The sequence below is a fragment of the Oncorhynchus masou genome, chromosome 32 (genome assembly GCF_036934945.1).
Source record: "Oncorhynchus masou masou isolate Uvic2021 chromosome 32, UVic_Omas_1.1, whole genome shotgun sequence".
In the NCBI taxonomy this organism is placed as follows: Eukaryota; Metazoa; Chordata; class Actinopteri; order Salmoniformes; family Salmonidae; genus Oncorhynchus; species Oncorhynchus masou.
Window position 1 is genome coordinate 20,756,581 of NC_088243.1, and position 142,426 is coordinate 20,899,006.

The 142,426-nt window shown below is 43.0% G+C and overlaps 10 protein-coding genes and 1 pseudogene across 20 annotated transcripts in view; 5 read left to right on the forward strand and 6 right to left on the reverse strand.

The window, feature by feature from the left end:
• Window positions 1-14,214: 14,214 nt before the first annotated feature.
• pnn (pinin, desmosome associated protein) lies at window positions 14,215-20,660 on the reverse strand. Its single transcript, XM_064953468.1, has 9 exons — window positions 20,511-20,660; window positions 19,802-19,870; window positions 19,642-19,719; window positions 17,211-17,286; window positions 17,039-17,133; window positions 16,700-16,775; window positions 16,360-16,515; window positions 16,045-16,183; window positions 14,215-15,931 (listed from the first exon to the last, which is right to left on the reverse strand). Exons 1-9 carry the CDS (start codon window positions 20,621-20,623, stop codon window positions 14,709-14,711), a joined length of 2,025 nt encoding a protein of 674 aa, XP_064809540.1. The 5' UTR covers window positions 20,624-20,660; the 3' UTR covers window positions 14,215-14,708.
• A 782-nt stretch (window positions 20,661-21,442) lies between these two features.
• On the reverse strand, window positions 21,443-27,058 carry gemin2 (gem (nuclear organelle) associated protein 2). 2 transcript variants are annotated; one of them, XM_064953482.1, is made up of 11 exons: window positions 26,975-27,058; window positions 25,952-26,075; window positions 25,764-25,848; window positions 25,564-25,653; window positions 25,411-25,470; window positions 25,209-25,322; window positions 22,612-22,656; window positions 22,421-22,489; window positions 22,055-22,165; window positions 21,827-21,885; window positions 21,443-21,725 (listed from the first exon to the last, which is right to left on the reverse strand). In XM_064953482.1, the coding sequence occupies exons 2-11, from the start codon at window positions 26,071-26,073 to the stop codon at window positions 21,686-21,688; spliced, it is 795 nt and encodes a 264-aa protein (XP_064809554.1). In that variant the 5' UTR covers window positions 26,074-26,075; window positions 26,975-27,058; the 3' UTR covers window positions 21,443-21,685. The 2 variants fall into 2 exon arrangements, with proteins under 2 accessions (XP_064809554.1, XP_064809553.1); XM_064953481.1 differs by lacking the exon at window positions 26,975-27,058 and adding an exon at window positions 26,585-26,665.
• Window positions 26,768-54,143, forward strand: mia2 (MIA SH3 domain ER export factor 2). Of its 9 annotated transcripts, none has more exons than XM_064953469.1 (28): window positions 26,768-26,900; window positions 26,999-27,132; window positions 27,231-27,317; window positions 27,464-32,261; window positions 32,444-32,575; window positions 32,718-32,833; window positions 34,416-34,547; window positions 34,659-34,769; window positions 34,916-34,987; window positions 35,141-35,251; window positions 35,402-35,473; window positions 35,608-35,712; window positions 35,982-36,104; window positions 37,358-37,469; window positions 40,234-40,280; window positions 40,378-40,468; window positions 41,084-41,222; window positions 45,462-45,563; window positions 45,792-45,852; window positions 45,967-46,002; window positions 46,085-46,152; window positions 46,273-46,355; window positions 48,773-48,910; window positions 49,533-49,661; window positions 50,876-50,998; window positions 51,428-51,477; window positions 51,631-51,796; window positions 52,463-54,143. In XM_064953469.1, the coding sequence occupies exons 1-28, from the start codon at window positions 26,768-26,770 to the stop codon at window positions 52,642-52,644; spliced, it is 7,653 nt and encodes a 2,550-aa protein (XP_064809541.1). In that variant the 3' UTR covers window positions 52,645-54,143. The 9 variants fall into 9 exon arrangements, with proteins under 9 accessions (XP_064809541.1, XP_064809543.1, XP_064809542.1 ...); XM_064953471.1 differs by having other exon boundaries at window positions 32,769-32,833; XM_064953470.1 differs by having other exon boundaries at window positions 32,447-32,575.
• A 400-nt stretch (window positions 54,144-54,543) lies between these two features.
• Window positions 54,544-62,414, reverse strand: LOC135525691 (F-box only protein 33). 2 transcript variants are annotated; one of them, XM_064953480.1, is made up of 4 exons: window positions 61,875-62,414; window positions 60,973-61,083; window positions 59,876-60,543; window positions 54,544-59,373 (listed from the first exon to the last, which is right to left on the reverse strand). In XM_064953480.1, the coding sequence occupies exons 1-4, from the start codon at window positions 62,411-62,413 to the stop codon at window positions 59,108-59,110; spliced, it is 1,584 nt and encodes a 527-aa protein (XP_064809552.1). In that variant the 5' UTR covers window position 62,414; the 3' UTR covers window positions 54,544-59,107. The 2 variants fall into 2 exon arrangements, with proteins under 2 accessions (XP_064809552.1, XP_064809551.1); XM_064953479.1 differs by having other exon boundaries at window positions 60,973-61,104.
• A 4,948-nt stretch (window positions 62,415-67,362) lies between these two features.
• Window positions 67,363-68,987, forward strand: fam177a1 (family with sequence similarity 177 member A1). The gene is made up of 5 exons (XM_064953484.1): window positions 67,363-67,472; window positions 67,910-68,092; window positions 68,213-68,279; window positions 68,400-68,497; window positions 68,646-68,987. The coding sequence occupies exons 1-5, from the start codon at window positions 67,404-67,406 to the stop codon at window positions 68,838-68,840; spliced, it is 612 nt and encodes a 203-aa protein (XP_064809556.1). The 5' UTR covers window positions 67,363-67,403; the 3' UTR covers window positions 68,841-68,987.
• A 722-nt stretch (window positions 68,988-69,709) lies between these two features.
• Window positions 69,710-78,758, reverse strand: ppp2r3c (protein phosphatase 2, regulatory subunit B'', gamma). The gene is made up of 12 exons (XM_064953483.1): window positions 78,575-78,758; window positions 78,236-78,357; window positions 77,815-77,919; window positions 77,562-77,674; window positions 76,942-77,039; window positions 76,313-76,383; window positions 73,129-73,261; window positions 72,863-72,994; window positions 72,574-72,710; window positions 72,109-72,246; window positions 71,465-71,524; window positions 69,710-70,176 (listed from the first exon to the last, which is right to left on the reverse strand). Exons 1-12 carry the CDS (start codon window positions 78,639-78,641, stop codon window positions 69,985-69,987), a joined length of 1,368 nt encoding a protein of 455 aa, XP_064809555.1. The 5' UTR covers window positions 78,642-78,758; the 3' UTR covers window positions 69,710-69,984.
• An 805-nt stretch (window positions 78,759-79,563) lies between these two features.
• LOC135527160 (mitochondrial ribonuclease P catalytic subunit-like) lies at window positions 79,564-106,431 on the forward strand (annotated as a pseudogene).
• A 114-nt stretch (window positions 106,432-106,545) lies between these two features.
• Window positions 106,546-108,914, forward strand: LOC135525695 (proteasome subunit alpha type-6-like). Its single transcript, XM_064953485.1, has 7 exons — window positions 106,546-106,716; window positions 107,164-107,258; window positions 107,358-107,439; window positions 107,549-107,704; window positions 108,146-108,324; window positions 108,425-108,519; window positions 108,684-108,914. Exons 1-7 carry the CDS (start codon window positions 106,641-106,643, stop codon window positions 108,739-108,741), a joined length of 741 nt encoding a protein of 246 aa, XP_064809557.1. The 5' UTR covers window positions 106,546-106,640; the 3' UTR covers window positions 108,742-108,914.
• A 2,401-nt stretch (window positions 108,915-111,315) lies between these two features.
• LOC135525697 (NF-kappa-B inhibitor alpha-like) lies at window positions 111,316-114,331 on the reverse strand. Its single transcript, XM_064953486.1, has 6 exons — window positions 114,041-114,331; window positions 113,112-113,217; window positions 112,745-112,958; window positions 112,460-112,548; window positions 112,046-112,306; window positions 111,316-111,805 (listed from the first exon to the last, which is right to left on the reverse strand). Exons 1-6 carry the CDS (start codon window positions 114,286-114,288, stop codon window positions 111,761-111,763), a joined length of 963 nt encoding a protein of 320 aa, XP_064809558.1. The 5' UTR covers window positions 114,289-114,331; the 3' UTR covers window positions 111,316-111,760.
• Window positions 114,332-134,355: 20,024 nt separating this feature from the next.
• On the forward strand, window positions 134,356-136,295 carry LOC135526934 (insulinoma-associated protein 2-like). Its single transcript, XM_064955602.1, has one exon. The coding sequence runs from the start codon at window positions 134,516-134,518 to the stop codon at window positions 136,199-136,201; it is 1,686 nt and encodes a 561-aa protein (XP_064811674.1). The 5' UTR covers window positions 134,356-134,515; the 3' UTR covers window positions 136,202-136,295.
• A 4,626-nt stretch (window positions 136,296-140,921) lies between these two features.
• LOC135525698 (ral GTPase-activating protein subunit alpha-1-like) overlaps window positions 140,922-142,426 on the reverse strand; it is a 118,371-nt gene continuing 116,866 nt past the window's right edge. Inside the window, 1 exon segment of the mRNA XM_064953487.1 lies at window positions 140,922-142,426. This exon segment is cut by the window's right edge and continues 241 nt beyond it. The gene's annotated coding sequence lies outside the window, so the exon portion shown is untranslated.

Genomic DNA, 142,426 nt, shown 5'->3' on the forward strand with positions numbered 1-142,426 from the left:
GGCAATTTGCATATACTCCAGAATGTTATGAAGAGTGATCAGATGAATTGCAATTAATTGCAGTCCCTCTTTGCCATGAAAATTAACTGAATCCCAAAAAACATTTCCACTGCATTTCAGCCCTGCCACAAAAGGACCAGCTGACATCAGGACAGTCTCCTAAAGTTGATTCAGCTGCGGGATCGGGGCATCACCAGTACAGAGCTTGCTCGGGAATGGCAGCAGGCAGGTATGAGTACATCTGCATGCACAGTGAGGCGAAGACTTTTGGAGGATGGCCTGGTGTCAAAGAAGGGCAGCAAAAAAGCCACTTCTCTACAGGAAAAGCATCAGGGACAGACTGATATTTTGCAAAAGGTACAGGGATTGGACTGCTGAGGACTGGGGTAAAGTCACTTTCTCTGATGAATCCCCTTTCCAATTGTTTGGGTCACCCGGAAAAAAACTTGTCCGGAGAAGACAAGGTGACAAACTCCAAGGTGACAAACTCCAAGCATTGATTATGCAAGAATGGGCTGCCATCAGTTAGGATGGGGCCCAGAAGTTAATTGACACCTTGCCCGGGCGGACTACAGAAGTCTTGAAAAAGAAGGATCATCACTGCAAATATTGACTCTTTCTCAAAACCTTTGGCCACGACTGTACACACAATACCCAGTAAGAACAAAACAAAAACAGGACTTTTGAAATGTTGGCTAATTTATTACAAATAAAAAACTGAAATAATACATTTACATAAGTATTCACACCCTTTACTCAGGACTTTGTTGAAGCCCCTTTGACAGTGATTACAGCCTCGAGTCTTCTTGGGTATGACACTACAAGCGTGGCACACCTGTATTTGGGGAGTTTCTCCCATTCTTCTCTACAGATCCTCTCAAGCTCTGTCGGGTTGGATGGGGAGCGTCGCTATTTTCAGGTCTCTCCAGAGATGTTCGGGTTCAAGTCCAGGCTCTGGCTGGGCCACTCAAAGCCATTCAGAGACTTGTACCGAAGCGAATCCTGTGTTGTCTTGGCTGTGTGCTTAGGGTCGTTGTCCTGTTGGAAGGTGAACCTTCGCCCCAGTCTGAGGTCCTGAGTGATCTGGAGCAGGTTTTCATCAAGGATCTCTGTACTTTGCTCCGTTCATCTTTCCCTCGATCCTGACTAGTCTCCCAGTCCCTGGCGCTGAAAAACATCCCTACAGTTTAATGAGGCCTTCACCATGCTTCACCATAGGGATAGTGCCAGGTTTACTCCAGACATGATGCTTGACATTCAGGCCAAAGAGTTCAATCTTGTTTTCATCAGACCAGATAATATTGTTTCTCATGGTCTGAGGGTCCTTTAGGTGCCTTTTGGCAGACTCCAAGGAGGCTGTCATGTGCCTTTTACTGAGGAGTGGCTTCCGTCTGGCCTCTCTACCATAAAGCCTGTTTTGTGGAGTGCTGCCGAGATGGTTGTCCTTCTGGAAGGTTCTCCCATCTCCACAGAAGAACTCTAGAGCTCTGTCAGAGTGACCATCAGGTTCTTGGTCACCTCCCTAACCAAGGCCCTTCTCCCCCGATTGCTCAGTTTGGTCGGGCAGCCTTCTCTAGGATGAGTCTTGGTGGTTCCAAACTTCTTCCATTTAAGAATGATGAAGGCCACTGTGATTTTTTTTTCTGTGCCTCGACACAATCCTGTCTCTGAGCTCTACGGACAATTCCTTCGACCTCATGGCTTGGTTATTGCTCTGACCTTATATAGTTAGACATGTTCCTTTCCAAATTATGTGTAATCAATTGAATTTACCACAGGTAAACTCCAATCAAGTTGTAAAAACATCTCAAGGATGATCAATGGAAACAGGATGAACCTGAGCTCAATTTTGAGTCTCATAGCAATGGGTCTGAATACTTATGTAAATAAGGTATCTGTTTTTTTTATGCATTTGCAAAAATTCTAAAAATCTGTTTTCACTGTCATTGTGGGGTATTGTGTGTAGATTGCTGAGGATTTTTATTTATGTAATCCATTTTAGAATAAGGATTTCCCAAAATGTGGGAAAAGTCCAGGGGTCTGAATACTTTCCAAAGGCACCGTATAGCTAGCAGCATATCTAGTGTGTTCCAGCTTCTTCGGGGTGGCTTTAAGGGACACGCAGCACCTTCTAAAGAGCCCTGTTGTCTCATTAAGCCCAGCTCAACCCCCCTGGCTTTGAAGCTTGAAGGGAAGAATCTCGCTATTGATCTGAAAATCGGACTACTCTCCCTAGAACAGCAAACCGCTGACCACTGAGAAAGTACTGCAGCAAAAAGTACACCTAAATGCAAGTCAGGAGGATTACATAATTACATTCCTCTGCATATGACAAAGGGCCATAGCTTACATCTTAGCTTACATCTTTCACACAGTCACCTGAACATTTTGGCAAGTATTTGATTTTGTAGGAAGGCTGCGAACCATATACATAAAGTAAGTCATCAAAAGAGTATGTCTAACATATATTGTATCTAATGTGGTGGAATGTATACATACTTGGCATAAGTTGATGGTAACAGGCTTCTCCTGTCACTCACTGCCTCTAGTTTCAAACGCAGTGTACGCACATCCAATAACTTGCAGTTGCTTGGAACAAAAAAGATCACTGTTCCTCCCTCCCTGGCCCTAGCACCTCTCCGCACCGATGGGCAGCCCTCCAAGAACTATCCGTAACCCACTCCTGTTCCTCCCTCACACAGCATTTTTCTGCCCCTCTTCCGCAACACCCATCTCCTCCAGTGGGCAGCAATCCCAGAACAAACCCGTTCCTTAGACTACTCTACTCCTGTACCATTCAGACCTGGGTTCAACTACGATTTCAAATCTTTCAAATACTTTGAGCGTTTGCTCTAGCCTGCCAGGAGTGGCGGGGTGCAGTTATTGGACTATTCTATTGGTTCCATTGTGCCAGGCAAGCTCAATCAAGCTTAGATAAAGTATTAGAAAAACTATCAAGTATTTGAACCCAGGTCTGGTAATGTTTATACAGCAGCTTTCCTCCGGTGGGTCAGTTGGTGGGCCGTTAGGTGGAGGGAGAGAGGGAGGATAAGGATCAATAGAAGGGCTTCCTCGTCCGGTCTCATCCGAGACGCAGGACGCTAATGAGCCGAGAGAAAGAACAGCTGACTACTCACTTTCCGTCCCGTATACACCCTGGTCGGACCACAGGGGACTCGGACTTACACACACACACGCACACACTTTACTGGGACAAAGTGAAAGCAGATTGCAGGGTGATATGCAAATGAGTTTCTGCATGGATCATTGACTCATATCGGAGCGAACCATGGAGGAACAAAAAACATCATGCAGCCACATTCCTTTGTTTAACCTCTCACTACCCCACTCCACAATGCATAGCAGTAGCCTAGGAATACTATAAAGGTTTTAAAACATTTAAAGGAATGCAGGCCTCTCGTTACAATGAAAGCTAGAAGACAGTTATTGTAAGAGTCTTGTTGATAAATAGAATTGAAACGTGTGTCTCAGTATGGTAATTGGTGATATAATTATAGCCAGTTATATTTGTAATAGCAGATAATAAGAAAAGACTATAAGTATTTACCTGGCTAAAAGAGAAGGAATATAATATCTATTGTTTACAGGAAACTCATTCAACAATTTCAGACAAAGTTTTGTGGAAAAGGGACTGGGGGGTGGGGAGGGGTAATATATTTCTCCCATGGGTAAAGAAATTCAAAAGGGGTGATGATATTAATTAACAGTAATTTTGATCCAAATGTGCAAATTGTCCAAACAGATCTTCAAGGTAGACGGATGATTTTAAATATGTTATTGCACCATAAACAGACATGGCTTATTAACCTATATGGTCCAAATAATAATTGATCAACTCTACAAGCAACACAAGACTCTATTATTATGGTGGGAGATTATAATATGGTTTTAAATACCTCTATGGACCGTAGAGGAAATAAATGTCATGGATATAAAGTGTTGATAGGGGACAGAAAGCAGTTTGACCATCACATAATTGGCATATATATTACTCTTACAGAATTTCCACATGGGCGAGGATATTGGAAATGTAATCAAAGCCTACTGGATGATAACTTGTTTTTAACGAGGACAGAATCATTTATAACTGACTTTTCCAACATAACACAGGTACAGCAGATCCCCTTATTGTATGGGACACTTTTAAATGTGCCTTTAAAGGCCATGCAATTCAGTACTCATCTATAAAACAAAAGCAATTTAGGTCAAAAGAGTCCATATTGACAAAGGATATTCAAGGACTAACAGTACAGACAGATAGCAATAAAAACTGTACCCATAGCGGCTCAGAGTAAGTTAGAGGAAAAGCAAAAATAAATGGAGGAACTTATTCAAGTAAAAATAAAGCGAACTGGATGGAATATGGGGAAAAAATGCACCAAATTATTTTTTAATCTTCAATATGGAAATGCTACCCAAAAAAATGTATTGAAACTTCTTACAAATGATGGAGTCCTTCATGATTCACCAAACTACACTGCTCTAAAAAATAAAGGGAACACTAAAATAACACATCCTGGATCTGAATGAATGAAATATTCTTATTAAATACTTTTTCCTTTACATAGTTGAATGTGCTGACAACAAAATCACACAAAAAATATCAATGGAATTCAAATGTATCAACCCATGGAGGTCTGGATTAGGAGTAACACTCAAAATTAAAGTGGAAAACCACACTACAGCCTGATCCAACTTTGATATAATGTCCTTAAAACAAGTCAAAATGAGGTGTGTGTGTGTGGCCTCCACGTGCCTGTATGACCTCCCTACAGTGCCTGGGCATGCTCCTGATGAGGTGGCGGATGGTCTCCTGAGGGATCTCCTCCCAGACCTGGACTAAAGCATCCGCCAACTCCTGGACAGTCTGTGGTGCAACTGTTGGTGGATGGAGCGAGACATGATGTCCCAGATGTGCTCAATTTGATTCAGGTCTGGGGAACGGGCGGGCCAGTCCATAGCATCAGTGCCTTCCTCTTGCAGGAACTGCTGACACACTCCAGCCACATGAGGTCTAGCATTGTCTTGCATTAGGAGGAACCCAGGGCCAACCGCACCAGCATATGGTCTCACAAGGAGTCTGAGGATCTCATCTCGGTACCCAATGGCACTCAGGCTACCTCTGGCGAGCACATGGAGGGCTCTGCGGCCCCCCCAAAGAAATGCCACCCCACACCATGACTGACCCACCGCCAAACCGGTCATGCTGGAGGATGTTGCAGGCAGCCGAACGTTCTCCACGGCGTCTCCAGACTCTGTCACGTCTGTCACATGTGCTCAGTGTGAACCTGCTTTCATCTGTGAAGAGTACAGGGCGCCAGTGGCGAATTTGCCAATCTTGGTGTTCTCTGGCAAATGCCTCATGCCACCCTCATGGAGTCTGTTTCTGACCGTTTGAGCAGACACATGCACATTTTTGGCCTGCCGGAGATAATTTTGCAGGGCTCTGGCAGTGCTGCTCCTGCTCCTCCTTGCACAAAGGCGGAGGTAGCGGTCCTGCTGCTGGGTTGTTGCCTCCTACGGCCTCCTCCACGTCTCCTGATGTACTGGCCTGTCTCCTGGTAGCGCTTCCATGCTCTGGACACTACGCTGACAGACACAGCAAACTTTCTTGCCACAGCTCGCATTGATGTGCCATCCTGGATGAGCTGCACTACCTGAGCCACTTGTGTGGGTTGTAGACTCCGTCTCATGCTACCACTAGAGTGAAACCACCGCCAGCATTAAAAAGTGACCAAATCATCAGCCAGGAAGCATAGGAACTGAGAAGTGGCCTGTGGTCACCACATGCAGAACCATTCCTTTATTGGGGGTGTCTTGCTAATTGCCTATAATTTCCACCTGTTGTCTATTCCATTTGCACAACAGCATGTGAAATTCATTTTCAATCAGTGTTGCTTCCTAAGTGGACAGTTTGATTTTACAGAAGTGTGATTGACTTGGAGTTACATTGTGTTGTTTAAGTGTTCCCTTTATTTTTTTGAGCAGTGTATATAGCAAATAGAAATCAAACTGGGTGACCATCAGAAATAGAGGAAGGACAGGACTAAAAACAAACAAAATATAACTATTGTAAAATAGATTGTGTCTGTAAAATGTGTATAGTATGTATAAGCTGGAAGTAGAAGCCTAAGTGGTGTTTATTAGTTTCCTCCAACTGGGGGAGGGGTGATTGGGTTTGCAGGGAAAACAAAAGTAAGGTATATATTTTTATTAAAGTGTGTGTATTATGTATGTATGTATGTATATATATATATATGTGTGTATATGTGGGTATGTGTATGATATATATATATCAATATACAGTTGAAGTCAGAAGTTTACATACACCTTAGCCAAATACATGTAAACTCAGTTTTTCCCGATTCCTGACTTTTAATCCTAGTAAATATTTATATTGGTAGCATCGCCTGTAAATTGTTTAATTTGGGTCAAACATTTCCGTTAGCCTTCCACAGCTTCCCCCTATTCCTCCTGACAGAGCTGGTGTAACTGAATCAGGTTTGTAGGCCTCCTTGCTCACACACACTTTTCAGTTCTGCACACACATGTTCTGTAGGATTAAGGTCAGGGCTTTGTGATGGCCATTCCACTACCTTGACTTTGTTGTCCTTAAGACATTTTGCCACAACTTTGAAGTATGCTTGGGGTCATTGTCCATTTGGAAGACCCATTTGCGACCAAGCTTTAACTTCCTGACTGATGTCTTGATGTTGCTTCAATATATCCACATAATTTTCCTGCCTCATGATGCGATCTATTTTGTGAAGTGCACCAGTCCCTCCTGCAGCAAAGCACCCCCACAACATGACGCTGCCATCCCCGTGCTTCACAGTTGGGATGTTGTTCTTTGGCTCGCAAGCCTCCCCCTTTATCCTACAAACATAATGATGGTCATTATGGCCAAACAGTTCTATTTTGTTCTCAGACCAGAGGACATTTCTCCAAAAAGTATGATCTTTGTCCCCATGTACAGCTGCAAACCGTAGTCTGGCTTTTTTATGGTGGTTTTGGAGCAGTGGCTTCTTCTTTGCTGAGCGGTATAGGACTCGATTTTCTGTGGATACCAGTTGTACTAGTTTCCTCCAGCATCTTCACAAGGTCCTTTGCTGTTGTTCTGGGATTGATTTGCACTTTTCGCACCAAAGTACGCTCATCTCTAGGAGACAGAACACGTCTCCTTCCTGAGCAGTATGACAGCTGCATGGTGTTTATACTTGCATACTATTGTTTGTACAGATGAATGTGGTACCTTCAGCTTCAGGCTTTTGGAAATTTCTCCCAAGGATGAACCAGACTTGTGGAGGTCTACAATTTTTTTTCTGAAGTCTTGGCTGATTTCTTTTGATTTTTCCATGATGTCAAGCAAAGAGGCACTGGGTTTGAAGGTAGGCCTTGAAATACATCCACAGGTACACCTGCAATCGACTCAAATGATGTCAATTAGCCTATCAGAAGCTTCTAAAGCCATGACGTAATTTTCTTGAAATTTCCTAGCTGTTTAAAGGCACGGTCAACTTAGTGAATGTAAACTTCTGACCCACTGGAATTGTGATACAGTGAATTATAAGTGAAATAATCTGTCTGTAAACAATTTTTGGAAAAATTAATTGTGTCATGCACAAAGTAGATGTCCTAACCAACTTACCAAAACTATAGGTTGTTAACAAGAAATTAGTGGGGTGGTTGAAAAACAAGTTTTAATGACTCCAAATATATATATTTTTATATTTTTTCGGCAGTGTATCAAATACTTGTTCTCCCCACTGTATGTATATATATATATAAGTATTTGATACACTGCCGATTTTGCAGGTTTTCCTACTTACAAAGCATGTAGAGGTCTGTAATTTTTATCATGAGTACACTTCAACTGTGAGAGACAGGATCTGAAACAAAAATCCAGAAAATCACATTGTATGATTTTTAAGTAATTAATTCGCATTGTACTGCATGACATAAGTATTTGATCACCTACCAACAAGTAAGAGTTCCGGCTCTCACAGACCTGTTAGTTTTTCTTTAAGAAGCCCTCCTGTTCTCCACTCATTACCTGTTTGAACTCGTTACTTGTATAAAAGACAGCTGTCCACACACTCAATCAAACAGACTCCAACCTCTCCACAATGGCCAAGACCAGACAGCTGTGTAAGGACATCAGGGATAAAATTGTAGACCTGCACAAGGCTGGGATGGGCTACAGGACAATAGGCAAGCAGCTTGGTGAGAAGGCATCAACTGTTGGCGCAATTATTAGAAAATGGAAGAAGTTCAAGATGACAGTCAATCACCCTCGGTCTGGGGCTCCATACAAGATCTCACCTCGTGCGGCATCAATGATCATGAGGAAGGTGAGGGATCAGCCCAGAAATACACGGCAGGACCTGGTCAATGACCTGAAGAGAGCTGGGACCACAGTCTCAAAGAAAACCATTAGTAACACACTACGCCATCATGGATTCAAATCCTGCAGCGCACGCAAGGTCCCCCTGCTCAAGCCAGCGCATGTCCAGGCCCGTCTGACGTTTGCCAATGACCATCTGGATGATCCAGAGAAGGAATGGGAGAAGGTCATGTGGTCTGATGAGACAAAAATAGAGCTTTTCGGTCTAAACTCCACTCGCTGTGTTTGGAGGAAGAAGGAGGATGAGTACAACCCCAAGAACACCATCCCAACCGTGAAGCATGGAGGTGGAAACATCATTTTTGGGGATGGTTTTCTGCAAAGGGGACAGGACGACTGCAACGTATTGAGGGGAGGATGGATGGGGCCATGTATCGCAAGATCTTGGCCAACAACCTCCTTCACTCAGTAAGAGCATTGAAGATGGATCGTGGCTGGGTCTTCCAGCATGACAACGACCCGAAACACACAGCTAGGGCATCTAAGGAGTGGCTCCGTAAGAAGCATCTCAAGGTCCTGGAGTGGCCTAGCCAGTCTCCAGACCTGAACCCAATAGAACATCTTTTGAGGGAGCTCAAAGTCCGTATTGCCCAGCGACAGCCCCGAAACCTGAAGGATCTGGAGAAGCTCTGTATGGAGGAGTGGGCCAAAATCCCTGCTCCAGTGTGTGCAAACCTGGTCAAGAACTACAGGAAACGTATGATCTCTGTAATTGCAAACAAAGGTTTCTGTACCAAATATTAAGTTATGCTTTTCTGATGTATCAAATACTTATGTCATTCAATAAAATGCAAATGAATTACTTAAAAATCATACAGTGTGATTTTCTGTATTCTTGTTTCAGATTCTGTCTCTCACAGTTGAAGTGTACCTATGATAAAAATGACAGACCTCTACATTTTTTGTAAGTAGGAAAACCTGCAAAATCGGCAATGTATCAAATACTTGTTCTCCCCACTGATATATATATGTATACACAGTGGGGCAAAAAAGTATTTAGTCAGCCACCAATTGTGCAAGTTCTCCCACTTAAAAAGATGAGAGAGGCCTGTAATTTTCATCATAGGTACACTTCAACTATGACAGACAAAATGAGAAGGAAAAAAATCCAGAAAATCACATTGTAGGATTTATAACAAATTTATTTGAAAATTATGGTGGAAAATAAGTATTTGGTCACATACAAGACCACTGATAATCTCCCTCGATCTGGGGCTGCACTCAAGATCTCACCCCGTGGGGTCAAAATGATCACAAGAACGGTGAGCAAAAATCCCAGAACCACACGGGGGGACCTAGTGAATGACCTGCAGAGAGCTGGGACCAAAGTAACAAAGCCTACCATCAGTAACACACTACGCCGCCAGGGACTCAAATCCTGCAGTGCCTGCATAAGCCAGTACATGTCCAGGCCCGTCTGAAGTTTGCTAGAGAGCATTTGGATGATACAGAAGAAGATTGGGAGAATGTCATATGGTCAGATGAAACCAAAATATAACTTTTTGGTAAAAACTCAACTCGTCGTGTTTGGAGGACAAAGAATGCTGAGTTGCATCCAAAGAACACCATACCTACTGTGAAGCACGGGGTGGAAACATCATGCTTTAGGGCTGTTTTTCTGCAAAAGAACCAGGACGACTGATCCGTGTAAATGAAAGAATGAATGGGGCCATGTATCGTGAGATTTTGAGTGAAAACCTTCAGCAAGGGCATTGAAGATGAAATGTGGCTGTGTCTTTCAACATGACAATGATCCCAAACACACCGCCCGGGCAACGAAGGAGTGTCTTCGTAAGAAGCATTTCAAGGTCCTGGGGTGGCCTAGCCAGTCTCCAGATCTCAACCCCATAGAAAATCTTTGGAGGGAGTTGAAAGTACGTGTTACCCAGCAACAGCCCCAAAACATCACTGCTCTAGAGGAGATCTGCATGGAGGAATGGGCCAAAATACCAGCAAACAGTGTGTGAAAATTTGTGAAGACTTGCAGAAAACGTTTGACCTCTGTCATTGCCAACAAAGGGTATATAACAAAGTATTGAGATCAACTGTTGTTATTGACCAAATACTTATTTTCCACAATAATTTGCAAATAAATTCATTAAAAATCCTACAATGTGATTTTCTGGATTTTTTTTCCTCATTTTGTCTGTCATAGTTGAAGTGTACCTATGATGAAAATTACAGGCCTCTCATCTTTTTAAGTGGGAGAACTTGCACAATTGGTGGCTGACTAAATACTTTTTTGCCCCACTGTACTTCCATATTTCCAAGACCTGTTCTTGAAGTTCAAGGGGTATAACATTTATTGGAATTCTGGAAGACTTTCGTTTTTAATGTAAAGATATAATTTAATCGTATTATATGTAGTAGAAAGCGTTGGGTTAGAAGAAGCCGACATAAAGTAAAATTTAACATCCATATATGGCCATGTAAACTTTATGACCGTGTAAACTTGAACACTGATAACTCCTGCAATAGATGTCGTTCAATTGGTAACATACATAGTTCTCTTCTCTAATGCCTTTTAAAGGGAAAGTAATCCAAAAGTAAACGGAATGTAATCAGATTACATTAATGAGTTTGGGTAATCCAAAAGTTCTTACTGATTACAATTTTGGACAGGTAACTAGTAACAGATTACATTTAGAAAGTAACCTACCCAACCCTGAGACCTCACTCTCCATTAGTAGGCCCAGTAAACCATCTGTATCCTTGCACTGACCCCAAATCAAAAGTCTATTTATTTTCTATACTATTAAAGATAATGAACAATGTTGCAGTTGGTTATACAGTCTAGCCTAGTGATTCTAGCAATAATATTGTTTGTCCATGAGTGCTTAGTGAGCAAGGAAAACACAGATGGGGCTTTGGGTTTTATACCCCTGGGGCACTACTGTCACCAAGTGGACATTACAGCTACTGCACCTCTGGTATAATTCATCAAATCAAATTTAATTGGTCACATACACATGGTAAGCAGATGTTAATGCGAGTGTAGCGAAATGCTTGTGCTTCTAGTTCCGAAGGACTGCATAGAACCCTCAAACTCAATTCTGGACCTCGAAGCCAGCTCCACTGCATTTTTTTATTGTCCCGTGACACTAGGTGTGTAATTAATAATCAGGTAGAACAGAAAACCAGCAGGCTCCGGACCTCATAGAGTTGAGTACCCCTGGCCCAAAACATCCGTGTTCGGATTCTTCAATTTGACATTGGAGAGAGACTGTGAAACCTTTTGTGTCCAATGTGATCAGCAGTACAGGTTCATTACTTTTTCATCTAGTCACTGTCAAACTGTCCTGTTATCATGAGCTTCATTGTGCATCACCTGTATATTTAGTATCGGACTCGTTCCAAGTCACTTGAGCAGAATAATATAATTAGCATTACCATTTGCAACATGACTCTTTGCCTGCAGCATGTTCAAAACCGGACTACCTATAATCAAGTCATTTTGCAGGACGCAGTATAAGGGCTGGGCAGTATGGCAGTGAATGGCATATTACAGGTTGGATGTGCAGTGCCTTCGGAATGTATCCAGACCCCTGGACTTTTTCCACATTTTGTTAGGTAAAAGCCTTATCCTAAAAATGTAATTGTTTTCCCCATCAATCTACACACAATACCCCATAATGACAAAGCAAAAACTGTTTACACATTTTTGCAAAAGTATTAAAAATACAACTGAAATATTACATTTACATATGTATTCAGACCCTTTACTCAGTACTTCATTGAAGCACCTTTATCAGCGATTTCAGCCTAGAGTCTTCTTGGGTATGATGCGGCAAGCTTGGCACACCTGTATTTGGGGAGTTTCTTCCATTCTTCTCTGCAGACCATATCAAGCTCTCTCAGGTTGGATGGGATCCTCGCTGCACAGCTATTTTCAGGTCTCTCCCCAGATGTTCGATCAGGTTCAAGTCCAGGCTCTGGGTGGGCCACTCAAGGACATTCAGAGATTTGTCCCGAAGCCACTCATGTGTTGTCTTGGATGTGTGCTTAGGGTTGTTGTCCTGTTGGAAGGTGAATCTTTGCCCCCCAACCTGCTCCAGGTTTTCAGCAAGGATCTTTGCTCTGGTCTTTGCTCTGTTCATCTTCTCCTCAATCCTGACTAATCTCCCAGTCCCTGCCGCTAAAAAACATTTCCACAGCATGATGCTGCCACCACAATGCTTCACCGTAAGGATGGTGCCAGGTTTCCTCCAAACGTGACACCTGGCATTCAGGACAGAGTTCAATCTGGTTTCTCATGGTCTGAGTCTTCAGGTGCCTTTTGGCAAAGTCCAAGCGGGCTGTCATGTGCCTGTTACTGAGGAGTGGCTTCCGTCTGGCCACTCTACCATAAAGGCCTAATTGGTGGAGTGCTGCAGACTGTTGTCCTTCTGGAAGTTTCTCCCATCTCCACAGAAGAGCTGTCAGAGTGATCATCAGGTTTCTTGGTCAACTCCCTGACTAAGGGCCTTCTCCCCCAATTGCTCAGTTTTGCCGGCAGCCTGCTCAAGGAAGAGTCTTGGTGGTTCCAAACTTATTCCATTTAAAAATTGAAGCCAAACTGCAGGATAATATTTTTTTTATTTTTTTTTGTGCCCGTGCCTGTCTTGGAGCTCTACGGACAACTCCTTTGACCTCGTGGCATGCAGTCAACTGTGCGTTTTAAATAGACAGGTGTGTGCGAGCTTTTCCAAATCATGTCCAATCAATTGAATTTACCACAGGTGGACTCCAATCAAGTTGTAGAAACGTCAAGGACAAATCGATGAAAACAGAATGCACCCGTGCTCAATTGAGTCTCATAGCAAAGGGTTTGAATAATTTGACGCATATCTTAAAATCAAACATTTGTCGTAAGAAAGACACCCAAATCTTGGAAATCAGCTTTTGTTTTACCACTCAAGGGAGGTGATGGTAGTAAATTGGATAATTATTGGCCCATCTCTAAGCTCTCCTGTTTGGCTAAAATTCTAGTCAACTACAATCTTTAACTGTTAACGCTTTCTAATAATCAATCTGGCTTCAGACCTAAACACAGTACTACTACGGCCACTGTACGTGTTGTAAATTATATTACTAATGCCAGAGATAGAAAGTACTGTGCCCCCTTGATTCATACTTATCGAAAGCTTGTGACACTGTAGACCATGGCACTAAACTTAAGACTCTTGTCCATTTTAAATATGTAATGGATTTTTGTAATGCTTGCAACTGTTTCGGGTAATGCAAGTTCTTGTGCTGTGAGGGCAATAACCCATGTGTAAATGTAATCTATTGCTGTATTATGTGATCGTTTTGTTTGTCTTATGTAGTTTCTTAATCATTGTACCTAAATTGTATGTGTAAACATGTATATGCAGGGACCAGCTGTAAGAGACCTTGGTCTCAGTCTGTGTTCCTTGTTGAAATAGAAGTATAAAGTTAATATTTTTGCAAACATTCATAACCTGTTTTTGCTTTATCATTGGGTATTGTGTATAGATTGCTGATTAAATCATTTTAGAATAAGGCTGTAATGTAACAAAGTGTGAAAAAAAACAAGGGGCCCAAATTTTTTCCAAAGGCACTATGTCTGGAGCATCATGCATCACGTATTCATTCTAAAAAGGGTACCGGTCTTCCAGAGGGTGTCCACCAATTATATAAAAACAGGCTTTAAATCAGTTAACCTAAAACCATATACATTGAATATGCATGTGGTTTAAGTAGTTCTGCATCATAACCAACAAGTAGCATTTAATGACCATTAGGCTATAAGAAATATTCAGATGTGAGCCATTAATGACAACAGGAACCATTTTTTTTCCCTTTTATTTGAAGATGCTTAGATTTCATTCAATTTTTATTTATTTTTTAACATTACTTTCCAAAACAAGTGTCATGCACAATGCAGAGCTAGACATTGCACAGACTGAGGCTTTGGATGAATAAAAAAAGCTGCATGTTACACTTCTTCAACATTACACTACTACCCTATACCTTAACACTGGAGTCAAAGCAAACACATCCTCTTCACATTGCACCTGTTTAGGAACAATTAAAAACCAAACAATCAAATAAAATAAATCTAGGTAGAATAAGTCCAGACCCCGGCGCAGCAGGGCTGTCAACTGAATGGGGACTAGAGAAAGAAAGATTTGATTAAAAACCCACATTGTTCCAAGAAATACACCAAGGCAGTTAAGTTTCCCTACCCTGTGGAACTCCATTTATGGAAATCAACATTTCACTTATGAAAATGTATTTATCAAAAGGATAAACAAAACTAAGCATGACAGAAGAACCAACTTCAACGTCTTTTTTCCTTCCTATCAGACTTGCGATCCCGGTCACTGCGAGAGGGCATCTTCCCTGACCGGCAGCCCTCAGAGCTGGTCCTCTTCCTGTCAGACTTAGAGCCCTTCACTTTGGAACCTTTGGATTCACGACCACTGGCCATGGACAACTTCTGGCTCTTGTCACCACCTCCCTTCTTCCTCTCGGCCGGCTTCCTCCTGTGCTTCCTGTCCTTCCTCCCCCGGCTGCGGCTCCTGCTAGAGGAGCTGGAAGAGGAGCTGCCGCTGGAGGAGCTGCTCCTGCTGGAGGAGCCACTAGAGGAGCCGGAGCTCCCGCTGGATGAGGAGCCAGAAGAGCTACTTGAGGAGCTACTGCTGCCACCACCACCATCTCCCTTCTTGTCCTTTGACTTTCCACGTCCCCTGCTTGATTCACCAATCAGAGGCTCCAGCTCCTTGGGGGCAGCATCATACTGGGCAGACTGGACATCAACAGTCTGCTTCATTGCACCTTGATCAGCCTCTTGGCTCTGCTCTGTTGTGAGAGGCTCTGTTCCAGCCTCCAGCAGGGGGATCTGAACCTCAGGGGCTATAGATGCTCCATCAGAGACTTCCAGACTAGGGTTGGGCTCTGAGAGCAGGGGTATGGACACTTCTGTATGTGGCTCTTCATCTTCAGTTGGTTGCATTTCAAAGCTTTTCTCCTGGTCGTCTGACACAGCTGTGGGGTCCTGATTCTGAAGCTGCTTATTTTCCTTTTCTACCTTAACCTGTTGCTGCTGTTCTGCTTCCTTCTCATTATCTACCTCTGCCCCACCTATCACCAAACTATCCTCCTTATCCTGATCCCCGACCTGCCATTCAGCCTCCCTCACCACTGCAGTAACCTCCATCTGCTCTTCCACCTCTCTGAACTCTATTATTCTAATGTCTTGACCATTTTCCTTATCCTCCCCCTTCTTAGGTGCCTGCTCCCTGACTTTCTCTCCTGGCTTTTTCTTTCTGTCCTCCTTACGCTTTACACCCACATCCCCCTCTAGTGTTGCCTCGTCCTCCATCTCCACATTAAACCGATTACCTGTCGCTTTGACTACCTGACCCGTGGGCTTACCCTCCTCTTGTTCTTCTTTCTTCAGGTCCTTACCCAGAGCGTTGTCCCTCAGAGACTGGCGGCGAGGCCGAGCCTCCATCTTATTCAGATACTCGGCAAACGCCTCGCATCTCTCCTCAAACATAACTGGAAAAAGGGATAAAACAAAAACAGATTCAGTGACAGACAACGCAAACCAAGGACGTGCATTATTACCACTTGTCGAGTGCAGAGAAATGGCTAAAGGCACAATTGCTTACCATTCATTTTTTTCTGCGACTCATCAAAGAGCTTCTGAGTGGCTGAGCACATCCTCCCAGGCAGATAGAATATGGGTGGCTTGGTCTTTGTGCGGATGTACTTCACAATTTTTGTATTGTGCTCATTCCACTCCTCTTGCTAGAATACAAAAAAGTTCATAAGCACAGAATCTCCTCATTGACATGTGGGGAAACCACATAAGGGTTTAATTTCATCTTACTCCAATGTTCCTACTGGTTTAACATTTCCTTTATTTTTCTAAGGCTACACCATAACCAATAAGATTGAATATTGCTTTCAAGAAAGGTCCTTACCAAGTGAGCAAGCTCCACTTTCTGTTCCAACAGTTTTAGCTCTGTCTGCTTGGCACGCCTCTCATCAAAGAGCTCTCGTCTTTCGCCCTCTACTTTCTTGCGTTCTTGTTCAGCTTGAACTTCCAATTTCTGTTCAATCTCAATGCGTTTCTTTTGCTAAGACGAGAAAACATTAAACAAAAATGAATTTCCCATTGGGAAATATTCCAAACTATAGCTTAATGGCTGGAATCATTTCCACCAAGCATAAAGCTAAGGACAATTTTTATGCATTTACAGTATTTGAACAGCAGTGATTAGTTTTATTGATGCACATATTGGAGTAAAGTGTTATCCCTACCCTATCTGTTGCCACATTAGATTCCTGCTTAAATTTCTGTAACGTTCCCATCAACAGGCCAAACATGCGTCGATTCCTATAGGGAAAAAGAAGCAAAAGCAATGACTAGCATGATAACAGTTAGATGATTTATTGGAAATAGAAAAGTTCAATTTAGCACATGCTCATACCCAGAGCAACTTGGAGGCGGAATTAGGGTAAAGTGACTTACTCAAGGGCACAGATAAGCACCTAGTCGGCTAAGGGATTCGAACCAGCGACCTTTCGTTTACTGGCGCTCATAATCTCTAGGCTACATGCCACCCACTTATTCCTTACGCATACGTAATGATGCATTACCTTTGTTTTCCCCTCTCATCCATGGTCTGATCCTGAATCAGGTCTCGACGCGTACGCTCCTTGGAGGTAGCTACTACTGATGACTGCAACGCTGGCTATGTATGGAGAATGGCAAGCAGGGAGTTAAAACATTGAGGGAAAGATTAAAAACATTCAGTATACAATGATTTACCTTCTTGACATCGTCATCATCCTCAGCGTCACTGTCATGGCGTGAATCTCTCCTCGCTCGCTGGTCACCGGCCAGCCTATACAATAAAGACACGCAAGACGACAAATACGTGATTTACCGGCCATATGAAATAGAAATCTGTTTGAATACCACCAGGTGTAGGCAATGCCTTTGTAGGAGAGCACCCTGACGAGTCATTGACACCACATGGAAGTGACTGCAATAATTGTGTAAGGAGAAATGGCAGCCTACCAAGTGAAAGTTGGCTTCTTGCACATCGCCATCTATTTGGGCTCTATGTCTATTTTTTCACTTGTCTGTGCATCCATCTTTGGTACAGTAGCTAACTGATTGCCACCGATTTTTTTAAAGCCAACTACTTGACCAGGCTTTAGAGGGAGAGAAGCAAAAATGACTTCATTTAAATATGAGGGAATTCTCTTTCAGGGATATTAACCCAGCATAACATCCAAAAAAATACCACAACACTTCACCCATGCACACATATACAGCTTATGCTGTCACGGAGCTGATGGCACGGGAAAGTTTGCGCCCAGAACCAGTTGATAAAAAGTTCCAATTGACAGACCACTCAAGACAGTGTGGACAGGCAGAGTAGAGAGATGACTAAATTGAAAGACAACCTGAACCAACTTCCACGCAAAGCAAATATGATTGAGGATATTTATTTTCGGTGTATTTTCTGACAATTTCTTCTTATTGTAATTATTTAAAAATGAGCCAACGGCTGGCTAAAGGAAACAACTACACTCCCTAAACAAATCACAATCAGAAACACCAAGCACTAAGGCCAGGGAGGAAGCCCCCTGTAGTAATGGATAGCAGATTCATGCTGAAAACCAAACAAATTAGGTCTGGCTATATACCCTACATTGCATGTGATTTTTTGCTGTGAAGGTATACCCAAGCCTGAAAAACATTGATGCAATTCTCTGTCAAGGGTGAGATCTGAACCGCAGTCTTCAGCTCAGGAAACCAACCAAAACAGTAGTAAATGTATCACCCGATTTACTTAGAGGCACGTCAATAGAGCAACAATGATTTTGAAGTTGCAGGCAGAGCCATCACTTGAGAACTCACTTCTGTCATCATGAAGTGCTTTGAGTAGCCAAGGATCATATGACCACCTTACCAGCCACCCTAGACCAACTTCCGTTTGCATACCACCCCAACAGGTCCACAGATGATGCAATCTCCATCACACTGCTCTTACCCATCTGGACAAAAGGATTCAACACCATAGTATCCTCCAAATACATCATCAAGCTGGGGGCCCTCGGTCTCAACCCCTCCCTGTGCAATAGAGTCCTGGACTCCCACATGGGTGCGTGCTCAGCCACCTCCTGTACTCCCTGTTCACCCATGACTGTGGCCATGCACACATCCAAGTTTGCAGACAACGTAGTGGCCTTGATCACCAACAATGCGACAGCCTACAGGGAGGAGGTGAGGGCACTCGGAGTGTGGTGTCAAGAAAACAACCTCACACAAAGTCAACAAAAAGGAGATGATCCTGGACGTCAGGAAACAGCAGAGGGAGCACGCGCGTGCGCTCCCCCCTAGCCACATCAAAGGGACAGTAGTGGTGAAGGTGGAAAGTTAAGTTCCTGGGCGTACACATCACAGACAAACTGAAATGGTCCACCCAACAGCGCCTCAACCTCAGGAGGCTAAAGAAATTTGGCTCGTCACCTAAAACCCTGACTAACTTTTACAGATCCATAATCAAGAGTATCCTGTCAGGCTGTATCACAGCCTGATACAGCAACTGCAAGGCTATCCAGAGAGTGGTGCAGTCTGTACAACGCATCATCTGGGGGCAAACTACCTGCCCTCCATGACAACATCAGCACCCAATGACAAAGGAAGGTCGAAAAGATCCTCAAGAACAATAACCACCCAAGCTTCTGCCTGTTCACCCCACTATCACCCAGAAGGCAAAGTCAGTACAGGTGCATCAAAACTGGGGCCAAGAGACTTAAAAAATATCTCTCGACCATCAGACTGCTAAACAGGAATCCCTAACAGAGGCTGCTGCCTACATTGAGACCAATCACTGGCCACTTTAAGTGGATCATTAGTCACTTCATACAATGCACTTAAATGTATACATATCTTACATTACTCATATCACACTATTATATACCCTCTATTGCACCTTGCCTATGCCTCAGCCATTCCTCATCCCTATACTTACATGTACATATTCACCCCTTTAGATGGGGTAGTTGGGGTATTGTTTGATTACTTGTTACATATTACTGCACTGTCGGAACTAGAAGCACAAGCATCTCGTTACACTCAAATTATCATCTGCTAACCATGTGACAAGTAATTTGATTTGAGCAGAGGGAGTACCACTCATTTTTGCTGCAGCAGGAAAATGACCAGATCTATAGATTATTCTAACCTCAGAAGGGCCCCTTCAATGTCCCTCTGTTTAGCTGGGGGTCCTCCAGGTCCTCCACCAATGTCGGAGAGTCCACGTCTGTAGACAAGTATGAATGTTACATAAAGCTCTGACAGAGGTATTGACACCAACTGATGGAAAGTAAGGCAAAATGTTTTACCTCAACAAGTTGATTCCTCGTCCCCTACCTCCAACGCCTGGGATGGTTGGCCTTCTAGCTTGGCCAGGTCTGAAAGGAAGGTAGAGAGATTAGTTAGTTCTTATGATTTAGCTGTAACATACATAGATGGACCAGAGTTGTAGTCATAGCTAGCGATAGATTTGAGAAAACCTAGCTAGCTGACGTTATATAGGGGTGTTAATCCATTTGGAATGGAGATAGCTTTTCCACACGGGTTTGTCTAACTACCCTTACTTCTACTCCGATAAGTCTGGACATGAAACTGAATCGAAACTAGCCAACTCGTGGCTAGTAGTTATTAATTAGCAAGCTAACGTTAATGGGAGAATAAAACGTAACTGACAAGGACTGAGTAAGTTAGCTTGCTAGCAGAAAAAAATCTAATATTACTACTATCTCGCTAACTTAACGTTACTTCGCCAGTTCAACAATAATGAAATGGGCAACCGCAACCACCCAGCTGTCACCTACCGGTAAGTAAAAACTCCAGTAAGCCATTTTAGTATATGTACTTCCATTTAACTAGACAACTACCACAAGGCCGATTATATAGCACGCACCCTGGTTGTGCACGAGAATGGGAGATGCCATTTTTTTCTTGGGACTGGCGTATTGCTCGATAACGTTAGACGAATAAAGGCTGACACATAGAATACAATGTTGCGTTACAAAATGCAGTATGTCTTACCTCAATTCATTAGGATCCCGGCCAGTTAATTTACGGATATTATCGTCTACATTTTTCAAACTCTCTTTAGCTTTCTCAAGCTGGGCTTGCAAAGAACCTACTGCCACCGCCATCTTAGCTAACTAACAAGCTTTCCTCTCACAGGTCGCTCGCCGCAATGCATCGTGGGGGGTTTCACTACGTTGATTGACAACTCAAATGCCCAACTGGCAAATTCATTAGCGTAGTTAAACGCACACGTCCATAAATTGTGGGTTACTGTTTTCCGAAATCCTTGGGACATCCCTACCCCAACAATTTCCAATGTTTACTGCAATGGGGGTAAGGACGTCCCAAGGATTCCAGAAAGCAATGACCATAAATGTGAGCATTCTCCAATCGCCACATGTCCAGTATTTTCTTGACGATAATCAAATATTTTTTTTGGGGCGAGATCGTTTGCATGGCACGGTGCCCCGAGACCATTCCATTGGTCCTTAAGTGAAATCTCCACCCGGACACCGGTCCATGCAAAACGAACTCGCCCATTGATTCCGACTCGGTCCTGTATATTGTTTAATTAGGTCAAATGACCTTGATTTGACGCTTTTTCATCTAACTGTCCCGTTTTCTTTTGGTCAGCAACACCATCCTCAAACACTTACTTTTGGTTCAATTCTCATTTTTGTAAAATACTTCAAATAAAGGCTATAATTCAGGTCATGTCACATTATTAACCAAAACACAAGGCCCTAATGATGACAAATAATAATAGTAATTTGGTTGTTTTGATCCTAAAGTTACACCACAGAAAAGTGGCATTTAAAACATCTGGTTACTAAAACACCCCTTCAGAACAATGGATTTATGTGTGTGTCTGATGTCCGTATGGCAAACAGTTTTTCTTTAAGGTACATAGCAGTGGTGGGCTTGTAAAGATGAAAACACAACAATTGTAAAAGCAAACATTTTATTTAATTCCAACAATAGCAGAAGTTGAATACTAACTATAATAGAAAACAAAAACAAAAAAACAGTCCAATTTCACCATTTATTGGGTACATTTTCTTCACAAATCACCACAGTGCAACTTCCCATGGATCCCAAATCTGAGCATGATGATGGGTTCATAGAGCTACAGTTCATGGTGTGATCAGTTTCAGCCTCAAATCGTGGATTTCACCACATTAACCCATTTAGTCCTCCTTATCGGCCAAGTCGTTCTGATCAAAGTACCTATGTAAAAAATATATATAAATATGTATATATATATGTGATTATCAAACGACAAGTTTTCCTGGCTATGAGTTTTTGTGAAGTCAAATAACGTGGCTTACCTAGCAACAAGGCAGATCATCAAGTTTAGAGGAGACAACCTTTCATCTTCCTGGCTTTCCTGTAATGGTAAAGAAAGAACAAATTAAGAATGACTATCATACCCTGTTCATCCTTATCAAACATTTGAGCATCTGCTGTATTTGAACATTTGAATTTTACCCATAAGGAAGTTGGTTTGTAACCTCTCATCTCAACATCCATTAATACCAGCCACTATATCATCCTACCAGATTGGCCCGCACTTCAGAACTCCGTCTGGCCAGCTGTCTTATTAGGGAATGTGCTTCAGGGAGAAGAGGTTTCTCAAGGCAAGCCAGCAGTGCATACAGCCATCTTCCCTAGAGAAGTTGAACACATATTAGCCATGAAAGCATCATGGTTGGGGTCAATTCCATTTAAAATTCCAGTCAATTCAGAAAGTAAACTGAAATTCCAAAGTCAATTCCAAATTCTCTTCAATGCTTTTTCATTAGAGGCAATTTGGAATTGGGTTTACTTTCTGAATTTACTCAAACAGATATGAAATTGACCCAAACATGGAAAGTATTAAAAATGCCAAATTGTGTTGATGACATTAAAGAAACTGAACTTACCAACTGCGGGACAAACTCTCTCTCTTCAAACCAGTTTATCAAGTACTCCAAAACTGCAGAGATTGTGGCCTAGTAGGGAAGATATAATTGAGTGTCAAACACGAGTACCGTCATTGAAGTCATGATTAGAAGCATCAACTGATGAGGGAGGATTGCAGTGAGTGCCATGCCAATGCTGTGAAAACACTCACCTGATTTAATCTGCTCACTATACTAAGGAAAGGTGGAAAACCAACCTGGTGAAACAAGTGGTTAAATATCAGATGCATGATTAATGGCAAATTCTTTCACAAAATTCTTACATGATGTATATTATCTATGGTCAGATATTTCCAATATAACAGGGGTTCTTAAAGGGGAACTCTCAATCCCAATTTCAGCATTTGCCCAAAACCTTCAAAAAATAAAAAATAAAATGCATTCAGATGAGAAGTTGTGGGTGGGGGGGGATTGCTCATTGCTCATTATTTTTGGGGTGGGTAAACATTATTGTACCGGAGCCAGACACTTTCTCACAAAAGCATAATAACTGCATTATGTGAATGCAAGCATATAGTGTATGGCTTTAGACAGTTAGCTTACAGTGTTATGGCATTACATTCCAAACATATATTGCCACTTGCGGTGTCAGTTCGAATCCCCCATGGGGCGTAATATTTTTTTGTTGAAATGTGAACTCACATTTATTTCAATATTGTGTTGGGAAGAAAAGTGCAATCATTACCTTGAAAATTAAAATTAGAGGCTCAATTCAATTCAACCAGCATTGCAGTATTTAATCCAACTGTAAAATTAACTCACAGATTAGGTTTTTATACAGTACCCAAGAACACAACTACTACGAGGGCGACGCCTCTCACAGGTAGGCGTTCACTTTTCAGAATTAGAAGTGTGGGCACGGAATGAATATTGTAAATAAAGCATATGAAGAAAAAAATATATCTGCCCAATGTGGGATTAGAACTCACAACTATTGAACTAAGAGCCAAACTATCATGGTTCAAACACACCAAAACAGTCGTGAAGAGGGCATAACAACACCTTTTCCCCCTCAGGAGACTGAAAAGATTTGGCTTGGGTCTCCAGATCCTCAAAAAGTTCTACAGCTGCACATTGAGAGCATCCTGACCGGTTGCATAACCGCCTGCTATGGCAACTGTTAGGCATCCGAGCGCAAGGCGCTACAGAAGGTAGTGCGTACAGCCTAGTACATCACTGGGGCCAAGCTTCCTGCTATCCAGGACCTATTTACTTGGAGGTGTCAGAGGAAGGCCGAAAAATTGTCAAAGACTCCAGTCAACCAAGCCATAGACTGTTCTCTCTGCTACCGCACAGCAAACGGTACCAGAGCACCAAGTCTAGGTCCATAAGGCTCTTTAACAGCTTCTACCCCCAAGCCATAAGACTGCTGAACAATGAATCAAATTATTTTACACTGCTGCTACTCACTGTTTATTATCTATGCATAGTCACTTTACCCCTACCTAAATGTACAAATTACCTCGACTAACCTGTACTCCTGCCCATTGACTCAGTACCGGTACCCCCTGTATATAGGCTCCCGAGTGGCACAGCGGTTTAAGGCACTGCATCGCAGTGCAAGAGGCGTCACTGTAGTACCTGGTTCGATTCCAGGCTGTATCACATCGGGCCGTGATTGGGAGTCCCATAGGGTGGCTCACAATTGGCTCAGTGTTGTCCGGATTTGGCCGGAGTAGGCCGTCATTGGAAATAAGAATTTGTTCTTAACTGACTTGCCTAGTTAAATAAATTGTTTAAAACAATATATAGCCTCGGTATTGTTATTTTATTGTGTTACTTTGTATTTTATTTAGTAAATACTTTAACTGCATTGTTGGTTAATACCTGTCGTATTCGGCTCATGTGACAAATACAATTTGGTTGGAACTGTGTCATAGGAGCACCACCAATCAGTCATCACAACTGAGAAAAAAAACAAATACTTTGACATGACCACCACTGTCATCTATTTCTTGTTATGATGGATGTAGACACGAATATAAATGTATAATCCTCATAGCCTACATGTTTTTTTCTCGTAAAAGCACAGTGTATGAAATGGTAACCAAAAACATTGAATTTGGTCATGTGCGGAAATGTGCCTTACTGCATTTTGAATTTGGTGTAAGGTCAGTAGTTTAGTCATGGAAGTATCATTCAAAATATATTGGCACACCCCACTTAGCAAGACCATTGCCAAATTAGGCAAACTTTCACCTGCTTTTATAGTAAGCCTTGGGGTGGAACCCCCCAGCACATCTTGAAGGGAGTGTATTTCATACCAACCCCTCCCTTGAGGTGGGACCACCCAGCACATCTAGAAGGGAATGTATTTCATACCAAAACCTCCCTTGACATGACGTAGAGGCACCTTCTCAAGGTGCCTCTACATCACGATTTCAATGGTAGAGTTGAACCGCTATGGGGAAAGAGATAGATTTACTGCTAAACTATTTAACTTTTGCAACAAACTGTCAAAAATTAAGACAATAAATGACATATGACTATAGTATACTCCAAAACATCTGGTTTTCAATTAAATACATGTTTTTTCATTAAAGTTACTCTTTAAACTTTTTCAGCTCGAGCCCCAAATGAGAAATGTACCATCCTCCCATGGCCCAAATCGTCCTCCCATGACCAAAATTAAGAAAAAATAGTGTGAGACTATAGATGTATTCTCATAACTCGTGACCCACTGCTCACATGCCCAGGGCCCGCTTTGGGTCTGGACCCATAGTTTAAGAAACCTGGTCTAAAAGATTACCTTCACATAATCAAGGCCTCGATCTTCAGCACCAGGGTCAATGGGAGGGGAGTTCAAATAAACATTTTCACCCAGGCAGAACTTGTTCCATTGTTCCTCTGCGTCCTGTTTTGGCTGGAGATAGACAAAACACATAGTTAGAGAGTGTATGTTGTATTTTACAATTCACTTTTACCAATAACAACAAAAAAATCATAATCACCATTAACACATTGTCATCCAATGCATGACCACTCCAGTGTTGTCTATGCTTACTGATACTCTGCAAGTAGTAAAACATGATCAGAATAACTCACTTCAACCCAACGTGACAAATAAATTGAAATGTATAGGGGATAATACAATCTATAGTTACCTGTCTTATTTCTGAGAAGTTGCTGACTTGCTGTCGCTGCCATTTTAAACTCGGTGAAAATCCTTGAGGAGCAGCTTGGCAACCTGTGAGCTACCAAATAAAAGTTGACAAGAAATTATACATACATAGTCAGATAGACTGTCTGTCTCTCTAGTTACATTTTATTTGTGGCAGTGGCCTACCTATATGGTGAAACTTACCGACACGTTTACTGATTGTTTCTTTCTCAATTTCTTTGGATCAATCTTCGCCACCACAACATCAGGACAGAGAGACGCCTCTAATCTGAAAAAAAGAGAAAGGCAGCGTATTTTTTTTATTACATGAATGCGTGTTTCCTGGGAATATGCGTGAAAACTATGAAAAGACAGTGCTATGCGGGACTTACTGAACCTGTCTCAAATACTCCTGGGGATTTCTTGGAGGCTCGTTTAGATTGAAGTCTTCGCCAGTGTCGCATGTTTCCACAGGCAGAAGCCTGGGCATCAGTTCCTCCACGTCGGATTTCATGCCTGAAACTCCAAATTATTTGCTCAGTGTCGGATTGATATACTGTTAGATTAACAGGCAACTAATGACACTTGTATTTACTACTGTACTTCTGTTATCACGTTATAAAGGTTGTTTTGTTGGATAAGGACACAAGTCTCACATCAAATTAAACTTTGACGCCATTTTGTTTCAAGTGTGAATCATGACGCGTTTAAAATGTGCCCGTTGCCATGGTGATTTAAAGATAACGCTACATGTGTATTTTGGCATTCCAAATTCCACAGGTCAAGGTCTACAACATAATTTTCCACGCGTTGCTTTCCAACATAATGACCAATAACATATTGTTTTTACAACAAAATATACTACGTCATAATTACTGTACAAATAATTAAAATCACCTGAAGGGAGATGCTTCTCCAATAAACATTGATTGTTTGTATTGCTTATATATCAGTCCTTGCCTTGGTAAATTACATCATTCTTGTTGCAAGCACTGTTGCCACGTTAATCATTACTCCTCAGTTACCTTGTATCTTGATTCCCTCCTCATTTAGCCATTGAAACATGTTTACTTGTTGAGATGTGACTGCAACATCTTGAAGGCATTTTTCATTTGGCACAATGGAATTCAACGCAACATGACTATTCAACTTGGAACACCATTTCACCACAGTTTTTAACTACCCAGTTTCACTGTGGACCATTCTACATGACTGGACTTTCCAGGGTCGATATGGCTGCTTCACAGATATACATTTGGATATTTACTATTTTCCTTTTTCCAACTCTAACTTGGGGATTGCTGTCTGACTTCAAAATTTGTGGCGACTCTGAATGTGAAAGTAAGTAGATAACAATAAAATAAATGGTTAGGCTATGTGCAACACATATTACAAATGAATTATTCATACATTACCTTATGTGGCTTTTGTGTGTATAGGCTTGCTGAGTCGGGTCAGGGCCACAAGAGATCACAGAGGAAAGGATTGTAGATTCCTGAACTTCAAAAAAGGGGATGTGATATTTGTTTACCACAAACTCTCTGGCAAAAGAGATGATTTATGGGCAGGAAGTGTAAGTGTTTTTTTTGTCACTGAAATCACATTGAATAACATATATTTTGTTTTATGTTTGTTATGCAATAATGTTTTGTGCCCTATGCTGTATTTCAGATTGACAGACGATTTGGTTATTTCCCAAAAGACGCTGTGAAAGTTGATGAAATTTATGCAAACACAGAGAAAGAAGTGGCCACACAAGTAATTTTTCCACTTTAGTACTCTATGGATTTTAGGCCTACTTAATGTATGGTTATACATGTGTATTGAAGGATGAATAAGCAGTGCTTTAAATTCTTTTGTTAAACACATTCTGTTAATTAAAGGTACTCTTATGTTCCTTTTAGAAACAAGACTTCTTCTGCATAGATGAGTATGGCTCATTAATTGATAATGACTCCAGTGAGTGGGACTATGAAGAAAATCTAGTTTCAGAATTTCAGGAAATCGCAGCCAATGATGCTCAGGATTCTAAAACTTCCAAAGATGCCTTTCTGTCCCAAAGTTTTGCACAGAGCAGTGATGAAACAGGAAACAAAGATGCCATTCAGGTCGTAATGGAAGACTTCTCTGATGATACCAAACCTGAACCTAGCGAACAAGATGGGTCTCAGTGGATTGGCTCTACAGTAACTGGATGGCTTAGTTTAGGTGGTGAAAACCCAGATGATAATCCCAAAGAAGACAACCCAGAACAAGAGTCTTTCAGGAGCAGGAAACTTGCTTTGGACATTGACGCGAACCAATTGAAGGAAGAGAAGAAAAATGCTGAAAACTCTGGCTGGTTTGGAGATGGACTGACTAGCGCCTTTGGTTTTGGTCAAAAAGCCCCAGAGGAGGAGAAGCCCATTGAAAAGGAAGTGGAAGAGCAACCCCCACCCTCTAACTCCTGGCTGAATATTGGCATTAGAGATGTCTTACATTTTGGTCAATCTAATCAGGATAAGGTTGAAGAGATAATAGAAGCAGCAGGCAGAGATGAATCGACAGGCACAATAGACCCACAGGACCTTGGCACAAGTCAGTCTCATCATGATGCCACAGTGGAGCAAATAAAAGAAACAGAGCACCAGAGAGATGATACCACTGGTAAGAAGGCAGAGAGAACAGAGACACACCCCTCAAAACCTGTTAAGGATTATAACCAAGAGGACCGTCATAGTCAGGAAAAAGATGGTGAGTTAAGAAAAGAGGAAGATGCAGGGTGGTATGGTAGCATCTATAACAATATTGTAGGCCTTTATGGAGAACAGGGTTATGTTGAGGAGGAGGAGGATATACTTATAGCTGAGGATGAAGAGGATAAAGATATCAGCCTTCAGTCAGAAACAGAGTCACAGTCTGTGTTCTCATCCATGTTTGACACTCTGGTATCACCGTTTCAGGCCGATACAACTAACAATTATAAAAATGCCCAAAGTGATCAGGTAATAGATATAAAACCGGCAGAAGCAGATGGAGATACAGAGACCTCCCTTACTTCTCAGGCGGCTATCCCATATGATTCTACTGAGGCTTCTGTAGGTAGGAAGGATGATAATGATGGTAATGACAGCAATGAGGTTCCACATCCCCCTCCATTAGATATAGATAAGGTTCAGAGTGCCAATAAAATACTTGAAACTAACAAGTATATGTCTTTGTCCCACGACCCTCAATTAAAAGACACAGCCGGAATAGTGAATCTTGAAGTTGATCCTGAAAAAGCTATAGCTGAGATGGAAGTTGTTGATCAAGAGGAATTTCCCTCCTCTGATCATTCCAAGAAGTGGCACGTTGAGACCGATCCCATAGATAACACAGGGTTAATAAACATTATCCTTGACCCAGTGTTAGACTCAACTATACTAAATGCTGACACTACAAGTAACAATCTTCTGTCTGATGAAGGTAATGATGATGGGGGACATTATATTGTGGACAAAGCATCTGAGATAGAGGAAGCAGATTCAACTAATGAAGTTACTGAGACAGAGGGGATAGAACCAAAGAAAATAGTTGAAGTTGAGAGAGACCACGGGGATGAAGATACTTTCTCTACACTTGTCTTTGAAAATACACAGAGCAATTCCGGACCCAATGCTAAAATTGAAATGTATCCTGACAGCTCAGATCTAGTTCCCCCTGAGACAGTAACAGGAAATGAACAGAGACGGACAGAAATCCTTGAGGAGGCAGGCACAGAAAACATGTTAGTGGAAGATTTCATTCATATCCACTGGGTGTCCCATGAATCTCAAAAAGACAGTGACGAGAAAAACGCCCTGAATGATAGATCTGGGATGACGGATGACCAGACGACAGCAAATGAGGACAGTAATCTGCCGCTAAATGACAGAAATCATACAGATGACAGTAATGAAATGCTGGAGGCATTCAAACAGCTACTTGGAAATAGCAAGTATATGTCTTTGTCCCACAACCCTCAATTACAGGACACAACCGGAATAGTGAATCTTGAAGATGATCGTGAAAAATCTATAGCTGAGATCAATGAAAATGATGAGCACGATTCTGCAGGTAGATTAGCGCTAGATGATGTCACTACTAATGAACCTGTCAGTTCCCAAGGAGGTGTAGAGCCAAAGCAATTAGTGTCGGACCCCAAACCAGACAATGAAGAGGATGTGAAAATATCAACTGTGCTCCCAGAAGCGCTTTTGCATGATAGTGATGAGAATGCCCTTAATCACCATCAAGAGAGTCCTGCTGCTGACCTTGCTGAAAATAGCCTGGATGATGCTGAGACTGATCATTCAGTTGGTCAGGATGCTTTAGAAGGATCGGGGATTCCAAATCTCTCTGATTCGATTCCTATTCAGACAAAAGCAGAAACACTGACAGAGGAGCTACCTAATGTGTCAGAGGATACATCTGTAATGCATGCTGAGGTAGAGGACATTGACATTGACACTACAGGTATTGAAGTGGTATCCTCCAATCAGAAAGGAGACGACAGTATTCTAGTGCCTCAGAGCCCAGCAGAAGATGACAATGGGGACAGAGTAGGGATGCTATATAGTCAGACAAGCATGCCAGGTACAGAGGATGCTTCAGTGCTGGAGGAGGGCACACATACACCTGACCCCCTTCTGCATGATGCCCAGGACCCTCACATAGCTGAACTTATCCTGAACTTATCTTTAGTTGAACCTGTCAGAGTTGATCTAGTCATTGAAAATGTATCAGGAGAGGAAATACATCATTTGATTACCTCAAGTGGGGATGGGGAAAGTAAGGACAAGAATGAGAATACATTAGAGGTACCAGATAAGAATGTTCATTTTGGAGACATAGATTCAGTTTTGCTGAAAGACTGGTTATCTTCTAACTATGAGGAAAGTAATTCCAATGTAATGGAAGTTGTTGATCAAGAGGAATTTTCCTCCTCTGATCATTTCAAGGAGTGGCACGTTGAGGCCGATCCTGTAGATAACATAGGGATGATAAACATTACCCTTGACCCAGTGTTAGACTCATCTATACTAAATGCTGACACTACAAGTAACAATCTTCTATCTGATAAAGGTAATGATGATGGGGGACGTTATATTGTGGACAAAGCATCTGAGATAGAGGAAGCAGATTCAACTAATGAAGTTACTGAGACAGAGGGGATAGAACCAAAGAAAATAGTTGAAGTTGAGAGAGACCATGGGGATCAAGCAACTCTCCCTACACATGTCTTAGAAAATACACAGAGCAGTTCCGGACCTGGTGCTAAAATTGAAATGTATCCTGACAGCTCAGAGCTAGTTCCCCCTGAGACAGAAATAGGAAATGAACAACGACAGACAGAAATCCTTGAGGAGGCAGACACAGAAAACATGTCAGTAGAAGATTTCATTCATGTCCACAGGGAGTCCCATGAATCTCAAAAAGACAGTGATGAGAAAAACGTCCCGAATGATAGATCTGGGATGACGAGTGACCAGACGACAGCAATTGAGGACAATAATCTGCCGCTAGATGACAGGAATCACATCTCATCAGTCAGTAGCCAGGAAGTACATTCAAAAGGGACCAAAGGATTGTATAATGAGATCACTCTAGAAAACGAGAGAGCACAGGAATTAGGCCTACAGGATAGGGAAACCAATGATGGACGAAATAGCTTTGATCAGTCACATGCAGTTCGTCAGCTTTCCCCCACTGATGAAGCTTATGATGTCATTACTCAATCAGAGAGAACAATAGAGCATGATGCATTGTATTCAGGTGAGAATTTCCTCTCAGACAGTTGGTCTAATTATCAAGAAGCAACAGATGTAAAGAGCACAATTAGTGATGAAGATAGGCAGCAGGATTTTGAAAACGTGGACGTGATTGAGAAGGTTGATTTTGAGAAAATCAGTTATAGGGATATTGAATCTATTCACAATGTTGAAAGAGAGGGTGAGACTTCCACTTCTCACAGTGAACCCCCTGAAAAGCAAGACATGCCATCAGATCAGATAGTAGGCCTAGGCCACACTCAAGAAGAACTTGTGAACAAATCAACTTCTCACAGTGAACCCCTTGAAAATCAAGACATGCCATCTGACCAGTATTCAGTAGGGCCCCCTCAAGAGGAAATTACAGACACATCAGTCAACAAGGGTACTAGGAGTTTCTTTGAAAATGCAATGGACTTTTTGATCCCAAGCACTGACTCCAAAGACTTAGAAGACCCAGAACCAAAGGGGCAGGAAGAGGAGGAACAAGAACCCCCACCTGATCTTCCTTACCTGGACCTCCATGAACCAGAACCACAGTCTCAGTCAACCTCAGTAGAAGACTCGATGAAAGCTACAGCATTTTTGAAAGAATACAAGAATATCCAAAAGCAAATCAGCACGGATGAAATAACTACTTTGTTGGACATGTTTGGGAAGCACAAATTCCTGTGGCTTGACTACAGCCTAGGAAGCTCAGAGACTTTTACTGATGGCCAAGATGGTGATAATGACCTAGCTATTATATCAGACTTTGAAAGGCTCCTGCAGTATCACATTGATGAGACAAAAACTCCATCTGGTGGAGTACTGGAGGATGAAGACAAATCCAGAAAATTTGTGTCATTACGAAAACTAGAAATACTCTTGTCAAACATAAAAAACAGATTCACCCAAGTGAAAGCACCTGTCAGTATAAAAGACAATCAAGGTACTACTCAAGTAGTATGAGAAACATTTATTTATTTTGGTTGCATGTCTCTTCCATGTCTTTTGCATGTCAATATTGAAAAGGTTAGCAGTTGTCAAAGTGTATATCTGACAACCATTTATTGACAAGGTCTTACATGTTTTTAAAATGATTTGGTATCATAATGTCTATATGTTATCCAGCAGAAACAGACAAGACAATCTGCATCAATGATGATTGTTTCACTCGCAATGAAAACGAAGACCTAACCAACCTGAAAGGAGAACATTTCTCTGGGGAGGGAGACATCCAAACCCCAACACTAACAGACAAATGTAATGCATTTATGTCCATTCTTAAAATTAACATACTAATTATATAGATGAAATAGTTCCATCTGTGGCTGGTAAAAATATATGATCAATTATTATGACATTCAATATTGTGTTATGTATACCTTTTAAATATATTTAACAGATAAACCTGAGCCTGCAGTGATGGAATATCTTTTTTCTTCTGCACGTCAAGTCACTGGTGATGCTGTTGCTCATATGCTGACAGTAAAGGCTCTTCTAAAATGGCTCACTGTACAGGTAAGAAAGTTATATGACTACTATATCCCCCTTGTAATCTATTGAGATTAAATTAGCTAAACAGCCCGTACATTTAAAATGATTGGACTGCACTATGGATGTCTCCATCATCCTCAATAGAATGTCATAATTTTCCAAGATAGGGAACTTCGGTTGTGGCATTGGACTTAGACAAATACACACATGACAATAATCATTGACTAGATAGCTGGAAAAGCTGGTCCTTTAAAACCTCTGCTATGTGTCTCTGGTATGCAACATGTCATCTGCACTGCCCCTATGAGTCATCCAACACTTTGAGGAGTTGTAGTTGGCTCTGGCTTCAGTGACAAGGCTTTTCCCCGCACTATGGTAATGCAATAATAACATGAGGACTTTCAATTGAGAATACAAATGGAGGTTCAGGATGTTGACCAGGTGAGTAAAGGGTAGTGTTTTGGACACTGGGGACAGCACTGAAAAGCTACAGGAAAGGTCAACACCCAACCAACAACAACAACTTGGCCTACTCTGATAGGGCAAGGCAGTTGACAGCAGAGGGACTTTGGTGACAATCTGTCTCAGCTGGAGAAAAAGGTCAATTTTTCCTTGACTATTTGAGAATAGGGATGGAGGTTGACTAATATGTGTTGTTTTCCCACAATTTGCATGTTTCGTCAGGTTCAGTGTAACTTTAAATACGCCTCAGTCTGCCAGAGTGGCGTTCTACGATTGGTGACGTTGAGAATATACCAACTCAACGTTAGGCAGGAAGTGGGAGTGTTCTAACAATTACAAATAACTCTTTTGATTGAAAAGTGAGATAACATATATTATTGTGTAGGATTACAATGATATAAATCAATAAATATTCGTTTTAGGAAAAATAACCGAAAGTGAGTCGTTTAAGTGAATTTGTCGTGCATAAAATAGCAACAGCCTCCACCGTACGTTTCAGCGTCATGACGTTACCCGCTACTACTATCAGGTCCAAGTAACAGCTGAGCATTCGTTTTTTCAATGTTAGCTAACAATAATCCTGAAAATAATATTTAAATGAAATATTCGACAAATGGAAGATCAAACAAGTGGCGAGACAGTCGCTACTCGAGTGACTGATTTCAAAATGACAGCAAGGACCTATTACACTCTTGCCTTGGAGAAAGCGAACGATGTGAGTCACGTGTCATTATATCTTACGTTAACTTGGACCCATCACTGCTAAAAACATCAACTGGTGTTATCAAGCAAGCTTGCCAACTAACGTTACTACATCATTTAATTCGTCAGAAAAGGCTTATCTAGCCAATGTCTCGTGTCTTGTTGGCTATGAGAGCACTGTTGCCTGGTAAGCTAGCGAAATACTTAGCTAGATAACTAGCTAACGGTTGTAGTTAGTTAGCTATCTAAGTAGCTGGCTAGCTAGTTAGCGTGTTGAGGCTCCTAAAAGCATTGACAATCACTTTACGTTTGAACTATCATGTATCCACAATCCAGGGCCTGAAACAAAAATCTATAGCAGATCTATAATGATTATAAGTCATTTCTCTGATTTAGTTGATACTTTTTCAAAATTATTATTATTTATTTTTTTCCTACCTAGGTCCTGTTATCCCTTCCTGATGACATAAAGCCAGGTCCTGACCTGTATGGACTGCCATGGGAAGCTGTCATCGTCACTGCCTTACTAGGGTTGGGCACCCTCCTATTGTTCAGCTGCAGGTTCTACCAATGTGTAAGTTGTCTGATATTATTATCAGCATGCAAGTATAGGGATGAACAACCACGTTCTTTATTTTGATTGGAGAGTGACCAAGCTCACAAAATTGTTCCATTGTTTCCACAGATAAAGAGCAGACTGTATTCAAGCAAAGAGAGGCGGATGGGCCTGAAGGTGGCTGAACTATTAGATGAAAAGTGCAAAGTCCTTGGGACTTTGAGTGAGGTTCAACGAAATGTGAGGCCTATGTCAAATAAACCTGTGTGTGACTGACTAGATTGTCAAACTATTCAATGCAATTCCCTTTGAAATTACATGTTTTGTATGGACCTGTGTGTTATGAATGCCTTTGCTACTGTTTGTTTATTTATGTACCTTTTTAGTATGAAGAACTGCGAACTGCCCTGCGGAATAGTGGTGTTTTGGCTCATGTCGCAGAGATAGAGAATCTGGAGGTAAGACAGAGATACTACATGGTATGATTGTTCTCAATACTGAAGAGACATTTCCATATATCACAGCTAAATAACACTGCCAAGTGGTATAAAAGAACTTGGTGTGCATGTGACTTTCAAGTCCCAGTAAAACTATAATGGTGTCCTCCTCAGGTGATGTCCCAGAGGCTGAAACAGTCAAATACACAGCTTGGAAATGATATAGAAAAGTTAAAGGAGGACCTGAATATCCAAAGAGCGAGGAGGTTGCAGCAGGAGGAGACAGTGAGTTTGACTTAAGACTTTTTTTCTCATCCCCCTTTTCTGTGTTTTGATGTTTATGCTTTGACATGTTTCAGCTATTGTTATTATTTTCCTCTTTGCTCTCATATTTCAGTTTGTTTTTGAGATATGGTGTTGTGTGCAATTCTTCAGATTGCAGATATGCAGGAAACCTTGAAAACCCTAGAAGAAGAAACCAGGGACCTCAAGTCCCAGACAGAACAGGTCAAGTCTGATGTCCCCATTACAATGTTATATATTATGAACAAAATGTTAATTGTAATTCCTTCCCATAATGCATTTTAAATCTGACACAGTCAGAGCCAGGTTAGATGTAACTCATTCTGTTATCATTTCAGGCACAGACAACCCTGAAAATATTTGACATGAACAGTGAAAGGAATCAGAATAATCTGGAGGCAGCAAAAGAAGAGAAGGTGTTGCTCCAGGAGAAAAATGGCCAGGTATGTAACCTGACATCTAAAATGTCAATTTTCATTTATATCTAGGCAAATTCACAAATCAGAGCCATAGATACAGTATCTATGTGGGTGGCTCTGTCACTAATAGTGGTGTATACTCCAGTTCCATATCAGCCTTTGTTGCCATTAATGCAAAACAAAGCATTTGAAGTTTCTTGTTACACAAATAACCTGTATGGGTTGTCCTGAACAGAAAGCAGAAAGTGTCCTATAGTCTGGTGGGGTCCTCACCCTCTCCCCTCTTCCCACAGCTGGTCCAGGAGGCAGAGGGCTGGGGGGAGCGGATGAGTGAGCTGGAGGAGGAGATGAGGATGTGTGAGAGCTCCTACACTGGAATGCTGCAGGATGCTACCAACAAAGATGAGCGCATCAAGGTTTGCATTCATATTACTGCACTGGCAAAAACCACATGCAGTAAGATTTCTAAAACAAATATTTGTGTACCGTGCCCTGTACTGGAAAAACCAGTCAACACCCACTATGAAGATTACTTGGGGTTTCAACTGACCATAAGTTAAACACCCTAAATGGCTCAACCTATTTGATAATCTTCATAATGGAAATCCTTTATTGCTTATTTAATTATAATTTGTATGATGTGTGTGTGTATATGTGTGTGTGTGTGTGTATTTGGACACCCCTTTTTGAATTTGGCTATTTCAGCCACACCTGTTGCTGACAGGTGTATAAAATCAAACGCACAGCCATGCAATCTCCATAGACAAACATTGGCAGTCGAATGGCCTTACTGAAGAGCTTAGTGACTTCCAACGTGGCACTGTCATAGGATAGCACCTTTCCAACAAGTCAGTAAATCAAATTTCTGCCTTGCTAGAGCTCCCGCGGTAAGCTCTGTTATTGTGAAGTGGAAACATCTAGGAGCAAGTGGCAGGCCACACAAGCTCACAGAAAGGGACCACTGAATTGCTTAGCGTGTAAAAATAGTCTGTCCTCGGCTTCAACACTCGAAACCAAGTTCCAAACTGCCTCTGGACTCAACGTCAGCACAACACACAAGCCTAAGATCACTATGCGCAATGTCAAGTGTTGGCTGGAGTGGTTGTGTAAAGCTTGCCGCTATTTGACTCTGGAACAGTGGAAACGTGTTATCTGGAGTGATGAATCACGCTTCACCATCTGGCAATCTGACATACGAATCTGGGTTTGGGGCTGTTTTTCATGGTTCTGGTTAGGCCCCTTAGTTCCAGTGACGGGAAATCTTAATACTACAGCATACAATGACATTGTAGACAATTCTATGCTTCCATCTTTGTGGCAACAGTTTGGGGAAGGCCCTTTCCTGTCCAGCATAATGCACAAAGTGAGGTCCATACAGAAATGGTTTGTTAAGATCAGTGTGGAAGAACTTTACTGGCCTGTACAGAGCCCTAACCTCAATCCCATTAAACACATTTTGGATGAATTGAAACAAGAGTGGAGGCTGTTAGAGCAGCAAAGGGGGGGACCAACTCCTTGTTAACGCCCATGATTTTGGAATGAGGTGTTCAACAAGCAGGTGTCAAAGTGCTTTTGGACATGTCGTGTGTGATCTGTTGCATGTATACAACACAAGAAGTTCTCAAGACTAAAATAGAGTTTGAGTGGTAAAGCCTTCTTTCTCCATCAGTCCTTGACAGACTGCCTGTTGAAGATGAAGGACTGGGATTCAGTGCTGGAGGACGGCACCAACAGAGAGGAGAGGAGTGGGACACAAGGGATAGAGAATGGAGAAGGACAAGGTGAGATTCTCTTGATGTACACAAGGCTGACCCCATTTTATTTATTTTTATTTCACCTTTATTTAACCAGGTAGGCCAGTTGAGAACAAGTTCTCATTTACAACTGCAACCTGGCCAAGATAAATTAAAGCAGTGCGACATAAACAACAGAGTTACACATGGAATAAACAAACGTATAGTCAATAACACAATATAAAAAAATCTATGCACAGTGTGTGCAAATGAGGTAAGGCAATAAATAGGCTGTCGTGGCGAATTAATTACAATTTAGCAATGAAACACTGGAGTGATAGATGTGCAGAAGATAAATGTGCAAGTAGAGATACTGGGTGCAAAGGAGCAAAATAAATAACAGTATGGGGATGAGGTAGTTTGATGGGATATTTACAGATGGGCTATGTACAGGTAATCTGTGAGCTGCTCTGACAGCTGATGCTTAAAGTTAGTGAGGGAGATATGAGTCTCCAGCTTCAGTGACTTGTAATTCGTTCAAGTCATTGTCAGCAGAGAACTGTAAGGAAAGGAGGAATTGGCTTTGGAGGTGTCGTGACATTGTATTAGTTAATGTGACGACTGCTCATCGAATGATTAAAGGTTTCTAATTGCGTGATTAACTGAATCAAGCAATTATTAACTCATTAACCTTGGGCACCATGGGAAAATGTATTGAGTTTCTATTTCCCAAATTAACAAATAATATCAGAATATCGATTTCACAACAGCCGCTAATTAACTAGTTACCTCTACAGTCTCGTTCTGAACGTCGCATAATCCGGGAATCTGCATGGACCCGGGTCCCACCAATGAGTTCGTACCACACCAATCTTAGTTGAGTATTTATTTACTAGAAACACAAAAACACATTCTAGGCTATTGATTAGGACTTAGTATAACGGGCCAACACACTATGGCGTGTGTTACCCAAAAATGGGGATTTAAAAGAGAGCGAAAAAGAAAGTACACGAGAGACATATACATTTGGGTGATTTTGTCAACTATGCTTATTCTAACTGTAGCCTTGCCCCCAAACTGCCGCTCTTATGGGTCAGAATATAATGATGTAATTACGTGGGGAAGGTCTCCGTGGATTCTCCCCGTGGGGAAGGTCTCCGCGTGGACTGTTCAGGCTGCTCAATGACGCACTTCTCCGGCGCAACTCTGGTCGTCCTCACGATGTCAGTGTCCTTTTGGCTTAGGAGTCTGTTCCCTCACCCTTGTTCTGGAAGGGCTCTTCTGAGGCCAGACAGCTCAGCGCTCACAGCGTAGGAATGAAACGGTGTAGATAACATGATTCGATGGGAGGTGGAGGCTAGGTGGTTCAACTTGAATTCACCCTCTTAGACACAGCTACTCATCCGTAGCTTGGGTAGAAAAATATTTCTTTGTCTTCAAACTTGTGTTGCGTTTTGGGTTCGTTGACTTTTTAGACCTTGGGTCACATAGTCTTATCTGTAAATTCTTCACTCACAGGTTTTATACCCTCGGGTCAGAAGTGGGCGTAACCGCCTTTAGGGCAATTCTCTGGGCGTACCAAGTTAAGAGGCAAGGTCTAGATTTTACTCAAATCCAATTTTAGACAACTAACTTCACATTTCATCTTTACCAAAACATTCTCTTTGATTTGGACATTTTCCGTATAACGCACAATGTATTAACATCAAACATATACTAGGTAAACTGTTGACGTTACAATGTTTTCGTAATAACGTCACCTATTTAATAACAAAACAAAAATGACATACATTTTCATATTCCATCTATCGTCATGACCACCATTGTGGCTGACGGAAACCATTGTTCCAAAGTCCCTTTATTTCATGTTTAAGGTTCTCCATAGTAACAGGACAAAAGGAATTTGTCTGTGGCCTAAGATTTACCAGGGGCGTGAGGGGTCATAAAAACCCCACATCTTCAGACCTCTAGATCTCTCCTCCTCTGTTGGGGTTGAGAGATAATCTGTAGGGTTGTGGTCTCCTGTAACCTGACCTGATCAGGACAGTCATGACAATGGTGACCAGTGAAATAGACCTGCTGGAGCGCATGCTACAGGTGGGTGCTGCTATGGTGACCAGTGAGCTGAGATAAGACGGGGCTTTACCTAGCAAAGACTTGTAGATGACCTGGAGCCAGTGGGTTTGGCGACGAACATGAAGCAAGGGCCAGCCAACGAGAGCATACAGGTCGCAGTGGTGGGTAGTTTTTGTGGCTTTGGTGACAAAACGGATGGCACTGTGTTAGACTGCATCCAATTTGCTGAGTAGAGTGTTGAAGGCTATTTTGTAAATGACACCGCTGAAGTCAAGGATCGGTAGGATGGTCAGTTTTACGAGGGTAAGTTTGGCAGCATGAGTGAAGGAGGCTTTGTTGTGAAATTGGAAGCCGATTCAATTTTGGATTGGAGACGCTTAATGTGAGTATGGAAGGAGAGTTTACAGTCTAACCAGACACCTAGGTATTTGTCCACATATTCTAAGTTAGAACCGTCCAGAGTAGTGATGCTGGACAGGCGGGCAGGTGCGGGCAGCGATCGGTTGAAGAGCATGCATTTAGTTTTACTTTAATTTAAGAGCGGTTGGGAGGCCACGATAGGAGAGTAAGGCATGGTCAGCAGGCTTTTGCTCACCATCTCTTTGGATCGATATGCACAGCCATCATTGGATATTTATTTTTAAGGAGTCAAGATATTGACTGAGGGATGTGTCTCTACAAATGTGTATGTGTCTTCCCAGATTTAACTTATTTGTTTGTATTTTTTGGTCCACAGATAACCATCAACGACGAAGAATACAGAAACTCATTCATGCAGCCAAGGTATGTCTTCTCTTCAACAACTGAAATTATGGCTTAAAAACAACTCTTATCAGCGATTAATGGAAGATATGAGACTTTTTTTTCTTCTTGTCTTTAGATGAATGCAGACTTGAAGTCGGTGGATGAAGACAAGGACAGGGTGTTTGCTAAGCTAGCAGATGAAGTCAAGGCCAAGGAGGACCTCCAAGGTAAGCAGAGTAGTCAGCTGTTCAATAGTAATTCCTCTGATCACGGTGGGTAACAAAACAACGTTTGTTTTATAATGTACATAAATGTAGTTCTATTGAAAGACGCTTCAATAGCTGTTTTCATGATAACAGACCATTTTTACATTTTGGTCATTCAGCAGATGCTCTTATCCAGAGCGACTTACATTAATCTTAAAATGGCGAGGTGAGAACCACATCGCAGTCATAGTAAACGTTTTCCTCAATGAAGTAGCTATTAGCAAAGTCAGTGCAGGTAAGAAAAGCCAAATACTAGGGTTAGTTCAAGAAAAGCGAGGGTGTTTTGGGAATAATCAAGATGTAAAGACAAATGGTCGGTTTCCCAGACACAGATTAAAGGGATACTTAGCATTACTCGTAGATACCCATAGACTTCCAGTTATTGCACCAAAGCTAGTTAGCATTGGTTCATGAAACTACCTCTAACGTCCTTCATACTGGACAGAGATTACATAAAACTGGTATCCACAAGTTCATCTGACTTTGGGGAAGTCGATTTAAAGGGCCTCATTACCAAAATCCCAAAGTATCCCTTTGAGCCTAGACCTGGATTTAACAGCTTTACTGTTGTTGCAGAAGGGATTAAGAAACTGGAGAACGAGAAGGCCTCTCTGCAGACAGACAGTGAGAAGTACACGGGCCAGGTGCAGACACTCCAGCAGAAACTGCAGATCATGACAGAGATGTACCAGGAGAATGAGCTCAAACTACACAGGTACTGTACGGGAGCCACACCAACACTCACCCAAATGCACAGCTTCATCTATAAACATTCAAATCAAATAACATTTTATTGGTCACATACACGTGACTGGCAGCTGTTATTGCGGGTGTCACTGTCTCTTGACAGTGCAGTAATATCTAACAAGTAATATATAAGACATTACACAACATATACACACATCTAAGTAGGAATGAATTAAGACTATATACATATGGACGAGCGACGTCAGAGCGGAACGGATACAGTAGAATAGTATAGAAAAACAGTATATACATATGAGATGAGTAATGCAAGATATATAAGAATTAAGTGTCTAAGATACCATAGTATAGAGTACAGTATATACAGTGGGGCAAAAAAATATTGTCAGCCACCAATTGTGCAAGTTCTCCCACTTAAAAAGATGAGATGTGATTTTCTGGATTTTTCTCATTTTGCCTGTCATAGTTGAAGTGTACCTATGATAAAAATTATAGGCCTCATCTTTTTAAGTGGGAGAACTTGCACAATTGGTGGCTGACTAAATACTTTTTTGCCCCACTGTACATATGAGATGTGTAATGCCAGATATGTAAAACATTATTCAAGTGACGAGTGTTCCATTCCTTAAAGTGACCAGTGATTCCTAGTCTATGCCTATAGGCAGCAGTCTCTAATGTGCTAGTGATGGCTGTTAGAAGCTGTTTTTCAGTCTCTCGGTCCCAGCTTTGATGCACCTGTACTGACCTCGCCCTCTGGATGATAGCGGGGTGAACAGGCAGTGGCTTCGGGTGGTTGATGTCCTTGATGATATTTTTGGCCTTCCTTACTTCCCGTTCAAAAAATGTAGAACCAAGAAACCAATATAGCCCTTGGTTCACTCCAGACCTGACTGCCCTTGACCAGCACAAAAACATCCTGTGGCGTACTGCATTAGCATCGAATAGCCCCCACGATATGCAACTTTTCAGGGAAGTTAGGAAACAATATACACAGGCAGTATGGAAAGCAACAGTCCCAGAACTTGTCACTGTAAAGTCCATGGAGAATAAGAGCAGCTGCCCACTGCACTGAGGCTAGGAAACACTGTCACCACCGATAAATCCACAATAATTGAGAATTTCAATAAGCATTCTTCTACAGCTGGCCATGCTTTCCACCTGGCTACCCTACCCTGGTCAAAACAGCTCTGCACCCCCCACAGCCTCTTGCCCAAGCCTCCCACATTTCTCCTTCACCCAAATCCAGATAGCTGAAAGAGCTGCAAAATCTGGACCCCTACAAATCAGCCAGCTAGACAATCTGGACCCTCTCTTTCTAAAAAAATGATCTGCTGAAATTGTCGCAACCCTTATTACCAGCCTGTTCAAGTTCTCTTTCATACATCGTCTGAGATCACCAAAGATTGGAAAGCTGCCGCGGTCATCCCCCTCTTCGAAGGGGAGACACTCTAGACCCGAACTGCTTCAAACCAACATCTACCCTGCCTTTTCTAAGGTCTTCGAAAGCCAAGTTAACAAATCCCACCATCCCTTCTCCGCTATGCAATCTGGTTTCTGGTCCTAAACGATATCATAACCTCCATCGATAAGAGACTGTACTGTGCTGCCGTCTTCATCGACCTGGCCAAGGCTTTTGACTCTGTCAATCACCACATTCTTATCGGCAGTCTCAATAGCCTTGGTTTCTCAAATGACTGCCTCGCCTGGTTCACCAACTACTTTCTGATAGAGTTCAGTGTGTCAAATTGGAGGACCTGTTGTCTGGACCTCTGGCAGTCTCTGTGGGGGTGCCACAGGGTTCAATTCTCGGGCCGACTCTTCTCTGTATACATCAATGATGTCACTCTTGCTGCTGGTGATTCTCTGATCCATCTCTACGCAGACGACACCATTCTGTATATTTCTGGCCCTTCTTTGGACACTGTGTTTACTAACCTCCAGACGAGCTTCAATGCCATACAACTTTCCTTCCGTGGCCTCCAACTGCTCTTAAATGCAAGTAAAACTAAATGCATGCTCTTCAACCGAACGCTGCCCGCCCGTCCAGCATCACTACTCTGGACGTTTCTGACTTAGAATATGTAGACAAATACTTAGGTGTCTGGTTAGACTGTAAACTCTCCTTCCAGACTCACATTAAGCATCTCCAATCCAACATTTTATTTAGACTCAGCTTCTAATTTCGCAACAAAGCATCCTTCACTCATGCTGCCAAACATACCCTCGTAAAACTGACCATCCTACCGATCCTTGACTTCAGCGGTGTCATTTACAAAATAGCCTTCAACACTCTACTCAGCAAATTGGATGCAGTCTAACACAGTGCCATCCGTTTTGTCACCAAAGCCCCATATACTACCCACCACTGCGACCTGTATGCTCTCGTTGGCTGGCCCTTGCTTCATGTTCGTCGCCAAACTCACTGGCTCCAGGTCATCTATAAGTCTTTGCTAGGTAAAGCACCGCCTTATCTCAGCTCACTGGTCACCATAGCGGCACCCACCAGTAGCACGCGCTCCAGCAGGTATATTTCACTGGTCACACCCAAAGGCAATTCCTCCTTTGGCCGCCTTTCCTTCCAGTTCTCTGCTGTCCATGACTAGAACGAACTGCATAAATCACTGAAGCTGGAGACTCCCTCACTAACTTTAAGCACCAGCATTCAGAGCAGCTCACAGATCACTGCACCTGTACACAGCCCATCTGTAAATAGCCCATCCTCACTACCTCATCCCCATACGGTTATTTGATTTATTTTGCACCTTTGCACCCCAGTATCTCTACTTGCACATTTATCTTCTGCACATCTATCACTCCAGTGTTTAATTGGTATAATGTAATTATTTTGCCACTATGGCCTGTTTATTGCCTTTCCTCCCTCATCCTACCTCATTTGCACACACTGTATATAGACTTTTTCTATTGTATTACTGACTGTGTTTGTTTATTCCATGTGTAACTCTGTTTGCCAAACTGCTTTGCTTTATCTTGGCCAGGTCGCAGTTGTAAATGAGAACTTGTTCTCAACTAGCCTACCTGGTTAAATAAAGGTGAAATAATTCTGACATTGGGTGCTGTAGGTGTCCTGGAGGTCGGGTAGTTTGCCCCCGGTAATGCGTTGGGCAGATCGCACCACCCTCTGGAGAGCCTTGCTGTTGTGGGCAGTGCAGTTGCCATAGAAGGTGGTGATACAGCCTGACAGAATGCCCTCAATTGTGCATCTGAAGTTTGGGTTTTAGGTGACAAGCCAAATTTCTTTAGAGGCTCTGTTGTGCCTTCTTCACAAAGCTATCTGTGTGGGTGAACGATTTCAGTTTGTCTGTGGTGTGTACACCAAGGTACTTGAAGCTTTCCACCTTCTCCGCTGCAGTCCCGTCGATGTAGATAGGGGGGTGCACCTTCTGTTTCCTGAAGTCCACGATCATCTCCTTTTTGTTTTGTTGACATTGAGGTTGTTTTCCTGGCACCACACTCCTAGAGCCCTCACCTCCTCCCTGAAGGCTGTGTCATCATTGTTGGTAATCAAGCCTACTACTGTTGTCGTCTGCAAACTTGATTGAGTTGGAGGCATGCTTTGCTACGCAGTCATGGGTAAACAGGGAGTACAAGAGGGAGTGGATGTGATGTTTCCTTCCTTCACCCCCTGGGATGGCCCGTCAGGAAGTCCTGGACCCAGTTGCGCAAGGCAGGGTTCAGACCCAGGGCCTCGAGCTTAATGATGAGCTTGGAGGGTACTATGGTGTTAATGGCAGCGCTATAGTCAATAAACAGCATTCTTATAGGTATTCCTCTTGTCCAGATTGGATAGGGCAGAGTGATGGCGACTGCCTCCTCTGTGTCTCTTTTAGGGTGGTAAGCAAACTGAAGTGGGTCTAGGGTGGCAGGTAAGGTAGAGGTGATATGATCCTTGACTAGTCTCTCAAAGCACTTAATGATGACAGAAGTGAGTGCTACGGGGCAATAGTCATTAAGTTCAGTTACCTTTTGCCTTCTTGGGTACAGGGACAATGGTGGCCATCTTTAAGCACCAGCCAGCTGATCTGCACATGCTCTGAGGACGTGGCTAGGGATGCCGTCTGGGTGGGTCTAGGGTGGCAGGTAAGGTAGAGGTGATATGATCCTTGACTAGTCTCTCGGCCACAGAGAAGGAATGCCCACATTCAAGGTTTCACTAATTAGAGTGGGGCTATTGAACTGTACTATGCCTGATAATATCTGTCTGATACTGGGTTTTCTCCCCTGGTGTCAGGATGTTGACTGTGGAGGAGAGGGAGCGTCTTCAGAAGGACGAGAAGCTGACCAAGGCTGACAAGAGCATCACCCTGGCCGTGGAGGAGCTCAATAGCTACAGGTCAGTTTCTGCATGGATTTTGCCTTAGCACTAGACTGCTGATTCCAATAACTCATCAAACTTTGATTATTTGAATCAGCTGTGAAGTGCTAGGGCTATAACCCAAAGCGTGAACCCCAGAGGGAGTTCCTGTCAATCAAATAGATCCAATGTGTTCTATGAGACTCTACTTTGCGGGGTGTTTTTGTTGTGAGTGCTTGTCTCAGGGTGCAGTTTTCACACATACAGGCAAAGGGCACAAGACCTGGAGGATGAGCTGGAGAAGACTAACCAGGCCTACAAAACCCAGGTGGGAGATCTGACACTGTTGTATCATAAGAGACTGGGAGAGGGCAAAAACATTCACCATGTGCAATGATGATGTATGGCCAATAACTCATTTAATTCTCTTTCCATCTTTCAGATAACTTCTCAGGAAAAGAAGGCACACAATAACTGGGTAAGTACATAGTTGCATCATACATACACTATGGAGCACACATCAGGCAACTCATCTGTAATTTCTGTTGTCTGCATTGTAGCTAGCAGCACGAGGTGCTGACCGCGACCTGGCTGAAGTTAAAAGAGAGAATGCACACCTCAGGCAGAAGTAAGTACTAAATAATACTTTTCTATTGAAGTCAGTTTCACCAGACATGGCAGTTGTCGCTACAAAATAGTATTTCCCTGTAGTGAGAAGTATTCTCCAGCTGTGGTTTTCTCCATGCAGGTTGACTGATACTCAGTTCAAGCTGGATGTTGTGGAGAAAGACCCCTATACTCTGGACAACATGGACAGACCTCTGTTCAGAGGTGAGTCTCTAATAAACCTCCCTAACTGGAATAATATCTTCTGCTAAATCTCAGCTCGCCCGGTAACCCCTACTCCATACATTGAGAGGGTTGGATAGGGGGAAGCAATATGGTGACAATCCAAATGCAAGATGAAGTTAACACAACTGCTTATAGCATAAAACTGGTTATGGGCGACAGGTAGCCTAGCGGTTAGGACAGTTGGACCAGTAATTGAAAGGTTGCTGGTCTAAATCACCGAGCTGACTAGGTGAAACATTGAAACATCTGTCAATGTGCCCTTGGGCAAGGCACTTAACCCTAATTGCTTCAGGGTTACCATCAATAATGGTTAATTCTTGGCTCTGACTCAGGGGGTGTAATATTTCCAATTCACACATGCACTTGTACATGTGTGAAATAGGACAGATGTAAGCACCCACCTAATTATAATTTGTATAATATCCATCCTCTCAGATCTACAGGAGTGCATCAAATCAAATGTTATTTGTCACATGCTTCAAAAACAGGTATAGACTAACTGTGAAATTCTTACTTACAGGCCCTTCCCAACAATGCAGAGAAAAAGAATAACAAATACACAATGAGTAATGATAACTTGGCTCTAATTTTAAAATCTATATACACTGGGTACCAGTACTGTGTTGATTTGCAGGGGTATGAGGTAATTGAGGTAGATATGTACAGTGTATCTGGAAAGTATTCAGACCCCTAGACTTTTTCCACATTTTGTTACGTTACAGCCTTATTCTTTAATTGATTGGTGAGGGGGAAAAAACTATTCAATCTACACACAATACCGCATAATGAGAAAGCACTTTTTGTTTTTTGTGCAAATTTATGAATTTCAAATGGAAATGTCAAATTTTATATAAGTATTCAGAGTCTATACTCAGTTCATCATACCCAAGTCTTCTTGGGTATGAAGCTATAAGCTTGGCTCATCTGTATTTGGGGAGTTTCTCCCATTCTTCTTTGCAGATCATATTAAGCTCTGTCAGGTTGGATGGGGAGCATCGCTGCAGAGCTATTTTCAGGTCTCTCCAGAGATGTTCGATTGTGTTCAAGTCCAGACTCTGGCTGGGCCACTCAAGGACATTCAGAGACTTTTCCCAAAGCCACTCGTGCATTGTCTTGGCTGTGTGCTTAGGGGTCTTTGTACTGTTGGAAGGTGAACCTTTGCCCCAGTCTGAGGTCCTGAGCGCTCTGGAGCAGGTTTTCATCAAACATCTCTCTGTACTTTGCTCCGTTCATCTTTCCCTCCATCCTGACTAGTCTCCCAGTCCCTGCCCCTGAAAAACATCCCCACAGCATGATACTGCCACCACAATGCTTCACCGTAGGGATGGTGCCAGGTTTCCTCGAGGCTTGGTATTCCGGCCAGAAATTTCAATCTTGGTTTCATCAGACCAAAGAATCTTGTTGCTCATGGTCTTGAGTCCTTTAGGTGCCCTTTGGCAAACACCAAGCGGGCTGTCATTTGTCTTTTTCTGAGGAGTGGCTTCCGTCTGGCCACTCTACCATAAAGGCCTGATTGGTGGAGTGCTGCAGAGAGGGTTGTCATTCTGGAAGGTTCTCTCATCTCCACAGAGGAACTCTGGAGCTCTGTCAGTGACCATCAGGTTCTTGGTCTCCTCCTTGACCAAGGCCCTTCTCCCCCGATTGCTCAGTTTGGCCAGGTGGCCAAACTTCTTCCATTTTAAGAATGATGGAGGCCACTGTGTCATTGGTGACCTTCACTGCTGCGGAATGTTTTTGGTACCCATCCCCAGATCTGTGCCTCGACACAATCCTGTCTCTGAGCTCTACGGACAATTCCTTCGACCTTATGGCTTGGTTTTTGCTCTGACTTGCACTGTCAACTGTGGGAGCTTATATACGGGTGTGTGCCTTTCCAAATCATGTCCAATCAATTGAATTGACCACAGGTGGACTTAAATCAAGTTGTAGAAACATTCCAAGGATGATCAATGGAAACAGAATGCACCTGAGCTTGATTTTTGAGGCTCATAGCAAAGGGTCTGAATACTTGTATAAACAGAAATACCTAATTTACATATTTAAAAAAAATTCTAAACCTGTTTTCACTCTGTCATTATGGGGTATTGTATGTAGATGATAAATTGTAAACCATTATAGAAAAAGGCTTTAATGTAACAAAATGTGGAAAAGGTCAAGAGGTCTGCGTACTTTCCCACTGTACATGTAGGTTGGGGTAAAGTGACTAGGCAACAGGATAGTTGGACAGTAGCAGTCAAAGAGTTGGTGCAAAAAGGTTCAATGCAGATAGTTAGTCCTTGTAGCTACTGGTTAACTATTTAGATGTCTTATGGCTTGCCTATCATGTTCTGGGTGTTGATTTAGAATTTCTGTCATTATTCTGTACGTTGAACCATATGTCCCTCCCTGTCCTGCAGGTGAAAGGTCACCGTATGGCCCCTCCCCCCTACATCGCCCCGCCTCTGAGAACAGAGCCTTCCTGTCTCCGCCTACCCTGATGGATGGCCCACTCCGCCTCTCTCCAAACTTCCCCCCCATGGGACCAGGAGGCAGAGGTGACTCCTCCAGTCCACGCCAATGCACTGCAGGCCTGGGTCATACAATAACACCACAGCTGAATTTACATGTCTTGTGACATGTGTGCCATGTTATACTCCTTGGAATGGCGTGTTATGAGTTTATATTTAGCAGAAATATTTTTACCTTTGTATTAAGTACCAATTTCCTATGTGCCATGACCTTGTAAAAATGACATTAAGAAAAATGATCTGCAGGATAATTTAAATAATTCAATGATATTACAGTTTTTTATTTTAGTCGTCTTATTGACTAAAACAACGCTGAAAACCTGTTCTTAAGCACATAATACAAATGCGTACCAAGTCTTGATTGGCTGGAAGATTGGCACAACATCTGTTAAAGATGCTTATCTTTATAGTCTATATTGCCTTGGCAGTGAGCCAGCAGCAGCATAGAATTTCCTATCACCTACAGTGAGGGGAGTGTGGTCTTTGCACATGTTTTGGTCTTGTCATCCATGCTTCATGAACTCATTGACATTATGCTGGCTCTCCCTTTCTTACTCACCAACCACTCCCACATATCTCACCTCTTTCTCATATGCTCTTTGTCATGCTCTCTCTTTCTGCCCTCCCTCTTTCTCTCCCCCATAACCAGTATCCCGAGGCCTGTTAGATCCCCCTGGTGGGGTGGACTCTGATCGTAGTGGTGGTCCTCACTCTGACAGCGGCTCGATATCTCCCACCTGGGAGAGGGATCGCAGGGGCCCACCTATACACCCTCCAGGTACAGTGATGACCACCCGCTATCGCCCCCCCCCCCCCCTATGATCTCAGGCAGCAGCCGCTCCAATCACAATACACAGAATAACTTCTATCCTTCTGATATTCAAATCTTCTAGTCTACTCTTTGACACGTTCATTTGTTTTTTAATATCAGCCCTAAAGGGTTTGTTCTTTATTTACTTCAGTATGTTTTACCATCTTTCTACGTAAAGAGGCCCTGACTTTCTTTTGGGTTTTAGATAACTCACTCTAACCTGATTTACTAATTATGTTTGTTAACCAACTGTCAAAATATTTCCCCTCAGTTGGGTTACTATTTCAATTTCACGGTGAAGTCTACATCTGTTGTATTTGACACGTGACAAATACATTTTTATATGATTTGATTGTGGTGCTGTAGTGTGGTCAGCCGGCCCTGTGAAAGGTTTGAGATTCTGTCTTTTGGTTGTCAGTCTGTGAGGCATAGGTCAGTGAGTGTATGACTACTATTTGTCCAGTACTGATGTGGTCGGTTGTCGTAGTTCCAGCCTCACCTCTGTCTGAGTCATGTGACAGGACCACAGAGATGGGCAGAGTCAGCAGATTGGGCACACTGACTGCAGACCACTGCATTGAGGAGCCTGAGCCTCCACTGGTTGGTTCCAGAGTTTTCCCCCACCCACACTTTGGCCTTTGTCACCTGGGCCCCTACGCTACTCTAACCCAAGTCTGGCCTCAGCCTGGTTTGAGATGTCTAATATTCACTTGAATTAGGAACTATTTATTCAGTTGAGTTATCATGGGGGAGCAATTAGCATGTGGCATCACTGTATTTTGATTATACATTGACAATTCCATCATGCCCACCCTGCCTACTACTGTCACTGTTTTGATTTGTAATAACTCAATGCATCATGATTTAAATGTGTGCTTGTTTTTTGTTTCTGATATGATGGAGAGGCTTTTGCTTTTTGCTCCAATCCCCTTTGGACGAAGGGAGGATGGCTCATAATAATGGCTAGAATGTAGCGAATGGAATGTCATTAAACACATAGAAACCATGTGTTTGATATTATTCTGCTCCAGCCATTACCATGAGCCTTTCCAATTAAGGTGCCACCAACCTCCTGTGCTTTGTACACGTCTGACTGTGTGATCCCCTCCTTCGGCCCAGCTGGTCTAAATAAATCTGATGAAACAGTGCTCTCTCTCTCTTTTGTTTTGTTCCTCATAAAGGGTATATGTATCTAGACACAGGCCTTCCCTACAGGAGACCTCTGCCCGGAGCCCTTCCTATGGGCCCCCTTCCACCCAGGGGCCCCGGTCCTGCTGAGCCCCACAGCTTTGGCCACCAACCTGGTGAGAACCTTCCTTTCTAACATGTATTACAGGACCATAGATTTAGTTTTAAAATGTCTGAGATTATTTCTATGTCTGCACTACAGCCACTCTGTCAAATTAACTTCAAAAAGGTGTTTAGTGCTAGGAGTATGTAACTAAAGTGATGAAATATATTTTGAAGACAGGATCTTTAATGCTGACGTGATTCAGACCGATCTCCTTCGTCAGTAGTGAATTGTAGGAGTGTCGATGATTAGTATACCCCTGAAGAACAATCCAATGTTAGAGAATGGGCAGGATATTGTGCCTAATCTGGAAACTCCCTTGGTTTAATAGAGTTAAGCTAATAGCATTATCGAGGCATGAATGAGCCCTCTTCATCAAATAAACCCACCAAAGACGGAAGTGGATCTAGCTAGGTTATTACTGTTTTTCCTGTTCTTGCAGACTCGTCATTTATGGGAAACAGTATGGGTCCTGGTGAAAATGAAAGAGACGTAAGTTTTCTCACCCTTCTACTAACAATAGGGGTCCAGTCATGCACTCTCTTTCTCATATTTATATATAACTCATTTCCCCATGGGGATAATAGTGTTGTACCACTACAGTGCCCTCCATCATTATTGGGTATTTGAAATGTGTTCCCTCAGTCCCATCTGTCAGCACCTGGAGATCTGCGAATGGGACCTCCTCTCTTAGTACCCCCTGGTATGGGTCCTCTCCCACCCATGGACCACAGGGACCCTTACTTTGCACGCAAAGGCCCTTATGGACCTCCAGACTTTTTCTCCCCACGAGGTCCAGCCCCCATGGGCAGTAAGTATGCTGTTTTCCCTACATAATAAAGGCATTATGGGCCTTCCGAGTGGCGCAGTGGTCTAAGGGACTGCATCACAATGCTAGCTGTGCCACTAGAGATTCTGGGTTCGAGTCCAGGCTCTGTTGCTGCCGGCCGCGACTGGGAGACCCATTGGGCGGCGCACAATTGGCCCAGCGTCGTCCGGGTTAGGGGAGGGTTTGGCCTTGTCCCATCACGCACTAGCGACTCTTGTGGCGGGCTGGGCGCAGAGCACACTGATACGGTCACCAGATGTACTGTGTTTCCTCCGACACATTGGTGCGGCTGGCTTCCGGTTTAAGTAGACATTGTGACAAGAAACAGTGCGGCTTGGTTGGGTTGTGTTTTAGAGGATTCATGGCGCTCGACCTTCATCTCTCCCGAGTCCGTACAGCAGTTGCAGAGACAAGACTGTAACTACCAATTGGGGAGAAAAAGGGGTATATTAAAAATAAACATTTATAATGCATTTAAACTGCAGGTTAAATAGTATTACATGTTTTTATGTCATTTGTTTCTTTTAAGTTTTGGGTGGGAGATTGTCATTCCAAACATCATTTGCTACATCTTGCAGATGAAATGTCTCTGCCTTCATACTGTTAGACTGACCAAATGTAATCCTTTCCCCCTTATTTCACCTGTAGTGCGAGGACCACCTCCCCCGGGAATGTTCGGGCGAGTCCCCCCTCCACCACCGCAGCATATGGGGTACCCTCCCATGAGGACCCACCCAGACAGTTTTCCCCCTGGACCCCCTCCAAGGCCCTCTCCACCTGGCAGTGAAGTGTCTTCTGACCAATCTCCCTCTCCACATGATGTCATCTGAGCCATCTCTCTCTGTGCGGGAGAAACTCTCTTGGCCTGCTTCCTGTGTGAAACTTAATTTCCTGTTGTTGTGATAGTAGTGAGGGACTGAGCGTGTGTTCAGGGACTGTTTCCTGAAGTGTAACTTCAACATTCATATGACTCTTTCTCCCTTTTCTAGAGGCTGGGAGTGGAATTGTTTCCCCCACAGTCTGTTGCACACACAAACATAGATCACTGTGTCTTAGGACTTAATGAGAGAACAATACAGTACCACTAGGAGTACTGAGCAATCATTTATGTAAGTTTTTTTTTTTGTAGATTCACATAGCTGTATGAGTCATAATACTCATAAAACCTAGCAGTCAAACAGGGAATTGTTTCCAGTTGTTTTTCCAACCATTTTTCCCATTGGGGATTTTAGAAACACTTAAAATGGATGAATCGAGGCAAAGGTAAGAATCTCTATTAAAGATCTAATTTTCACTAAATGTATACTGAACAATAATATGAACACAACATGCAAGAATTTCACTGAAAGTTCATATGAGGAAATCAGTCAATTGAAATTAATTCCTTAGGCCCTAATCTATGCATTTCACATGACTGGGAATATTGATATGCAACTGTTGGACATAGTTACCTTAAGAAAAGGGCTTCCGGATCATGTCACGGTATTTCTGTGCATTCAAATTGCAATTGATAAAATGCTATTTTGCTTATGCTTGCCCATACCAAAACCAAGTTCACAACATCAAACTAATCACCCACATGACACCATACACATGGTCTGAGGATGCCAAATTCTCTAAAACGGCAGAGACAGCTTACTGGTGAGAAATAATCTTGAAATAGCTTTGGTGGGCATTCCAATTGAATGCTCCCTCAACTGTGGCATGTGACAACTGCACATTTTAGAGTGGCCTTCTATTGTCCAATGATAATGCTGTTTATTCAACTTCTTGATATGCCATTCAGGTGGATGGATTATCTTGGCAGAGGAGAAATGCTCACTAACATGTGTGCAAAACATTTGAGAAATAAGCTTTTTGTACATATGGAGAATTTCAGGGGTCTTATTTCAGCTTGTGAAACATGGGCCCAACACTTGTTGCATTTTATATTTTTCAGTGCAGTAATAAATTGGCTACATTTCTGTAAACTGTCTTGAGCAAGTTTTAAATTGACATTACCTGTTGGCAAAGGTGTCACCTAAAGATGTTCAGGGGCTTGCAGGGATTTGCAATTTTGCATGTCTAGTAATTAGCATTTTTTAAATCTGAATAAATAGAGCCGACTGTCTCCTTTGTCCGAGAGTTATCAAAATGTCACGCCAGGTTAAGCCTACACAGCCCTTAAGTGTTTCTGAAATCCCTACAGGAAAAGTGGAAAAATGATTTCTCTGACCACTAGGTGTTATGGGTATGATGACTCGAGCTATGTGAATCTGCCTTGTTCTGAGTGGTGACTTGGACTAACTTGAGTGTGTTTGCTTGTATTGTTAAAGGCCTTTTAAATCAATCTTATGTCCCTTGCATTCTTGACATGGGTATATAGAGATTGTGAAGGAATTGTCTAAATTGAGCTAAAAAAAATAACCGTCCATAGTTTGATCATTAAAGGTCATGGAATATGAAGAGATTTATTATAAAAATGTTATGCTCAAGTAATTCAATTGTAATGTTCATAGTATCAAATTTTTCATTAAAAATGACATTGGTCCTATTCAGGTATAGCTGTAACCTCATGATCTGAACCATAAGCTGTGCTAAGTCAAACGTCCAACGGAGTCTAGCTCTGACATGTAATTTGACCTTACAGGAACGCCTGATGAATATTAAGGGTGAGATGTTGCACAAGATTAAACACTGCAATAAAAACTAAGGATCAGAAACACTAATGAATAATACAAAAGACCATGTGTCTTTATAATGCTTTTATTCACTGATTAAAAGAAGCATTCAACATTGATTCAAATCAACATTCGGCTGGTTTACCCAATCTGTCAGTTGTTTTTTTTCATAGGATTTTCCTTCTTGAGCTTTCTTGAAACCTTGGATCACTTTTCTAAATCAATAAAATTCTCTCCACACCTGGCATTTTCACACATGCGCCAGTGGATTTCCCATTAGCAGATGTACATATAAAATCCAATGCTTTGTGCTCACTTGAAACAGAACACACCTGTCCAAATATTTAAACATTTAAGATGGTAACAAACCTCGTTCATAAATAGAACCCAGACATGTTGCATAAGAGTATATGTATTGATATATACAAATATGCAATGCGAGTTATTTTCTTCCCCAAAAATTTATAAGGACGCAGCCCAGGTGTTTGCACTGCTCGTGCCCCCGTGGTTGCCACTTGTAATGTATGACTTATTTTATTGCAAACGGTCCTGATTTTAAACAAATGCACGACATTCGTACCACTTAACTGGGGCCTGCTGGCCAGTCTCATAGAGACCATGTCTGTAACCCACGGTTGCCTTTGAAACAGTTTGGCTTCCGAAGAATCAAGATCTTAAAACAATTATAATTGTAATAAGGCCAAGTATCGTAGCAAGTTATTTCCATTTGTAAGTGACAAAAAAAAAAAAAAAGCCACTGGATTATATGCATTCCACTTGCATAGTTTGACTGCTGTAATGCAAGCCAGCCATTAAGAGATGTGGCTTGTTTTAAGCTCGCCTCCCTCCTGACCCTCACAACAGTGGACCTGTGGTATTACAGTGGTTCAGGTTTTTAATAATGGAATAAAACCAAAGACAGAAAGCATCAGTTCTCACTCAGGTCTCTTAACTTCAAGCATTTACACTCTTAAGGCTGGCATGAGTTCATTTAGCTGTAAGGTACTGTAGCTTTGAGTGCAATACGCTTCTATAGGCAACAGTTAGACTTGCCCTCCAAGCAGCTCACTGTAGCTACACAGCTTCATCCTACTCAAGAGAGATTTGGATTGCAAATGCATATAAAAAGTGTTCAGAAATAATAAAACAATAGCAAATAAAAAAAGGGGATCCAACCTCACAGTTGTAACCTACAAATAGCCCAACTGGTCTTTTTGTCCATAGTAACAAAATATCCCCAGTCTGCTCTCCTGTGCCTTTTAACATGCAGAAAGACTGGGCTACACAACCTCTATGCAAACAATTCTTTTCATCAAAAGACCAGTTGTGACCTACCTACTGGATCCCGTTACCCTTCAAAACAAGGAATAAAACAGTAAAAAAAATAAGTCATCTCATGCAGACATTTGGCCATTTTGTTTGTTTTTAACTCCCCAGTGGAATGTTCCTTACACGTTTCTTAGCAGCGTACTGGTCTGATAGAATCAACCAATCTTGATATTATCTATACTTAAATTACATTCACTCTTCACAGTGATACAGGTGCATTTGTAAAGAGAGAGAGCTCTACTGTTGTTGACCAAACCACAGCTCAGCTGTGCACCACATGTGGTCCAACTTCACCCCCTATTCAGTAAGTATATCATATTTCTAGAAGTATAGTAGTAGTTGTAAAGGAGTAGTCGTAGTAGTACATCACGGCTGATCAGCCATGGGCCCTGCCCTCTGCCAGCATGTGGGCACTTTAAGAGTTGTTTCACACCGTGATCTTTGGCAGCTGACGCAGACGCGCTGACACAACGTTTTTAAAATCCAGTGACTTGTTGGAAAAAAGATTGATCCTAACTTTCATTATGATGTTGAGGCCTGAGCGATGGAAATCATTTCCTCCTCTCCCGCAACTGACAGTAACCCTGAGAAAGGCTGTTTCCTGCTCACTGGTGAGAAAGTGGTACACCATGTTTTACTTCAAACACCATACACCCCCTTCTCTGATGTATGCACTTTTGAAACTTTAAACAAAACACACACCAAAAAAAACACTGATGCGTAAATGAGCTATGCTTCTGTAACGGTAGTCAAATGCGGTAATAGACAATGAACTGGAAACTAACGCAGAACAAATGGAACATTTGAAATTAAAGCTCCTCTGGATTTAGGCACAGCATGAATGCAACATTAGGATGTTTTACACATTGTAACAATTGACTGGCATTCGTCATCCTATACCTCGAACAAGGTCTTACCCTACCCCTGTTCAGCACAAACAAGTTAACTCCAAATATAGAATATTATCTATCCTTTTTGGTGTGGTACTAAAAATAGACAGGACTTGAACACTTTTAGAATCCCTCTTAACATGCATATAGTTTCAATATTACTTTTCCCCCATATTGATGCTTCTCATGCTTAAACCGTAGATAGACTAAGTTTACTCAGAGTGGAACCTTGCATGCAGGCTCATATCTGACTGCAACAGCTAAACAGATTAGTAGTGGATTCCACAGACTGATTGTGACATTGTTTGAAACATGGATCACACACACACTTCTTGCCATCTGATGTCAGATGTTTCTATGCAAGATCATTTTTTTCCTCAATATACAGTACTTTATCTATTCTTTAACTGAAATGGCTGGCTTTGGTAGTACCAATGAAAGTCATGGGCACGGAGGAACGCAACTAGAAGCAATAGCCGACCGACGGCTTCATAACCACTTAAGGTCAAGAGATGTAGCCTACTCTCGTCTCTCTGGAATGTTACAACATCTCAGCAGCACAGAACAAGCAGAGGCCTACCAGAGAGGTCACCTATTCCAGGCCCCACACACTGTACTGCCTTATCAGTCAAGACTGGTTCACTAAGCTTTACAAGCGAGGATAAAGAAGAAGATATTCGTACGTAGGGGGAATTCTGGATAGCAGACAACTTTACACATTAAAAAAGGTTGTTAGCTTCACATTTACATTCTACCACTGAGCAACCAACTTCAGATTCCCTCTACTACTCTGAGCTCTAAAACAGCAAGTACACAACAATAGAAAACGTCATTAAAAGTCTTTTCACAGATGGACATCACAGATCTTAACCTTCTTAAAAGTTCAATTGAGGGAACGAGGCGGGGCTAGAAAAATAAAACCAACAACCTCTGGTGTGCGTTGTGTTGGAAGATTTCTTTCCCCAGTATTAGTATCCAGTATTCAGTCCCACCACCACGCACACTGGTCCTTAGAACAACAGATAGCTTTGCATTAAAATAAAGCCTTCATTGGAAAAAAGTACAGAAAGTGCAAAAATCCTGAGATATGGAACAAGCAAATATATGCCTCCCTCCATCCAACGCTCAGCAGGTGAAACACTGTGGCCCTGGAGTCAGTCAACACAGCAAGTACTTTGCCCTAAAACTGTGAACAAGAGAAATACGTGCAAGGAGTAGTTTGCCATTATTTAAACTCTTTCAACACCTTAATCTTAAAACAAATGTACGACTAAGTTTGTTTACCCCGTGGTAAAAGGGGCAGATTTGATGGCAAAAACGATTGAATCCAGAACACAAGGGGATTTCCAAGGCAACTGTGACTCAAGAAAAACTGGATTAAACTGACAGACTAGCTGATTGTTTCATAGTATACATCATCATCATCACCCCGACCACCATCTTCATCATCATGTTTTGCCTACCTGAGACAGACAGAGAGGATTTTTCTGAGAGCAAACTGCAACACATAACTGTCAATGCTGACCCCTGACTAAAGTACTGCAGCTGTACGTAGGCAGCTCAAAGGGCCTCAGCATGAGTGTGTCAGTGTGGAAACCTCAGCAATTGGTTTCACCAACAGAACTGTATCACATCCCACCTCTCGGCTGAGAAGAACCAGCAGGATCTTAGTCCCGTAACATAGCAATCATATTATCTCCAAAACACAAAAGTAAAGAGCAGACAGGAAGGGAGGGGTTAGGGGGGCCTAACAGTCCACCAGCACTCTCCCTCCCTCTGCCGGAAGACCACTGGACTAATCTCCCCTTAAAAAGGTGAACAAGCAATTACAAAGGATTCCGTCATTGCAAAAAGCCAAGGTGGATTAACTGATAAGTTAGTTTACGGTAACTCAGCACTCGCTAAGAGAAAAACAACAAACAGACAAAACCAAAAAGAAAACTTGCAATACAAGTAAGCTAGCTGTGTAAAAATAAGCCCCCTCCATACACCAATCGCTCAATTAGCTACTAATCAAATACCCAACTATACTCTCCTATTCATAAGCAGGATATATATAGATAGATAAATATAGAGCTAATACTGATTAAACACAGCACATATAAAGGATTAGTTCATTCTACAAAGAAAGAAAATATAAACTAAAAATAAAGTATGCAAATGAGATAGGACCCATGAGGTTTAGATTATATCATCATGACAAGCACTGAGCATGTGCAGCAGGCCAGACCCAGGGTCGTGTTCTTTAGGGCACGCAACAGAAAACATGTCAAAATGTTTTGCAACAGAAAACAGAAGATGAGCGTTTCTTACTGGACAAGTCCGGGTAGTCCCTCGCTGTCTTGTTTTCTTTCGTTTGGTGCCTAATGAACACGACCCAGATGGAGGCCCGGCCTGGCGGTTGTAGCTCTAGTCTACATGCCCAGGCTGAAGCTCTGCATCTCCCTGTGGAAGTGCTGGGTGGGCTCGCTGAGGACCAAGTTGGAGTCCATGGAGGGGTGCCAGATGCGCCCCAGGCCCTGGGACACCTCCTTCACCAGGTTGTGGACGGGGTCACCCTCCATGAAGACCCCCTGGTCCGGGTCGAAGTCGATACTCTCCTCGGACACAGCCAGGACCTTGAGGCTGGAGCCACGTAGACGGGAGATGGCCACCAGGTTGTGGGACCACACAGTGTAGCCTGTGGTGTTCAGACAGAGGAGAATCACAATCACAGCGCATCTAGGGGCGGCAGGGTAGCCTAGTGGTTAGAGCATTGGACTAGTAACCGAAAGGGTGCAAGTTCAAATCCCCGAGCTGACAAGGTACAAAATCTGTCAGGCAGTTAACCCACTGTTCCTAGGCCGTCATTGAAAATAAGAATTTGTTCTTAACTGACTTGCCTAGTAAAATAAAGATAAATAAAATAAATAACATTGAACACCACTGTAGAAAAAAACATACTGCATACTGAATGTAAACCAACTCCATTTGATCTGTGCTATACAAACCAACATGCTGCCAATATGACCTATACACACACTAGACAACATTACTCCTATAGAAAAGATCTATAACTGGTTATTTTATCTGCGCAACTAGAACCCATGATATTTTAAATGTAAATCACTCCCCTTAAAATGTTAGGCTACACTAAAAGTGTTGAGCTATGTAATACTAGCTTTTGACCCAGGCTGACTCACCATGGATAACCAGGACAGAGAGGTGTACGCAGCGCCAGGCCAGTAGGACCAGCGGGTCCTCGTTGCGGTTGACGCTGAGGTCAGGGAAGCCGGTGTCATCCCTCATCAGGACGAAGTGGCTCAGGGTCTTGTTGTACTGCTGGGAAATGAGCTCCAGAGTGCCGTCTGTGACCAGGGTGGAGTAGCTGTCCAGGTGGATCCTCTCCAGGGGCAGGCTGGGCTTGAGCACCCTCAGCAGGTCCTGGCTGGACACATCCAGGGCCATCATGTAGACCCGCAGGTTAGCGCAGCGTCGGACTAGGGCCTTCCAGTCATCCTCACTGGCGGTGCAATCCAGCGGCTTGGCCTCCAGAGCGGCGCCATTCACCATCAAGGAGAGGCGGTGTAGTGGAGCACGGTGTCCTCCAGCCAGCAGTTGGCACATCTCAGAGGTGAAGTCACAGAAGTCGAGGGCCAGGGAACGCAGGTGGACAAGGCGCTCCAGCTCCACAGGGGAGGACAGGCAGGGCAGCTGGTTGTCCAACAGGCTGAGGTGCTCCAGGGAGGCAGCACTGGGGTTGGACAGAGAGGCCAGGGAGCAGGGGGTCACCACACCCAGCATGAAGGCTGAGGACAGCCACTTCATCTGCCTGCTGTTAGACAAAACTTCCACTAACAGTTGCTGGATCCTATTTCAGGCCAGAGGAATACAAAAAAAGACAGAGAGGAGAGAGAAAGTTAAAATCTATATAACGTCTAACTCTCATATCTGCAAATAAAAGCCTACTCTAAATGAATACAGGAAAAAAAAACTAGGCAGAACATAAATCCTATTAGGATACCTGGGGCAGCAGGTAGCCTAGTGGTTAGAGCATTGGCCCAGTAGCGAAAGGTTGCTAGATTGCTAGATCAAATCCCCGAGCTGACAAGGTCAAAATCTGTCATAAGGCACCTTCATTGTAAATAAGAATGAGTTCTTAACTGAATTTCCTAATCAAATAAAGGTTAAATAAATAAATAACCTAGTTATGTAATTCTATGAGGCAGAATTTCAACTGAGGACAGTTTGTACTGTGATTGTGATTTTGTCAACTTGGGCAAGATATAAAGCCACTCACTCTTTGATTTTCACTCCTCCTTGGTCAACCTGGTTGAGATAGGCACTGTCCAGAATGCCCTCATCCTGAAGAATGCAGGTATCCCCATACAGACTCAGCTTCTGGAGATTTCTAGAGCGAGAAAGTAGTGAGCTTTAGACAAAACCAGACACAATCAGACATAGTGGTCAGTGACAGTATGTTCTAATTGTACACTGCAACAAACACGTCCTCACCAATTTTCCAGAAGGCCTGTGACAATCAGCACCTTTCAACATCACTGGTGTACACCACAAACCCAGCATTCCTCATATGACTGTACAACCAACATCTCTAGAGCTCTCTTTCACAAGTGTGCTGTTATTGAATGAGTACTGGAATGAACTACCAACAAAGAAATGCCTCAAGACAGCTTTAGTCTCCCTATGTGGCAGTGCAACTGGAACTTTTCAGGACAGTACGTGTCCAAAAGATATTGGCATATTGCTAGTACAGGTTCGAGAAGCCAGACTTGCAAATGAAAGCATGCTGCCAATGTCATTGCTGATCTTAGTGGTTCCTTTTATAGATTACCTGAGCATGACCACCACTGCTGCAGCAATGCAGTTCAAATTATAAACATGCCCTAGCAACATTTGCATACCAGGCAGAAAAACAGACTTCAGGCTGACATGTCCTATATACCAAGTAGCTAGATTATAGCTTGAATAGGCGAAAAACGACACGTCAATCAGGCAGTATAAGCAGAAATCCGTAGAGAACGACATGGCCCGATTACGTAATGACATGGTGGGTTTGTTTATAGTTAGGCTAGCTAAAGGTTAGCTCACTGACTACGCAGACCCAACACACTCAATCAAATTGACGAGTATTGCGTAGCTGACGCACTTCGCATTAAACATTATGTTGATGTATCCAACTACCTGTTGTTTCGAATACATCCGAGGACACACAACACCTGGTCCAAATAGGTGATAATTGCCTCTTTCCAGCGTCCAGGGAACTGAGGGTCGCTTTCGACAGATTCCATCCTGCCCTCCACGCCATTCAATGGCCTTAGATATCCTTCAACTGGGGCAAACTCGAGCTGTAGCTCGCGCACGAAGGAGCCAAACTTCCTCATGAGAAAGTCTAATCTTGGGGTCTGTTCGGAGCCATAGCCTCCCCCATTCGAGCCACCTCCGACACGCAATTTGAGCTCCATCCAAAGCGATGGGTAAAACAGACACTCCCTCCAGCGAGAGCATACGGACGAGGCCCGAAGCTTGTCACGGTCGGACAAGAATGAAAATATGTGGACGATAAGCTCGCTTGGTAAAGCCATGGCTCCAACACCCCCGCACAGAGCCATGGCGCAGGCCACTAAACTATTATTCGCAAACAAAAGTATAAATATAACCGTTGTAAGATTGTGCGACAACGGTACTGTTCCGCTACTCTCTGTGTGGAAAACAAACAACATTCAGCAGCTTTGCGTTCAATACTATTGGATCATACCACTTCTATGACTACGTGGGGATGAAAACAATACTCTGCAAAATCCCACTTATGAAACAGGCCGACATAGTTTGTTTTCCTTATGAAAATACATCTGTTTGATACACTTTTAGTTTCCCTATAGTATGTTGTCCATTTAGTTGTACTGACGATATCTTCAAATGTAGTAATATTTTATCAAGCCATTTGGAGAAATGGTTTGACCCAAGTGCTGTTATTTTTGCCATACCGCTCAAGTGCGCAAGGTGGAGGACTTTCATTGCAGTTGAGCCCCGCACTTTCATTGCAGTTGAGCAGGGTCAAATAATAATAATCACAGTGGTTGTAGAGGGTGCAACAGGTCAGCACCTCAGGAGTAAATGTCAATTGGCTTTTCATAGCTGAGCATTCAGAGCTCGAGACAGCCGGTGTGGTAGAGAGAGAGAGTCGAAAACAACAGGTCCAGGACAAGGTAGCACACCCCGTGAACAGGTCAGGGTTCCATAGCCGCAGGCAGAGCAGTTGAAACTGGAGCAGCAGCACAACTAAGTGGACTGGGGACAGCAAGGAGTCATCAGGCCAGGTAGTCCTAGGCCTCAGGTCCTCCGGGGAGGGAAGGGAGAGAGAATTAGAGGGAGAAAACTTAAATTCACACAGGACACTGGATAAGACAGGAGAATTACACCAGATATAACAGACTGACTCTAGCCCCCTGACACAAATTATTGCAGAATAGATACTGGAGGCTGAGACAGGAGGGGTCGGGAGACACTGCGGCCCCGTCCAATGATACCCCCGGACAGGGCCAACCAGGCAGGATATAACCCCACCAACTTTGCCAAAGCACAGCCCCCACACCACTAGAGGGATATCCGCAAACCACCAACTTACTACCCTGAGGCAAGGCTGAGTATAGCCCACAAAGATCTCCCCCACGGCACGAACCCAAGGGGACGCCAACTCGGACAGGAAGATCACGTCAGTGACTGAACCCACTCAAGTGACGCACCCCTCCTAGGAACGGCATGGAAGAGCACTAGTAAGCCAGTGACTCAGCACCCGTAATAGAGTCAGAGGCAGAGAATCCCAGTGGAGAGAGGGGAACCGGCCAGGCAGAGACAGCAAGGGCGGTGTGTCGCTCCAGTGCCTTTCAGTTCACCTTCGCACCCTTGGGCCAGACTACACTCAATCATAGGACCTACTGAAGAGATGAGTGTTCAATAAAGACTTAAAGGTTGAGTCTGCGTCTCTCACATGGATAGGCAGACTATTCCATAAAAATAGAGCTCTATAGAAAGCCCTAGTGACAATAAGGAGGCCTGCGTCTTGTGACCGTAGCGTACATGTAGGTAGGTACGGCAGGACCAAATCAGAGAGATAGGTAGGAGCAAGCCCATGTAATGCTTTGTAGGTTAGCAGTAAAACCTTGAAATCAGCCCTAGCCTTCACAGGAAGCCAGTTTAGAGAGTCTAGCACTGGAGTAATATGATCACATTTTTGGGTTCTAGTCAAGATTCTAGCAGCCATGTTCAGCACTAACTGAAGTTTATTTAGTGCTTTATCCAGGTAGCCGGGAAGTAGACCATTGCAGTAGTCTAATCTAGAAGTAACAAAAGCATGGATTAGATTTTCTGCATCATTTTTGGACAAAAAGTTTCAGAGTTTTGCAATGTTATGAAAATGGAAAAAAGCTGTCCTTGAAATCGTTTTTTTTTTTTTTACTAGGCAAGTCAGTTAAGAACAAATTCTTATTTTCAATGACGGCCTAGGAACTGCCTGATCAGGGTCAGAGCAACAGATTTGTACCTTGTCAGCTCAGGGATTCGAACTTGCAACCTTTCGATTACTAGTCCAACGCTCTAACCACTAGGCTACCCTGCTGCCCCACAATAGTATTGATATGTTCATCAAAAGAGATATCAAGATTAATTGTCAGATCCAACAGAAGATCTCTTTGTTTCTTGGGACCTAGAACTAGCATCTCTGTTTTGTCTGAGTTTAAAAGTAAAAAATATGCCCCCATCCACTTCCAGGGAGGGCAATTTTGGGGCTTTGCCATATTTTATCGAAATGTAGGGCTGTGTATTGTCTGCATAGCAGTGAAAGTTAACATTATGTTTCCGAATGACATCACCAAGTAACCAACCAGGTAAAATATATTGTGAAAACAATAGTGGTCCTAAAACGGAACCTCGAGGAACACCGGAACGTACAATTGATTTGTCAGAGGACAAACCATCCACAGAGACAAACTGATATCTTTCCGACAGATAAGATCTAAACCAGGCCAAAACTTGTCTGTGTAGACCAGTTAGGGTTTCCAATCTCTCCAAAAGAATGTGGTGATTGATGGTGTCAAAAGCAGCACTAAGGTCTAGGAGCATGAGGACAGATGGAGAGCCTTGGTCTGACACCATTAAAAGGTAATTTACCACCTTCATGAGTGCAGTCTCAGTTCTTTGATTGGGGTCTAAAACCAGACTGAAGCATTTCGTATACATTGTTTGTCTTCAGGAAGGCAGTGACTTGCTGCGCAGATTTTCCCATTTTTTAGAGAGGAATGGGAGATTTGATATAGGCCGATAGTTTTTATTCATTTTCTGGGTCAAGGTTTGGCTTTTTCAAGAGAGGCTTTATTACTGCCATGTTTAGTGAGTTTGGAACACATCCGGTGGATAGGGAGCCATTAATTATGTTCAACATAGGAGAGCCAAGCACAAGAGCTTCTTTCAGTAGTTTAGTTGGAATAGGGTCCAGTATGCAGCATGAAGGTTTAGAAGCCATAATAATTTTCACGAATGTGTCAAGAGATATAGGATTTTAAAACCTGAGTGTTTCCATTAATCCCAGGTCCTGGCAGTGTTGTGCAGACTCAGGACAACTGAGCTTTGGAGAAATATGCAGATTCAAAGAGGAGTCCGTAATTTGCTTTCTAATGATTATGATTATGATTATTTTCGTTGAAGAAGTTCATGAATTCATCACTGCTGGAGTGAAAGCCATCCTCTCTTTCTGCTTTTTAGTTAGCTTTGCGACAGTATACATTTTTAATTTATTTTGGATTGTTCTTATTCTGCTCAATTCGTTTGTAAAAATAGGATGATTGAGCAGCAGTGAGGGCCCTTCGATATTGCACGGTACTGTCTTTCCAAGCTAGTCGGAAGTCTTCCAGTTTGGCGGAGTCCCATTTCCATTCCAATATTCTGAAAGCTTGCTTCAGGCCTCTGGTATTTTCTGTATACCAGGGAGCAAGTTTCTTGTGACAAATGTTTTTTGTTTTTAGGGGTGTGACTGCATCTCAGGTATTACATTACACAAGGTTACATTTATTTCCTCAGTTAGGTGGTTAACCAATTGTTGTACTCCTACGTCCTTGGGTAGGTGGAGGGAGTCTGGAAGGGCATCTAGGAATCTTTGGGTTATCTGATCATTCATAGCACGGTTTTTGATGATCCTTGGTTGGGGTCTATGCAGATTACCGGTTGCGATTGTAAACATAATAAGATGGTGGTCCGATGGTCCAGGATTATGAGGAAAACCATTAAGATCCACCATATTTATTCCACGGGACAAAATTAGGTCCAGGGTATGACTGTGGCAGTGAGTAGGTCCGGAGACAAAACCCACTGAGTCGGTGATTGTGCCGAAAGCCTTTTGGATCTGTGGACTTTTCCATTAATATTAAAGTCACCAAAAATGTGAATATTATCTGCCATGACTACAAGGTCCGATAAGAATTCGGGGAACTCAGTGAGGAACTCTATATATGGTCCTGGAGGTCTGTAAACAGTAGCCATAAAAAGTGAATGAGTAGGCTGCATAGATTTCATGACTAGAAGCTCAAAAGACAAAAACACAGCCATTTTTTTTAGGTATATTGAAATTTGCTATCATAAATGTTAGCAACACCTCCGCCTTTGCGGGATGCGTGGGGATATGGTCACTAGCGTAACCAGGAGAAGAGGCCTCATTTAACACAGTAAATTCATCAGGTTTAAGCCATGTTTCAGTCAAGCCAATCACATCAAGATTATGATCAGTGATTAGTTCATTGACTTTAACTGCCTTGGAAGTGAGGGACCTAACATTAAGTAGCCCTATTTTGAGATATCATAATCTTTTTCAATAATGACAGGAATGGAGGAGGTCTTTATTCCAGTGAGATTGCTAAAGTGAACACCGCCATGATTAGTTTTGCCCAACCTAGATCGAGGCACAGACATGGTCTCAATGGGGATACCTGAGCTGACTACACTGACTACACTAACTATGCTAGTGGCAGACTCCACTAAACTGGCAGGCTGCACCTTATCTCATTGTGGAGCTAGAGCCCTGTCATTCCTCAGGAATCCACGCTTGGTCCTGTTTGTGGACACCCGATTAGACAACATGTTGTGGATGAGTCCGAGAAAGAGGGCATGTTATCTACATATTGCATCTTTTGGGTTGCACAGAAAACAGTTTTCAACCAGCGATTGAGTTGTGAGACTGTGGTAGAGCTCATCACTCCCCCTAACTGTGAGGGGGCCAGAAACAATTACTCAATGCCGACACATCTTTCTAGCTAATTTACACGCTGAAGCTATGTTGTGCTTGGTGACCTCTGGCTGTTTCATCCGAACATCGTTGGTGACGACGTGGATAACAATATCCCTATACTCTCTACACTCGCCAGTTTTAGCCTTAGCCAGCCCCCTCTTCAGATTCGTTTTAAAGTCGGTAGCCCTGCCCCCTGGTCACTTACTTATGCGTTACATTTATTGTCCTGTGTAAGTAAAAGCAGGAAATGCATCACCTATGCCTGTACTGCCATTCATTCCAATTCGACAGGTTTTGGATTTCTCCCTGACCAAGGTGGCTGCCATTGTCCATTCTGGATCTTTGAGGGTTTATGAAAAACCCGTCTTGTAATTTAATAGGATCTCTATGACCAAACCCCTATATACGTCACTTCCGAAATTTGAGAGAGAAGTGAGATGGCAGAGCTGTCGCTATATCTGACTAATGTCAACATCTCTTTGGGGAAAACTATGGACGCTGAAAAGGTGCGATTGTGTCATAATTACAATTTTAGACCTGTTCTCATGAGTTTATCCAATAAAAAACATTGTGTGTTGTGTTTGTTTTAGCTAGCGATCTAACGTTAATACTTCCTTGTAGCATCAGCAGCTAGCTATATATCTAGCTATCTCGAACATGAATAAATATGTGCATTCTGTAGGTTATTTGTTCACAATTATAACACATACATAGCTGGCTATGAATCAATCACTCACAGAAACTGCTTGAAAAACCTGTTGGAATGTTTTCATTCAAATGGTGATTTACGAACCTCAAAATAACGCGAGACAAATGTAAACAGCCCTATAATGTAGCTGCTAAGTTTTCTAGCGCTAACATGATAGTAAAATCCTGTTTCTACCAGCTGTAACCAAACATGTTTTGAGAATATACTGTTTTTGTTGGTGATGATGATTGACAGAGCTCCAATATGGTGAAGGAGTTTGAGAGTGTGGAGCTGGGAGACATAGGGATGAAGAAGCAGAAGGTGCCCCGAAGAACAATTTACTTTGCCAGTGGAGAGACCATGGAGGAATACAGCACAGATGAAGAAGAAGAGGAGGAAGTGCAAGCTTCTATAGCTGTTAAGACCTCAGCTGACCCTGTTAGTTTCTATGTCATTATAAATTCAAATTGGACTTTACTCCATGACATGAGCTTGAATAGAATGAAATATTCCTGCATTTTGTTAACTTTTTCTTATTGTGTCATAATTTTGTTATAGTCCAGGTTGACTTGGGGTCCATATTTTTTGTTTCACATGTGGAGAGTGGCAACCTCCACTATTTCAGGTAAATGTGGTATTATGTGTACTAGACTAAAGATACACACATATGAGTGTCAAAATATATCCTATATAAATGTAATGTTCTGTGTCTTGGTAATACTGTGCCTCGACCTTGTGCTTTCAGTTTGTGACTATCTTGGGGAGAGAATGGCCTCATTGTTTGGCATTACGTCGCCTAAGTACCAGTATGCCATCGACGAGTACTACAGAATGAAAAAGGAGGTACGTTGTCTCGTCAATGGGGAAGCATCTACAGGCAGACCTTGGAATGCTTAATTACTACTAATGTGTTACCACTATTTTCACTACTTGTTACTACTCCAAGGTGTAGTTTAGTAACCCTGCTCCTCATTCATGTTGTGACTGACAGGAGGAGGAGGAGGAGGAGGAGAACCGGCTGTCTGAGGAGGCAGAGCGTCGTTTTGAGGAGGAGCGTGAACAGGAGATGCAGCAGCCAGCCATGGAGCAGCCGGAGGGTAAAGCCTCCTTCGTCAACGTCACCTTTGAGCTGGATCAAGATGCCACATCTGATGCCAACAGATTCCCTGCCCCCATCCCCACTTAACAGTTCAATTAAATGGACATCTTCACATTTCATGATGTAGCCTCAGCATTTTTGCTATAGTGTAGTTCTTATTTTTGTATCATATTGATCATGTTCTATTAATACTGTAAGTCAGACATGAGACAGAATACATCTTTTTTTAGTTGCTGCATTGTCAATAACTTTTGTGTGCAATGAACATTGCTGTGCGTCAGTGAATGAGCACACACATTATAAATATGATGCTGATTTTAACTATTTGCGGGTTTAAGAGATCTGATACATTTTTTCAGGTACTTAATAACATTGTTATACAATAAGTTAGCAGCGAGATAAGTGACCTTTCTAAAACCATTCCAGAGGTGCATAATGTTATTGGAATAGTTTATTTATTTCAGTTGGAAATGGTTTTTTATATTCATTGTCAACCGTGACAATTTTCCCCTTAAAATACCCACAAAAATCGTATTGTTTTACTATGACTAGTTCTCCAGTACTTTTCATCAAAATAATGTTGAGAACTGTCCTCCAGTTCTCCTTTAACAAAACTTCACACATTGTTTGTTGGCATCTGTGCTCACACTTCAATCATTACTATTGTCCAGAACCATACATTTAGAAATAGCTTTGCTGAAGTTTATCTAATCTGCCATGATTCCTTCTGAGTGTGTGTATAAGGCTTGAGAAGGAAGCCCAAGGTAAAGCGAAACATGTTTAAAAAATATCTGCTGCTTTTCTTTTGAACAGCAGTATTGTCAAGATAACTACTTTTCACAGTCCCCAAATAATATGAAATGCCACTTTATTAGGGCTGGTTATATAAGGAAAATATTCGGTATTCACACTACACACCTTTACCCAAGGAAAGAAAAACTGAAAGGCCAACATAATTATGTAAAATCATTTTATAATGTGTTAATGGAAAAACAGTTTAATTTGAAGGCTTTTTATAGTAATTTTTAGAGTAAAATACATAGTATTTTCAAATTCTATAGTATGTAGACTACATTAATAAACATTTAAACAGGTCATACAACTGTTGTATTTCGAATTCTTGACAAGTTATTTTTTAAACAACTGACTTCCAGTGAGTGTGTCTAGAATCTTTACCGTAACATTTATCTTCTTCTTGCTGAGTCTAGTAGTCCCCAGTTTGACTGAAGATTCATGTATCGTCAAGGTCAGCTGTGTTGCTGTCGTTGTCATTAGCAACCAGAACTTCCCTGTTTTCATAAGTCCAGAATCCGTTGAGATCAATGAGGATGCTGGTTACTGTGTCTCCTTGGCTGCTGTTCACTAGATCCTGCAGCGTGATCTTGTAGGGATCCTTTGGCTTCACCATGTCAAAGATCTCATCCTGAAGGCACAACATTGCACATTTTTTTTAAAACAACTTATTAAAATCATTGAGTTAATTATTGAAATCATTATTAAAGATGGAATCCACAGTGGGGAAAACAGCGCCACTGTCTGCCCCACAGCCGTTGTTTTTGTTTTGTTGAAGCAGAGCTGGGGAGCATCACGCATCATGGTAAAAGAAATGTCAGAAGATATGCTGCTGTTCTTTCACGCATGCAATGACGTCTGAGGGAAAAAAACTGTTCTTTGCAGTAACTTCTTGTAATATCGCAAACGGACGGATCACCATTAAAGATTCCAGTTTTAAAAACAAAATTCCTACTAGTACAAATGAGAATGCAGTTTGAGACTGTAAAAAGCGTCAGGGAACTTCGATTTTTTTGGCATGACAAATTTGCATCAATGTAAAATTTGCATAAACAAACTCAGAATAGAGCTTGGGGAAACACTGAACGCCTACTGAGCACAATACCTTCTACAAATGCTTGATGCCCACACTAACATGCTGACCAGAACAATCACGTCCCAAAATAAATGGACAATCATGTTATTCAATAATTTCACCCACACTGCTCATGCACGCCAATGAGCATCTGCGTTGCCAAGCGCTAAAATAGAAGTCAGTTCTATTTGTGACACTGAAAGCAGTGCAATTCCTGCCTCTCCCATCTCCTCATTGGTTTATAGAAGCATATACCCACGTGCCATCTCCTCATTGGTTATACCCACGTGGGTAATTGAAAGATGAACTGAGGTTGGTGGGTCAGTTGTGGTAATACACATTATTATGAAAGCTAGATGCCAATCGCCATATAAAGTCCAAAGAAGAAAAACCCTGGAAGGAGGAGAGATGACTAGAAATGATTCAGTTGACCATTTTATGTGTGGATTGTTGGAGTAGATGAACTTGTGTATTTCAGGTAAAATAACAACTCAACGTTTATATCCCAGGACAAATGAGCTAACAACAGCAAGCTTGCTGAATTGGACAAATTTGCTAGCAACTGCAAGCTAGCTAGCTAAATTGCCATACATTTTTCATACTTTTTGACCTCTCTTCAAATTAATAAAATTTCTTCAGAGTTTGTTGTGATATTTCAACCTGCGAGTTGTGATCGCATTTGGTGTGGGGGGACAAAATCAATTTGCGCCCAATGGCTTTTGGGCATGGTGGAACCACACAATATTTCTGGAGGAAATGGATACTTTAAGCTGATTTACAGTAACCAGTAGTATACTTCAGAGTTACTTCCTCCATGGTGAATACGGTAACAGGGGACATTTACCTTGACATCCTGGAAGGACACCGACTCCTGGCCATGGATTTTCATCTGTTCCTGAATGGCCTGGTGGAAAATACATGAAGCAAAAATACATGATTACAACAGTTTTCAGATGTAGATCAATTATTATTATTCTCATTGATTGTTTTGATAAAGTGACTTAATAAATAATAATTATTCACAAAAAAAGTTGATAATTGATATATATTTTTTGTTTTCTCCCCAATTTCGTGGTATCCAATTACAGTCTTGTGTCAGCGCTTCAACAACTCTATAGACTTGGGAGATGCGAAGGTCGAGAGCCATGCGTCCTCCGAAACACGACACTGCCAAGGCCGGCCCACCACAAGGAGTCGCTAGAGCACGATGAGACAAGGACATCTCGGCCCGACAAACCCTCCCATAACGCGGATGACGCTGGACCAATTGTGCGCAGCCTCATGGGTCTCCCGGGCACAGCCGACTGTGACACAGCCTGGGATCAAACCCGCGTCTGTAGTGATGCCTCAGCACTGCCATGCAGTGCCTTAGACTGCTGCGCCACTCGGGAGGCCCATGACAACACTTTTTATTCAGTGGGCAGGATTTCAGATGGAGAGGTCCCACTGTCTACTCTGCTGTCTCTATTTATCCCACTGATGTCTCACCCTGAAGAAGTAGTTGAGTGCGAAGACGTTGAGGTAGCCCTTATTCTCCATGTCCAGCAGCTTGAAGATGTACTGCAGCGCTGCAGGCTCCTTCCTGTTCTCCAGAGCCAGGACAAAGTCCAGGTACGTCTTATAGTCCTGTGAGAGACACAGAGTCAAGACCAGATTAAGCATCAAATCAGGTCATAACACATTTCGCACTTACTGTGTCCTTTGATAAAATCTTAGAACGACTATGTGATAATGGTCTTATGCCATGTGGAATCTGAGCAATTCTGAGTAAGAATGTGTTTTAGGTTTCGTACAGTTCAAAGTCATTGTATTTGGTTAAACTATTTTAAATTTAGACAAATAAAGAGATATAAACCTGCAAGGAGAGTCTTTGCAACACACCGACATCAATCATCTATTCTAAGTGCGCACATGTATAGTAAAATAGGTCAGAACAGCAGGCAAGGTTCTTACCATTTCCCCGTCGTAGGTGAGGCACTCCTGGTACACGCGGTCCAGAAATATGCTGGTCAGAGTGCCAGTGCCGTAGCGAGACAGCTCCTCCTTACTGAGCATGCCGTTGTGGTCCTTGTCAAGATTCAGGTACTGACCTACAAAAGGGAACACATGATCGACCATCATACCAAGAGGGCAAAGACAAAGATCATCTAGAATCTCTTTTTAATTTGAACATTCAGGTGTTACCGGCTTCAGATTAGCCTGTCTACGAGGCATTTTTTTAAATCAAATAGCTGCTGCATACCATAAACTCTAAGAGCAGAGGGTGCAGAGAACCAGTTGGATTCCTGGCTCTCCTTGGAAAGCTCCTCATCTCTCAGCTCGAGTAGATCATCCAAAAAGCTGCAGGCCAAGATGTCTTGAATCTTAATTTTCCCTGAGAATAAACATGAATAAATGGAACAAGATGTTATTTTGGCAGAGCAGGCATGACAAAGGAGTTATAGGAATCTTACAGAAATATGCACATTTGACAAATATGTTTTTAGTTTGTTATCATAAGTAACAAACCAGTCCGTAGGGGATCCAGGAAGAAGAAAAACTTGCGGACAGCGGTGCAGACATAGAAGGAATAGAAGGACTTCTCCAGGCCATCCAGCTGAGGGAGTGTGGGAATCAGCTCTAAAATGTAGTTCTCCAAGTCCTATTACATTACAAAACACACACATATCATCTCAACAATAAGTCAAATCTGAATTCGAAACAGTCTGATGTTCAACCTATCGTGAATCTGGGGCAACTTGGACAATTTACACCCCAAAAGTCATAATATTGGTTGCTTTGCTGGAAAGAACAAATAAAATTAAATTGTATTAGTCACATGTGGTCGGAGGCAGAGCAGTTGCCATACCAGGCAGTGATGCAAGCAGTCAGGATGCTCTCGGTGGTGCAGCTGTTGAACCTTTTGAGGATCTGAGGACCCATGCCAAATCTTTTCAGTCTCCTGAGGGGGAATAGGTTTTGTTGTGACCTCTTCACAATTGTCTTGGTGTGCTTAGACCATGTTCGTTTGTTGGTGATGTGGACACCAAGGAACTTGAAGCTCTCAAACTGCTCCACTGCAACCCCGTCGGTGAGAATGGGGGCATGCTTGGTCCTCTTTTTCCTGTAGTCCACAATCACTTCCTTTGTCTTGATCACATTGAGGGAGAGGTTGTTGTCCTGGCACCACACGGCCAGGTCTCTGACCTCCTCCCTATAGCCTGTCTCGTCGTTGCCGGTAATCATTGGCAAACTTAATGATGGTGTTGAAGTCATGCCTGGCCACACAGTCATGAGTACAGGAGGGGACTGAGCACGCACCTCTGAGGGGCCCCTGTGTTGAGGATCAGCGTGGTGGATGTGTTGTTACTTACCCTTACCACCTGGGGGCGGCCCGTCAGGAAGTTCAGGATCCAGTTGCAGAGAGAGGTGTTTAGTCCCAGGGTCCTTAGCTTATTGATGAGCTTTGAGGGCACTATGGTGTTGAACGCTGAGCTGTAGTCAATGAATAGCATTCTCACATAGGTGTTCCTTTTGTCCAGGTGGGAAAGGGCAGGGTGGAGTGCAATAGAGATTGCGTCATCTGTGGATCTGTTGGCGTCGGTATGTAAATTGGAGTGGGTCTAGGGTTTCTGGGATAATGTTGTTGATGTGAGTCATGACCAGCCTTTCAAAGCACTTCAAGGATACAGACGTGAAAGCGGTAGTCATTTAGGCAGGTTACCTTAGTGTTCTTCGGCACAGGCACTATGGTGGTCTGCTTAAAACATGTTGCTATTATAGACTCGGACAGGGAGAGGTTGAAAATGTCAGTGAAGACACTTGCCAGTTGGTCAGCGCATGCTTGCAGTACAGGTTGCCAGGTGCACAGTGTATCCTCCGACACATTGGTGCGGCTGGCTTCCGGGTTGGATGCGCGCTGTGTTAAGAAGCAGTGCGGCTTGGTTGGTTGTGTATCAGAGGACGCATGACTTTCAACCTTCGTCTCTCCCGAGCCCGTATGGGAGTTGTAGCGATGAGACAAGACAGTTGCTACTAAAAACAATTGGATACCACGAAATTGGTGAGAAAAAGGGGTCAAATAAAAAAAAAAAACTGTTTTAAAGAGAGCGGAGAGAATGATCACACAGTCTTCTGGAACAGCTGGTGCTCTCATAAATGCTTCAGTGTTGCTTGCCTCGAAGTGAGCATAGTGGTAGGTAGGATCGTGTCACTGGGCAGCTCTTGTAGTCTGTCACTGGGCAGCTCTTGTAGTCTGTAATGGTTTGCAAGTAGGTGTGGTATTATTCGATCTTAGTTATTATTTATTGACGCTTTGCCAGTTTGATGGTTCGTCGGAGGGCATAGCAGGATTTCTTATAAGCTTCCGGGTTAGAGAGCTCCTTGAAAGCGGCAGCTCTACCCTTTAATTCAGTGAGGATGTTGCCTGTAATCCATGGCTTCTAGATTGGGTATGTATGTAAGGTCACTGTTGGGACGGCGTCATCAATGCACTTATTGATGAAGCCAATGACTGATGTGGTGTACTACTCAATGCCATCGGAGGAATCTCGGAACATATTCCAGTCTGTGCTAGCAAAACAGTCCTATAGCTTAGCATCTGCTTCCTCTGACCACTTTTTTATTGATCTGGTCACTAGTGCTTCCTGCTTAAATTTTTGCTTGTAAGAAGGAATCAGGAGGATAGAATTATGGTCAGATTTGTCAAATGGAGGGGGAGGGAGAGCTTGGTATGCATCTCTGTGTGTGGAGTAAATGTGGCCCAGATTTAACATGCTGATAGAAATTTGGTAAAACGGATTTAAGTTTCCCTGCATTAATGTGCCTGGCTACTGGGAGCGCCGCCTCTGGGTGAGCATTTTCTTGTTTGCTTATGGTGGAATACAGCTCAGCTTCTGACTGTGGTGGTATGTAAACAGCTACAAAAAATACAGATGAAAACTCTCTAGGTAGATAGTGTGGTCTACAGCTTATCATGAGATAAGGCGAGCAAGCGTATAACCAGACAACTGTATGTTGATAGTGTCGTCGTTCAGCCACGACTCCATGAAGCATAAGATTTTACAGTTTTGAATGTCCTGTTGGTAGTTTAAATCTGCACTTAGGTCATCAATTTTATTCACCAAAGATTGCACATTTGCTAGCAGAATGGATAGGAAGTGGGGGTTTATTCAATCGCCTACAAATTCTCAGAAGGCAGCCCAGCCTCTGGACTCTTTTTCGCCGCCTCCTCTTCATGCAAATCACGGGGATCTGGGCCTGTTCCCGAGAAAGTATTATATCGTTCGTGTCGATCTCATCAGACTCGTTAAAAGGAAAAAAGGATTCTGTCAGTCCGTGGTGAGTAATCGCAGTCCTGATGTTCAAAAGTTATTTTTGGTCATAAGAGATGGTAGCGGCAACTTTATATACAAATTAAGTTTTAAAAAATCAGTTACAAACACAAATAAATTAACAAAAAAACACCCTTGGTTGGTTAACCAAAGGCAAAAGGGTCACTGAGAAGAACAACACCCTGTAACCAGAGATGCTTCACAGGAGGGTGGTTCCTGCATCATGGTCATAGTAAATATCATCTTTCACATCTCTGAAAAGCACAAATGGGCCTCAATAGGAATCATGAGAAAGTAGGGAGGGAAGGAATATCCCTATTTCACTAAGGAGCCACCAACACAAGATTTTGGTGTAATAGTAAAGTAGTGAGAGTGCTTACAGACTCACGGAGGTACCCCTGTCCAGCCACGTCATAGAGACTCAGTCCTATCCTTGTCTGGTGAAGCCACACTGGAAGTAGAGACATCAATATCAGAATCAGGACAAGGCACTTATCAAACACTGTTACAAAATACCAACTTCACTTTCCCACCAAACTCAACACATTTTCACTTAGGGCCCTCAAAAAGTATGGACATGGGTTCGCAGACCCACAAGCCACTGCGGCCCTCATGATGAGTTCCGATCAAAGTTGCCCATCCCTGATGTATAACATGCCATTACACCAGACTTAGTTAGATAGCACATTTTATGTGATAATTTTCTTCTGTAGTCCCTAGGCAGAAAACAGCAATATAACACTAATATACAATAATAGACAATATAATGATAATATTTTGTTTAAAGGTATCTGACATCTTAAGTGTAGGAATGTATTAATTTTCACATGACTGGTTTGTCTTTCGCCACTTTTTCATGTTTGCTTTGATGCTAGTAAAGGTACTGCACTCTCTTGGTTGGCAGGGTGTTCCATTATCCAGATGGTCTGACTGAAAAAGTTGTCTGGCCAAATATGTTGGACCTAAGTTATGGATGCAAGACAATAGGAGACATGGATAAGAAACTGACCTTTTCTCATGACATAGTTAAAGAACTGCATAATTGATATCCTGCCATATGGATCGTTGTGGAGAAGTTTCGCATACACCCTTGCAGTGAAGAACTGCCTAGGAGTGAAAGACAGGACAAAAAAAAAACGTTAGAAGAATTCTACGTTCCATTCCAAGATACGTCAAAAAATGGTTAATGAGCTTAGTGTTCCATATGCTTGTGACACACATAGTCCTGGGGTGTATTCATTAGTTGCCCACCATTGCAAAACGTTTTACACTGCAAAAAAAACAACATTTTGCAACGGAAACATTTACTCTAAACCAGGGATCATCAACTAGATTCAGTTGCAGGCAAATGTTTTCTTGAGCAGATGGTAAGTGGGCAGAAACATAATTACAAATCATTTGTAGACTGTAAATTTACAACAAGAAACTAATATAATATTAGACTAAAGCAAAATATTTTCAAACCTTGCTTACATTTGTATACAATCACATATCCTTTACCTCTCTATTATTCGTGGGAATACTTTGGAGCAGATTTACAAAATAAATATGAATGTAAACAGTGTTAATTTTGCTCAAGTGATTAGCACAACATTTGTGGCTCCAAAATGTAATATGCCGAGTACTTACTTGCACTTCACTCCTGCTTTTTCTCCAACCTTCAGAAAACTGTCATAGCTTATCATTGCCTCCTCTCCTGTCATGGGTGGCACTTGATGTTTGTCCAGCAGAAACCACAGATTCTAGATAACAGAAAGAAGGTGCAGGTTGAATAATTAGGTTTGATTACTTTAATAGTGCCATGGACTTACCAGATTCCAGTGCTTGTAAATCTTTCTATTTCACTAAATAGTTGTTTGATCGAACCAGATGTCAGTCTCACCTGTAACTCCTCATTGTCCAGAAGCTCCCGGCTCTTCCTCTGCAGAAAGACGGCTCTGGACTCCTCTCGCAGCTTCTGCAGGAGAACTTCATCCTCTGCAGGAAGCTATAGGGATCACACAGATATATAAGACTTCAGAAACCATGATCCTTTCAGTCCCTCACAAAAGCACTTCAGTCCTGTTTGGCTCTGTTGGTAGAGCTTGGTGCTTGCAACTCCAGGGTTGTGGATTCCATTCCCACGGGGGAAATGTATGCACTGATTCTGTAAGTCGCTCTGAAGAAGAGCGTCTGCTAAATGACCCTAACATTTCTTTTAAATTGACACATTGTGAATATCACAACTGCTATAAAGATGTCAAAACACCTCCCAAAAATGATCTGATTAGTTAGCTAGAATGTTTGTCAGAATGTTCAATTGCCCTGTAGTAGAAGCGTGGAATGTTCCTGTAGTTCTCTCTGTTGCCTCCACCCCTCCACTCTGTGTAGTATTTAGTGAAGAGTGCTGTCTCCTCTGCTTTCTTCTCCTCCTCAGTCCTCTCATCTGAACAGAAATGGATACACGTTGACACAAGGCTTTGTGAATGTTCAATAATTGAGTGGGTAGATTGCTAGTTATCTAGTTTTTCTAAACACGAACATAAATAAGTAGCTAACTAGCTATTCATAAATATGACTAGCTAGCTGAAATGAGCCTAACGTTAGCTAGCTAACTTGCTATCTAAATAAACAAAACAGATCTAGCTATGGACGTAGAAAACCTTTCTTGGAGGATGCCAATCTTCTTTTCAAAAGTTCCTTCCAGTGTACTACCGTATCGTTTGACATTTTAACTTCTGTGTATTCCTAATAACATGAAAACAAGCTAATCAATGTTATGATAACTTATTTTTTCAGCTTCTCTGAAATGTCTAAACAATCGTTAGCTCGCTTGGGATTGGTCGGCTAGCGACTTCTTCTTATTCGGTGGGGTTTATCGGTGCTTGGCATCCAATGTTAGGGTGCATTACCGCCACCTACTGTACTGGGGGTGTAGACCAGAGACGGAGAAACAAAATTCTACCTGCCCCATTGCTCTTAAAAAATGTAAAATATTTGAGACTATATCCAATGACGTTCTAATCAATATACTCTTTCAACTAATTTCCTGTATCCCCTTCTCCAGTGTCACTACAGACCCTGGTTCGATTCCAGGCTGTATCACAACCGACCGTGATTGGGAGTCACATAGGGTGGCGCACAATTGGCCCAGCGTCGTCCGGGTTTGGCAGGGGAAGGCCGTCATTGTAAATAAGAATGTGTTCTTAGCTGACTTGCCTAGTTAAATAAGGGTTACATAAAATAAAATAAAATAATAAAAATTCTCCCTCATACTTGATCTGCCCACACTGTAGCAATACATGCTCCACCATCTCTGTTTCCTGGCAATAATCACACTTTCCAGTTGGATGCTTTCCTATCACATTTAAGGACTTATTCAACAGGCTGTGTCCCACCCTTAATCTTGTAAAAATAGCCTCCTGTCTTCTGTCCCTTCCTGCAGTCCTCCCCTCCCTGACTTTGCTCTGTACTTGAAATAAATGCCTGCCCTTAGTATCTCTATTCCACTGCTCCTGCCATCTCTGCAGCATCACTGTCCATATCAGGCTTTTTGCCTCTGCCTTGCTCATTGAAACTACAACATCAACATCCCAACCTCTAACGGGACCCAAGTAAACCTTCTCTGTATACCCATCTGTCTAATCCTGCAATGGGTTTGTCGGCTATCAACATGATTATGACATCATGAAATTCAACTTTCTGATCACAGGCATTCATTCTCAATACTCCGTAAATTCTTCTTCAGCTATAGTATTTAGTCAAAGAATAAATAATAAAATAGTTAAACCTTTTATTATCAGCTGTTAACTGGTTGTTACTTGTAGACATTGTCAACGGATGTGTCTTGACACGTTCAGATAGCTAGCTAATGTTAGTTTGAACTTCACTTAACTGTTTTTGGAACAACAGAGGCATGAGACCGCATAGTTGACACTGACAGTGTGTACAAAATAATATTGTTAAAGTAGTTGGTATCATCAAAATATTTTCTGTAAACAAACCAAGAAAACATCAAATACGTTAGCCCACATTTTCATCCCAGCACTCCTGGCTTTATTGCCCTAAATAATGTGATTAGCAAGCGATCAGGTTGTACCAGACTATTATGCATGAAAGGAGTGAGTAGACATGAAGGTACCAACAGGAAAGAAGACAGACAGAGGGACTTCAGTATCAGAGATAGGGCCCTGTTTCCCAAGTCAGTGTTTGCTGCTGGAACAGCTAAGATAATGATGAATACCAAAAGAAGAGGGCTGAGGCGGCCCTGTAGGAGGAAGAACCAGACTTCCCCAGAAAGAATAAGAGAGTGGAACCCCCAGACCACCCTCTCACTGCCTCAGAATGGGAGAGACCTCAAATTGACTTCACCGAACCCCCCATCGCTTTGACGATGATGGCATCAATGCTGGCCGATGGGACAGACATTAGCGTGGCCAAGTCCCTATGTTGCCATGGACACCGGGACACTGTCTTACGAGCTGCTTCTTCAATACCTCACCTTGTGTGTCGGCAGTGGCCACCACTTGGAGGTGTTTAACAAGTATGACATCATGAGGAGCCAGATCATTACGTTAGACACCAGGGCCTCCAGCCTGCTCATAAAGGACTTCAGCCGATCAGAACGCTGGAAGGAGGCGCTATCACACCCATCAAGAGGGCCATCACCGCGTAAGTATGGTGATGCCATCATGGGGGCAGTACTGCATGGTGACGGTGCCACTGCCGGGGCTCTGTATGCCGAACTGATGGAGAAGGGCCTCATTCCCAACCAGGAGACATGGCAGGCCCTATTCCAGTGTGGCCTCTCTCATCAGGGCCACGGGGACGGGCTGCAGTCCATCCTGCTTCATATAGAGACAACCAGACAACCTATCAGACAACCTATCCCTTGGAGACTCTGGATAAAGATATCAAAGCTTGGTTTGTGAGGTAAGTCCTGAGTATAGGTTACTGAATAGGCCTACAATCACCCAATATTATTGGGACAAAGCATGGATTGTGCCTATTTTAGTTTGATGATGATATCTTCCTCTCTTCTGCCAATCTTCTAGACCAGAAGTAGAGTGGAAGCTGGTCCACCGTAGACCCCAGGTAACGACATAAACATTCTCCTCTTCATTAAACCATTAGACCTAATGAATTCAGATGTTTAATCATCACTTCATATGCTACTTCTATACTTCTAAAATAAATCTAGATGGCTGGAAAATTGAATTAATTTTTGACCTCCTGGCCTCTTTACCCCCTGTAACCAGGGGATTATGTCTGAGCTGTCAGGCAGAGCTGGAATTCATCACACAGAGTCAGGAGGAGTACGCCCAGCTCAAGGACAGGGTTATGGGGGATGTGATCCAAGGCAGAGATGTCTTAAATGAGACCACTCCAGAGGTTTGGGAACCTCTTTTTCTTTCTTATTTGTCTCCCTCTTGTCTATCACCACACTGATAGTCTCCAAAAACATTATGCAAACTGTCTGCACTACAGGTCAGCTTTATGTTTTTTATCAGCTGATCCTTTTGAGTACATTTGGTTGAACAAACACATAATGTAAAAGTAGATAGATACAATGGCCAGTAGATGGTGCTAGTGTCGTATTAAATCAAGTCTGCACGATGTGAATTTAATGGCAAAGGGTTGTATTGTCAAGCAACTGCAGATTTCTCCTGCATTTCTCCAGATGCATGCAGTGAGAGTTGCACATTTTTTATTTTGCATTGAACTATTCCTTTGGTGCTGGATGTTTGGGCAAACATTTCAAAAAACATTTTAAAAGTATTGGTCAAACTAATCAGCTGCATGATACAGTGTTGTTCAGGGCTGATCTTGCTTTAGTCTTAGAGTTTGCTGTAGTTTAACGATTTATCTCATTCCTGAATTAGACAAGATCATTTGCTGCATGGGGGCCTCTTGTATGAGCTGGGTGTCTACTGATTAAAAAATAGCAAGATGTCCTCCAAAGAATCAAGCATGTTTCACAATTAGATGAGATTATGGGGATTTCCAGTTGCAGCACATTTAGCTCCCCGTGTCTCTCTATGCATCCCCCACTGAGCCCGCTCATAGTCAGTCAGATCAGTCCAGCCACACATTGCAGACACTAGCAAAGGCTGGTCAATATCCGAATTCTTCCGCCTGTCTAAATGCAGTGTTTGATGATAGCTGCTTGTAGGCTCTTCTCAGGTCAAAATATTTGTACAGTATCTAGCTTACCTCCATTTATCACTGTTCCTATATGTGGCCATTTATGTTTCATCAATAAGAAATCTTCAGACGCATGGGAGGAAACATACAATTCTTTGAGACGGAGTCTTATCTTATGTACCTAATGCTCCTAAGGACTCAGACACAACAATAGCATTTACAGTCTGAGAGTACTTAGCACCTCTGAACGTAATTTGTCCACCGATTTTACATATAGAATTTTGTGAAAATGTTGGCAGCCAGACGTCTACCGCGGGTGGTACTTAAAACACAGCGCACTGAACGATCGGCAGACAAACGCTTGATACATTCATTGCGATGTGTGAAAGCCTTTATACACAACATAACCTACAGACTAATGTGGGGAAAACACCTTGTTAATTCTGTTTTGTCTTAATGGGAGCATGGGAACTCCTTTTTGTACAGATACACTACATGACCAAAAGGTTGTGGACAGCTGCTCATCGAACATCTTCCAAAATCATGGTCATTAATATGGAGTTTGTCCCCCTTTGGCTGCTTTAACAGCCTTCCAATTCAATTCCAATTCATCCCAAAGGTGTACGATGGGGTTGAGGTCAGGGCTCTGTGCAGGCAAGTCAAGTTCTTCCACACCGATCTCGACGAACCATTTCTGTATGGACTTCGCTTTGTGCACAGGGGCATTGTCATGCTGAAACAGGAAAGGGCCTTCCCCCAAACTGTTTCCACAAGGTTGGAAGCAAAGAATCATCTAAAATGTATGCTGTAGCATTAAGATTACCCTTCACTTGAACTAAGGGGCCTAACCTCGAACCATGAAAAACAAAGGATATGTATGTAACCATGGTTATGTGAGCTACAGTGGGGCAAAAAATTATTTAGTCAGCCACCAATTGTGCAAGTTCTCCCACTTAAAAAGATGAGAGAGGCCTGTAATTTTTATCATAGGTACACTTCAACTATGACAGACAAAATGAGAAGAAAAAAAATCCAGAAAATCACATTGTAGGATTTTTAATGAATTTATTTGCAAATTATGGTGGAAAATAAGTATTTGGTCACCGACAAACAAGCAAGATTTCTGGCTCTCACAGACCTGTAACTTCTTCTTTAAGAGGCTCCTCTGTCCTCCACTCGTTACCTGTATTAATGGAACCTGTTTGAACTTGTTATCAGTACAAAAGACACCTGTCCACAACCTTAAACAGTCACACTCCAAACTCCACTATGGCCAAGACCAAAGAGCTGTCAAAGGACACCAGAAACTAAATTGTAGACCTGCACCAGGCTGGGAAGACTAAATCTGCAATAGGTAAGCGGCAAGGTAGCCTAGTGGTTAGAATGTTGGACTAGTAACCGGAAGGTTGCAAGTTCAAACCCCCGAGCTGACAAGGTACAAATCTGTCATTCTGCCCCTGAACAGGCAATTAACCCACTGTTCATAGAAATGTTGTTCTTAACTGAATTGCCTAGTTAAATAAAGGTTGAAAAAAAAACACAAAAAAACAGCTTGGTTTGAAGAAATCAACTGTGGGAGCAATTATTAGGAAATGGAAGACATACAAGACCACTGATAATCTCCCTTAATCTGGGGCTCCACGCAAAATCTCACCCCGTGGGGTCAAAATGATCACAAGAACGGTGAGCAAAATTCCCAGAACCACACGGGTGGACCTAGTGAATGACCTGCAGAGAGCTGGGACCAAAGTAACAAAGCCTACCATCAGTAACACACTACACCGCCAGGGACTCAAATACTGCAGTGCCAGACGTGTCCCCCTGCTTAAGCCAGTACATGTCCAGGCCCGTCTGAAGTTTGCTAGAGAGCATTTGGATGATCCAGAAGAAGATTGGGAGAATGTCATATGGTCAGATGAAACCAAAATATAACTTTTTGGTAAAAACTCAACTCGTCGTGTTTGGAGGACAAAGAATGTTGAGTGGCATCCAAAGAACACCATACCTACTGTGAAGCATGGGGGTGGAAACATCATGCTTTGGGGCTGTTTTTCTGCAAAGGGATCAGGACGACTGATCCGTGTAAAGGAAAGAATGAATGGGGCCATGTATCGTGAGATTTTGAGTGAAAACCTCCTTCCATCAGCAAGGGCATTGAACATGAAACGTGGCTGGGTCTTTCAGCATGACAATGATCCCAAACACAACGCCCGGGCAACGAAGGACTGGCTTCGTAAGAAGCATTTCAAGGTCCTGGAGTGGCTTAGCCAGTCTCCAGATCTTAACCCCATAGAAAATCTTTGGAGGGAGTTGAAAGTCCATGTTGCCCAGCAACAGCCCAAAAACTTCACTGCTCTAGAGGAGATCTGCATGGAGGAATAGGCCAAAATACCAGCAACAGTGTGTGAAAACCTTGTGAAGACTTACAGAAAACGTTTGACCTCTGTCATTGCCAACAAAGGGTATATAACAAAGTATTGAGATAAATGTTTGTTATTGACCAAATACTTATTTACCACCATAATTTGCAAATAAATTCATTAAAAATCCTACAATGTGATTTTCTGGATTTTTTTTCTTCTCATTTTGTCTGTCATAGTTGAAGTGTACCTATGATAAAAAATTACAGGCCTCTCTCATCTTTTTAAGTGGGAGAACTTGCACAATTGGTGGCTGACTAAATACTTTTTTGCCCCACTGTATATGGATCACTCCAATATATTGGTATTAATCCGCAGCGGAGGGATAAATCCGAAGTGAGGATTTACAGATTTACTCCTGTGTACACCTGTGTCACAGCTGTGGTCCGCCCCTATATATAGACCCCATAGCCATGACACATGTTCTCGACATAATTTTTGAGGCGCCTCTAGCACGCTAGAGGATTAGAGTGATCCATATAGCTCACATAACTGTGGCTACATACGTAACCTTCATTATGTTTCACTCTATTGGATCACTCCAATATATTGCTATTCCCGTAGCAGATTTAGTCGGTGCTATAGGGACCTGGCCAGCTTGTAGCGAAGTCCCAGCGAGGGATCGAGACACAGGGGCCGTCAATGTGGAAGGGGGGCCACGGCACAGTCCCTGGAAGGGGAGACGACGCTCAGGACCGCTGAACCAACCGCAAAGGGAGGTGCCACATTTACCCAATAGTACCTAGAAAAGTTGCAAGAGGAAGCCCAGCTGGCCGCAGCACAGATATCAGCGAGGGGCACTCCTCTCAGTAGAGCCCAGGACGCAGCCACACCTTGTGTTGAATGTGCCACCTCAGATCCCAGCACTGGCCTTCCAGCCAGGCGGTATGCTGGCATAATCATGTCTATGATCCAGTGAGAGAGCCTCTGCTTTGATACCCCAGCCCCCAGGACTCTCTCACCATAGCAGACAAAGAGCTGGTCTGTTGTTCTCACTGACCATGTCCGCTCCACATAGGCAGCCAGTGCCCTCACAGGGCACAGCATGCCGGAGGGAGGCCCAGGCTCCCCCGCCACTGCGGGGGGGGGGGGTCGTACGCAATCAGGATTACAGGGATGTTCACATGTTTGTCTGACAGAACCTTCGGGTGGAATGAAGGGTTGAGGCGCAGAGATATACTCCTCCCACCGGGGTCCTTCCGGTAGCACTCAGAACTTACCGAAAGAGCATGGAGCTCACCCACATGGAAGTAATCGCTACCAAGAAAGCCACCTTCATATAGAGGTGTTTTAGGGAGGCAGACTCCAACGGTTCATGGCAGCTTTGCCAAAGCTGCATAGACAACATCCAGATCCCAGCTCGCCATTGAGCGGGTCAAAGCTGGATGCAGGTGACGAACAGCCTTCATAAACCTGGAGACCAAGGGATGTTGCCCCACTGGCCTGTCCATCCACCCCACATGGCAGGCAGATATAGCGGCCAAATACCCTCTCAGTGTAGAGGTTGCCAAGCCCTCATTCAAGGGAATTTGCAGGTATTGGAGGACATACTGTACCCCGCATGACTCGGGCGCAACCTCAATACCAGTGCACCAAGAGCATAATAACCGCCAGTGCAACTGGTATGCCACGGTTGTAGCCGGTGCCCTTGTACTCTGCATGGTGTTCATTACGCCCTCCTGTAGTCCTAACATGGACCATTGGTGCTGTTTAGCGGCCAAGCCCACAGACTGAGGCGGTGTGGTCTTGAATGCCACAGAGTTCCCCCAGCCGCAACAGCAGGTTGGGTCTCAGGGGCAGTTGCCAATGTGTCCCAGTCAACAGGGCAAGGAGAAGGCTGAACCAGGGTCATCTGGGACAGTATGCGGCCACCATCAACAGACAATGCTCCGCCATCCTGGTCCTGTCCAGCACAGCCTGGATCAGGGGAAAGGGGGGGGAATGCGTAAAGCTCCATCCCTGGCCAATCATGAGCCAGAGCATCCAAGCCCAGATGCCCTGGTGGCTCTGACATGGAGTACCACAGGAGGCAGTGTGCATTGTCCAGGGAGGCAAATGGGTCCACCTGCGACCTCCCGAACTTGTCCCACAGGTGCAACACCAGGCCCATGGTGGCGGGCCCTCCCTCGAGAACATATCCACAGCTACATTCAGGATGCCAGGTATGTGCGCTGAGCGTAGAGACACTAGATGTCCCTGAGACCAGAGGAGATCCCGTGACATAAGATGGAGGTGGTGGGACCTCAGTCCACCCTGATGGTTGATGTAAACCACCACTGTGGTGTTGTCCGTTCTCACCAGGACATTTCTTCCCTTCGGATGTGGAAGGAAAGACCGCAGGGCCAGCAGTACATCTCGGAGCTCTAGTGTATTGATGTGCCTGCTGCTCCAAGGGGGTAGCCAACAGCCGCTGGCTTACCTGCCCTTGGTCACATCCCCCCCAGCCGATCTGGGAGGCGTCTGTGCTGACCAGCTCCCGGCAGCATATCCAACCCACCTGAGAGAAAGGAGTGACAGCGCCACCTCAACAATGCTTTGAGGCACAGTGCGGTCACCCACAGCTGGCGGTGACGGTGGTGCTTCGGGTGCGGCTGGTGGGAGTTGAACAACCGTTGAAGAGGCCGGAGATGGAGCAGGCCCAGGGGAATCAGCAACAAGGACGCCGTCAGCAATCCCAACAGGAGTTGGCAGGTCAGGGCACAAATCAGCTAATCATTCAGGTAATTGAGGATAAACAATCCTCAGGACATGAGAGGTGCCAGGACAGCGTCCATGCACTTTGTGAAAGTGCGTGTGCCAAGGAGAGGCCAAAGGGAAGAACCATGAATTTGTTAGTTGTCCCTTCGAAAGCGAATCGGAGGTACTGCCAATGAGCTGGGTGAACAGGAACATGGAAGTACGCATTGAAGTTTCGGAGGTCCAGAATCGGTCGAAATCCTCCGTCTCTTTTTGGGAGCACAAATTAGGTGGAATAGAACCCACCTAGCCGTTCTGATGTCTCGATCCTGTGGATGGCACGCTTGTCCAGGAGTGAGGAGATCTCCAGCAGCAGGGTTTTCTTCAGGAGGTTGGCCACCGCGGTGACACAAAGGATGAGGGCCGGCACCGGAATTGGAGTCGGTACCCCTCGAACATTGTTGACAACACCCAGTGGGACTCCACACCCTCCCCCCACTTTGCCCTTTGAGACCGGGAGAAGCGGCCGAGGCCGGGGAAGGGTGTGTCAGAGTTCCTGCCGTAGCCCGCCTCTCCTCTGGTGCCCCGAGCGCCTGGGTTCCCCAGGTACGTCCCTGTGGTGGTGACGGTTGACAGGTTGTTGCTCCACCGCATACTGTGCCCCTCCCTGCTGTCGTCCCTCGGCATGAGGCGATGGGGCAGGAGAGGGACCCCACTATCGTTCGGGTGCATGTGGGTGGCGACGGTCCGTCTGCCTTGGACCAGGACTGAGGAGGCGGCATGAACCGTCTCAGCGTCTCCCGGTCGGTCCCTATGAACCTTATCGGTCCGCTCCAGAATGTTATCAACTCCTGGGCCAAACGTCCGCCCTGGGGGGATTGGGAGAGTGGCAAATGTGCTCTGGAGAGCTGCTGGCAGACCGGATTGGGCCAGCCAGAGATGGTGCTGGGAGGTAACCACCTGCGCCCATCCGTTGACGCGGACCACATCCCTCAAGAGCAGGGAAAACAGGCGAGACACCTCCATCGCTTCCCAGAGGAGCTCCTCTGTGCCCTCCTTCAGCCGCAATTGGCATCTTCAGTATTGATAAAGATTGTATAATAAAGTATAATAATTGCATATTGTATAATAAAGTAATAAGCTATTATGCAATTCGGAAATGCAATTCGCTGCTGCTGCATGTCAGTTAAATCCCTGTTTTGAGCTGTAATCCTTCTCTGTTGCTTTAGGTAACACTAGCTTTTTGTGACATGTTTATTTCTGGGCGTAGCTTGGACAGTTTTTAGCCCACTGTAGTTGTAAGCTGCACAAAAGAGTTTCACATTTCAGCCCTCAATAGGCTCTCACATGAGTGACCCTGGAAAGTCCCTGCCTGCTCTGTGTGTGTGTGTGTGTGTGTGTGTGTGTGTGTGTGTGTGTGTGTGTGTGTGTGTGTGTGTGTGTGTGTGTGTGTGTGTGTGTGTGTGTGTGTGTGTGTGTGTGTGTGTGTGCGCGCATGTGTTTGTTGTGGGTGGACTCTAACCCCCCATGTCTACATGAGTGAGTAGTTTATGTAGTGAAACCACTGTGGGGCACTGAAAACTAACGACTTCAGTCCTGGCGCTCGAGCGTTGCTCCTTGCATGCTCCTATGCAGCATCAGTGTTTTCTTTTCAAGGTTCAACTTTTGTTAAGTCTGTCGCATGAAACAGTGGGCTATACTCAGCCTTGTCTTACGATGGTAAGTTGGTGATTGAAGATATCCCTCTAGTGGTGTGGGGGCTATGCTTTGGCAAAGTGGGTGGGGTTATATCCTTCCTGTTTGGTCCTGTCCGGGGGTGTCCTCGGATGGGGCCACAGTGTCTCCTGACCCCTCCTGTCTCAGCCTCCAGTATTTATGCTGCAGTAGTTTATGTGTCGGGGGGCTAGGGTCAGTTTGTTATATCTGGAGTACTTCTTCTGTCCTCTTCGGTGTCCTGTGTGAATCTAAGTATGCTCTCTCTAATTCTCTCTTTCTCTCTTTCTTTCTCTCTCTCGGAGGACCTGAGCCCTCGGACCATGCCCCAGGACTACCTGACATGATGACTCCTTGCTGTCCCCAGTCCACCTGGCCGTGCTGCTGCTCCAGTTTCAACTGTTCTGCCTTATTATTATTCGACCATGCTGGTAATTTATGAACATTTGAACATCTTGGCCATGTTCTGTTATAATCTCCACCCGGCACAGCTAGAAGAGGACTGGCCACCCCACATAGCCTGGTTCCTCTCTAGGTTTCTTCCTAGGTTTTGGCCTTTCTAGGGAGTTTTTCCTAGCCACCGTGCTTCTACACCTGCATTGCTTGCTGTTTGGGGTTTTAGGCTGAGTTTCTGTACAGCACTTTGAGATATCAGCTGATGTACGAAGGGCTATATAAATACATTTGATTTGATTTGATTAAAGAAACATATATAAAAGCGGGACAAAACCCAAAGTGCAAAATAATAAAGTACTCAGGAAATAGTAAAAGAGATTCCCCTCAGGAAAACAAGCAACATTTACAATGACTGACAAAGACAAATGACAGGGCGTATATATATACAGTGATGGAGTGGGAATTGGAACCAGGTGTGTGTAATGATGACGTGACAAGTCCGGGATTGATGAGTGAATGGCATTTGCCAGTAGCAGGTTCGGCAGCAACTAGAAAGCCGGCGATGCTGAACGCCTGAGCTGGACAGGAGGGGGAGGTCAATCAGCCTGACGCCTGTGGAAGTCCCGAATGAGAGACCGGTCTAGGACGTCCCGCGCTGAAACCCAGCACCGCTCTTCGGGACCGTACCCCTCCCAGTCGACCAGGTACTGGAGAGACCCCTCACAACGCTGTGAGTCCAACAGGCTGCGGATAGAGTATGCCGGGGCCCCCTCGCCGTCCAAGGGAGGGGGAGGTGCGTCGTGGAGTCCAGCACTTGTCAAGGGACATACATGAAATGAGGGTGAGCGACGGTAATTGACGACGTGCTGGAGATGGGTGTGCGCTGTGTTCCATACTGCCTCGGCGCGCTGGAACCAATTCGTCCACCGCAGGAGCCTCTATCTGACTCCAGTGCCAGGGCCGGCTGATGGCCTAGAACACACTGAAAGGGTGTGAGGTTAGTGGAGGAGTGACAGAGGGAGTTTTGTGCATGATCTGCCCAAGGTAACTACGAAGGTACCTACCCAGTTCCTGACCTTTCCACCTGCCCATTTCATTGGGGACGGTATCCAGAGGTGAGGCTGACCATGACACCCAGTCGTTCGATGAAGGCCTTCCAGACATGGGAGGTGAACTGAGGACCACACGGTCAGACACAATGTCCCCCGGAATCCCGTAGTGCCGGAAGACATGAGAGAAGAGAGCCTCCATGGTCTGCATGTCCGTAGGGAAAATAGGCAGAGGAATCAAACGACAGGCTTTGGAAAACCGGTCCACAACGACCAGGATGGTGGTGTGCCCTCCGAGGGGGGAAGGTCTGTGACAAAGTCCACGGAGAGATGGGAGCAGGTTCGTTGGGGAACCGGCAGCGGGTGGAGTTTGCCATAGGGGAGGCGTCTCGGTGTCTTGCTCTCTGCGCAGGTGGAGCATGAAATGATGTAAACCCCTAAGCCAAGGTGGGCCACCAGTACTTGGTGGCGAGACACTTGATAGTACGGGCTATACCCAGATGCCCCGACACAGGTGCTGTGTGTGCCCAGGCGAGGAGACATTCCCGAACATCAGAGGGCATGTAGGTACTCCCCTCGGGACAGTGGGCAGGTGAGGGCTCCTGTCGCAGGGCTTGACGGATCCACACAGCAGGAGCCACAACGTGGGACGGGGGAACAATGGATGTCACTTTCTCCCTCGGATCCTCTGTATCATGCACTCGGGACAACGTATTGGCCTTGATGTTCTTAGATCCCGGCCGCTAGGGGAGGGTAAAGTCAAACCCACTGGCTCCAGGTCATCTATAAGTCTTTGCTAGGTAAAGCCCCGCGTTATCTCAGCTCACTGGTCACCATAGCAGCACCCACCTGTAGCATGCGCTCCAGCAAGTATATTTCACTAGTCACCCCCAAAGCCTATTCCTCGTTTGACCGCCTTTCCTTCCAGTTCTCTGCTGCCAATGACTGGAACGAATGGCAAAACCAACCAAAAAAAATCACTGAATCTGGAGACTCATATCTCCCTCACTAACTTTAAGCACCAGCTGTCAGAGCAGCTCACAGATCACTGCACCTGTACATAGCCCATCCAACTACTTCATCCCCATACTGTTATTTATTTATTTTGCTCCTTTGCACCCCTGTATCTCTACTTGCACATTCATCTTCTGCACATCTGTCACTCCTGTGTTTAATTGCTATATTGTAATTATTTTGCCACTATGGCCTATTTATTGACTTAACTCCCTTATCTTACCTCATTTGCACACACTGTATATAGGCTTTTCTATTGTATTATTGACTGCATGTTTGTTTTTTCCATGTGTAACTCTGTGTTGCTGTTTGTGTCGCACTGATTTGCTTTATCTTGGCCAGGTCATAGTTGTAAATGAGAACTTGTTCTCAACTAGCCTACCTGGTTAAATAAAGGTGAAATAAACAAATAAAAGTCAAACCTGGCTAAGAATAGGGCCCATCTGGCCTGACACGGGTTCAGCCTCTTCACTGCTCGAATATACTCTAGGTTCCGGTGGTCCATCCAAACCAGGAATGTGTTTGAGCACCCTCCAGCCAGTGCCACCATGTTTTCAGTGACTTCTTGATGGCCAGCAACTCACGATCCCCCACGTCGTAATTCCGCTCTGCAGGAGACAGCTTCCGTGAGTAGAAGGAGCATAGATGGAATTTAGACAGCGATCCAGTGCATTGGGAGGGAACAGTTCCTACTCCAACCTCGGAGGGGTCCGCCTCCACGATGAAGGGCACAGACGGATCAGGATGAGCCAGAACAGGTGCATTCGTAAAACGTTTCTTGAGCGCACGGAAGACTTTGTTGGCCTCAGTCCATCGCAGCTGTTGAGGACCTCCATTCAGGAGGGTGGAGAGAGGGGCACATGGCAGAAGTCTTCGAAAAAGCCACCTGCAGGTCCCAGTATTCCTCCGGGATAGGGACGTGGGTGTCCTGGTCCGGACTTTCCACAGAGGTGGCATAGAAAGACACCTCCCCTGACACTCCTGCGAACAACCCAACAACCTCCTCTCTGTCCATGATATCCTGGGGTTATGCAACTGTAACCAGGGGAAACCTAAAACTACGGGGTGTGCAGGAGAGTCTAAGATGAAGAAAGTGATGGGTTCATGGTGGTTGTGGCAACTGTGAGGGAAATGGGAATCATGGTCTGGCACACCAGTCCTGTTCTTAGGGGACAGTTGACTAGGGCAAGTACTGGGATAGGAGGTTGTCAAGGGACTAGAGGAATGTGTAATGATAAGGCCTCTGACTGGTCTAGGAAATTGCTTGCAGAACATGAGTCCACTAGGGCAGGACTCAGTGGGGGGCCAGGATAGTCCGGGAAGGTGACAGGAAGGAGGATGGGCTGGGTGGACAGAGAGAAGGAACCTCCGGGATGGGCGACAACGGGCACGCAGGAGATTATCCAGGGGGATGGCAATGGCGATGAGCTGGTCCAGCATAAGGTCCTCATTGGAACAGGACAGCTCGGTCTGGACATCCGCCTGTAGCCCACTGCGGGAAACCGTCAACAGGGCCTGGTCACCAGTGGGTGCAGCCACCGTCCAGAAATCCAGAGCGTGCTCAGACGCTCTCCAGGACCACTGGAGTAGACGGAGGAGATGCTCACCTCCCTATCGGACCTCTGTAGGGTGGTTGAAAACGGCACGGAAGAGTTGGGTGAAGCGCTCATAGGACTGCACTTCTGGACCGTCCCTCTCCCAGACAGCTTGTGCCCATTCCAGATTCCGGCCTGTCGAGATCACCATTGCCACCATGTCCCTCTCGGAGGCCGTCCCAGCATGACAGGCAAGGTGGAGGTCACACTGCAGGTGAAAACCCCTACAGTGAGCTGGGGTGCCGTGAAACCGCTCCGGGAGGTGCAGGTGGAGGTTTCTAATCAGACCGGGTAGATGGTGGTGGGGTGGCTGGCTGGAACTACCGCAGGGTGCTGGGAAGGTGGTGGTTTAGCCTGCAGCTGGCGTACAGTCTGGAGCACCTCGTCCATGGCAGTCTTGAGGTGCTCCAGGCACGAGTCGTGGTAGTGGAACTTCGTTCCTGTAGCGGAGAGGTCAGGATGTCCTGCTGCTTCCTGTTCTCTTGGGTCGGTCATTCTGTCACAAGTGTAGAGTGGAGCAGGCAGGAGGCAGTCGCAGGTTTAGAACGACTGAATTTATTAAGGCACCATATATAAAAGCGGGATGAAACCCAAAGTGCATAATGGCCTGAAACAGGGCCTGAACATTTCTTGACTTCTGAATGTAATTTATTTCAGAACTTTCTCCCTTCTGCACAAAAGAGGGATTCCCCAAATATTCTTCCCCTTACCATTCTATACAGATGTCTCACTGCAAGGCTGTTAAAAATACAAGTAATAATAATAATTTATTACATTTGCAAAGTGCTTTTTATTATACAGAATAATCTCGAAGTGCATAATATAAAATTGTAAACCAAATGGAAAATGGAAAAAAATTGACACCACTAGACAGAGCAACTGACACAACTCACACAGCTGACACTACAAGGGACAAGTTACTATCTTTAGTCAAATAAGCTTCAACTCTTTTTAGAATTATTATCTGCATTTTTTATTCTCAAAGGTACAGTGCAATCAAGCAGTTGGAGCCTACTTGAAGAATGGTTAGTATTTTGCAAGGGTATACAGTACTGTTGTTCTGGTGGACTTTGATGTTTGTGTTGGGGTGTGGTGGGGGATTTCTCAGGCTATTTGCATCGTGGAGACAAAGAAGTGAAAGTAGTGGCCTGTTCCTATGGCTACAGCATTGTATAATAGACACTTACACAACATGATTTGTTGAACAATGAATGGACTCTGCAGTGTCCTACTGTAATCTCCTGTGTGTAGGCTGCAGTTGGTCAGTCTCGTTGCATTCTCTGGAAACAAGAGGAACATATTTGCATATATGTGATGAAATCCTTTTTTTAAGAAACATTTTAGTTCAGCAAAAAACTTTAGATTTAGACATGTATGACCAGTATTTACCAACCTCCTACCAATGAAATGTAAACGGATCTCTATTTCCAATGCAGCAGTGACAGCAACACGAGAGACCTATGCATACATACAGTGTACAATGTACATGATAGACAGACATGTAGAGGTGTGGCCTAGAGTTGGCATGTGGTCCAGCCAGAAATTCCCCCACTGTACTGTGTACTGCCAGACTCATATCTGGAGCTAGTCCAGGTTCCCATTGAAATGGAAACAAGAAAAGAAAAATATGACAAAAAAGGGAAGGTCTGGCTGTCAAGTTCAGTAAATATTGAACAAGTCTTGCCCTGTTACTAAAAGTCATCCTTGTTGTGTACAGTCAGGCATGCAACGTGAGCTGGTGCTTGTAACTTTCAAGTCTGTTTTTGTCATGAAGTGATATTGTTCCAGCACGTGAATCCCCCCCACCCCCTTTATTTTTCACCTAAGATTTAGATATTTGATAGCTGTGAGACATTGAAATGCATCATAAAAATATCAATATTACATATGATATGCACTTGACATGCACAAACATTTAAAATGGAAGCACAAAGCATTTCACCAAATATTTAAACCAGTAGCTTGGGTAACCAAATGTTTCTCCCTCTCCTAGGAGCTAGAGAGCTTCAAGAACTTTGTCAAGTGGAAGCCGGCCTTTGACATGGTCAAAGATGGTTTCAAAGTTGCCAACATGGGCATCAAAGGGAACCAGTCGCAGATGGTGAGTGCTCTGCCAGATCTCTCATATCTGGCGGTGTGAATCCAGAATATATAATTGTCATGAGTTAAGGCAAGGCCTTGTCTATTTTCTTAAGGCAGCGACCTGCCAAACTCAATGGAGCAACAATCTGAGCAAGATGGTACGAAATGTTTCGAGCCTGACCATAAGATCTGACACATAAGGTTGAGATGTGTTATTGATGTGGCTTCTGCAGTGCAATTAGACTGCACCTGATGGAATCTCCACGTCCCAACCCTGCCCTCTCCTGCCATGCAGTGCCCTGCACAGCCCTCTCCTTCCATGCCTTCTCCTGCCCTTCTCTCTCCTTCCCTGCCCTCTCTACAGTAGCTAATCGCACATAATGAACACCCACAGCTGGTGTTACCATTTCCAGTTGGCAAAGGCAACAGCTCATGTTAGTGTGTTTAGGTTCATGCTGACTCACTGTTACTCTTCCTCTGTCTTCCAAACTAAGCAAACCACAGTCCATGTCACTCAAAAAGCGATCTCCCAATGCAATGGGTGGATTTCCTTAATCTGGATTTCCTACTACTTGAGTGGTCGAGCATCAGTCATCATCATCTATCTAACCATTAGGCTACCTGCCTCCCCCTCGGATAGACCCCTCGGATAGAGCCAAATACAAATATCCTGAAAGGGAACGTCTTGAATTGCATTGAAGTGACTTAGTTGTAATGCCAGTCTTCCCCCACTTGAGACACAGTGGAGATGGCATTGTCACAGCTGCAATGTGATGTGGGAGGCTGTTGTTTAGATTGGATCCTGTGGGAAAGATGGGTATACATTTGTTCATAGCCTAACCATACTCTGTGGGTTTCTATCTGTAAGCAGAACCCTCAGTCACCACAGTCTGACCACACAGTGTGAATAATAACATTCCTTTTCCTCCCTCCAACTCCCCACAACTGTGTGGCATTATTGTTTCTCTGACAGGTGAAGTGAGCAGGGGGGCTGTGGCCTCAGGTCACTGACTGCATAGAGTAGATATTAATCCCCTGCTTTCAAATAAATAAATAAATAATACATTTTTTAAAAATATTTAAAAATATATGAGTTGTGTGTTTGTATAATCGCAGCACAGAGAGTATTGTTTCAGCACACCTACAGACCCTGATGCCTTATTGGGGGGGTTTCCTCTCCGGTTCTTACATGACTAACATCAGTATTTCAAGTGTGTGTGTGGGGTAAACTTCCATCCCAGTTATGAGCTAAAGGCCACATCTCCAACCCACACGTCTGCAGCATCAACCACATCGGACAACTAGACATGTAGGATTTTTTTTTTTGTGTAAAACCATGAATCTACTATTAACAGATATTTGCAATAAGCAATGACTTTTAATATAGAAATCATTGCGTAATTAAATAATTATTCTGTTTTTTTTTCCATCTTCCTCTTCTTGCTAGAAGAGAGAATGAGAAACTAAAACGGATACAACAATAAGGTGGGAAATATAAATTACTTCATGTTACAGCTAAAGGTTCATGGCTCTTGTCTCACGCTTTACTTGGTAAAACTTACACCTGCTGCTCCAAGCTCACTTCCCCCATGATGAGTTAGCAGAACACAGCCACACCCACCGGCTGTTCCCAGGTCAACACTTCCTCATCTAAAGTGGACAGAAAGAGAACAGGGTGTGATTAGGGCTGTGGCGGTGACCAAATTACTGCAACACCTGCAGTCCTGAGTCATGACCCCAGGAAAAATTCTAAGTGACCGTTGAATCATGGTAATCTCCTTTTATGCACTCTGGACATGCATTAGTAGTACTCAACTCGCTAATGATCACCAGGTCCTAATGGCCTGGTACTAAGGGCTCTATTGTCCCTCTAACCACTCTGACATCAATGCAAACGCAAACGATAATCACATCAAACACTTCCAGTTCCAGTCAAAAGTTTGGACACACCTACTCATTCAAGGGTTTTTCTTTATTTTTACTATTTTCTACATTGTAGAGTAATAGTGAAGACACAAAAACAATGAAATAACACATATGGAATCATGTAGTAACCAAAAAAGTATATTTTATATATATATTATATTTTTCAAAGTAGCCACCTTTTGCTTTGATGACAGCTTTGCACACTCTTGGCATTCTCTCAACCAGCTTCACCTGGAATGCTTTTCCAACTGTTCTGAAGGAGTTCCCACATATTCTGAGCACTTGTTGGCTGTTTGTCCTTCACTCTGCGGTCCAACTCATCCCAAACCATGTCAATTGAGTTGAGGTCAGGTGATTGTGGAGGCCAGGTCACCTGATGCAGCACTCCATCACTCTCCTTCTTGGTCAAATAGCCCTTACACAGCCTAGAGGTGTGTTGGGTCATTGTCCTGTTGAAAAACAAATGATAGTCCCACTAAGCTCAAACCAGATGGGATGGCGTATCTCTATCACACCATCACACCTCCTCCTCCAAGCTTCATGGTGGGAATCAAACATGCGGAGATCATCTGTTCACCTCCTCTGCATCTCACAAAGTCACGGCGATTGGAACCAAAAATCTCAAATGTGGACTAATCAGACCAAAGGACAGCTTTCCACCAAACTAATGTCCATTGCTCGTGTTTCTTGGCCCAAGCAAGTCTCTTCTTATTATTGTTGTCCTTTAGTAGTGGTTTCTTTGCAGCAATTCAACCATAAAGGCCTAATTCACACAGTCTCCTCTGAACAGTTGATGTTGAGATGTGTCTGTTAATTGAACTCTGTGAAGCATTTATTTGGGCTGCAATTTCCACGGCTGGTAACTCTAGTGAGCAGACGTAACTCTGCAGCAGACGTAACTCTGGGTCTTCCTTTCCTGTGGTGGTCCTCACGAGAGCCAGTTTCATCATCATAGTGCTTGATAGTGCATAGTGCTTGGTTTTTGAAATTCTGGAAATTTCCCGTATTGACTGACCTTTATGTCTTTCAAGTAATGATTGACTCATTTCTCTTTGTCTATTTGAGCTGTTCTTGCCATAATATGAGCTTGGTCTTTCACCAAATAGGGCTATCTTCTATATACCAGCCCTACCTTGTCACAACACAACTGATTGGCTCAAATGCATTAAGAAGGAAAGAAATTCTACAAATTAACTTTTAACGAGGCACACCTGTTAATTGAAATGCATTCCAGGTGACTAACTTATGAAGCTGGTTGAGAGAATGCCAAGAGAGTGCAATGAAATGGACAGCACTTTCAGAGGTGATGATTAATTCCAAACACCCATATGCATATTAGACCTTATACATGGGCCTAAAGTAATGATGGACTGAGTAAATTCAGAAATTTTTCATACCCTTTGACTTTGACTTTTTCCACATTTTGTTACGTTACAGCCTTATTCTAAAATGTATTACATATTTTTTTTCCCTCATCAATCTACACACAATACCCCATAATGATAAAGCAAAAACAGGCTTTTAGAAAATTTAGCAAATGTATTAAAAATAAAAACTGAAATACCTTATTTACATAAGTATTCAGACCATTTGCTATGAGACTTGAGATTGAGCAAAGGTGCATCCTGTTTCTATTGATCATCCTTGAGATGTTTCTACAACTTGATTGGAGTCCACCTGGGGTAAATTAAATTGATTCGACATGATTTGGATAGGCACACACCTGTCTATGCAAGGTCCCACAGTTGACAATGCATGTCAGAGCAAAAACCAAGCCATAAGGTCGAAGGAATTGTCCGTAGAGCTCCGAGACAGGATTGTGTCGAGGCACAGATCTGGGAAAGGGTATCAAAATTTTTTTGTAGCATTATTCTTTTATTTATTATTTTTAGTTTACACCGTTTTTCTCCCCAATTTTGTGATATCCAATTGCGATCCAATTACGATCTTGTCTCATCGCTGCAACTCCCCAACGGGCTCGGGTGTAGCGAAGGTCGAGTCCTCCAAAACATGACCCGCCAAACCGCACTTCTCAACACCTGCCCACTTAACCCAGTAGTCAGCCGCACCAATGTGTCAGAGGAGACACCATCCAACTGACGACCGAAGCCAGCTGCAGGTGCCCAAACCCATTCCTAACCCAGGTGAAGCTGGGCCAATTGTGCACCGCCCTATCGGACCCCCGGTCACAGCCGGTTGTGACACAGCCTGGGATCGAACCTGGGGTTTTAGTGAGGTGAAGGTTCAACAGAATAGGTGGAATGAATACACCCCTAATCACACGCTAACAGTTCACTTTCATAGCAGCCACATAAAAACAGCTCGTTGTAGACCTATATATAATTACTTCTCGCAACTATCTATTCAGTCTCCTCCTCACCTTTTCCCTTCACTTGCACAACACATCAGCTGTCTGTGACCAGATGAAAAAACCTTTCCAAGCCAAAACTTCATATCATGACCGCTAACCGCTACACACAGCCTACATCGTTGTCACATCATAGTCAACTAAAACTACTAATAAACCCGCTAAAATCATGCAGTACAGTGTACATGCAGCAATCAGATTAGCAGTTACACTGGCCGGCCCCGGTGGCAATACATTAATAAAACCAAATGCTTACCTTGACTTGGAAGAGCTCCAGTGACCAAAGCTTATGATTTCAGTACTAGATTAATTCTCTGATCCTTTGATTTGGTGGACGAAATGTCAGTTTATGCTGCAAGAGCTCTGATAGGTTGGAGGATGTCCTCCGGAAGTTGTCATAAGTGTGTAAGTCTATGGAAGGGGGTGAGAACCATAAGCCTTCAAGGTTTTGTATTGAAGTCAATGTGACCAGATGAGAACTGGCTGTCCTCCGGCAACACCATGGTGCTCCCCTACAGAATAATGGCCGAGGCAACTGTAGACAATTGCAAAACAGTTTTTTTAAATCAATTATTTGGTGACTTCAATATATTTAGTATAGTTTTATCTATACTGAACAAAAATATAACAATTTAAATTATTTTACTGAGTTACAGTTCATATAAATGTCCTTGGAAGAAATGACAGCAGTTTTATGGGTGCCTAACCAACTGTGCTATTATGTGTTTTTTTGGGGGGTTATTTGTAACTTATTTTGTACATAATGTTTCTGCCACCGTATCTTACAGCAAAAAAGGGCTTCTGCATATCAGGACAGCGATCACTCACCTTGGATTAGACAAAGATTTTTCTTCAACAAGCAGGACGAACAGGATATACTGCTAATATCCGACAAGGCCAACATCCCCGTTATTGGCAAGAGAAAGAGATGCAGGTACAGAGGACACAGAGCGGGGTGCCTCGTAAGGATCCGCAGAAGGCGAGTGGGAAATCTGCCATTACCGTCAGTATTACTCGTCAATGTACAATCATTGGACAATAAATTAGACGAGGTACGATCACGAATATCCTACCAATGGGATATCAAAAACTGTGACATCTTATGTTTCACAGAATCGTGACTGAATGATGACATGGATATTCTGTTTATTTACCATCACAGATGGATGCTGGCACTAAGACCACACATAGACTGCACTTATAAGGAAATAAGCAAACAGGAAATTGAGCACCCAGAGGCAGCACTCCTAGTGGCCGGCGACTTTAATGCAGGGAAACTTAAATCACTTTTACCTAATCTCTATCAACATGTTAAATGCGCAACCCAAGGGAAAAAATTCTAGATCACCTGTATTCCACACACAGAGACGTGTACAAAGCTCAGATGAAGCAGATGCTAAACTACAGGACTGTTTTGCTATCACAAACTGGAACATGTTTTGGGATTCCTCTGATTGCATTGAGGAGTACACCACTTCAGTCACTGGCTTTATCAATAAGTGCATCGAGGACATCGTCCCCACAGTGACTGTACGTACATACGCCAACCAGAAGCCATGGATTACAGGCAACATTCACACTGAGCGAAAGGGTAGAGCTGCCGCTTTCTAGGTGCGGGACACTAACTTGGAAGCTTATAAGAAATCCTGCTATGCCCTCCGACGAACCATCAAACAGGCAAAGTACCAATACAGGGTGAAGATTGAATCTTACTAGACCGGCTCTGACACTCGTCTTATGTGGCAGGGCTTGCAAAATATTACAGACTACAAAGGGAAGCACAGCCACGAGAGCTGCCCAGTGACACAAGCCTACCAGACGAGCTAAATCACTTATATGCTCGCTTCGAAGCAAGCAACACTGAGGCATGCATGAGAGCATCAGCTGTTCTGGATGACTGTGTGATCCCGCTCTCCGTAGCCGGTGTGAGTAAGACCTTTAAACAGGTCAACATTCAGAAGACAGGATGTGTGCTCCGGTCATGTGCGGACCAACTGGCAGGTGTCTTTACTGACATTTTCAACATGTCCCTGATTGAGTCTGAAATACCAACATGTTTAAAGCAGACCACCATAGTCCCTGTGCCCAAGAACACTAAGGCAACCTGCCTGAATGACTACAGACACATAGCACTCACTTCTGTAGCCATGAAGTGCTTCCGAAGCCTGGTAATGGCTCACATAAACACCATTATCCCAGAAACCATAGACCCACTCCAATTTGCATACTGCCCAAACAGATCCACCGATGATGCAATCTCTATTGCACTCCACACTGCCCTTTCCCACCTGGACAAAAGGAACACCTATGTGAGAATGCTATTCATTGACTACAGCTCAGCGTTCAACACCATAGTACCCTCAAAGCTCATCACTAAGCTAAGGACCCGGGGACTAAACACCTCCCTCTGCAACTGGATCCTGGACTTCCTGACGGGCTGCCCCCATTTGGTGAGGGTAGGTAGCATCATATCTGCCACGCTGATCCTCAACACTGGAGCCCCCAGGGGTGCGTGCTCAGTCCCCTCCTGTACTCCCTGTTCACACACGACTGCGTGGCCAGGCACGACTCCAACGCCATCATTAAGTTTGCAGAAGACACAACAGTGGCAGGCCTGATCACCGACAATGAAGAGACAGCCTATAGGGAGGAGGTCAGAGAACTGGCCGGGTGGTGCCAGAATAACAACCTATCCCTCAACGTAACCAAGACTAAGGAGATGATTGAGGACGACATGAAAAGGAGGACCGAGTACGCCCCCATTCTCATCGATGGGGCTGTAGTGGAGCAGGTTGAGAGCTTCAAGTTCCTTGGTGTCCACATCACCAACAAACTAGATTGGTCACCAAGACAATAAACCATTAAACACACCAAGACAGTCGTGAATAGGGCACGACAAAGCCTTTTCCCCCTCAGGAAACTAAAAAGATTTGGCATGGGTCCTCAAATCCTCAAAAGGTTCTACATCTGCAACATCGAGAGCATCTTGACTGGTTGCATCACTGCCTGGTGCTTCAACTGGTCGGCCTCTGACTGCAACGCACTACAGAGGATAGTGCGTACGTTCCAATACTACACTGGGGCTAAGCTGCCTGCCAACCAGGACCTCTGCACCAGGTGGTGTCAAAGGAAGGCCCTCAAAATTGTGAAAGATCCCAGCCACCCCAGTCATAGACTGTTCTCTCTACTACCGCACGGCAAGCGGTACCTGAGCACCAAGTCTAGGACCAAAAGGCTTCTCAACAGCTTTTACCCCCAAGCCATAAGACTCCTGAACTGGTCATCAAATGGCTACCAGGTCTATTTGCATTGTGCCCCCCCCCCAAACCATCTTTTACGCTGCTACTACACTCTGTTTAGTATATATGCATATCACTTTAACAATACATTCATGTACATACTATCTCAATTAGCCCGACTAACCAGTGCCCCCGCACATTGGCTACCCAGACTATTTGCATTGTGTCCCACCACCCACCACCCCCAACCCCTCTTTTACGCTACTGCTACTCTCTGTTTATCATATATGCATAGTCACTTTAACCATACCTACATGTACATACTACATCAATTAGCCAGACTAACCGGTGCCTGTATATAGCCTCGCTATTGTTATAGCCTCGCCACAGTTATTTTTCACTGTCTTTTTACTGTTGTTTTTTTATTTCTTTACTAATCTATTGTTCACCTAATACCTATTTTTTACTTTAAAATTCCACTGTTGGTTAGGGCCTGTAAGTAAGCATTTCACTGTAAGGTCTACACCTGTTGTATTCGGCGCACGTGACAAATAAACTTTGATTTGATTTGATATAAGGAAATCAGTAAATTTAAATAAATTCATGAGGCCCTAATTTCACATGACTGGGCAGGAGCGCAGCCATGGGTGTTGCCTGGGAAGGCATATGCCTACCTACTCACTGGGGAGCCAGACCCTGCCAATTAGAATTTGTTTTTCCCCTCAAAAAGGCTTCATTACAGACAGAAATACTCCTTAGTTTCATCAGTTGTTTGGGTGGCTGGTCTCAGACGATCCCAAATGTGAAGAAGCCGGATGTGGAGGTCCTGGGCTGGCATGGTTACACGTGGTCTGCGGTTGTGAGGCAGGTTGGACCTACTGCCAAATTCTCAAAAACAACATTGGAGGTGGCTTATGTTAGAGGAATTAACATTAAATTCTCTGGCAACAGTTCTGGTGGACAGTCAGCATGCTAACAGCATGCTAATGTGCAGCCAGCATGCTAATTGCACGCTCCCTCAAATCTTGAGACATTTTAGAGTGGCCTTTTATTATCGCCAGCACAAAGTGCACCTATGTAATGATCATGTTGTTTAATCCGCTTCTTGATATGTCACACCCGTCACTAACAGGAATGTAAGAAATTTGTGCTCAAAATTAGAGAAATTAGCTTTTTGTGTGTATGCATAATTTCAGGGATTTCTTATTTCAGCTCATGAAAAAATAGGACTAACACTTTACATGTTGAGTTTATATTTTAGTTCAGTATAAAAATTATAACTTTTTTAAATACTTGACTATTTTTATTTTTTAGGAAATTCACTGAAGATGATGGTCCTCCATTTCTTCTTATGAGGATCCTCCACTGATTGTTAAATGTACAAGCCTTCAGCCTATGCCATGACGTATAGCTAGACAACATACAGTAGGCCAAAACATATTCAGTTCTTCTGAAATACATTTTCTTCATGTCATGTTTCTTTAGACCTGCCTAAAATAAATAATGGATTTATTGTCATGGTGTATATTCAATTGATTTATTCGACTTAAATGTAGATGTTCCAAAGACGTGCATCACCAGCTTGTTGTAATGAATACTCAGGGAGAAAAAGGTGTAGATTCACACACAGAGCACGTGGTCGAAGGCAATGGTCATACACAGGTAGGCAGTCAAAAACAAACAGTACCTCACAACCATTCAAACAGAAAGAACTGAACTAATTAGGGAGCTGATGAGACCAGGTGAGAAATGAACACAGGTGAAATCAATGAACAAAAATGAAAGACAGAACTACGTTCCAGAACACAAAGAACACAAGGTTGACTAAGAAAAGAAAAGCAGAACCTTAGACTTGTATGCCGATTGTGGAGGCCTAGAGATGCTAAACATGTTTATGTTAATTAACTTTTGCATGACAATAACCAGCGGACAAAATTTCATGACTGCCACGGCCCTAGGTGTGATCTTTTTAAAAAGTGCTAAATAATGGCATGGTGTTTGCACAGGTCCTCTTTATTTAACCCTTATTTCACCAGGTGTGTTGACTGAACATATTCTCATTTGCAGCAAGGAACCTAGGAAAAAGTTGCAGAGGAGATGACATGAATGAGACAAAAAAATGTAATTATCTCAGTCAAACAGGTGCAAATTGATAGCAAAGTAATATAAAGATTGCAATCAGCTTTTTTATTTCCCCTTTTTTGTCAAAAGTGGAAAATATGCAATATCCTGTAGAAAATAACTCCCATCATCATCATCACCTCTGAGTAGGGTTGTCCAGGAACTCCAATCGGGTTTTCTGGAAAACCAGGGAAATTTGGGAAAATTACTGGATTTTTGCAACCCTACCTGCGTAAACCAATAGTTAATACCAAAAAAAAGCCAAAACAATGGCTAAGCATTGAGAATTAATTTATCTATAGCTGATGTAGGTCGTCATTGTAAATAAGAATTTGTTCTTAACTGACCTGCATAGTTAAATAAAGGTTAAAAAATAATAATAACATGTGTCAATTGTCTCAGACTCAACCAGGGGAATTCCCTACAGAGGAAGTGAATGAAGGTAACACATGACGGACTGAGTATTCATCCCAATGGGCAAATGCATTGTTCTTTCATTCATAAAAATCTTACATTGACGGATAGAATGTTCACCCTAAATGCAATGCATTATATTGGCTAACCTTTGTTGATCTTCTAAAAGCAAAATGTTTATTAAGGCTGGCATGCAACAAACATTTTGTTAAAATTTGCAAAGAAATTAGTAGTCCTTTTAAATACATTGTGTTCTGTTTGGTGTCTAATTAAAAGGACAGTGGTGTGACATAAGTGATGATGGCTAAATGTCTTTGTGTTTACATGCAGCTCCTGGTGGTGGTGTCTGAGCTGGAGCGACAGGGCCTGGTCATTCTGGTCCTGTGGAGGAAGCACATGCAACGGCCCTCACGCAGCTGGGGCAGACATGACATGAGCCTGGTCCAGCAGAAGGCCCACTGCTTCTTCACTGACATGTGAGTTCAGCTGTATACTCTCTTACAAACTCAGTCCTATGTCTTTACAAACCAAAGTTTTCTGAAGGATCATATTAGGCAACGCAGTATTAGAAAGGTGTTCTTAATGTTTTGTCCACTCTGTGTATTTGTGTGCAATACATTGTGTATTCTTTGGGTTTGTTTGGTTCTTGACACCTCTGGTTGTTTGACAGTTCTGAGGATAACCCTTTCCTGCTGTATGCCACACTGCACTCTGGGAACCACTGTAACTTTGAGCTGGGACCTGATGCGGGACCACAAGGCCTGCCTGCCAGATGGTGCTACTCGACGCCTCTTCTTCAAGTGGCAGAGAGGGCACTAGCTGGTGCTGAGCAGTTACACTCTGGGAAAGAGTGTACGATTCCAGGTGAAAATAAAAGGGAGATGGAGCTTGCTTATTTAGTACAAATCAATGCATAAATGCATGTTGTCTATATGGGGACCTATAATGAACGTTGTGCGCCGCCCTATCGCACAAGGATACAGCCAGGATTTGAACCAGGGTGTCTGTAGTTGTGTCTCTAGCACAGAGATGCAGTACCTTAGACTGCTGTGCCACTCGGAGCCCCAAAGAAATAAATGCATGGCATGTGTGTGTTTGAGGTTATTATAATTCTTGTGGTGTTCTGTTACTTTTTTTTTCAGAGGATATCAAGTTATGACACCATTGTCCAGACAAATGGAGGCTCCTGTCACATCCACTATGATGAGAATGGGGCAGAGAGATATACTTATTTAGTTCCCCAGAAGTGTCTTTGTCTCACCAGGGCAAAATAAGGCACCTGCTTCTGTTTGATCTTCACAAACTGTAAAATACAGTGTTCCTTAATGAAAGGATAAAACGTGAAAAAAATAATAAAAGAAAGACTCAATCACTTTGAGTCCTAGATTATATATATATAAACGCATTCATCAAACCAGTGTGAGTAAACCACGCCCCTTCTTCGCTTGACCCGAACATGAATCTACTGTTCCCGAGAACTACTTCCGGGGGTCATTGCCGTGCATCGTTTTTCCCTGAGCAGCTCTATTTTCAGTTTCAACTTTTATACATATTTGCTTGTTTACCAACACAATGTCCCGAGGGTCGAGTGCAGGATTTGACCGACATATTACCATATTCTCTCCAGAGGGCAGACTCTACCAAGTCGGTTAGTATGGGATCGTTATGAAGACAAGAAAAAATACTAACTTGCGCAGTCATCACCGGTAGCAAACTAACGTAAGCTAGTAATTTAGCTAGCTAGTAATGTTAAGGAACATGTTACTTAAGTTAGGCATATTATCTTTAGCTAGCTGTTTGATTCTGTCAGTGAACGGATAATGTATGTTAACATTTTCAGATCCTAACGCGTAAGACATTTATTATGCTTGCTAACTAGTAGCTAATCAATTAGCTAGTTAGCCAGCTAAGTAGCTATCCCAGCTAACGTCTAATTCAAATCTGTCAACAGTTCCTGCAGCGCTTGAAATTTGCTAACTTAAGAACTACTCGTGTAACGTTATTTGACAGAAGTTGCCGCTTTGAATCTGTTATCTCTTCCATAAACAACAGTCTGGAGTGATGCCTAATGTTTTCCTGTTGTTTATTTCCCCAGAATATGCATTCAAGGCTATCAATCAAGGTGGCCTTACCTCATTAGCTATCCGAGGACAAGACTGTGCAGTTGTCGTCACACAGAAGAAAGTTCCAGTAAGAACACCCTTCATGACTAATTCATTGCGCTGTTATCAATATGCCTATGCGATGTTACAGGCAGTAATGAGATGTGCTCTTCAATCTCTCCCACAGGACAAGCTTCTTGATGCCTCCACAGTCACACACCTATTCAAAATCACAGAAAACATTGGCTGTGTCATGTCCGGAATGACGGGTGGGAAATATTTTAAGGTTGAAATATCTAATACAGACATAAGATGAACTTCATGGAGTGTATTAATTAATTTCTGTAATAATGACATAACCGATTAATCTGTGTTCAGCTGACAGCAAGTCTCAAGTCCAGAGAGCTCGCTACGAAGCAGCCAACTGGAAGTACAAGTATGGCTATGAGATCCCAGTGGACATGCTGTGTAAGAGGATGGCTGACATCTCTCAGGTGTACACACAGAATGCTGAGATGAGACCTCTGGGTTGCTGTAAGTGTTACAATTCTGTTTAAAATTAACCGTACGACTGTTGTTCCTCACTAATAAAAACGTCAGGAAAGCAGAGTCCCTACCCATCTTATGAAAACGTCTGAAACCCTACCTTTTCAAAGAGTATCTTAAATAAGACATCTGTCTTATCCCCCCCTCCCCCTAAAAAATTGCACTTTTCCTACTTGCACTGACATTGCTGATAACTTATTTATTGAAGAAAAATGTACTTACTATGACTGCGATATGTGGTTCTCACCTAGCTATCTTAAGATGACTGCACTAACTGTAAGTCACTCTGGATAAGAGCATCTGCTAAATGACTAAAATGTAAAAAAAATATATATTTTTGGGAGGAAAATGCAGAGTAAGAAAGTTGCATTCTTAGCTAAGATGCTTTTAGTTTTGGTCTCAATTAATAAAAATTATCCATTGTTGCAGGCATGATAGTGATTGGTGTGGACGAGGAGTGTGGTCCCCAGGTGTATAAGTGTGACCCTGCAGGATACTATTGTGGCTTCAAGGCCACTGCTGCTGGTGTCAAACAGACAGAGGCCACCACCTTCCTGGAGAAAAAGGTCAAGAAGAAACTGGACTGGACCTTTGCGCAAACAATCGAGGTAAAATACCTTACCCCTTGGCATGTAGAATAATAAAACTTAAATCAGCAAAATAGTCCCGATTTGAAATAGTTTGAGTTTAATCCTCTTTTGTTTACAGACTGCGATAACTTGTTTGTCTACGGTACTGTCCATTGACTTCAAGCCCTCCGAGCTAGAGATCGGTGTCATTACAACGGAAGACCCTAAATTCAGGTGAGTCTCCATGGGAATTGTTTAATAGTGATGGAACTTTTTGAAGCTTGGTGCAAAAAAGAACATAGGAAGTCATGAGTGTAAATAGAAATTCAATCTTTTGGACAGATAGGTTATGTAAAAAGACCCAGGCAAAATCAGTATTTGTCTCTCTCCATTTACAGGATCCTGACAGAGACCGAGATCGATGTCCACCTTGTGTCCCTGTCAGAGCGAGATTGAGTGTTTCCATGTGTTCCAGTCTAGAGGGGAGACTACCCTAGAAATATGACAGAACACTACCACTGATCTTCAGAACGAAAGCCCTGACTGATCTTCAGAACGAAAGCCCTGACTTCTTTTTTGCTGTACATTTACGCTGTTCAATTAAAGAGAATGTTTTCGAGAAACTCAAATCCTGGTACGTTTTCTTTCCCCATACAGATATGGTGCATAGACCCAAAGCCTTATGCTGACTGTTATTTGACACCATGATTGTGTGTGTGCTATAGAAATCCCTGAATGTCTTATTTTACTTAACAAAGGCAAATGGATTCCGATCTTTTGAAATAAGTTGTCCACACTGCTCAGCACATTAGTGATGCAATACAATAATATTTGAAAGTTGAGCAATGAGATTGAAGATCCTCTTATTCCCCGTCTAGACTGCGGGATGTACAGCATTCTTGAAGTGGTTGTAAGCATGTGTGCATTATAAACTTAATATTCACATCCACAAATGTCTTATCAAAGACAACTCTGATTTTTAGCAATCACCTAAAATGGAATTACCTCATCTTCAATGATGACATTTACATAAGTGTTCACATTTATGCATCCTGTTTCCATTCATGGTCCTTGATGTTTCTACAACTTGATTGGAGTCCACCTGTGGTCAATTCAATTGATTGGGCATGATTTGGAAAGAGGCACACCTGTCTATATAAGGTCCCACAGTTGACAGTGCATGTCAGAGCAAAAACCAAGACATGAGGTCGAAGGAATTGTCCGTAGAGCTCCGAGGCTTGGTCAGGGAGGTGACCAAGGACCCGATGGTCACTCTGATGGAGCTCCAGAGTTCCTCTGGAGATGGGAGAACCTTCCAGAAGGGGAACTATCTGCCGCACTACACCAATCAGGCCTTTATGGTAGAGTGGTCAGACGGAAGCCACTCTTCAGTAAAAGGCACATGACAGCCTCCTTGGAGTCTGCCAAAAGGCACCTAAAGGACCCTCAGACCATGAGAAACAATATTATCTGGTCTGATGAAACACAGATTAAACTCATTGGCCTGAATACCAAGTGTCATGTCTGGAGGAAACCTGGCACCATCCCTACGGTGAAGCATGGTGGTGGCAGAATCATGCTGTGGGGATGTTTTTCAGGGCTGGGAGACTAGTCAGGATGGAGGGAAAGATGAACAGAGCAAAGTACAGAGAAATCATTGATGAAAACCTGCTCCAGAGCGTTCAGGACCTCAGACTGGGGCAAAGGTTCACCTTCCAACTGGACAATGACCTTAAACACATAGCCAAGACAATGCAGGAGTGACTTCGGGACAAAGTCTCTGAATGTCATTGAGTGGCCCAGACTTGAACCCAATCGAATATCTCTGGAGAGACCTGAAAATAGCTGTGCAGTGACACTCCCTATCCAACCTGACAAAGCTTGAAGAGGATCTGCAGAGAAGAATGGGAGAGACTCCCCAAATACAGGTGTGCCAAGCTTGTAGCGTCATACCCAAGGAGACTCAAGGCTGTAATTGCTGCCAAAGGTGCTTTAACAAAGTACTGAGTAAAGGGTCTGAATACTGAAGTAAATGTGAAATTTCAGGGGTTTTGTATATTTGAAAAAATTCTAAAAACCTGTTTTTGCTTTGTCATGGGGTATTATGTGTAGGTTGATGAAGAAAAAAACGATTTAATCAATTTTAGAATAAGTCTAATCTAACAAAATGTGGAAAAAGTCAAGGGGTCTGAATAATTTCCAAATGCACTGTATTTTCCCCTTCATGAAGATGGTCTGGATTTACCATCCGAAGGCTTTGTCATTTCTCCTTGTCAGGCCGAGTCATATGAGCTTCTCTTATTCCCCCTCGGGACTCTTTTCTGAATGGCCTGCCTGTCCCTCTTGTGTTTCCTGATCACTTTGGGCTTTGAGGGAGCATGCTATGACTAAATAATTTGCCTTCACCTGCAGAGGTTTCTTTGAGAATGCACCACTGAAAAGTAGACCGACAAGGCAAAATGACTCAACTTTGTAGTATGAAAATCAGTAGCTCAGTGGTAGATTCCCATGAGCTTTTAAGCTTGTACTTATACGCATGACAATAACCACACTGACAATAGTCTCTGAGTTCTACCAGACTGTTTGTACACACACACACACACACACAGGTAATCAAAGTTACTGGATATCCCTCATCACATGACCTTAATCACGTTAAACATCTGAGACTTCCTTATGTCTGGGAAGCTCTGACTCCCCAGGGAAATTGTTCACTGCTGCCAGTCTTGGCCCCACCCTTACAGGAAATGCCAGTGTGCTCAGCTATAATAACAATACTAATTACCTATACAAGTCCATGGATAGATGGTACAGCTCATCATATGGCTGTAACTCATTCACAAGCCTGATAGACCAGCATCTTGGGACTTGAGTCTTGAGTATTCTGTTCGGGCATTTGTGATGTGCCATTTTATCTGCATAATAGTGTGTTAGTCTTTAACAATGTGTAATTTATTTAACAATAATTGCATGATTCAGTCTCGTAAAGAGGTATGACTCCAACAGATGGAAAAACACCAGAAATCAAGGCAATGTTAAATATGTATTGTTTTAATTTACTGGAGTGTGTGGCTTGCTTTACCTTTCCACAAACAATGGAAATCATTTACAATACTCAAACTTTAAACATTTAAAAATATAAATCTTTGTATTCACATCCATTTACAATATAATACATGTAGGTGTTATTACATCGTTGGTTGGATGTATGCTGTGATAATGAGTCTCTTTCAGAGCCATAAAGACTTATTTATTGGCATCCATTTTGTTTATCTGGCATCTTCTCAGTGGTTCACACTGTCCATCATCACTTTCTCAGTCTGTTGTACCCCTGCTATACCAGTCTTCTGCCATCCTCTACCTCTGAGGTTGGCACCACTTCAGCATGCGACTGTACCAAAGCTAAAGCCTGTGCACAGATGAGCTTCTGTCTCTGCCTGTACTACTGTTCTTTGGATGTTCTGTGGTCTATTTTCTAATGGCACCCATTCCATTGAACGTCATCATACCAACATGTCACCTGCGAAAGGAAAGGAGAAGGTGGATTAGAGCAAAGTTCACTCATGACTATCTATAACGTCTAATCTGCTGGGTTCGCTCATGACATACAGCTAGATATGCTGAACCATTGTCACAGTTTAGTATCACTACACAACTATATGACAAAACCCTATACCCTACATAAGCAATCACACACAGTAGCGATGTGTCACACACTCACAGTCCAAATAAACTCACATCAGATTTACGTCACACTCACCACTTCATCATCAGACTGTCCCTCCTCCTCCTCACTGTCCTCAGACTCACTGTCTGGCAGTTTTCTCAGCTCCTGAGCTGTCAGCTCATACAGTTCCCTTTCGATGGAGGCGTTCTGGCGTCCGTAGGTCAAGTGGTACGGCGTGTGACCGCCATAGGTCAGGCTGTTGACATTCGCCCCTTTACTGACCAGGAGCAGCACCAAGTCCAGGTTCTGTAGGTCAACAGCCAGGTGGAGAGGGCTGCGGCCATTGCACTGCTCCTGGAACACCAAGGGACAAACAAGTACCAAATAAGTTAACGGAAAATACACATCATCTGGATGCTTTTTATTAAATGTGCATGACATTATAGTCAAATGAGTGAACTTTTGTGAGGGTAGGGTTGAAGAAAGACTAAGCTGTTGCATGCATACCTGTGCATCGATGTCAGCTCCGAGATCAACAAGGCTCTCCACTAGTGAGAGGAAGCCATGGATAGAGACCAGATGCAAACAGTTCTGACCTGAAACAGAGAGCAGAGGAAGACCAATGGTCAGAGAAAAGGATAACACTTTACATTAAGCTGCCCTTATACCTGTGTAGTAACTGCAATTACTGCAGTTGTTAAACATTATTTAGTAATTGCTTAAGTTTCAGTATGGCCACAGATTCCCTACTAGCTGAAACAAGTAACAGAAAATAGACTAGACCCTTCTTACCACTGTAGTTTGGCGTGGCCATAATGGCTGGGAGCTGGGTAGAGCAGCCCCGGGTCTGGGTGAGGACACTGAAGCAGGTGAGAGAGCCCTTCCTGCAGGCGATGTGAAGGGCTGTGTTGCCACTGTCGTCCACTAGCGTGGGGTCACAGCCAGCCATAAGGAGACGCTCCACTATCTCAGCCTGCTCTGTGATCACAGCCAGGTGGAGAGGAGTCTATGGGGGAGGAGGGATTTGGTTAGGAACTGGAAGTATGGGTCTCACACAGAAAAAACGTTGTTGTAAGCATATACTTCACTCTCTCGTACATACACATACACCTGGTATTCTACCTATGCATCTATTTGTGCAGGTTTTAGCTGTATTTACCTGTCTCTGGTGGTTATATTGATTGAGGAAAGGCTCATTGCATGACAGCTCTATCATCTTCCTTGCACAGTCCTTGGCTTCATGGATAATGGCAAGGTGGAGAAGCCTGCATAGATAAAAAAAAATATATATATAAGAAAAATGGGATGTATTATTTAACTGCTCAGATTATTAAACAAAATAAATTAACATGAATATGACATGTAGGGGTTTAAAATGTTTAATGAGCAGCACTTTAACGGCAGCACTTCATAGACTTCACACTCTTTCCCCCTCAAGCTATTTCTACTAGTGGTGGCTTGACGCACTGGCGTACGTTGCAGCGCGTGGTTTCTGGCACGAGGCCTGGGACTTTCCCGGCTGGGCAGAGTGTGAGCGCCGCCCATTTGACCCCAGGCCATAGTACATTCCGTTCTGATAGCCTTTTGTTTACGTACAGTCCACAATGACCATAATAATCACTCTGACTGTAACTCCCCCCAATACCTTCCTTGTGCATTGTTTAGAGGCTGCTTTGCATGCAAATGCTAATAATAACTGTTGCACACTGGAAGACACCCACATTTGCGCAAAAATTACTCAACTACAAAAAAATAAGCGTACATTTGTTTTTATATTGTCACATTCACCGGATAGGTGCAGTTAAATGTATTGTTTTGCAGGGTATGCCATAGTAGTAAGGCGCCTCTGAAGCAAATTAGAGTTAAGTGCCTTGCTCAAGGGCACATCGATTGATTTTCACTTTGTCGGCTCGGGTATTTCAACCAGGACCCTTAGTCGAATTGCCCAACGAGCTGTCCGTTAGGTTACCTATGTAGCCTAAACATAACAATAACAATGCATTATTTATAGTAGACTTGGTGTAACTATCTTCTGACATGGAAAAAAACTTGAATGTCCACAGATGGTATTATAGTTTCTCAACGTACGTGTCTCCATCCTCTGAAATGTGTTCCTTCCACGGTTCATTGCCGCATTCGTCTCTCTGCGGTGGGAGACAATCCACACGAAGACGCTCGAGCTCACAGGCGACAACTTTATATTCCTCATCTTTGAGAGAGTCGAGGCCACTGTCCAGCCGCTCTTCATTGAAAGATTTAACTTTCCCATCCTTATAATGTCGACCATCAGTGTTACAATCCATGTGGTTGAGGATTCTCGCTCTAAGAAGGTCCATTGACACTGGCTTCTGTGTTGGTTGTAATTCAGAACTTTACATACACCAGCGTTAAATCATTGTTGCCCGAGGGAGGAGTCAACACAGGGTGGGGGATTTCCAGGCGGATTGCACTGTCACATTTTTCAATTCTGCATTATCATTATTGTGGCCGTTTATCCAACATGAAACGAACCCCCTTAAAAAAACAGATTAGGTTTATGTTAGAACATTGCAGAGGGCATTTGAAGTTTTGAGAAATGTGCATAATCCTACATAAATGCAAATAATAGCCTAAATAAAATCAAAACAATTCACTCATTTAGTTGATTAAAAGTAAGCTAAATATAATTTTGCCTGATTATAGTGCATGTAGTTGGCTACTTGCAGAATAGATCATATATTGGCTGAGTAGGCATGTCAATACATTTTATTTTGTCAAATATTTCATCCCTCTGTACAATGATAGACCTAATGAGACAGAACTGCATTACAATTACAATTAGGAAACTCCTATGTCTGCTTACAGTGCATCCAGAATGTATTCAGACCACTTGACTTTTTCCACATTTTATTATGTTACGTCCTTATTCTAAAATGGATTATTGTTTTTTTTAATCTCCTCATAAATCTACACGCAATACCCCATTATGACAAAGCAAAAACAGGTTTTTAAAAATGTTTGCATGAATTAAAAAAAAGAACTGAAATACCATTCACATAAGTATTCAGACCCTTTACTCAGTACTTTGTTGGAGCACCTCCTCTCTGCAGATCCTCTCAAGCCCTGTCAGGTTGGATGGAGAGCGTCGCTGCACAGCTATTTTCAGGTCTCCCCAGAGATGTTCGATCGGGTTCCAGTCCAGACTCTGGCTGGGCCACTCAAGGACATTCATAGACTTGTCACGAAGCCACTCCTGCTTTGTCTTGGCTGTGTGCTTAGGGTCATTGTCCAGTCGGAAGGTGAACCTTCGCCCCCAGTCTGAGGTACTGAGTGATCTGGTGCAGGTTCTCTCTAAGGATCTCTCTGTACTTTGCTCTGTTCATCTTTACCTCAATCCTGACAAGTCTCCCAGTCCCTGAGGCTGAAAAACATCCCCACAGCATGATGCTGCCACCACCATGCTTCACCGTAGGGATGGTGCCAGGTTTCCTCCAGACATGACACTTGGCATTCAGGCCAAATAGTTTAATCTTGGTCTCATCAGACCAGAGAATCTTCTTTCTCATGATCTGAGAGTCCTTTAGGTGCCTTTAGGCAAACTCCAAAGAGGTTCTCATGTGCCTTTTACTGAAGAGTGGCTTCCGTCTGGGCACTCTGCCATAAAGGCCTGATTGGTGGAGTGCTGCAGAGAAGGTTGTTCTTCTGGAAGGTTCTCCCATCTCCACAGAGGAACTCTGGTCGCTCTGCCAGAGTGACCATCGTGTTCCTTGTCACCTCCCTGACCAAGGCCATTCTCCCCTGATTGCTCATTTTGGCCAGGCGGCCAGCTCTAGGAAGAGTCTTGGTGATTCCAAACTTCTTCCATTTAAGAATGATGGAGGCCTCTGTGCTCTTAGGGACCTTCACTGCTGCAGACCTTTTTTACCCTTTCCAGATCTGTCCCTCGACACAATCCTGTCTCTGCGCTCTACGGACAATTCCTTCGACCTCATGGCTTCGTCTTTGCTCTGACATGCACTGTCAACTATGGGACCTTAAATAGACAGGTGTGTGCCTTTTCAAATCATGTCCAATCCTTTGAATTTACCACAGATGTGGACTCCAATCAAGTTGTATAAATATCAAGGGTGATCAATGGAAACAGGATGTACCTGAGCTCAATTCTGAGTCTCATAGCAAAGGGTCTGAATACTTATGTAAATAAATATTTTTAATACATTTGCAAATGTTTTTCGCTTTGTCATTATGGGGTATTGTGTGAAGTTTGACGAGGGGAAAAAATGTTTTCTTCCATTTCAGAATAAGGCTGTAACGTAACAACATGTGGAAGAATGGAAGGGGTCTGAATACTTTCCGAATTCACTGTATTTATCCTTGATGCCAATCGACTATTGTTTAATGTGTGTGGTGTGAACAACACAGTGATATCCAGGGGTCTTTCTATTTGCACAACACAGGAAGAAACACAATCATACGCATCAACTATCTCCATGTGTTACCAGACCACACTGACAGGAACATACACAGTGGTAACCACTGTTTATCTGACCTTACTGACAGAACATGACTAATGACTGACACGTCTGAAATGACCCAGTTGAACTTGAAAAAAAGACCAGTTTGTTGCCATTTTTAGTCTCTCTGTCTGTATGGGTGAACCATGATCTGATCATTAACCTGTATAGCAAGACAATTAATCATTTTACAAGGTCGTGGAAAGTATTACCTAAAGTGCAATAAAATAAATGTTTATTCCACTGTGGCACAAAACCGTATGATTAATCTGACTGTAATTCAAGTCTAGGTATGTAAGGTCATTACTTTCTTTTATCTCATGTTATGATAGTCCTTTTTTGACATGTTCTCTTTAGATGTTCTATGGAGTCACATGACTGAGTGGACCGGACAGGGTAGGAAACTCCTGGCACATGAAGTACTTTTTGAGGAACAACAACGTCTGTGCATGGAAAGATGGGAGACCTTGTTATTACACAACCTTGGGTTATCTGCACATAAACAGTAATATTGAGTGTGCGTGCAGAAAAGACACACATACAGGTTTCAGCCTGAGAATAGTTTAATTTTCACAACAAAGAGAACAGCAAATCTCCATTAACTATATTCTGCAAAAAAATGTCTCATAACATTGGAATATAAACCTTTTTCACAACACTAGTGGTGCAGTTAGATTATGTCTGTTGGGTGGATGGGAGTTTCAGGGAAAACTTTAAAGCCCATAATCTGCATCTTACTGGGGGAAGGGAGGAGGACAGGGTGGAGGGAGGGCATGTATGGGAATCCCTAAAACTCCACAGGGCAGGAGTTTTGGAAACACAAACACTGAGCAATGGGCATGAGCAGACAAGAATGGACATGTCTATGATACAGCCTTATTCTGTCATGTCTACAGTAATAGTGACTCATAATTAATACTAGTGAATCACTGAATCAAAATGTAAATGTAAGTAAATGTAAGTGATGAGTGTTCTGCCTTGTCAAACAACCAGTCCAACCCAATGGAAAACAGTAATGTGTGTTAATCGAATTGATGACATTGTGCATTTTGTGTGCAACTTTATCTTTACAGTTGGCATTTCGTTGTGACATCTTATCCAGGCAAGGTGACAGTATGACTCATGACTCCTGTCTTTGGATTCCTCCGGACTTCCCAGTGAGTTAATGAGTAAAGCATACCAGGTGGGTGAGTCAGGTGTGTGTTTCTGTGTGTTTCTGTGTGTTTCTGTGTGTGTGTGTGTGTGTGTGTGTGTGTGTGTGTGTGTGTGTGTGTGTGTGTGTGTGTGTGTGTGTGTGTGTGTGTGTGTGTGTGTGTGTGTGTGTGTGTGTGTGTGTGTGTGTGTGTGTGTGAGAGAGAGGGAAATAGAAAGATCATGCTCCTTCCCCATGGTTTAGCGAACATTTGAACAATGTGGGGAATGCAGTTTCCTTTCAGTTTCTTGTCCAGAGAAAGGGTTGGCAGATAGGATAACAGGCATATATATAGATCCTTCAGCTAAAATTACTCATTTATCGAAAAAGTAAATCATTTATAGTATCCTGTTTAAACTTCCTCAACATTGTCCTTGTTATATTGTGGTGTTTATTAGTGACATGCACAAGATTGCAGATTTAATTGCAGGGTACAGTAAAATTCCTCTAACAGTGCAGGTCAAAAAGAGAAGTGAATTATAGTAAATGCATGGAAATAAGCCACAAAGTATTAGCATATAGACTAGCTGAAAATAACACAATCTTTGTTCTCTGATGATATGCTGTGGCATGTTAATACTGTGACCAAACATTTTCATACCATTAGACCTACTCAGACATGTAGGGAAATATAAGGGGATGCTTTATTTTCTTATTTAAAGGCAGACTGAGAACGCCTGATTTGGATGGATTTCATGTCTTAGGATGAGAAGATATCACTATCTACACAACAGCAAAATATCAGTTCATGCTCAATAACATAAGAACAGGGCTACCAACTTTTGAAGAAAGCTTGGGGTGAGATTTTCTATGTGAATTTCATTCTCCCCTAGTACAACCCCTAGACAGGGAAAATAGTAGCCTACTGTTTCAAAGCCAATTTCCTGCAATCCTAGGCATTTTGACATAAGGCCTATGACCAGAGTGGATTTAAATAATAAAATAAAAACACAGATCAGATGTATTCAGTATGCTTTGAACATTAAATGAATACTCAAAATTGGACGAATTTGTTACTTTGCGATATTTGGGGATGAAATTTAAAGTATAATAATATTTTTTATGCATATTTTTAGGTGGTTTGACAGTTTATTCTGACAGTAATGAAATGAGATCGGAAGACAGGCAAATACCAGAAACAGTGCGAATGGTTGGAAGCAGGGGTTGATCCCTGTTGTCAGGTAGAAAGACCAAGGCTCTGTGGTGGAAATATTAATGGAAATATTAATGGTTAATGGCAGTGGGTAACCAAATCATAGATTGCGGTCTCCTTGTCCATAGACTGCTTTCAAGATAAGGACTCAAACATTTCGTATTTTGTAATTTGGGTGAACAATCTCTTGAAAATCGGGCTGGAAGAAACTCTTGCTTGCTCCCCAGGAGGGTTGGCCACCCCTGATCTATGTTTCCCAAGTGATGGGTGTTTGGAAAATGTTCTTGTTATAACCATTAATTTCTCAAACCTTCAGGAAAAATCTGGTTTAAGCCTACTAGTTGAAGATCCTTGTCATCACCGTATTCTACATAGACAACATATGACAAGTTTTTGAGCTGCCTAGCATGTGCACAAAACTAAAATGGCAAAAATTATATTTAATTCCTGGAGCATTTAATACCCTGTCTTTATTTGTATAACTTTTTTTTTTTTAATCCATGAATGGCTGCACAAATACATTGCCTCACATAATTCATTTTCAAAGACACAAGTAGGCACATGAGATTTAAAATATGTGATTACAATGGCAAAATTGGGAAGAAGTCGAATAATAAAATAAGTGTGGGGAATAACAGTAGTGTCCTTGCTGCCAAGCACAGTAATTACCCTGTATTTTAGCCCATTGTTAAGAATCAAACGAAGTAAATAGAAACTAAATCTCATAGACAATATTACATAAATCTGCCCCTACACTCTTAACCAAATTATTTATGTTTTTATTGTCCCCACTCTAGAATCTAAATTACAAATTTGGGTTCACAATCTGTTTGACAAAATTATTTTCATAATTACAATAAGCTCACCGAACCAAAGTTCCCTGCTATAACGTATTGTAGGTCTGGCTGATGCATTTTCGTTGTCACAGCCTAAATGCCAAATCACCAAACGAGGGGACCAATGCAAATGTGGATGAAAGTTGGCATTAGTACATGCTGTGTCAAAAGGCTGCATTCTGCAATAGGGACAGGTTTAAAAGCAACCTAATTTGTTGAAAATGTTGTACATAAAACACTATTTTTACAGTTTTATAAACTCAGCTGAGAACTTCTCGCTCTCCATTCAGCTCCACTCTCTTGTGGGGCGTTTATTTAAAACATGCATCCAATCCCCTTAATCTTTTACATTTTATTTTTATTTAACTAAGCTATTCAGTTAAGAACAAATTCTTATTTACAACGACAAGAGAGACAACACTACATAGAGACCTAAAACAACAACATAGCAAGGCAGCAACACATGACAACACAGCATGGGTAGCAACACAACATGACAACAACATGTTAGCAACACAACATGGTAGCAGCACAACACATGGTACAAACATTATTGGTCACAGACAACAGCAGAAAGGGCAAGAAGGTAGAGACAACAATACATCACGCAAAGCTACCACAACTGTCAGTAAGAGTATCCATGACTGAGTCTTTAAATGAAGAGATTGAGATAAAATTGTCCAGTTTGATTGTTGCAGCAAGGTCCAGTCGCTACCTGCAGCGAACTGAAAAGACAAGCGACCCAGGGATGTGTGGACCTTTAACAGAATGTGACTGGCAGAACAGGTGTTGTATGTGGAGGATGAGGGCTGCAGTAGATATCTCAGATTTTTTTAATTTTACCTTTATTTAACCAGGCAAGTCAGTTAAGAACAAATTCTTATTTTCAATGACAGCCTAGGAACAGTGGGTTAACTGCCTGTTCAGGGGCAGAACGGCAGATTTGTACCTTGTCAGGTCGGGGGTTTGAACTTGCAACCTTCCGGCTACTAGTCCAACGCTCTAACCACTAGGCTACCATGCCGCCCCATAGGGGGGAGTGGGGCCTAAGTGAACTTGCAACCTTCCGGCTACTAGTCCAACGCTCTAACCACTAGGCTACCCTGCCGCCCCATAGGGGGGAGTGGGGCCTAAGTGGGTTTTATAAATACGCATCAACCATTGTTGCAACGGGTATGCAGAGATGACCAGTTTACAGAGGAACATAACTAGACAAATCATATGCTTTAATCATATGCTTCAATGCGCTTGTGGCAATGATAGAGGTTCAGCTCGTGATGTTAAATTGCAGGCAGCTCTGTAAGAATCAAACATTCTGAAATATAGTGAAAAATCAAGTGTGAATTAGGTACCCATATGACAGCATATGGACACACTAATCACAAGAAACCAGAAGATGGCGACAGAGGACAACAAATAAAAAAGTATATACAGTTGTATGAAAAAGTTTGGGCACCCCTCTGAGGCTGCATAATAATTTAATCTGTCGTTACAGAAAATGCATGCCATTCATTTTCTAATAAAAGCTGAGTACTGGGGTATTGTCCAGACAAAGATTTTTAGTGTAGCAATATTAAGTTGTATGAAATTAAATCCGATGTGAAAAATAGGCTATGCAAAAATGTGGGCACACTTGTCATTCTGTTGATTTGAATACCTGTAACTACTTAGCACTGATTAATTGGAACACACAATTGGTTTGGTGAGCTCATTAAGCCTTGAACTTCATAGACAAGTGCATCCAATTATGAGAAAAGGTATTTAAGGTTGCCAATTGAAAGTTGTTGTTCTCTCTCTCCTCTGAAGAGTGGAAACTTGGGGGCCTCAAAACAATTCTCAAATGACCTGAAAACAAAGATTGTTCAACATTATGGTTTAGAGGAAGGCTACAAAAAGCTATCGCAGAGATTTAAGCTGTCAGTGTCCACTGTGAGGAACATAGTGAGGAAATGGAAGACCACAGGCACAGTTCTTGTTAAGACCAGAAGTGGCAGGCCAAGTAAAATATCAGAGAGGCAAAGGTGAAGGATGGTGAGAACGGTCAAAAACAGCCCACAGACCACCTCCAAAGACCTACAACATCATCTTGCTGCAGATGGTGTCACTGTGCATCGTTCAACAATTCAGTGCACTTTGCACAAGGAGAAGCTGTATGGGAGAGTGATGCAGAAGAAGCCTTTTCTGCACATGCCACAAACAGAGTCGCTTGAGGTATGCAAACGCACATTTGGACAAGCCTGCTTCATTTTGGAATAAGGTGCTGTGGACTGATGAAACAAAGATTGAGTTATTTGGTCATAACAAGGGACGTTATGCATGGCGGCAAAAGAACATAGCGTTCCAAGCAAAACACTTGCTACCCACAGTAAATTTGGTGGGGGTTCCATCATGCTGTGGGGCTGTGTGGCCAGTGCCGGTACTGGGAATCTTGTTAAAGTTGAGGGTCGCATGGTTGTTGAAAGTTGAAGTTACGACGGGGCTGGATATTACAACAAGACAACGACCCAAAACACTGCTCAAAATCTACCCGGGCATTTATGCAGAGGAACAAGTACAATGTTCTGGAATGGCCATCCCAGTCCCCAGACCTGAATATCATTGAGAATCTGTGGGATGATTTGAAGCGGGCTGTCCGTGCTCGGCAACCATCAAACCTAACTGAACTGGAAATGTTTTGTAAGAAGGAATGGTCCAAAATACATTCATCCAGAATCCAGACACTCATTAGAGGCTATGGGAAGCGTCTAGAGTCTGTTATTTTAGCAAAAGGAGGCTCTACTAAACATTGATATGATTTTTCTATTGTGCTGCCCAAATTTATGCACCTGTCAATTTTTTTAAATGCATGTTGCACAATTTTTGTTAATCCAATAAACCTCATTTCACTACTGAAATATTACTGTGTCCATCAGTTATTTGATAAATCAAAATGAAATTGCTGATCCAAACACCCAATTATTTATAAATGGAAATTGTCAGGGGTGCCCAAACTTTTTTATTCGACTGTATATATATTTATTTGACCTTTATTTAACTAGGCAAGTCAGTTATGAACAAATTCTTATTACAATGACGGCCTACCCTGGCCAAACCCAGATGATGCTGGGCCAATTGTACGCTGCCCTATGGGAATCCCAATCATGGCCAGCTGTGACGCAGCTTGGATTTTCGGCCTACAGCAGTACGCCTATATTCTCTGGTCTAGCTAGATACATGGAGACAGGGAGAAAGAAAGACAAGGTAAAATAAAGAAAAGTTTCCATTTAACTGTATAGACCTAAACATAAAGACTGTCCATGTCTTTTTTCTAACGGGCAGAATGCGCAGACCAACTGGCTGGTGTGTTTACGGACATTTTCAATCGCTCCCTATCCCAGTCTGCTGTCTCTACATGCTTCAAGATGGCCACCATTGTTCCTGTACTCAAGAAGGCAAAGCTAACTGAACTAAACTCAGCAAAAAAAGAAACGTCCTCTCACTGTCAACTGTGTTTGTTTTCAGCAAACTTATGTTTGTATGAACATAAGATTCAACAACTGAGACATAAACTGAACAAGTTCCACAGACATGTGACTAACAGCAATGGAATAATGTGTCCCTGAACAAAAGGGGGAGGGGGGGGGGGTCAAAATCAAAAGTAACAGTCAGTATCTGGTGTGGCCACCAGCTGCATTATGTACTGAAGTGCATCTCCTCCTCATGGACTGCACCAGATGTGCCAGTTCTTGCTGTGAGATGTTACCCCACTCTTCCACCAAGGCACCTGCAAGTTCCCGGACATTTCTGTGGGGAATGATCCTAGCGCTCACCCTCCGATCCAACAGGTCCCAGACATGCTCAATGGGATTTAGATCCGGGCTCTTCGCTGGCCATGGCATAACACTGACATTCCTGTCTTGCAGGAAATCCCGCACAGAACGAGTGTAGTGGCATTGTCATGCTGGTGTAACAGATGTGAAACGGCTAGCTTAGTTAGCGGTGTGCGCTAAATAGCCTTTCAATCGGTGACGTCACTTGCTCTGAGACCTTGAAGTAGTGGTTCCCCTTGCTCTGCACGGGCCGCGGCTTTTGTGGAGTGATGGGTAACGACGCTTCGAGGGTGACTGTTGTTGATGTGTGCAGAGGGTCCCTGGTTCGCGCCCGGGTATGGGCGAGGGGACGGTTTAAAATTATACTGTTACACTGGACGGATCGGGTCAGGATGAGCCTGCAGGAAGGGTACCACATGAGGGAGGAGGATGTCTTTCCTGTAACGCACAGTGTTGAGATTACCTGCAACGACAACAAGCTCAGTCCGATGATGCTGTGACACACCTCCAAACCGATCCTGCACCAGAGTACAGGCCTCAGTGTAACGCTCATTCCTTCAATGATAAATGCGAATCCGACCATCACCCCTGGTGAGACAAAACCATGACTCGTCAGTGAAGAGCACTTTCTGCCAGTCCCGTCTGGTCCAGCAACAGTGGGTTTGTGCCCATAGGCACATGTCTGGTGAGGACCTGTCTTACAACAGCCCTACAAGCCCTCGGTCCAGCATCTCTCAGCCTATTGTGGACAGTCTGAGCACTAATGGAGGGATTGTGCATTCCTGGTGTAACTCGGGCAGTTGTTATTGCCATCCTGTACCTGTCCCGCAGGTGTGATGTTTGGATATACCGATCCTGTGCAGGTGTTGTTACACGTGGGCTGCCACTGCAAAGGATGATCAGCTGTCTGTCCTGTCTCCCCGTAGCGCTGTCTTATGTGTCTCACAGTACGGATATTGCAATTTATTGCCCTGGCCACATCTACAGACCTCATGCCTCATTGCAGCATGCCTAAGGCATGTTCACACAGATGAGCAGGGACCCTGGGAATCTTTCTTTTGGTGTTTTTCGGTCAGTAGAAAGGCCTCTTTTAGTGCCCTAAGTTTTCATAACTGTGACCTTAAGACACTAACAGCTTACAGACAGTAGGCAATTAACGACCGTTCCACAGGTGCATGTTTATGAATTGTTTATGGTTCATTGAACTAGCATGGGAAACAGTGTTTAAAACCTTTACAATGAAGATCTGTGAAGTTATTTGGATTTTTATGAATTATCTTTGAAAGACGGTCCTGAAAAAGGGACATTTCTTTTTTTGCTGAGTTTAAATGACTACTGCCCTGTAGCACTCACTTCTGTCATCATGAAGTGCTTTGAGAGACAAGTCAAGGATCATATCACCTCCACCTTACCCTAGACCTAATTCAGTTTGCATACTGCCCTAACAGGTCCACAGACGATGTAATCGCCATCACACTGCACAATCCCACCTGGACAAGAGGAATACCCATGTAAGAATGCTGTTCATTGACTACAGCTCAGCATTCAACACCATAGTACCCTCCAAGCTAATCATCAAGCTGGAGGCCCTGGGCCTCAACCCCGCCCTGTGCAATTGGGACCCGGACTTTCTGACGAGCCTACCTATGTGATGAAAGTTGAAACAAAGTCTCCACCTCGCTGACACTCAACACTGGGGCCCCACAAGGGTGTGTGCTCAGCCCCCTCCTGTACTCCCAGTTCATCCACGACTGTGTGGCCATGCACGCCTCCAACTCAATCATCAAGTTTGCAGACGACACATCAGTAGTTGGCTTGATTACCAACAACAACGAGACAGCCTACAGGGAGGAGGTGAGGGCACTTGGAGTGTGTTGTCAGGAAAACAACCTCTCTCTTAAAGTCAACAAAACAAAAGGAAAAGATTGTGGACTTCAGGAAACAGCAGAGGGAGCACCCCCCTATCCACATCGAAGGGACAGCAATGGAGAAAGTGGAACGTTTTAAGTTCCTCTGCTTACACATCACTGACAATCTGAAATGGTCCACCCACACAAACAGTGTGGTGAAGAAGGCGCAACAGCGCCTCTTCAACCTCAGGAGACTGAAGAAATTTGTCTTGTCCCCCAAAACCCAGACTAACTTTTACAGATCTATAATCGAGAGCATCCTGACGGGCTGTCCTCCATGACACCTACAGTGGGGCAAAAAAAGTATTTAGTCAGCCACCAATTGTGCAAGTTCTCCCACTTAAAAAGATGAGAGAGGCATGTCATTTTCATCATAGGTACACTTCAACTATGACAGACAAAATTAGATTTTTTTTCTCCAGAAAATCACAATGTAGGATTGTTTATGAATTTATTTGCAAATTATGGTGGAAAATAAGTATTTGGTCACCTACAAACAAGCAAGATTTCTGGCTCTCACAGACCTGTAACTTCTTCTTTAAGAGGCTCCTCTGTCCTCCACTCGTTACCTGTATTAATGGCACCTGTTTGAACTTGTTATCAGTATAAAAGACACCTGTCCACAACCTCAAACAGTCACACTCCAAACTCCACTATGGCCAAGACCAAAGAGCTGTCAAAGGACACCAGAAACTAAATTGTAGACCTGCACCAGGCTGGGAAGACTGAATCTGCAATAGGTAAGCAGCTTGGTTTGAAGAAATCAACTGTGGGAGCAATTATTAGGAAATAGAAGACATACAAGACCACTGATAATCTCCCTTGATCTGGGGCTCCTTGCAAGATCTCACCCTGTGGAATCAAAATGATCACAAGAACGGTGAGCAAAAATTCCAGAACCACACGGGGGGACCTAGTGAATGACCTGCAGAGAGCTGGGACTAAAGTAACAAAGCCTACCATCAGTAACACACTACACCGCCAGGGACTCAAATCCTGCAGTGCCAGACGTGTTCCCCTGCTTAAGCCAGTACATGTCCAGGCCCGCCTGAAGTTTGCTGGAGAGCATTTGGATGATCCAGAAGAAGATTGGGAGAATGTCATATGGTCAGATGAAACCAAAATAGAACTCTTTGGTAAAAACTCAACTCGTCGTGTTTGGAGGACAAAGAATGCTGAGTTGCATCCAAAGAACACCATACCTACTGTGAAGCATGGGGGTGGAAACATCATGCTTTGGGTCTGTTTTTTCTGCAAAGGGACCAGGATGACTGATCCGTGTAAAGGAAAGAATGAATTGGGCCATGTATCGTGAGATTTTGAGTGAAAACCTCCTTCCATCAGCAAGGGCATTCATTAAAAATCCTACAAATACTTTTTTGCCCCACTGTATAGCACCCGATGTCACAGGAATGCAAAAAAGATCACCAAAGACAGCAACCACCCGGTCCACTGCCTGTTCACACCGCTACCGTCCAGAAGGCGAGGTCAGTACAGGTGCACAAAGCTGGGACCGAGAGACTGAACAGCTTCTATCTGAAGGCCATCAGACTGCTAAACAACAATCACTAACTCAGAGAGGCTGCTGCCTACATGGATACCCAATCACTGGCCACAAATGGATCACTCGTCACTTTAAACAATGACACTTTAAATAATGCCACTTTAATAATCTTTACATATCTTACATTACTCATATCATATGTATATACTGTATTTTATACCATCTATTGCACCATGCCTATGCCGCTCGGCCATCGCTCATCCATATATTTATATGTACATATTCTCATTCACCCTTTAGATGTGTGTATTATGTAGTTATTGGGGAACTGTTAGATTACTTGTTAGAAACAGAAGCACAAGCATTTCGCTATATTCGCATTAACATCTGCTAACCATGTGTATGTGACAAATACAATTTGTAACAACAATCTAAATGTAATTATTGAGCAAGCAGTCGGCCACAGAGCTGCCATATCTAGAAGGGCGCATGGCTGGAGCTGATACGTCAGAGCTGTCCGCTGAGCTGAAACTAAGAAGTGAGCCAACCTTGAATCCAATACATTTAATTTTCATATAATGCTTATTCATCAGAGGTCCCCAACGGCAATTAAGCAAGAACATGGAGTATCAGAATACAGGCAAAGTAGGATACTATAAGGCTTAAGCAATTAGGGCCCGGTCTGAATTACAAAGTCCAAATTGTTTGGGCCTCTTGACGTAATACTTTAAAATGGATGAAAAATAAATATTTATTCATTCATTTTCAGTAGTCTGTGGGATTCGAGGAGGGCATTGATCACAACTGTAACATCTCGGTAATCTGACTTCGGAGTAGGCTCATCTTGTCAAATCAGTAGTGTCGTCTAGCAAGAACACATATTTAAAATAGGACACATTTTAACAGTGAAAACATATTTCAAAAGTTATATTTCTGAACCAAGTAGCCTATGAGTTCCATGAACAAAAACTATAAAAATGTATTATTATTATTTATTTTTACCATTATAAAAATGTTGTTACCCGAGTAATGATAAGAGATCAATGTACTCAAACAAACCCTTGGCCGCGCCTACCAATAGGCTATATAGTCTAGAATAAATAATGCAAACATAGGTCTAAAATAAACATATTTTAGATGTTTTACTAATACATTACTGATTAATAAATAGCATAACTGTGACTCAATTTGGCTCGGGCTTTTAACACTGCACAGACACCTCTTAATTCCCAAGGTGGGCCTTGTCAAGCGCATCAAAAAGGACGCGCCAGTTCTCACTCTAATACGCTTTAATTAGTTTCCAGGGACTCTCCCCAAACCAACTCCGTACGACGGAAAACATTAGGGTCAGCGCGATAGTCTTCCCCAGGGATAAAAGTGATTCGCGTCTCTGATCTGCGTCCCCAGCTTCACGTAAAGGGCAGGAGGACCCCCCACTTTCCCGCTATGGGCGGGTTGGGTCTCCGCCACCAACTCTCGTCTCTTCTCAATTTTGTGAGCATCACCGCACTTCTGCCGCGGAGATAAGGCGTTGGTTTCACCAGGGAAAAACGACACAGAGATATTCCCATCGTTTGCGCAACAAAGACCGAGAGGAACAGATCTCCAGTGGAGATCGTGTCGTGCATCCCTAAATAAAAGCAATATTATCCCTCTCATTAGTTCATGACCTTAACTGATGAAATTGGCTACAGGATTACATGGTCTGATTCTAAATGTTGATAAATTATGAACTTTTGTAATTGCACAGTAGGGATCCTATTGATGAAGGTAAATGCCTACATGTACCTCACCTAGCCACAGTGGCGACCCGTCATTCAGGGCAAGTAGGGCAGAGCCCCAACTATTTTGAACCCCACCCGTTGCCTGTTTTGCATGTTATTTTGGCATTAATACATATCACATATCTGCTTGGAAATTCAAGCCCCTTGGGTGCTGCCATAGAATTACATTAGAAATGCCCATCCAAGAAGGCTGAAGGTCATTGGCCACAGATAGAATGACATCAAATCACGCTTTGATTGGACTGATCATGTCAACATCATATGTTCAAAATCTTAGCTAGCAAGCTTTGACAAGCATTCCTCATTGTGAATCACGTCGACAATCTATTGGCAAATTCTTTTCAATTCTTCTTACCTAGCCATTTCACACCGGTGACAGAAGCAGTCACTAACGTGCTATTCAGTGGAGTGGGTGTGTGGTCCTAGTCTGGGTTTAAGGGTCTCTTTTCCAAGCTTAAAAGAATAAGCATTCATGCTGTCAATCAAGCATGACTTCTGCCAGGTCCAAAACAACTGGAAATTCGGGAACTGGAAAATCTCAGACTTCAGTGAGTTCAAGACAACTGGGAACTCAGAAAAAAAACGAGCACAGACTGGGAAAAAACCCTTTTGAAGGGTCATCCAACTCGGAATTCTAAGTCGGGAACTCAGGCCTCTTTCTAGAGCTCCAACCTGAAGATCACTGACATCATGATTCAACTTTGTTTTTTTGAGTTCCCATTTGTCTTGAAAGCACCATAAATCCAGAGAATGCCAGACCTTGATGACACACTTTGCTCACAAGGACCACCACGCCACCTTCCTATTCAAGTGAGCACAGCACAACAAGGTGAGTCCAAAAATGTATTGTATGCTGCTGCATAAGTTATGTAATATGCCAGGGAGATATTATTACTTTCTTAGCTACAGTATACATAAGTGTATGTTGTGTAGTAAGCTGTTAGTGTGCCTCACCCAAATAATGTGGTCCCTTTCCCCCTATAGCCTGTTTTAGAGAAATGTAATCATTGAATATTGTAATTGCTTTCATTGTCTAGTTATATATCCCCTTTATTTATCCTACTGTTCTGACTTGGTGTACAGGGAGAATACTGTAAGAACTGTCCATGTTCTGAATTCTGTCGCAGTACATGTCAAAAGTGCTTTTCAAATAGTTATATTGACCATGTCTGTCCTAGCTCGCTCAATAATGTCTTAATCAAAATTATGGATTGCCTCTTATCCGCTTGTTGTCCCTTTATGCCATAGTTTGTACATCTCAATTGTCAGTAGAAACCACATTTGTTTAAGCAAGTCAGCCCTATCCGCATGTTTTTTTAAAGGCAGTAACTGAAGCTGAATAAACTGTTCGCTGCCAGACAAGGCTTCGCTGATAACCAGGTGTAGCAGTGGTAAGGATTCACTCTATGGTGCTGAAAAGAAAGCTCTGTTGTTGGGACAGCTTTATGTAGTCCCTAACAGTTTGTGGGCACCATTTGACATCGTTATAGTGTGGAGCTGCTTCCTCTAACTTGTATAAAAAAAGAGGAGTAAGGGAAGCGCTACTAAGGTACACAATAGTTGATTTTGGTGGATAGAAGGGGCTCTTTGGTAAAAGGGGTAAATTGGTCATCAAAAAGAAAGGAGGACCAAGGAACTCTTCATATAATTGATTAAAATGCCTTTATTTGTATGGCATGTTCAATAGAAACAACATTTAAAAACTCTGACACGTTTCGGCAGCATGGCCTTCGTCAGGGAGTACAAAGAAATTCTAATACAATGTCCTCTTTTGAACAGCTTTATCAATCAGCCCTGATTTAAAGAGGGAGTGGTTACAGAATTCATACACCTTAGCCACATGCATTTAAACTCTGTTTTTCACAATTCCTGAAATTTAATCATAGTAAAAATCCCCTGTCTTAGGTCAGTTAGGATCAACACTTTATTTTAACAATGTGAAAGTCAGAATAATAGTAGAGAGAATGATTTATTTCAGCTTTTATTTCGTTCATCATATTCCCAGTGGGTCAGAATTTACATACACACAATTAGTATTTGGTTGCATTAACTTTAAATTGTTTAACTTGGGTCAATCATTTCAAGTAGCATTCCACAAGCTTCCCACAATAAGTTGGGTGAATTGTGGCCCATTCCTCCTGACAGAGCTGATGTAACAGTCAGGTTTGTAGGCCTCCTTGCTCGCACATGCTTTTTTCAGTTCTGCCCACATTTTCTATAGGATTGAGGTCAGGGCTTTGTGATGGCCACTCCAATACCTTGACTTTGTTGTCCTTAAGCTATTTTGCCACAACTTTGGAAGTATGCTTGGGGTCATTGTCCATTTGGAAGACCCATTTGCGACCAAGCTTAACCTTCTGAGTGATGTCTTGAGATGTTACTTCAATATATCCACATTATTTCCCTTCCTCGTGATGCCATTTATTTTGTGAAGTGCACAAGTCCCTCCTGCAGCAAAGCACCCCCACAACATGATGCTGCCACCCCCGTGCTTCACGGTTGGGATGGTGTTCTTCGGCTTGCAAGCATCCCCCCTTTTTCCTCCAAACATAACAATGGTCATTATGGTCCAACAGTTCTATTTTTGTTTCATCAGACCAGAGGACATTTCTCCAAAATGTACGATATTTGTCCCCATGTGCAGTTGCAAACCGTAGTCTGGCTTTTTTATGGTGGTTTTGGAGTAGTGGCTTCTTCCTTGCTGAGCAGCCTTTCAGGTTATGCCGATATAGGACTCGTTTTACTGTGGATATAGATACTTTTGTACTTGTTTCCTCCAGCATCTTCACAAGGTCATTCGCTGTTGTTCTGGGATTGATATACTTGCATAATATTGTTTGTACAGATGAACGTGGTACCTTCAGGCGTTTGGAAATTGCTCCCAAGGATGAACCAGACTTGTGGAGGTCTAAAATTATTTTTGGCTATTAGTTCTTGGCTGATTTCTTTTGATTTTCCGATGATGCCAAGCAAAGAGGCACAGAGTTTGAAGTTAGGCCTTGAAATACATCCAAAAGTACACATCCAATTGACTCAAATGATGTCAATTAGCCTATCAGAAGCTTCTAAAGCCATGATGTCATTTTCTGTTTAAAGGCACAGTCAACTTAGTGTATATACACTTCTGACCCACTGGAATTGTGATACAGTGAATTATAAGTGAAATAATCTGTCTGGAAACAATTGTTGGAAAAATTACTTGTCATGCACAAAGTAGATGTCCTAACCGACTTGCCAAAACTATAGTTTGTTAACAAGAAATTTGTGTTGTTGAAAAACGAGTTTTATTGACTCCAACCTAAGTGTATGTAAACTTCCGACTTCAACTGTATGTTATCGAAAAATTCAACTCAAAACTAGAAGCATCAGAACGCCGAGGAAGGTAGTTCTAACCTTATATATGACTGGGCAAAGTGCCAAGAATAGGAGAGCCATCTATTCCATAGTACACTAGAACACAGCAAACATGGACAATAACAGTCTGTATATAGCTGAGGGCAATAGAGAAAAATGTCCATGTCTCGATGACAGTGTAACCGATGTGAAATTGCTTGCTAGTTAGAAGTGGTGCGCGCTAATAGCGTTTCAATTGGTGACGTCACTCGCTTTGAGACCTTGAAGTAGTGGTTCCCCTTGCTCTGCAAGGGCCGCGGTTTTTGTGGAGCGATGGTTAACGATGCTTCGAGTGTGACTGTTGACGTGTGCAGAGCGTCCCTGGTTGGCGCCCAGGTCTGGGCGAGGGGACGGACATAAAGTCTCTACTGTTACAACAGCAAATGGACCTATCACGACCCTACAGGAAGGGTGAGAAATCAATACCTTAATTTAAACCAGGGTATTTAGAGGCCTGTAGTTTGTAAATCCAAAAACGTTCCCTACGGTTTAACTGTATAAGACGGTCCCCTTTTCTAATTGAGGCCGGAACATGATCAATACCCATAGCTTGTAGAGAGGCAGGGTTGCCATGGTGTAAGGACTTGTAGTGCCTTGCTATGGGGTAGTCTTCATGGCCTACTAGAATGGAGATCTTGAGTTTCGCTAAGCGTCTTGAAGACGTTTCTTTGTCCGTCCAAAGTAGAACACCTTGCACTCTGGACATTCCAATCTGTAGATGATATGAGTGAATTTGCAGTTAATGAAATGCTTGACTTAATACTCAATTTTAGAAGCGCTGTCAACAAAATACTTTTTCTGTGCAATATTTCTGCAATGGTTGTATTTAAAAGAGCCCTTGGGTTTGTGGTCTGGTCAAGTCTTTTGAGAGTTACCAGGAAGATAGTTGTGGACTAATTTGTCATTTAGGGTAGGACATGGCTGGTGGCTCTGGGAAGACTTTGTGTAGTAGCATATCATGTATTGTTTTGTTGTGTAATGGCTTTGCTGGCATGCATCTAAAACATTTTTTGGGAGTTTGCCCCACCAATATTTGCATGCTAAAATCGCCACTGCCTAGCCATACTATTCGGATAAGGGGATTTTTAAAATAAAATAAAACCAGGACTAATGAAAACAAATTGTTTTGAATTCATAGGATTCAGTTAAATTAGATTCAGGCTACACATCGGAGGTGCGGAGAGACCACATTGGTGTTTTCTTGTAGATAATGTGCGGTAGATTATGGGTCCTTATTTTACCCATCCGAGTCACTGTAACCAGTTGATTTAACATAGTTGGTAATTTTTTTTTACATCCAAATGGTAAAAAAGGAAGATTTCTTATAAGGAGTCGTCATGCTCAAGGGGAGCCTTCGTAAGCCTATTCTATTGGATATTGGTGAAACATTGTCGACACAGGTTACATGGAGACTAATTGGGGGTTGAATAGAAGAAGAGCTGCCTCTCAAATTAAACAGCTTAATCGAGCGGTTAACATTTATTACTGCGCGCACAGCTTGCAGCCTCACAAAACAAATGAGAGAGAAGGCAAAGTGCATCAAATGGACAGATTAAGGCAACAGCTTTCTTGTCATAAATTATAAATTACGCGACATGCCAACAGAACAGAACGCCCAAAGAATCCTGCTTAACAACATAAAGATAATTTAAATCCGAATAAAGGATTCTCAGAAAGGTTAGGCGTGTGGGATACAAATAATTAATTCATTACGAGTTGCACTTCGCAACTTTGCCTGCACAGTTGGAGTCACTCTGTTCTTAATAAACATGCTTTAGAATAATGACATATAACTGTTGTATTTATAGCATATTCATATTCAATTACATTATTAGGATTAAGCAAACGTGTTATGGGAAATGACATATCTTGCCATTTTCAACAATATTTGATCAAATTCTGTAGCCTATCCATAAGGGTATGTAGCCTAACCTAGAGGTCAATGTACTTTTGGCTAGTTTATTAAACACTTCGTGTTCCTAAATGACAGTCATTTCATTTGCAGAAACAGTCTACGAGAGTTTACGCAACTCAGTATCACAGAGAAAACGTATTGAAAAATCACGAACCATATCATAATTGCATGGTCAGTGTTTTTAAGATCCGTTTTTGCAAATCCTGACGCACTAGGCTAGATGTAGTCTAACGATCAGCTATAAAGGAGAACATGTAAAGTGTGTGAGCGACTCATAATAATTAACTCGACATTAGTAATATTACTGGATAGCCTCATTAACGCTCGCGCGTCACCCGACCTCCCCACTGTCGGTGCTGATTGGATAGGGCTTGGCCACGAACTGTGACTTCACAAAAAAAACTGAAGGCGACCCCAAAGATAAAAAACAATGCAAGCTCATTGATGTGACAGAGTTCTCCGTCCCTCTCTCCTGTCAGCAGTCACCTCGCCCGTGCGCCTTTCATCTGAAAGGGACCGCGAGCGCTCCTTTACTTCAAAGTGGACACGGGAACAGTTCCATTCCGGCGTAAAGATGCCCAGAGGATTTTTAGTGAAGAGGAGCAAACGCGGCTCAGCGGCTTCTTACAGAACGCGTAACGACGACAACTTAATGCCAAAAGCGGACCTGCCTGTGAATGCACCGGAGTGGACAACCGGCGTGCCAACTGCGTGCCCAATTGTTCCGTTATCCGAGGACAGTACATTTGAAGAACCATGGACCAGTGCCCCGGCTGAAGCGGACCAGGCGCAGCTGCCAGAGAGCGCAGACAAGGTGGAGATTAGAGAGGACTTTGGGAAATACCCACCACACCATCCCCGCACTGAGCCGGACCACGACGGATCTCCGGGGCGGGCTGACCTCTCATATAGCCCGATAAAACCAGTTGGCGCTGTAGTGGAAAAATCGTCCCTTGACCGGTGTATGAGTTCACCAACAGTGACAGAGCCGTACGCAATGAGCACGCCGGTGTCTTCAATAGAGAGACTTCTTCTAAATCACGCGCCCTTTGGACACTCTGATATGAAATTCGACCCACCTGTGCACCTCTACCAGTCTTTCCATCATGCTATGAAACGCACGTACATGGAGCAGGAGCGCAAGATCAAGCCAGCAGCCAAGAAGCCTAAAGTAATCCGGAAACTCAGCTTCGAGGACGAAATCTCCACCTCACCCGTGCTTGGGCTGAGAATTAAGAAGGAGACCCCCGAATTTAAAGCAGCTACCGCATCTTCTGCTAATAAGAAACCGCTGGGAGAATTCATCTGCCAGCTCTGCAAGGAGGAATACCCTGACCCGTTCTCCCTCGCACAACACAAGTGCTCCAGAATTGTGCGCGTAGAGTACCGCTGTCCCGAATGCGACAAAGTTTTCAGCTGTCCTGCCAACCTGGCCTCTCATCGCAGGTGGCATAAGCCTCGTCCAGTAAACCACAGAGAGGCACAGAGCGCCAAAAAGTCACAGCCGGAGGCACGGCTGCATGAGAGGACTTTCGTGGAAGGGAAAGAGAACGCGAGCGAGTTGAGAGTTAACAATCAGCACCACGTTTCTCTGGACAGCTCCGCGTGTCAGCGGGCTGTCACCGTGGACAGCTCCCACAGACAAGAGCAGCTGCGCAGGAGGGCACAGGAGAGCCCGCAGTCCTTCGATCCGCGCTACCGGGATCCAGATAAAACTATGGACCTGCACATCAGAGCGGGTGACAGCCCAGGCATAATGCATTGTCCGGAGACCACCGACGTGGCACTGCCCACCTCTTCCTTCTTAAAGACCTCCGGGACAGTAGAGGAGATTTACGAATGTCACTATTGCAGCAAGAAGTTCCGACGACAAGCCTATCTGAGGAAACATCTTGCGGCGCATGAGACAATCAAAGCCTCGACCTATATCCAGATAGAGAGTGGGCAAATCACGTTTCCCTGTCACTTGTGCGGTGCCCATTTCCCATCCACTGAAATTTGGGACAAGCACAGAGTTTGGCATGCAATGAGAGATGACATTCTGATGAATCCAGGGAAGATTGCGGGTAGACCAGACTTGGTAAGACCAGAATTAATAAGACCAGACCTCACACAGGGAGATCAACAGATATTCACCTGTAAGCACTGCCCATCTACCTTCTTCAGTTCTCCCGGGCTTGCCAGGCATATCAACAAGTCTCACCCCACAGAGATCCGGCAGGTGATGCTCCTACCGATGGCAGTCAGACCCGACTGCTAGTAGCCTAGTCTAGGCTGATGTAGGCAAGTCTAGGCCAGGGTTTCCCAAACTCAGTCCTGGGGTCACGTTTAGTTTTTTTTGTCCTAGCACTACACAGCTGATTCAAATAATCAACACACGAGGAGTTGGTTATTTGAATCAGCTGTGTAGTGCTATGGCTAAATATAAAATGTGCAGGGGGGGGGGCGGCGGCAGGACCGAGTTTGAAAAACCCTGAACTTGGCTACAGACTTACTGGAATGCTGAAACCCCTGAAAAACAAGTGGATGAATTAAATACATATGAAAGTGTGAATGTGTTCTTTTTACTACATGTGTGATTGTATTGTAACTTATTATACTACCTGATCAGGTCAAAAACAATAATGGCATTTCTATTTTCATGACAAGAGAAACGTTTTTTTTTTTGCAATGACAGATACAGCACACTAATAGCTGAATAGAGCCACATTGTAACACTTGCTTTTGGACCTATATTCACCAATGTACATTATTGATTGATTTACAGTGTTATGATTTGTTAAAACATTTAACAGTAAAAATGGGCATATCAAAAGTTAAATATTTTAGAGTTGTCATTTTAAGCATGTAATGAAAATAAGAGGGTGGCCCTTTGAATATTACAAGAGTATCAGACCTCACTGCCTTTATCTTAATGTAGTTCCTATGGAAATTGAATGTGCTTGTTCAGTATAGTTGTGGAATTGATTTCTAAACCGGCAAGGCTATCAAGATGTATTTTCATACAGAAAATCAAGTTTACCTGTTAGAGTATAAAACGGTTTGAGTTAAATATATATATATTTATTCTCTGAAATGTACTTGCTAAAAAAAACGCCTTCATGGTGATGATTGTGTTACAATTATGATGTTGTATTTTGATATGTAGTGAACGACATTTACATTGATTGTCAATAAACACAAGTCTATGTGCATACCAGTGATGGCCACTATACAGTATTTTACGATATTGTCTAGGATTGGGCAGTATCCAGATTTTCATTTCATCATACTGTTCTTCTCTAATCCCGGGATTTACGGTATTATCGGTTTAATACACAATGAGGTGCTAAAAAGTAGAAAAAAAAGCCCATTGGGCATTATTACCAGAATGCTAACAAAATTAGCACAAGTAATAGCAAACTTCCATAGACTGCTAGCTAAATATGCTTACGAGCGCAAATTAAAGTAGACTAATTGCAAAGACAGGCAATCCAGCTCAGAAACGTATACATATATATAGGTAGTAGCTACCGAATTTCCTTTTTGGTGAGTTTGGATATTTACAAGAAAATGTGAATGAGAGACATTGTGCAAATGAACAACGTTTGGATTCATGCTTGTCTGAAGGAAGAACAGAACTGGATCTGGAGCAGCATGTGTACACGCTGTGTCTGTATGGAGTCTGAAGGAGCTCTGCTTGGAGAAGAGGGCGGAGGAGCAGTCTAAATGAAGCCTTAACTGAGAGGAGAAAATAACACAAGGAAATCCAGATGGCAGTGGCAGCTGTACAGATAACTCATCCAAAGTGCTTTGACTTCTCAAACAAGGCAAAAAGCTACCACTATATGATGCCCCATCTCCTTATTAATTTAGTCACTTACTTAGCTAACTAGCAAGTTAAAAAAAATACACAGCTGGACTCACCTGCTCCTGCTTTCTCCCCTTGTGCTATTGACAAAGAAACACGTTACTGGCGCAACGGTTCTGGGGAACTACTGTAAGCTTCATAAATGTAAAATGTGACCTTGAAATTAAGAACACTTTCTGCTTTATCTCCTAACATATTGCGCAAGTTGACTGCAGGTATATACTTAAACATTTGCTACAAATACAGTATTAAAATTGAACAACTTTAAATAAATAGTTTCAAAGGTATTGATGGTATTGAAAAACAACCCCGTGGCTATTTCCAAATACCCCGGTATACCCCCCAATCCAAATATTGTCGCATAGATGTTCAAAGAACAAGCTTGTGGGTAAGAATGTTTTATTGTCAAATTCCATTCCACAGCCACTCTCCCCCTGGAACAACCATTACAAATGTGTAGATACTACAAGTTTGACAATACTATTTTAATTGTGTGTGCGTGTTGTGTAGCTGTTATAGCAACACATGCAATTAGTACTGGCATCATGCAGCATTTGGTCAATAGTAACATACAGTAAAAACTCACTTTACAGTATGCACAGGTTTCAGTCACTTCTGAGTGCAGGGAGAGAGCTAACCAATCTCATCCAATCTCCAAAGCCTCAAGTAAAGGATGCAGCATGATTTTCTCGCTCTCTCTGGCAAGTTTTTAGTTCTCATCCTCTGCCATTTAAAAAAATATTTTAAAAATAAATCGGAACTGACCTCACTCATATATTCAAACATAACACAAAAATAACGTGGATTTGACCTTTGACATGGTAGCAGTTTTTAAAAGATATAACCGTTCAACCGAAAGGTCCAAAACAGGCATTTTACAGTCCCTTTCCTCTCTGGTAGAGAACCTATAGCTGAAAGCAAATAATGATAGAAAAAATGTAAATGCAGCATTTGCTCTGTGCTAGTGTGTCTTATAGATGGACACAGAGTTGGGAACTGGAGTGAAGACCTGCTTGATGCTCTTGTCTTTCCATCCTCATTTGTGTTGTTGCACAGACAGACACTGAACCATAACATACATTAGTTTGTTCTAGCTGTGGATAAAGCTCCGCGTTATTTGTATTGGCCAACCTTCAGCAGGAAAGCTTTGTGAAGAGGTAAAACGCAGCAGACCTCTCATATGAAATAAGCAGAAGATTTGATCACACCTTCAACTGTTGGTCTACGTGGCTTGAGGGTAATATAGGTTCGGTATTTTTTGGAAACTATATTCAAATATGTACACAGTTCAGGTATTGTCCTCAACACTATATCTATACCACAGCATTGTTGAATACTCAGATATGATTGGCTAGAAGGGCATTCTAGAATGGCCATTAAAACCAGATAACGGGACAGTTGGAAAAGATATCGGACACCTTGCAATCATGACACAATATGCGCCTTATTACATTCTAAATGAAAACTATTTATGAATGAAAACATCACGTGACCTAGACAAGTAACAAGAGCCAACATATTTACAACTGACAGTGAAACAAAGTAGCTACTTTACAACGATTAGCCTACACCTAGCTACAAGCCTAAAACATGGAGAAAAGATGGAGGAATTATGACATTTTATTTTTTATAAAGTCGAAGAGTTATCCTAAGCCTGAATGGTGGAAATAAAGTCCCTTTATCAATATAAAAAGAAAACGCACAGAGAGCAGACTGTTATGGACGTGACGCTCACCAAAATTGAAGTGGAGCGACACGAAGAAAAACAATTAATGAGAAAAACAATAGAATGCGTAGTTAAAACAGAAAGGGATTGGCTCAAGGAGAAAAAGGACATTTGACAGCTACCGGCCAGAAGAGCTAAACAATATCCTCCGCGCAACAAACGGACAGGAGTACTCGGTACCTCATTTTGTGTAGCCGGGATAAATCGTGTAATGCGGCACAGCATCATGACCAATGACAGCTTCAAAACATGCAAGGACGTCTTCAAGTCCCTTGTGAAAGGTATAGGAGATCTGGGAAAGTCGTCAGCACTTCCCCCTTCACATATCTACTGCTGACCTCCAGCTGCTACTAGAGTCCCCTGCGGTTTCCCCCGACACAGCTACAAGTCTAGTGAGGAAGGCTGGTTATCCAGCTGTATCTCGCTAAGCGTGGGGCCAGAGGGAAATCGAGACTGAGACCTTCCTCTTTCCAGGTCAAGACGGACGAGGATGGAGTGGATTCGGCCACCTCCGTCTCTTCCACAATGCAGAGACGAAAAACCACCAAGAGGCGAACGAGCCGAATGAGGAGAACCACAAAGGGTTAATATTTACTTTGCCCGGCAACCCAAACCGCCCACTGGCAAGTATGAAAACATACCTCTCCAAGTGTCTCCAAGACACTACATCCCTTTACCGCCACCCACTGCGGTCCCCACAAGTTGAACAAAGAAGGACATTTGGTAGGCTACTCTAAGAGCCGATGGTGGTACACTACCTCGGCAACCTGTTACAGTGTCTCAGCGAATGGGCCGGGTTGTCAATGCACTACACGACCTGCAGCCTCCGGCGCATAGCCGTGGAGCTGCTATCAAATGCCGGTCTGGTGTACATACAAGTTATAAATGTAACCAGGCACAGGTGCGAGAGCAGTTTGAGGAGCTACTGGGCGCCTTCTGTGACAGAGAGGAAGCGCTGGACTCACCTCCTCTCATCTGAGGTAGAGAGCCCACAAAGCCCCACCACAAGCAGCAGTAACAACAATACAAACAGATGGAAATGGTACCAAGCGAGTGAGTCATTCAACTTACCCCGCGGCTTGAAGATGTCCCATTTCACCATTAATGGCAGCATCCAATTAAATTTTAACAAGTAGCTGGCAAGACAACTAGCTCCGAAGAACCTAACAAGCTGGTTAACCCCTGACATCAAAACAACTTATTGCATTATTTGAATCTTACTTTTTTTAAATGTAGGCTGTTTTGGTGTTTCTTTAAAAAAACGTTTCATATTGATTCGTTTTTTGATGCCATTATTATATTGAAAAATGGAAGAAGAAAAGCACTTGCACATCTGAGTTATTTTCTTGTGTTGGAAACAATCCAATAACTTCAAAGGAAACATATCTGCACACTGCCCATATATTGATGAAATATGTATTTTTAATCCATTAAATATATAGCTAAACCTTAGCCTTTTTAGCCTACAAACCGTGCTGTCAAATAGTCCCACATGTGCAATCACGGGATAAACTAGCTATGCTACATGACGAGAGAAGAACATTGCCAGCCTGCATAGTGATCGAACTAAAGTAACGAGATATAGTACTAATCGAACGAACGACTGGGTCGCGTCTCTGGCAACCACAAGACGAGGAAGTATGAATTAACTTCTAAAAATATAAAACAAAACCATTTTATTTCTACAGGTAAATGTGTGCTTTAGTATTGTTTTCTTTGGCAACTGTGGTATGAGTGGGATAAACGCTGATGTTCTGTACATTACCTTGGATCCATTATTTACCTGCGGTCCATTATTTCCAAGATAACGTACATAACGTTTGCATTCATCCCTTACATATAATATATTCATCATGAGTGAAAAAAAGGGGTGGTTCAATACAACACATTGTATATGAACAAAACAACCTAATCTGCAACATTCTTTATCAGGTGAAATCCAAATTTCCAATCATAATAAAAACGTTATGTGACCCCTACAAAGGCAAACAGTAGTGAATATTATATTCATAAAGTCAATCAGTTCCACAGTTTAGTGTGAAAATCAAAACAAAATGTAACAAGAAATGTTTCACTTTAACCAAACAATTTCCATCTTACAACTCTATAGACAAACTTATTTCAACCTCAAAATCTCCTTATCATCAAACACTAGCCAACATTGCTTCAGTCCAAGCATAAAGAAAGTGGCAACTCTTCTGTATATACAGAGTATAGTACAAATATATAAATGTCTCATGGTGGACACAGTGACCAAATATGAAAAATAAGATGTTTCTTACTTTGTGTTTCTTTGTACTTTCTTACAAACTCAAGTTCTTACAATCACTTTCCTAGTGGGTCAGAGGCCCAGAGAGCCAGGGCAATGGAATACTAGATATTGATCACTCTGCTCAGGGACAACAGCTACAACCACAGCAGAGATAACACTCTAGCTCCTCATCTCAGTCAAATATAAAGTGATTTCAACCATCAACAATCCTAATCACATTGAAAATACACATCTGTCATGTTGCCTTCACGCTTTCTGTACACAACGGAACCGATGCTGCTTCTTAAATATATCTATATCTAAATATATTATATTTTGCTCTCTTTCCACATTTCTCTGGAGTGCAAAGTTTGTGGTGGTGAGCATAGTTAGAAAACCTTGCCCAAAAGACATGTTAATTCTGTTGGAGCTTTGCTAGCACAAGCTCAGTCCTGGGGACCCTGGGCTGGCCCCCAAGGGCCTGGCACTGTTCAAGGGCCTAATCCTGCATCTTGGAAGGGTTGTACAGTAGGGGAGATGCGGAGTCTGACCATGCAGGGCAGGTGTGTCCATGTAGTTGGAGTACATAACATGCCATGCATCGCTGTTAGCAGGTAAAGGCTGGTAGTTGCAGTGTAGTGCAGTCCTAGCTGTACGG

Excerpts from the sequence above, each read along its gene's own strand:
- pnn (XM_064953468.1), bottom strand. The coding sequence starts at position 20,623 with ATGGCGGTGGCAGTAGGTTCTTTGCAAGCCCAGCTTGAGAAAGCTAAA. Across the intron at positions 17,287-19,641 it reads ATTGAAGGGGCCCTTCTGAG|GCTGGCCGGTGACCAGCGAG; the intron begins GTTAGAATAATC and ends TTTATTGTATAG. Across the intron at positions 16,776-17,038 it reads GATGAGAGGGGAAAACAAAG|GAATCGACGCATGTTTGGCC; the intron begins GTAATGCATCAT and ends TTTTCCCTATAG.
- gemin2 (XM_064953481.1), bottom strand. The coding sequence starts at position 26,624 with ATGTTTCAATGGCTAAATGAGGAGGGAATCAAGATACAAG. Across the intron at positions 25,654-25,763 it reads AACAATCAGTAAACGTGTCG|CTCACAGGTTGCCAAGCTGC; the intron begins GTAAGTTTCACC and ends TTTATTTGGTAG. Across the intron at positions 21,726-21,826 it reads ATGATCTGCCTTGTTGCTAG|GTACTTTGATCAGAACGACT; the intron begins GTAAGCCACGTT and ends TTTTTTACATAG.
- mia2 (XM_064953469.1), top strand. The coding sequence starts at position 26,768 with ATGACTGGACTTTCCAGGGTCGATATGGCTGCTTCACAGATATACATT. Across the intron at positions 35,252-35,401 it reads GGTTGCAGCAGGAGGAGACA|ATTGCAGATATGCAGGAAAC; the intron begins GTGAGTTTGACT and ends GCAATTCTTCAG. Across the intron at positions 36,105-37,357 it reads ACAAAGATGAGCGCATCAAG|TCCTTGACAGACTGCCTGTT; the intron begins GTTTGCATTCAT and ends TTTCTCCATCAG.
- LOC135525691 (XM_064953479.1), bottom strand. The coding sequence starts at position 62,413 with ATGTTGTTTGTTTTCCACACAGAGAGTAGCGGAACAGTACCGTTGTCG. Across the intron at positions 60,544-60,972 it reads GGAGGAGTGAAAATCAAAGA|GATCCAGCAACTGTTAGTGG; the intron begins GTGAGTGGCTTT and ends GGCCTGAAATAG. Across the intron at positions 59,374-59,875 it reads CTCTGTCCTGGTTATCCATG|GCTACACTGTGTGGTCCCAC; the intron begins GTGAGTCAGCCT and ends TGAACACCACAG.
- fam177a1 (XM_064953484.1), top strand. The coding sequence starts at position 67,404 with ATGGCAGAGCTGTCGCTATATCTGACTAATGTCAACATCTCTTTGGGG. Across the intron at positions 67,473-67,909 it reads AAACTATGGACGCTGAAAAG|AGCTCCAATATGGTGAAGGA; the intron begins GTGCGATTGTGT and ends GATGATTGACAG. Across the intron at positions 68,498-68,645 it reads ACTACAGAATGAAAAAGGAG|GAGGAGGAGGAGGAGGAGGA; the intron begins GTACGTTGTCTC and ends TGTGACTGACAG.
- ppp2r3c (XM_064953483.1), bottom strand. The coding sequence starts at position 78,641 with ATGTCAAACGATACGGTAGTACACTGGAAGGAACTTTTGAAAAGAAGA. Across the intron at positions 78,358-78,574 it reads ATTGGCATCCTCCAAGAAAG|ATGAGAGGACTGAGGAGGAG; the intron begins GTTTTCTACGTC and ends ATTTCTGTTCAG. Across the intron at positions 72,247-72,573 it reads TCACCTACGACGGGGAAATG|GACTATAAGACGTACCTGGA; the intron begins GTAAGAACCTTG and ends TGTCTCTCACAG.
- LOC135525695 (XM_064953485.1), top strand. The coding sequence starts at position 106,641 with ATGTCCCGAGGGTCGAGTGCAGGATTTGACCGACATATTACCATATTC. Across the intron at positions 107,440-107,548 it reads TGTCATGTCCGGAATGACGG|CTGACAGCAAGTCTCAAGTC; the intron begins GTGGGAAATATT and ends ATCTGTGTTCAG. Across the intron at positions 108,325-108,424 it reads CCTTTGCGCAAACAATCGAG|ACTGCGATAACTTGTTTGTC; the intron begins GTAAAATACCTT and ends TTTTGTTTACAG.
- LOC135525697 (XM_064953486.1), bottom strand. The coding sequence starts at position 114,288 with ATGGACCTTCTTAGAGCGAGAATCCTCAACCACATGGATTGTAACACT. Across the intron at positions 113,218-114,040 it reads ATTTCAGAGGATGGAGACAC|GCTTCTCCACCTTGCCATTA; the intron begins GTACGTTGAGAA and ends TTATCTATGCAG. Across the intron at positions 112,549-112,744 it reads GGCCACGCCAAACTACAGTG|GTCAGAACTGTTTGCATCTG; the intron begins GTAAGAAGGGTC and ends TCTCTGTTTCAG.
- LOC135526934 (XM_064955602.1), top strand. The coding sequence starts at position 134,516 with ATGCCCAGAGGATTTTTAGTGAAGAGGAGCAAACGCGGCTCAGCGGCT.